Source organism: Condylostylus longicornis, unplaced genomic scaffold (assembly GCF_029603195.1).
Source record: "Condylostylus longicornis isolate FDR11 unplaced genomic scaffold, ASM2960319v2 ptg000100l, whole genome shotgun sequence".
Lineage (NCBI taxonomy): Eukaryota > Metazoa > Arthropoda > Insecta > Diptera > Dolichopodidae > Condylostylus > Condylostylus longicornis.
In genome coordinates this window covers 2,250,066-2,394,244 of record NW_026578068.1, presented here as the reverse complement: position 1 = coordinate 2,394,244, position 144,179 = coordinate 2,250,066, and the positions used below count along the sequence as shown (strand labels likewise).

At 24.7% G+C, this 144,179-nt stretch overlaps 1 protein-coding gene across 1 annotated transcript; it reads right to left on the bottom strand.

Annotated features, from left to right (window-relative positions):
• Window positions 1–36,890: 36,890 nt before the first annotated feature.
• LOC129614071 (probable serine/threonine-protein kinase pats1) lies at window positions 36,891–137,452 on the bottom strand. Its single transcript, XM_055528459.1, has 10 exons — window positions 137,041–137,452; window positions 86,775–86,897; window positions 81,421–81,821; window positions 57,530–57,722; window positions 44,467–44,616; window positions 44,072–44,215; window positions 40,439–40,723; window positions 38,177–38,430; window positions 37,721–37,937; window positions 36,891–37,349 (listed from the first exon to the last, which is right to left on the bottom strand). The coding sequence occupies exons 1-10, from the start codon at window positions 137,411–137,413 to the stop codon at window positions 36,907–36,909; spliced, it is 2,583 nt and encodes an 860-aa protein (XP_055384434.1). The 5' UTR covers window positions 137,414–137,452; the 3' UTR covers window positions 36,891–36,906.
• Between the last annotated feature and the right edge of the window lie 6,727 nt (window positions 137,453–144,179).

Below are 144,179 nucleotides of genomic sequence, written 5' to 3'. Positions count from 1 at the left end.
ATTTCAATTTATTTAATACTTAACAAAATTTACTGTTGAATTTGCTCCAATAAAATTTGATTTCGCTTTTGAAGCAAAATTTGCCGCATATATTTTTGAACAATTTTTCGGTTATATAATTCAATATTATTTAGAGAGGGATTTTGCCCTCGATTTTGTTTACAAAATAAGATTTAAAACATAAGTATGAAATTAAGTGATTTTTGTATGTCTACTTACATTTGTGTTGGTGCAGATTATTATATTACGAATGAAAAAAAATTCTTAAAATCATTTTGTTTCATAAGAATTTTGTCGATAATTCCATCATTAGAATTTATTCTTAAATTATCCCAGTTTCTTTTCATACAGAACATTATAGAATAAGTCGTAATAATATTACACAAAAATAACTTTCTCATATCCTAATGTTGATAATTTTAAGATTCCATATAAAAAAATTTTTTTTCTTTATATTTTTAGCCTCCAATTTTTTGATATTTTGGTAAAACATTAATTTGATTAATGACATAAATTTATATGCGGCTTTCTTTTTTTTCTTTCCTTTAACACAATAAAAATGGTCCTGCTTTATAGGATTTTGAGCTTTTCTAAATTATATGAAAAGGTAAAATAACATTAAATGAAGAAAACAAGAAAAAATACTTGATAAATAAATAAAATAAATTATTCTTTATGTGTGTATTGTGTATTCAACAATAAATTCAGAAATATATATGAAAAAAAAAAAATTTGAAAAATAAGAAATTATAAGAATAAAAATGAAACACTTAAAAAACGAATCCATTTTGTGACGCCATTCCATAACACTAACCAAAGATTTCAAGTTGCCTTATTCTTGCATTTAGTTCATCCATTATGGTTATGTACAAAAATTACATAATTTACAATAATAACAAAATATATAAAAAAAAACGACACAATACTCAAAGAATTACCACAAAATGAATCTTGAGTTGTTTTCTAATTCATTAAAAGGCTATAAAAATTTTCAAAAAAGGAAAAAACAACAAAACAATTCCAAGCAAAAAAAAAATCCTTTCTCTCTAGGGAGACAAAGATATTAAAAGCTGCTATAAATGGATGTACGCGCTCTTTTTACATTGTATACGTACTCTTTTTCTTTGTGTGTTTGTTTTTGATTTTTTTTTCTTATAATACAGGGTTAGTTGTAAAACTATAAATGTGTTGATTTCTCTTGTTATTGAAGTGTAAGGAATTCTTTATACGCCATTTTCCAATAACCAACTTTAACATTAATAGGGATTTTATATGCTGACTTCCCCGATTATCACCACAAAAATCCGAAAAGAGGAAAAATTTTTGCATTTTCCGTAACAAAATTAAAGATTATTAATAATATCACATACGTTCTTTTCTAAGAATTAAGACAAAAATTCGATATTAGACAGTAAATTGATGATATTAGAACAATTCGATATTAGTAAACTGATTTTCATACTTTCTCTATGTCAAAACAAAATTTAAGCAACATTCAAATAAACTGGTTTTAAATCTAAAATCAATCCACAAATAGCCCTGCCTGAACTAATTATAAGAAATTTCTCTTTAAAAATATCAATATTTACTTAGAATATAAATATTGAGCACATTATGTAGGTACTAATCTGATTATCTGATAAAATTATACTTTCTTCTTATTATAGTGAAGGCCAAATTTGAATTGCTTTGGTAGGATTGTAGTTATAGGTATTAAGCTCAGATTTACAGCCTTGAATGCAGCTGTAAGTGATATGTAACTTGACTTGACGTGACGTTAAATAATAAGTGAAAATAAAGATGCTTTAGATACCCTGTTTGAGATGGCCTTGTTTTTAACAAAAATTTTTTTTATTTTGCTACTAAACCTAAATGAGAACTCAATTTGTTGTGTTTTAAAATAAAAATACAAAAAAAAACCGAAAAAAAAATATTTTTATTCGCCTTTTTTTTTTGTGGAAATGAAATGACAAAAGCATGTTAATAGTAAACTGATATACAATTACTTATTATATTATACTGTATGAAGTTATACGTATATTGTTTAATGTGCAATATAATTTTGTGTAATGCATACGTGTATAATAATAAAACATGACATTACAATACTTGATGACACGTCATCACCACCTTCTTTAACAGTTAAATAATAAAAGTATTATACTGTATAATAAATTGTATTCTATTTGTAATACTTTATAAACAATATAAAGAATAAATTTTGAACATTTTATGCAATATATTTTTTTGTATGTTAATCAATAATTTGCTATAACTGCTATAAAAATATTATATTGCAAAATATAATAGGTAATTTTTTAGCTAATATTTTGATATATCTAAAAAAATTAAGCTGAACTCTCTAAACTAATACATTTTGTTACATGACAGCTGCAAATAACAAGCAACAAATAATGAAGTTTCAAAGACCTGTTTAGACCGCAACGCATATTTTTGTTAATAATGAGTACTTAATAATATTTTATGTTTAAAACGTTCACTGCCCGAAAATTCTTTAAAATTATCATTAACCGTCTATACTCACACTTATTTTCGTGAAACAATTTTCTCACACTGAGGACTACCAAACCCCAATATTTAATATTGTAAAAATATTAAAAAAACAAAAATTAGTTTAAAATGCATTATATGAACTCAAATAAGAAAAAAATAAAAAAAAGCCTTAATTTGAAAAATTCAATTCTTATATTTTTTTTTGCAGACTGGAGCTAATTTTTTTTGCTTTCTTAAAAAAAATTAGTTTCAACCTTCAATATCAGTCGTGTTTCTTATTCAAATTCATTATTTAATTCATAATTTATGAGAGCAAATAGGTGCTCTGTGTAAATTTCGAATGGCCGAAAATCACAATTTTCACGAGAAGGAAGTTTTCTTCAAAAAATGTTTATTTTTCTTCATAAGTTTCCAATAAAAAAGAAACTAAAATTTAAATCTCTTGCACATTACTCATACAGGGGCCTCTCAGATCCCAAAACGATTTTAAGGCTAATTTTTTAATGCTTTCGCGAAAAGATACTTACCGTTCTTATAATAAAAAAGAAAATTTACATTATGTATACTTCTACAGTTGTTTACACTAACTTTGAAAGAGAATAAATTAAATTCTGTTGAGATCTTCCAGACTACAGGGTGTGTATTCCGGGTAAAACAATGATAATAGATTTGTTAATTTATTTAAGATTTTTTAATGAAAGAATGCAATATGAGCCAAAATTGCTTGGTGTAGGCATTATAAACATATTATTAAATTTAATTCACCACAATTCCTGATTTTCTTATATTTTTTCACTAAAATTTAATAAATTTCTTTAAAATTTAAAAGATATAGAAAATATTAAATAATAAATAGAACTTACCTTCCTAAATATAAAATAGTTAAAAATTTTAAGAAGATTAAAAAAAAAGAAAATTTTAAAATGAAAAAAAAATTTCATATTTTCAACATTTTCAACAATGAATTCAAATAATTTTCAAATGATTTTATATAATGGAGGAATTTTTAAATTTCACATTTTAATGTCTGCTCAAGTGAAACTCATTTCCTTGATTTATTAAATTCTGGAAAAAAAATGAAAAACCTAGAGCAAAAACAGAATAAATAAAAAAAAATCATCTTTATTTTTTTATAGTTTTTTTTTTTTTTTTTTGTGAAACAGAAATTATGAAATCAAAATATAATAAGATAAAAATTTTTTATGGCATATCGTTATTCATTTTTTATATTTTTATAAATTAAAAATGAATAGAGTCTATCAATCTTTTAGATAAAAATATGGAATGAAATATTTAAGTTTTTATTGTTTACCAAAAAAAAAAAACAAGAAAAATAAATTAAATAAAACAACAAAAAAAAAAAGTAATCAAGTCTAATGGGAAAAACCATGTTCCCATTTTAGGATTTCAAAAGTTGTTTAATAAAATTTATATTTAGAGTGAAGACCAGCCTACATGAAATGTAAATAATAAATAGGACTACACAGTTTATGTGACGAGACATAAAAATTAGTTTCATTAATAAAAATAGTCATAGTAAATCACTACTAATTTTTCAATTGCCTATACAAACAGAAAACTGAAACCCAAACATCGCCTTAATTAATTTGATTAAAATAATAAAAAAAAACAAATGTTGTATGTTTTCAGAAAATTTCTAGGTTTATGATTACAAATTGATATTATATCTCCTTCAACTAAGTATAATAAAACTAGTATGTCATATTTTCAGGCTCAATATTTAAGATTTCTACAAAAGCCTTTGCTCTAAAATAATAAAATTGCTAAGTAAATGTAGTTCTTAAAATTCGAAATAATGATTATAACAGCTATAACAGCTAAATTTTCGTATAATTGAGAATAACTTTTTGAACTAACCATATACTTAATTACTATATTTATTCTATTTTGGATATAGACAATTAAGTTATTAAAGTCACAAAAAATTTTTCTATTTTGGCTTAGATATAGAACAGGATATTCAATTAAATTCTTAAAAATTTTTCGCATCTTACTTTAAAAATATTATCTATTACGAGTAATCCAAAAATATTGTTCTATAAATCTCTTCAAATTTTATTTAAGTAAGAAATTTCAATAAAATTTTTAAATGAAGCTTCAAAATCAGTTTAAAATTTATGCTTATTATTTTGAATAAATTCAATATTTTTCATATTCAATATTTTTTAATTAATATTCAAAATTGATTTTTGTAAATAAAACAATAGCAACATATCTATCTATATATACAATTAATTATATAGATTATAAGAATTTCGTAAAAATTTGGCGACAACAATAAATTATACAAAATTTTATATGAAAATCACTTGAACGATTTTGTTTACTTATTATTGTAAAAGAAAAACAATAAATAAAATTCGTGCAGTATGAAATTTTACGCATTTGTTCACACTGTTATAAAATTGAATAAAGCGAAAAACAAAATTTTTCTCAGTATTAATTTGTTGACATAGTATCTATGTACATATGTATACATGATATTGCTTGTAAAGCGATAATGAAACATTTGTCCATTGAACTCACGTGTATTGTGGTTCAATGAGCTAAATGAAAAATTAAAATAATTTTTAAATTATATTTAAGTATAACAACGTTATATTTTTTGTTCAATGAGAAGAAACCCTTAAAAAAATTAAATTTTATAATTTTATAATGTATATTTGTTTACTAACTTCGATGTATAGTAGATAACGTCCTTTTCGTTTTGTTAAAGATAGCATTTATTGTTTTTGATAGATTCGAGTTAACATTTTATAGATTGATAGATACAAGTTATACTGCTATAATGTAGTACATTATAAAAGGAATAATAAATTATTTAATTTTCAACTTGACAATGAAATGTTATGTAGCTACCTTGGAAAACGGGTAGCAAGACTAATTTTAAAAAATTTATCGAAAGTAATTGTATAAAATTATTTTGACATACTTAGTATATTAATGTAGTATTTTATTCTAAGCACCATACTGAAGTCAATATCAGAATAGAATATTTCACTTCAAATGAGCAAAATAAAGTAGCATATCTCAAAAAAATAACAATAAATTTTCAATATTCAATTTAGCAATATTCAATTTTAATGAGACTATCTACTTTTTAAGCAGTATTTATGCATAAATTACAATCAATGAAGCGCTATACATAATATTTTAGCAATATTGCCACACTATAATCTTAAATTACAATTTTTAAATTAACTAACTCATAAATACCAAACATTCTTATATTTACTTTAAAATTTCTGTTTTCAAAGAAGTGTCGATAATATTTTGTTAATAGCAATGTTTACTGCTTTTATGTACCTTTAAAAGTGCACAATTATTTCATCTTCATTTATATATGTACCTATTTTCAGATATAATAACACTGTACTGTGTACATATATAATATTTTATGTATACATTACAATTTACGTATATAATTTGTTTAAAGTATCACTCTTTAAGGCTCCAGATGATGTTTATCAGTAAATTTTTAGTAGTGATAGTTGTGATGCTGTTACATTCTATTATATAACTTTTAGTTTAATTAATTTCTTTTCTGTGGTTGAATTGTTGTCTGTTCAGTGGTATTACATAATGGTTAAAAATTTTTTCTTATGATTTTGTGTATCCGTCAACCAATATAATACAATAAAATCACGTTCAAATTTGTATGTATATATATGTGTTTATATAAAATACGTAATTATAGGTGTTGATATAATTTGTTCCCTGTATACAAAATAATATCACCTTTATAGCGTTTAGAAATAAGTTTTCTCTCAATTTAATACTAAAAATAAAGTTGCCACTTTTTTTGAAAATTTTAGGAGGACATATCTCTAAAAAAAAGGTGGGAATAATTCAAATGATTGATATAGATAAAAATTTAATGTCCAGTACATTGCTTGCGAATTCTGCGATTTCAAAAAAAATTTTTAAAATTATATTGAAATTAGAAAATAATTATTTCGAGAAATTGTTGAATTATGATAGTCTGAACTTGTTTGTACTGCTATAATGAAAAATTTTATAAATAAAAAAAAAGTCATCTCTTAATTTCTAGATTTAGAAAGACCGGAAACATCTTCGATGACAATGTTATTTGTAAATGTGTTATACAATTGTATATGGAATTTATAGTTTACTTGTGTTACAGACGGTAACTTTATAAACCTAGCGCTATCTTTACAACTATCATTTTAAATATGTTTGCATGCTAGTTCATATAAAATTATAATAGTTTAAAAATAATTATTATATACTTTTCGAATGCTTGTTATTCAATTCTGTATACACATGCCATGTACATTACAAAATTATTTCAGACAATTAAGGTAAACAAATTGACATTTTGACGGAAAGTTTTTACGGTGCGCAGAATATATTGTTTATTTCTACGTCTATACGTCTATTATTACTTATGTCTATAATACGTTAAAAAAATTTATACGGGCACGTTTTAGTATTTATTGTAATTGAAGAAAAACTTTTTATACATCTAGTTAGTTACCATTACATTGTTATTGACAAAATTTACAAGTTCTTAATATTATATTTTATTAAAGAAATAATTTTGTTTAAGGCAAAAATGTAAGTTTAATATGAAAAGTAGTAATACATAGTTTTAAATTAACAATTTAAAATTTAATTTAAAAAAGTTTTCGTTATTTAAAATTTGGCTGTTTGTATTTCTTCTTAAGAATTCTACAAAAAATTTTGAACAAAAAATGTTAACGAAATTATTCACTTTAATTTTTTTTTATATTTTAAATAATTTTTAGCCAAACGAAACTCATTTTTGAGTATAATAGTAATTTTTTAACCCTCTGCATCAATCAGTTTTACTTAATTTAAAAAATAAATTACAAAAATTAAAATGGCAAATTCTTCATTATTTAGATTTTAATAAAAAATTTCAAACCTTTTTAAATTATGATTGTATTAAATTACTGCAAACAATATTAATTATGGTCATATTTAATATAAAATTTTTACATTTTCCGAGAACTTTTATATTTCCTTGAACTCTATTTTATATAAAATCGGAATTTTTTTCGATACTTAGAATTTAAATTCTATTACAGATAAAGCAATTTAATTAAAAACGAGAAAAAAAGTAGAGTTGACTTTGTCAACTCTGTGATACCCGTACGAATTTGTTGTCCTATGTGCGAATAACTAATGTGCCATAACTAACTATGGGGCAGACTATGACTTTAAGTTGCCGTATTACCATATTAATTTATGCAAAATTTCAGTACTATGTGTTTTTCAAAATACTGGTTGTGCCAAACTACTATTGAAGTTGTATGGCAGCTACCAGAAAGAGCCAAGAAATTTTAGCGAATTTTATCAAGCACATCGGCCCTACTAATATATTCACTTGTGTGAAATCTCAATATCACAGCTTTTATAGTTTCTGAGATATAGCCAAATAACTTTTGAAGTTGTATGGCAGGTACCAGAAGGAGCCAAGTAATTTCAACGACTTTTATGAGACACATTGGCCCTACTAATATATTCGTTCGTGTGAAATTTCAATACCATAGCTTTAATAGTTTCTGAAATATAGTCAAATAACTTTTGAAGTTGTATGGCAGCTACCAGAAGGAGCCAAGTTATTTCAACTACTTTTATCAAGCACATCGGCCCTACTAATATATTCACTTGTATGAAATCTCAATATCACAGCTTTTATAGTTTCTGAGATATAGCCAAATAACTTTTGAAGTTGTATGGCAGGTACCAGAAGGAGCCAAGTGATTTCAACAACTTTTATGAGACACATTGGCCCTATTAATATATTCATTTGTGTGAAATTTCAATACCACAACTTTTATAGTTTCTGAGGTATAGCCAAATAAATTTTGAAGTTGTAGGGCAGCTACCCGAACCGGTACCCCAATCACGTCCAATTTAAATAGGGTTCTGGCACTTACTACAATAAATCATTTGTGAAAATTTGGTGAACTTAGCTCAATTAGTTTTTGAGTTATAGTTCGGACGGACGGACGGACGGACGGACGGACGGACGGACGGACGGACGGACGGACAGACAAAGCTAAATCAACTCAGAATTTGACGCTGATCAAAAACATACACTTGAGTCTATATCTAACACCGTTATTTCTTAGCGTTACAAACGGTAAGGCAAATTTAGTATACCCTTCGAACATACGTTCGTATGGGTATAATAATTGGCATTTTGAATCTTAATTTTCTTGCTAAAGTATAAAATCTTTCACTGGAATTTACTTGAAATTTCTAGAAACAAAAATTAAGTGTAAGAATGTTAGTTAATATTTTATTGAGTTCGGAAACCATATCAGATTTCAAATTTTTTTATTAAAATTTCCGAAAACTTGAAAATATTGTGGTATTTTTCTAAGAGTTTAATAATGCTTGTGGAATAAGAAAAAAAATAAATTATATTTATATAAATTTCTAAAAAATATTATAAAAATTTATAAATTAAAAATTATTTTTAAGGAGCAGGAATTTCAAAGAATAAATTCATATTTTAATTGGGTGAGCCTTTTTACAAGTTTAGGACAAAACATAGCAAAAATATTGGAAAAACGAGAAAAAAAATAGAGTTGACCTTGTCAACTCTATGATACCCGTACGAATTTGTTATCCTATGTGCGAATAACTAATGTGCCATAACTAACTATGGGGCAGACTATGACTTTAAGTTGCCGTATTACCATATTAATTTATGCAAAATTTCAGTACTATGTGTTATTCAAAATACTGGTTGTGCCAAACTACTATTGATGTTGTATAGCAGCTATCAGAAAGAGCCAAGAAATTTTAGCGAATTTTATCAAGCACATCGGCCCTACTAATATATTCACTTGTGTGAAATCTCAATATCACAACTTTTATAGTTTCTGAGATATAGCCAAATAACTTTTGAAGTTGTATGGCAGGTACCAGAAGGAGCCAAGTAATTTCAACGACTTTTCTATGACACATTGGCCCTACTAATATATTCGTTTGTATGAAATTTCAATACCATAACTTTTATAGTTTCTGAGATATAGCCAAATAAATTTTGAAGTTGTATGGCAGCTACCCGAACCGGTACCCCGATCATGTCCAATTTAAACAGGGTTCTGGCACTTACTACAATAAATCATTTGTGAAAATTTGGTGTACTTAGCTCAATTAGTTTTTGAGTTATCGTTCGGACGGACGGACGGACGGACGGACAGACGGACAGACAAAGCTAAATCAACTCAGAATTTGACGCTGATCAAAAACATACACTTGAGTCTATATCTAACACCGTTATTTCTCAGCGTTAAAAACGGTAAGGCAAATTTAGTATACCCTTCGAACATACGTTCGTACGGGTATAATTATAAGAAAGGATTTTAAAAACAAAATTTCCAAGAAAATATTTGAAAACTGGAATTCATTTTTTAAAAAAAATATTATGTATAATAAAAAGGCAAGAGACTTTAATGGTCTGCACTCTTGGTTTTCTATTTTACAAATTATGTCTATCGGCAAAAGGATTTCTCACTGCAAGGATAATTTTACTCAAGTAGCTCAAATTTTTTGATCAATTTTATGTTTTTTAGAATACAATCTATTTTTTAATGTATTATTCAATTTTAGGTACCGCCGAAATATAATATGCATGAGAAATGCAATCACTTGTATTAATTTACTAGTTATTTCGTATAAAAACTGTAACTTCATTAATTGTTCAATACGTTTTATGATTTGTAATAATTTTTCATTTAAAATTAAAGATTAGAACTTGATAACTTTGTGAAAAACAAAGTTTTTTTTATTACTAGTTTTTCTATGGCATATTTTTGAGGGGATAGTGCAAATAAAGAGAAATCAATTAGACATTGCTTCAAAACAAAACTAATTTGTACGTAAATTGTATAAATCTTACTCACTATGATATTTGTATATTTTAAACAAAGTGTTGAAAAAAAAAAATAAAAATGGTTTCCTAACCATATTCTTTTTAGCACTTTTCCAAAAATTTTTTGAAAAAAAGTGCTTATTAGTTTCACTCTGTCCGTCCGTCCGTCCGTCGGTCCGTGTGTCTGTTTACAAAACTTCTACATTCTTAAAGATAGAAAGCTGAAATTTAATACGTACATAGATCTTTACTAGAAACTTATTTTCGTAGAACAAAATTTTTACCTATCTCCCCCCCTCTAGAAGTTATACCCCCGCAAAGCACTAAAAATGGCCTATTTTAACTATTTGTTGCAATGAAACCATAAGCATTTTTAAAATTTTGCAAACGCAGAAAGGCAGTGGCTTGCTTCCCCTACCGCGGTATGCTATAGTTAAACTTTAGAAAAACAAAATGGCCGTTCAAATTTACCGTTATCTAAAGTCCTTTTTTTCCAAATTTTTGATGTCATTTTTCTTCTAAACTCCAGCCTGTAGAAGCTTGAAATTTTAGGGGCTTTTAGACATTAACAAGTAGTTCATTTCGTTAGAAGAAAATTTTTTTCCATCTCCACCCCCTCTCAAGTTATGGCCTCTTGAAATTTGTAAAATTTGCATTTTTGACACCTTATATTTCTGAAACCGCAAGTTTTTTCAAATTTCTATAAACGCAAAAAGTTAACGGTAAATTCCATGACATTAAAAAATATAATTATTTTTCTTAACTCACACAATTAACCCTTAAAATCGAGCATTATGTTAACCCCTGTTTATATTAAATTTTGCTTTATTTGAAAGACTGCATAAATGGTTCATCCTAAATATATGCAATCCTAGAAATAGTTTCGTTTATAAATGAAAATAATTTTAATAGTGTGGTGGATATACATAGACTGTTTTTAAAAGCAGTATTTTCACTTGTTGAAGGGAAAAGTGCTACAATACAAACCATTGGTTTGACCCAACTTTATTTCAACTCATATTTCAACTAAAGTCAAACTTAATTTATTTATCGATAAACAAAAAAAATTTAATTAAATTTATAACTTAATAAAATAACAAAAGGAAATTAAATATATTAGAAAATGAAGTCAAAGAAAATAACTATAATTGTATACAAAATATAAAAAAAAAAATATTACAAGTGTAATATAATGATCAAGGACAACAATAACCTTCCTTATATTTAATACACAAATTAGTTAAAACAAGAAAATAAAGAGAAAAATGAAAATTTTTGATTTATGCATGATTAGGATTCGATTCATTCCCGACAACAAATATAGAAATCTAATAAATCATCATGATTTTTCCTATCTCAATACAATTTTTTCTCCATTTATTTTTTTCTATCTTTTATTTATTTCATTACATCTTCTGTTTGGCTATGCCTAAATTCACAATTCTGCATAGCTTAAAGACACTGATTGAATAGGAAAAACTAATACTAATAAGCAGTATACAATTTACAATTTATATACATAATATTATTATTTTGTATTAATATTAATAAAATTACATTTCTATTAGTGAGAAGAGGAGTTTATGTATTGAAATTTACATAAACATTTAAACATACATACATACATATGTGTGAAGATGAATAACATTACAACATTCTCCTAGAAGGAAACAAAATGAAAGAAGAAAAAAAATCTTTTTAAAGGCTTAAATTTCGATTCCTTATTTTATTTAGAATGACCACATGATTCAACAAAAAATTATTCTTTGGCATATTCTCATTTTGTATTTACTTTGTAAAATTTTTTTATCCTTATAAAGAAGAAATATTATCAGTAGGTTATACGCCACACTCTTGTTGTATCTATGTATTTTTATATGTATGCGTATTCATAGATTTTGTAACTATCTACACATTATTCCTTGGTTTTATTATTATTCTACTTTTTTTTCTTTTTGGTTTTTGCTTTCTTTTCATCAATCTATATCACTTCTTAATTTGATTAGGAAAAATATTACAATTAATTTTAGTAGAACAAAATTTGAAAAGCAAAAACAAAATAATTTGATTTAAGAAAGAAAAAATTTATTTAATGTTTCTAATTAAAATTTACGCAATATGGACAATAGGATCAGTGTCTGGTCTTAAAGAAAAATAAAAAAAAATTGAAAAAAAAAAACAGAATGGAAGAAATTTTGTGCTATTTGAAGGATATTTAAACATTATTATTCATCGGACCAGTTCAAAAAATTGAGGAAGACCTAAGACAATCACATGAAAGATCATACATCAACAATTCAAACATAATATAAAATATAAAATGTGACACGATTGAGTGAGAATAACTGTTATTATTGAAGCATAGCTGTTCTTAATTTGAGGTAGGCTAGTAAATTTTTAGAATATTTTAATCTAGTAAGTTATTATTATGGTGCCAAGCATAGCGTTGTTAAATTCCGAAATGTTTTAAAAATTTTAAATAAAATAAAGGTAAATGTTTTGAAGGATTCACTTATTTTGATGAATTGAATAGATAAGAAAACTTAAAGAGAATCTCGATTTTAAATTGAAAAACCCTGATTGCGCTTTTATTGTATACCTTATAATTTTACACAATTCCTGGAGAATATTATAGAAGATCTCTAATAAGGTGCAAAAATAAGAAATTGGAATTTGATAACAAATTAATTATTCTTTAATTAGCATGTGAAGTAGAGATGTGCGGTGAATTAATATTTTGTGTGGTGAATAACAATATTTTGAATGTAATTACTTTCCTATTTAACTTACATAATATATTACTATATACAATTAAATATAATATATGGAAAATAGCCTAGAGTTAGAGTTTTCCTATACAAAATGATTACAACAACAAAAAGGAATTTTTTTTTTCCTGTGTAAAATTTCCTGGCAAAAATAAATTAATGATACAAGATGAATCTTTTTCAAAGTTTTAATTAAATTTTTTCTCCTATATAATATGTTGTTTCCCTCTTTTATATCTTATTGCTTAAACATACATATAACATCCCTTCTACACATATATCTAGAAAAATATATTAGAATGTTAAGTAATTTACATAAAATATTGTATATAATAATAAATATCTGTATTAGGTACATACTCGTATGTTCAAAGATAAAGGAATGTTAACAATTATTTTTTGTATAAAGATAGTATGGCAGTTAAAGGGTCCGAAAGAATTTTTCATACTAATTACAATGTGGTGCTGTATTGCCATCATAATACTATATTCTACAAACAATGATATTGTTTGAAGAAACAGGATAATAATAATAGTAAAAGTAAGCACATGACGTATTATATTAAAAAAGGTAACTGTTATAATGTACTGGGAATAATTCTGTGGTTTTTAAAAAATAAGTTTTATCATGTTTCAAGCTTATAATATACTAAGAAGTATATTAAGCTCGAAGGTCAAATATAATAATGATAGAGGACAAAAGTAAGCACAAGAAGGTATTTATATTTTGAACAATATAATGCGAACTATAAAAAAAAAAATTTTTAAATTTCATCGGCTCCAAATTCACAAAAGTGTGTGCAACACAAAATCAAAATTTTCAGCTGAATTAGAGTCTAGCACATTCAAATATTGTTCTGGTAAAAACAGAACTAAAATTTTAAATTTAAATGTTTGTATGTTGTCATAATAATAAATTTATTTTGCTACAGCCTATTATGGCATATTGGCAGAATCTGTGAATTCCCAGTGATCACAAAAAACACTTAAAATCGCTCTATCTCTTCTAGTTTAGCCAGAAAACGCGTTTAAAGTTTTGCAAAAGATTTTTTTAAATATCTCCAAAAATATTTTTACTGCAGCCTATTATCATATATTGGCAAAATCTGTGGCTTCCCAGTGATCACAAAAAACACTTAAAATCGCTCTATCTCTCCTAGTTTAGTCAGAAAACGCGTTTAAAGTTTTGCAGAAGATTTTTTTAAATATCTCCAAAAATATTTTTGCTACAGCCTATTTTCGCATATTGGCAGAGTCTGTGGATTCCCAGCGATCACAAAAAACACTTAAAATCGCTCTATCTCTTCTAGTTTAGCCAGAAAACGCGTTTAAAGTTTTGCAAAAGATTTTTTTAAATATCTCCAAAAATATTTTTACTGCAGCCTATTACCGCATATTGGCAGAGTCTGTGGATTCCCAGCGATAACAAAAAACACTTAAAATCGCTCTATCTCTTCTAGTTAAGCCAGAAAACGCGTTTAAAGTTTTGCAAAAGATTTTTTTAAATATCTCCAAAAATAATTTTACTATAGCCTATTATCGCATATTGGGAGAATCTGTGAATTCCCAGTGATCACAAAAAACACTTAAAATCGCACTATCTCTTGTAGTTTAGCCAGAAAATACGTTTAAAGTTTTGCAAAAGATTTATTTAAATTTTATTATAGCATATTGGTTTCCACGAACTGTAAAAATTGTAATAATTGTATGGCAGCTAACAGAACGAGCCCAGAAATTTTAACGATTTTCATCAAACACACCAGCCCTACTTTTATATTTACTTGCGCGAAATTCAATATCACAGCTTTTACAGTTTTTGAGTATCACAGCTTTTATAGTCAAGTACATTTCAACATCGACTTTTGTCAAGAACATTGGCTCTATTAAGTTTACTTGTACGAAATTTTAATTCCACAACTTTCATAGTTTCTAAGATATAGACAAATAAATTTTGAAATTGTATGGCAACTTCCTGAGCTAGTACCTGGATCATGTCCAATTTAAGTAAGGTTCTGGCACTTACTACAATAAATCATTTGTGAAAATTTGGTGAACTTAGCTCAATTAGTTTTTGAGTTATCGTTGGAACGGCAGACAAAACTAAATCGACTCAGAATTCGACGCTGATCAAAAACATATACTTGAATCTATGTCTCAGATCATTATTTCTTGGCGTTACAAACGGTAAGGCAAATTTAGAATATCCTTCGAACATACGTTCGTACGGCTATAAAAAAATGTTCACAACAAAGTAATTTAAATAATAAAATTTAAATAATAAAAGAGAATTTTTCGATTTTTGATTGTCATTCTGCTGATTATGTTTTTGAGTGACAATGGAAGTAATAAGCATTAGTTTTGGATAATAAAACATAACATTAATAAAATTTGAGAAAACAATTTTAAACAATGGAAAATATTTTATTAAATCTAAACTCCAAATATTAGGAGTATAAAGGGGGTTTTAACGAAAGTTTTGGTTAATACACTTTTTTCTTTTATATGAATTTTCAAAAATGTAAACTGGAAATTGTTCAGCCATCAAAAATTCAAATTGACCCCAAGTTTTCATTTAAAAAAAAAAAATATTTTACAGTCAAATTATTGACCTAAACAAAATTATTGTGATTTCTAAAATTTTATAACTTCAGAGTAGAATTGAAGAGTATTTTATTGTAGAATAATAGTTTTGCAAACCAAAGACTGTGAATAAGGCTAAAAAGGTATTAAAATTACTCAAAATAAAAAAAATTTATAGCAAAACTATTAGTATATTCGTAAACTTTTTTCTTCCATAAAATTTAATTCAATGCTTTTTAATTTTTGTTTGATTTATAATTAAAATAACAGGCGTTGTTTGTCAAACAAAGTATTTTTATTTTAATTGTAATTTTTGAAAAAGTTAAATTCTAAAATTATGAACCTCCTCCTAGCATAGGGGTCCAAAATTATTATAAAATAATATACGTGTATACAAAAGAATTAATTGTAGCTATTTTTGTTGTAGAAAGGAAATGAATCGGGATATTAAATTCAAAAAAATTTTCTTTTATTATAAATGAAGTTTAAGGCTACACAGCTAAACAGGACAGCATAATTTACAGCAACGAACGAAACTGCAAACCAAAAAATCTATATCATTTATATAAAAACTTAAAAAATCAAAAAAATTTCGCAAAACACAATTTCTTTTACTCAAAAAAATTTATTTTTCTCTAAAAAATATTTCCACAACCAGCTATAAATTACTTCACTAAACTAAAAAAAAAATCTATTTTTAGTACAAAAATAGATTTTTATAAAATTAATTTTTTCTTCTTTAAATCATGCTCCCATAGCTACTGAGTGCTTACAACAAATTTTAAAACTAGAACAAAATATTTTCAATACCAGACACAAAACAAAAAAAAATATTCTCAATAGCATAGAAATAAAAAATATTGATTGACCTCGAATGTCCTTGAATTAACAAATATGGTAATTTTGATTTTGAAATTGCCATAGACGCGTTTATACAATGTAAAAGAATTCCATTTTGTGTAATTTTTTTTTAAATTAATACCACAAAATAAATTTTTTTTACATACATGGCATAATTTTCATACCATCACAATAAAATATAAACGATTAATTATTATTCTGTACTCGAAATGTACAAAACCTTTAATTCTAGAAAAATTTAAAGGTAAAATATTTAAACATTTCAAGGATCTATAAAAACAGGTTGAAAAAATAAAAAAAAAAAATTAACATAAAAAAAAACCGATTTTTTTACAAACGATTTCAAAGTTTTTTTATATTTTATTTTTTTTTATAAAAATACTAGGTCTTTTTGTACTTACCAATATGTATGTTGTATTGTATGTTGTATTGTATGTTATATTAAATCAAAGGATTGACTTACATAAATTGAGTATTTTTATGCTCTTTAACATACATTTATTTGCCAACTGAATTTTTATAATGAAAATATTCAAAAAAAAAATATTATTCCTTTCTACCTTTAATATGCGTTCATGTTTGCAAAATAAGCCACAGTTAATACACGAGTATTATAAAAGTACTCATATATCATATAAAAAAATACAGTTTGCGTTGAAAAATCCAGTTGAATAACCCTGACTTAATTTTTATATATGAGCAAACTTTTTTCAATATTAAATAAAATAAGAGAATTACTATATGAAATTAGAAGAGTTTTTGTATTGCTCTATTCAAAGAATTTATTTACAGTAAATAGACCAAGTGATTGCGGTTTTATAACATTTCATTTAATTTCCTCTCAATTATGAAAGCAGAACATCATCCCAATCCAAAAATAAATTCATTATTGTGTTAAATGCGCATTTTGTGCTCACACATTTCTTAAATTTTTACCTACATAATTCAATTCTTTTAATTTCCTGTAAGTAAAAATAAAATTTTATTAAAACACAGATAAATAATTTATGCAAAAATTAATATTAATGTCACACATTAAAAAAATATCAAAATTTTAAGCATTTACCATAAATTTATAAAAAACTAATTAAAACGTTCATATCTTTAGAATAGCTCTTGGTTTAGATTATATTTCCATTGGCAAAAAAAAACGAAGTTTATTTAAAAAAATTTAAAATTTCTAAATTTTGAAAATGACTTGAATGTCCTTTAATGGTTCAAAAATTTAATTTCCTTTAATAATTTTATTTAACATTTTTATTTGGAATTTTTTTCAAATAAAATAAAAAATTTTATTTTCTAAATTTGTGCAATTCTTTTAAGTGAATTATCACTATTATACAGTGAGGTACGTGATCATTTTAAGTATGTTTATTGTGTAAATAGAATATTTAAATTCTCAAAAATTTTATATTGAAATTTTTTATTTTAGAAGATAAAAGACTGTCAGTCTGTTATTTAAAATGTTTAGAGAGAGTTCTTTATAGCACAAATCAAATAATCTTAATATCTACTTTATTCTATAAATTCACGAGCCTTATAAATTCACGAATTAAAAGCAAAAATTAAATAAAAAAATGTTACAAACCCTGTGAAAAAATTAAGTAAATACAGTTTCGATTTATTCGTGATCGGCACTTATACAAAATCAGCAATAGCCACAATAGTAGCCATAATATTTACTTTGAAGGTAATAATAAATATTTTATATAAGCCTGTAAATTCTAAATTTGAATGGAAAATTTTTGATATTTTTCACTTTCATATTTATAATAACAATAATGTATTCGAAACAATTATATTATTATGGTACAATCACAATTAAAAAAAACCCAACAAGAAATTGGTTTAACATTTTATTGTTCAGTAAAGTAAAGTTCTAGTTTTTAATATTCTTATATAATTTTTCTTAAAACATAATATTATTATACCTAGCCATTTAAGCTACAGTTTAGATATTTTAACAATAAATTTAATTTTATTTATTTTTAATAAAATATTAAAATTAATATTCTGTATATAACTTGTAAGCTATTAAAATTTGTCTAACACTATTGTTCATTTTATACAAATTGCATAAACGATACCTTGATCCTATTTTTTCTTATATGTACATTAATATGTATGAATTTTTCTAATAAACACAGCAATTATTGTATATTGTTTATTTAATCTTCATTTAACTATATAATAATATACGTGTACGTAATTGCTATTATGCCCACTCAAATCTGATAAAAGCTCCGTGCTAGTTTCTAATATAACAAGCTTAACAATAATAATAAAATAAGATGTAGATTATAAAACTTATTTAAATAATAAAATAAACCACAAAAAAAATTATTTTTATGTTTTATAAATGACTTGTTCTTTTTTTTCTTGTATTTGTACAAATATGCAGAAAGAGATTTCATTCTACATACATAATATTGTGCTGTTTAATAGTCATAAAATATTACATGTGTATATTATGCCCATAATGTATAAATTCGTGCACATAAATATTGTATGTAGGTGAGCACCATATTATGGGTAACACCAAAAAAAAAAAAAAACAAATTCTATTTTTAAGGATATTAAAGACAGTAAAAATATTTTCCTTAAAATAAAAAATAAAAAGAAAAACGAATATTAAATGAATGTGATAAAAAAATAGGTGAACATGAACATTTAAAATGAAAAAAGAACAACACCCAAAAATAAGAAACATATGTAAATAAAAATAGCAAAAAGAGATTGAGAAAAAAACGAGAAAAAAAATAGAGTTGACCTTGTCAACTCTGTGATACCCGTATGAATTTGTTATCCTATGTGCGAATAAAAATGCCATAATTGACTATGGAACAGACTATGACTTTAAGTTGCCGTATTACCATATTAATTTATGCAAAATTTCAGTACAATATGTTTAAATAGGGTTCTGGCGCTTACTACAATAAATTTTTTTTTTAAAAATTGGGTGAACTTAGCTCAATTAGTTTTTGAGTTATCGTTGGGACGGACGGACGGACAGACAAAGCTAAATCAACTCAGAATTTGACGCTGATCAAAAACATACACTTAAGTCTATATCTAAGACCGTTATTTCTTAGCGTTACAAACGGTAAGGCAAATTTAGTATACCTTTCGAACATACGTTCGTACGTGTACAAAAATCAAGCAATTCTTAAAATAAAAAATAAAAAATAACAGAATAACAATATGAATCTTTAATACACCTGTATTTGCTCAGCACCAGAGATGTAAACTTAAAATATAAGAGGCTATAGAAAAATCATACAAAAAAATAAAATAAAAATCTAAAATATTCTAATATTCATAAAGTGATATTTTTTATAATATTATTATGGTTATGATATAGTTTAACATTTTAAGGAAATTGACTTCATACATTATTATTATTATTACTCGTATAATGGATTCATATAATAAGAATCAGAGGTTATAGATTTAAGTTTATTTAAACAATACTTAGGTACACGGTGAATATTACATTGAGTTTGACAAAAATATTTTAATATACAAATGAATGTAAAATGAAATTTTAAAATATTTCGTGGGTAAAATATTATTTTCGTCGCCTAAAAATAGGCAAAATTTACTTATAATGCAATTAGCGTTTCACATTCTAAAATAAAATAATGTAAAGTATTTTTTTGATTTTGATTCTTAAATAAAGTTTTACTTCAGCTTATACAGCATGATATTTTTATAGATTTTAATTATTGGTGATAGCATAATGTAATAATAATACTATGAGATTTTTAGCGTATAATTGTTTGGAATTTAATATAAAGATTCAATTAAGTTCTAGGTAGTACGGTAAGGCTAATATGAATATATAATTTATGTACTTGGTTTAATCAATATAATTGTATCTTATGAAAATAATTGTTTCACCTCCAACATTTCTTTTAACACTTTCTCATTCCTCAAACTAATATACTAAAATAAAATTATAATTTTTTACTATTATTATAATTAATTTATTGAAAATATTTTGGTTATTGAAATGTTAGAGCTTGTAAGTTAAAAATAACAAATTGAAATTTCTTCATACAACTGCAGAACACATGAATTACGTAATCGAAGGAATGCATTTTCCTCCTCGAACTGGAGTCATTCCTTTGCCGATGTCATCCATTCTGTTTTGCAAATGTATGAAGAAATTTTCATTTGTTATTCTTATAAGAATCAATAAAGAATAAGAACAAAAAATTATGAACAATTACACGTTGTATTGATAACTAGTAATATACTTATAAGTTAATTGAATTTATGTATAACAGTGACAATTACATTAATTTATGTTATTTTTAATTTTAATTGCCATCGAAAATTCAAGAACGAATTTGTGTCAAAATACAGTGAAAAGAGGAGTAAACTAAGTATTTTGAAAATATAGATCAATTTTTTAGGCCGTTACAGCTATTGAACATAATAACTCATTTTTGTAAAAAATGTTGGATAGGCCACAAATGTACTGAGTGCCTCAATATTGAATTACAAAATGCTCAAAAAAGGTTATATAATGCACCTATTGAATTTCTTTTATATCACGAACTTAAAAAAAATTAATTTAAATTCATTTAATAAGAATAAATATTTAAAAATTTCTACTATAAAATTAAAATAACCCTTAAAAATATTATTAATTTATTTAATGACAAAAAAAATTTTTGAGTGCTAAATTTAATATTTTTAGCTTTTAAAAAATTTTAAAGAAATTACTTTATGTAATAAAAATTATATGTAAAAATAATGTTGGTATATGAACAAAATGCCTTAAAACAAAATCGAAAGAAGAAGAAAAAAAAAAAAACAAATATCCTTGAAGATTTCCTTTAAAATTTTTCAAGTTTCCGTTCTATTTTTCGATTTTTATTTTCTGCTGATGATGATTCTTAGCAAATTTTTCATACTCTGATAACAAGTAGAATAACATAGAAAGTTTGAACTTTCTGACATTTAATTTGTATCTATGGTTTAGTCATAATAAATATATACATATGTATATAGGTACAGTATACAATTACATAATAATGTATAAGTATGTTATTGATATTTATTAGTTTAATTAAGTATAAAAATATTCTTTCCCATTTTATTTTTAAATTTCTGTTGGTTCTCCATGGAATGCTGTAAAATTCTTTAGTAAATATTAAAAACTACTGTTTTCCTGCAATCGTACAAAATTCTTCAATTAGTTAGTAGTTCCCAGCTTTTGTTGTTGTTTCTACAACAAAAGAACAATGCCTAATTTTAATCATAAAATTTTAGAGAACAATTTCTTCTCGCTTTAAGCTAGTATTATTGTTGCCTTGTACGAATTTTTGTAAAATTAAGAAGTAAAAATAAGAAAAACCTAGTACAAATAAGTAGAACTGTTTCTCCCAGTTTATCGATTTTCAGTTAATTACCGACCGTATTGTGTAAACAATAGGTAGGTTATGTGATGGCAACAAATTTTGCATATCGAGTTTTCGGTGGGAACGTACTTCTCCATAGTAGGGAAGTGTAAGTAAACTATTTTTAGCAACCTGTCGGTCTGTCGGTCTGTCGGTCTGTCGGTCTGTCCGTCTGTCGGTCTGTGTGTGCACGCGTGTATCTCAAGATCGGCTGAACCGATTTTGATGAAATTTTATATGTAAGTTTGTTTCCACCATGGCACGGATCGATCAACTTTTGGTATATATCAGGCCTCGGGAACTGCACTTTTTAGCGGGCCTGTTTTACATTTTTGAACATTTTGAAGAAAATATTCAACCGATTTACTTGAAATTTTATATATAAGCTCAGTTCGACCGTCCGCAAAAATTCGTATGTTTTGGAAGAAATCAGGCATCGGCAACTAGACGTTTACTACGGGCCAAATATACATTTTTGTGTATATAAAGAGAAATAATCAACCGATTTCATTGAAATTTAATATATGAACTCCTCGTATTAAAACAATGAACATATAAAGTTTTTGGAAAGATCAGGGGTCGAAAACGGATTTGCGGGCCGATTTTACATTTTTCACCATATCCACAGAACAAATTGATGGAATTTCTTGAAATTTGATATTTGAGTTCTGGTTGTTACCGAAACTAACTGGCGAGCATTTCAGGGAATTCGGGTAGCACAAAGCGAAACTCTACTAAGAGCCAAATTTACATTTTTCTAAGTATGTTAACTATAAGCTTACTAATGTCCTAAAAATTAGAAAGAAGTATTTAACAGACATTTTTATAATATTCTGTAACACTTTCATTTAACTAGACAATACACAATGCGGTCGGTTATGTGCTGACTACATCAGATTTTTTTTATTATAAAGACTTTATTCTATATTACATTACACGTTTTGTGGTTTGTGAAAATTTTTTTTTTAAAGAATATTTTAGCATCGGCTTTAAAAGGAATTTTCTAAAAAAAAAGAATGTTTGGTAAAATATTAAAATTTATAAATTTTCAACATAAATACCTATAACCTTTTAAATTTTAATTTAGATGTGCATAAATTTATAGGAATTTGTTATTTTACAAAAAAATTTAATAAATTAATTATTACATTTTTGAATAAATTTATGATATTTGATTACATAAATATATTTATTACATAAGTAATAAATGAATAATATTTAGACACCATTTTAGAAAATTAATAAAAGCCTTGGGTTCTTACACCTACCACTATTCTTAAGTTATCAAGTAAACGTAGAAGTTGGCTTTTAGTGATCAAGGCTAACTTATATAAATCTAGTTTTCTGTATTTCATCTGCGGAAAGAGGGGATTTTCGCATTTTTCTTCTAAGATATAAATAAACTTTTGAGGAGGTTCCTGTCTATCTCTTTCTTAATGCAATCGAGAATGTTAATTTTAGCTAAACCGATTTTAATGAAATTAATTTATATCCCATTTTTTTTTAGCCATGTAACGGATTGTTCAGCTTCTGAGGTGATCCTTCTGCTTCTGAGCTATTGAGTACGGGACCCAAAAGTATTAGGTAACTACTAAATTCTGATTTTTCCTTTAAATTCATTAATTAAAGAACAAGAATTTTTTTTGTAAAATTCTTCAAAAATATTAGTTTCTAGTATTTTAGGAATTGTTTTCCTGAAATATCTTCTCTTTGGAATTCTTTTACGTACTATATTAATTGAAAATAAAATAAAAATTTTGACAGAGAAAAAAATTTTCTTGGTTTTAGTTTTTTACATTTTTTCTTAATTAAGTCTTTTCGAGGACTTTCGATAAAAGTTTTATTGCATGTAAAATAATGGTCATTGTTCAGCATTAATACCTTTATTTTTTTGTACGAAAACTTGCATTAACTTTAGTTATTCATTAAAAATTAAATTTTATTTTAATCATATTGTTGGCAATTGTGTTATTTTTTCGGCATGAGTTGATTTTATAAAATTTTATGCCTCAGTGACGTTTAGTACAATAAATTCCGTTAAAAAATTTCTTTAATAAATAAAATTACCTTTTTATATCTACCTTTTTACAAAATTACAACCTATATTGGTATTATGTGGTAGGAAGATATAAGAATCAGATTAACTTTTCAATTGATTCCGATATTAGCCGATCAAAAATGTTAATTGGAAAAGCTATCTCAAATAATATAATTTTGTTTTTATTGCTCTAACATCGTAATTAAACAGCCTTTCACCTTCGCTAATACTTTTATCAATTAGTCTAAACAAAGACTTTTGAATAAATCCTTTACGTATGAATGTGAAATGAGCAACACTCTTGCAATATTCTTGAAATGCATTAATATTCACTTATACAAAAACAAATCAATATATGATATTAAAGAAGTTAACAAAGACCTAACACATATTACTTATTATCAGTGATTGCTTTCTTTTTGTGCCGTTTAATATTTCTTGTTATCTCTAGGGTCAATTAGAATAATCACAATTTCCTATTTATTCTTCAAATTTTACATAATTACTATTTTATTAAAACATGAATACTTTTCTAAAGAACAGGTTCTTAATAATCCTTAAAATGAAGAGTGTTATGCATAATAAAATTCAAAAGAGTAAAAAAATAAAAATTAAAAATTAGCATAAAATATTTCATTGTTGTTTTTTTCTGTGTAAAATTGAATTTTGTTTTTCTTGGTATTTTTTAGGAGCTTTTACTTTTCTAAAAATTAAAACAAAAATAAAACAAAAAATTTCATGCTATTTTTATTATAATCCTTACAACTTGTTCATATCAACTCTATACCCTTATAATGTTGTAATAAAAATTAAAAAGAAAAATATTAATGTTATTTTAACACGGGTTCAGGAGTGTTTTCTATTTAAAATTTTATTTCATATTTGAATAACAATGTAAAAGTTTTGACATATAATTGATTCTACATATGAAATTTTTGTGATAAATGAGAATGTGATAAAAAAATCAGTTTCCGGAAATGTTTGTTAAAAGAAAAATTTCCTTTTAAGTCTCTTTTGAGTTTTCATGCTAAAAAAATATTAAAAGAAGCAGGTCAGTTTTTTTCATATACTAAAATTCAGAGAGTATTTTTTTTCGAAATTGTTTTTCATTTTATAATGAAAATTTCTCTATGGCATAATAAATTTAATTTATAGTTTTTAATGTTCAAATTTTTATTCAATTTAGAATTTTGAGTCTAGTATTATCTTAAAATTTTAGCGTAATTTGGAATTTGTGCAGAGTTATGGAATTATAATAATAGAATTTTTGTAATTTAATAAATCCAATTAGTGGTTTTAATTCTTCCGTTTAAATTATCAATTTAACAGAAAAACCAAATGTAAAGTTCTTGTAGTGCACTAGTACGTTATACCTTTATTATTGCTGCTAATTTTCAGTATATTAACATGAATACAACAAGAAAATATAATTTGCATTGTATGACAATATTCTTGAGTGATCATATTGGTAGGTCAACTGCTATATTCGAAAAACTGCTCGATAATGAGTTGAAGATGATCAAATGAAATTGATCAACTGTTAAAGATATTTACTTCAAAAAAAATTTATTTGCCTTTCATATTCAATGACTATTTAAGCTTATTAAAGCTAATTTATAATATATATAAGTAAATATTTCATGATTGAATTTATACATGAGTGTATACTTGTTGAAGAAGACCCATTATAATATTATGAGCAAACCATTAAATTTGATGTTTATTTTATATAGTAAATATTTCCGGACTTTTATTTTATAACTTTTTTCTGTAGCTGTTATTCTTTTAACAATAATGATGACATAAAAATTATTTTTTATTAATATAATTTAAAAAATTATTACATATTTCAATTTCAAATATACAGTAATGAAAAAAATACAGAAATTTGAGAAATTAGAATTAGAGAAATTAGTTCAAAATAAATGAAAATGAAACTCTTAAATTTGCAGAAGCACAATGAATGTGTGGACATTAAGAGATATTTTGATTGCGTATGGATTAAGTCTCACTTCTGTTCGGATATTATCGTGTCATTAGATTACGTTGTACTACAAAATTGGTGATATTTTTTAAATTTTTTTTACATCTGCAGGTTTAGTATCACACATTTAAAAATTTAGTACATTTACAAATGTAACAATATTACATTTTAATACTATCAAAATATTGTCTGAAATGCATGCATAATAAACCCTTTTAAATTGATAAATTTTATTAATTGATTTGTAGCAATGTCACTCGATACTGGGTGAATTTCTTAAATTAAAATTCTTTGATTCATTACACTGGAGGGAATGAGAACAGCATATTTTGTTAATACATACAAATACACATCGTATTTTATACATAATAACCTACCTATTGTATACACAATATGGTCGGTAAAAAGGCAACAAACACCTTCTGACTTCTCAAGAAAATTAGTATATTGGAATGTTATAATGACTTTTAATTTTTACTTTTACAAAATACTTTGAGAATATTAGCAACAAAAACAAAAATTCTTAAAGTCAAGTGTATTTTACTCACCTTAAAAAATCAAAATGTAGGTGTATAATGAAGTTCTGTTCACAATGATTTTATTTATTTTTTTCACTACACTTCCTGTTAATTATCGTGGTATTGTTGTTTTATGCCACTTTTATTTATAAAAGTTTTTTGAAATGAAACCGGAAGTAATGACAAAAAAAAAATTCTTTTTTTCCTAATTTTTTTTTGTTTCTTTTTCAAAAATAAATTGGGAACGACAAAAGAATTCAAAACTTTTTTAATATAGAAAAGTCATTATAAAAAATAAAGAAAATTAAAATGAATGAAAAATAAAGAAATAAGAGATCGGTCTTATCGTTCTCTATTTTTTCTTTACTATTTTATCGTACACACAGAGGGGGTAAACTGAAAAATTATAATTAAAATTTAAAACCTCAAATTGAATATAACCACAGGAGAACTGTACAAGTATAACATTTAAACATAATAAAATATTAGAATAATATTACAAAAGTATATTTTTGTTAGAAGAGAAAGAAAATTTCGTCACAAAAAATCCGAAGAGTAGTTGAATGTCGAAAGAAAGAAAGAAATTGGAAGTAAAAGAAATTAGTAAAATATCAAAATTTGTCATAAATCCTTTCAAGTTCTACAACAATATAACAATAAATTGTTATACCTTAATTCAATTACCATAAATAAAAGAAAAAATGTTAAGTAAAAAAAAAGTTATGTAATAAAATTTTGGTGTATAAATGGGCAAATATTTACACACACACAAATATAATATAAATAACTATTTTAAAAATTGTACACCTACTACACTATTTTGTTACATAACGTACTTCCAAGACTTTCAAGGAGTATAACATTTACGGATATTAAAAAATTTATAACTATTTCAAATTTATTATTTTATCTTTTAAATGTGAAACACAAAACTACTTTTTTAAAAAAAAAAACAAACAGCCTCCAACTATTTTTCAATTGGTTCAAGCCTTTTTACCATTAAGAAAATTCTCTAAACCACATTTTTGATTGCCGAATTTTTTAGTTGGTAACTTGAATTTCTACTTACTTATTGTATGTACTTACTTATTGTATATGATTGCCGCAATTGTTATAGAAGAGTGTGTCTTTTTTTATATAACTTAAGTGATAGACCAACAACAAACATGACATTTTTACGACATCCAACATGAACCTATAATATGAATGTTTTACGTGAAAGTTAATAAACGCAATATTAGATTTAGGTTTTCGGAACCGTAACTTTATTGCTACACAATTTTTGATCCCGTTCAATAATTTAAATGTTGCTGAAGGCTCTTATTTAATTTCAGTTTTTTGGAAATGTGCGGTTTCATAACCGGATTCGAAGACTTATTCTTATCTTATCAAAATTAGTATATTAGCAGTTTTTTTTAAATTAGGACTAATAATGGCGTGTTGTGTAAGCACAACAGTAAAAAGCAAATAATGACAATTTTTGTTTTTCTTTTTTATTTCTTTTTATTTTTCTCAAATTGAAATGATTTTTTAATCAGAATTTTGTTTTTTTTGTTTGGTTTTTTTTTGTTTTTAATATTATAATTTATTTTCTTTTTTTTTTTTGCTCTTTTATTTATATATAAACATTTTTTCCTTATTTTGAATTTATTTTAAAAAAAATTTCTACATTTATTTATTTTTCTATTTTCTTTATTATATAATATTATTATGTTTATATGTACATATAACTACATACATATAAATGTATTAAATTCTCTTTATACATAAATACATATACAATTTTTTTTTGTTATTGTTAGTATATTTTTTTTTATATATAATTTGTTTACAAATATTATCACAGGCAATAATTTTTTTCTTCTTATTTTTTTTTTACAATTTTTGTTTTATTTTTGAATTTTAAAAAAAAAAAATTTGATTTTCTTTTGAAATTTTTTTATTTTTTTTCCTTTATATCCTTAAAATTAGTTTCCATATATTATTATTATAGTTATACTTATAAATTTTAATATAATAGTGTGTTGGTTTTATTCCTCCTTTTTTTTTAAGTTTTTTTTTCTTGCTTGTTTGTTTTAATAATAAAATAACAAGAAGAAATAAGAAAAAGGGGCCTTTAAAAGGGTATTTAAGGACATTTAAAAGAATAATAAAAAAAAAAAAGAAACTATAAAAAAATAAACATAAAAGAGTTATGGCACAATAATAAAAAAAGAGAGAGAAAAAAAATGAAAATTCAAATTATTCATATCAGTTTTTAAAATCGTTTTTTTTTTGCCATGTTCTTGCTTTTTTGTTTTTTTGTTTTCATACAATAAATAAAAAATAAATTATAAATATTAACAAGTAAAAAAGTTAATTTAAATCTTTGCCATCATAGAGAGGCCCTTGCTTTTGTAAACATTCTAAAGTTTTTTTCAGGGACTTTGCAACGATATACTGGGTATAACAATATTGAGAGCATATTTTCAAAAGCTTCTGGTATCGTGACCTCTTACAGAAAGTACTAGTTTTAAATAACGATTCGCATGCGAATAATTGAACAAAATTCAAATTCTCTAGCTCTATACGTTCTGAAATGAGTGCTTCAACAGACTGACGGACAAATATTACTAGATTAGATTAGGATATGAGCAATACATAGTTTATTTTGCTTTACAGGGCGTTGCAAACATTTTCTTTTTAGTTTTACATACGTCGTGATAAAGCGAATATATAATTAAATAGTGTATAATAAGTGAATATTAAAACAAAGTGAATAAGTGAAATTATATGAAATATAATAAAGGCGGGTATAAAAAAATATTATTAGAAAATGTTTATAAAACGAAATATCGTAAAAACAAAAACGAGCTTATTTAAAAGGCAAATCATAAGGACAATAAATTTAATAAACTCATTCTTTTTTTCCTTTCTTTCCAGAGAAATTTTACTCTTTCTGTTTTGTTGATTATTTTTTAGAATGTTTGTAAATAATATTTTAAATTTATTTGAGTCGTATTAATTACGAGATTAAAAGCTATTACGAGAGAAGAGGGTTGCTATTGTGAGTAATTGAAAGTAATTCAATTTATTCATACCGATAACTCAATTTATAATGTGCAATGTGATGGGAGTAATTTTATTTTAAGATTATCAAAAGTATAATGTTAATAGTTTCTTATTCTTTGTAAATTTTAAAGAAAATCATGCGAATTTCTCATTTGAACATCATTTAGTTACGATGATACGGCACGATTTCTATGATTTATTCAGTCAACTTATTTTCATATAAACTTAATGGGGGTAAATTGTTGAACGTAAATAATTATTGAAAAAAACAGTTGCGCCTATTACAATGTACTTTATGATTAATTGAATTAGCTTATTCACAATAAAAATTTGCTTATTCACAATATTCGTATTAAGTATAAGTACTACACTTTAAATAATTAATTAACCTGTGTCACTCATTTGGCAAAAAAATACGAGAAATATACTTTTATTTTTTGTATTAACTCAAAATTTTCATTGCATCTGTTATTAAACAAATTAAAATTATATTTTTTTTTATTAAAATAATTTTTAATAGGAAAAAATTATTATCTAGTTAATTTAATTCTTATTGTATAATTTTTGTGGTTAATAAAACTTTTCAAACTATAAAAATTTTATTTATGAAAATCAAATTAAAATTATTTCGAAAATAATATACAATTAAATAGTAATTAAAAGAGGTTTAAAAATGTAATACAAAACTTCCACTTTTTTATTAAAAATATTTATTTTATATTCAAATAATATTAAAATAAAAATTAAAGATTTATAATAGTTATAGAATTACAAATTGATTTTTCAATTAAAATTCACTTGAGGTTCATAGAAAAAATAATTCTTTTTTATATACATACTTCGCACCTTGAAAATAATATCGTAATACCTCAAAATTGTTGATTTTTTAAATAGGCATGTAGTTGAGAGCGCACAATATTTCGCTATATTTTTCCCCGAATCATGATTTTTTTGTCGAAATTCACAAAAAAAAATTTTGGATTTTTGGAAAGTGTATTTCTTGGTTAATTCAATACTCCGATATTCAGCTATATCACCCGAACTCAAGAAATATTTTAATTAAATACCAAAATATATTGAAATTGTACACGATTTTCTCAAATCTGAGCAGCTACATTTCGATTTGTGCCAATTTTATGAAAACGAACTGTGATTTAAGCCGCAATAGTCCAAAATATTGCAGTCTTACATTTATTAAAACTAAATAATATTCCTTTAGCTTTACGAATAATACTAGTATAAAACAAAATCTTTCGATCTTTAGTTTCGGTCTTAATTTTGAACTCAATTTAAATTTAGAGATATTGCGGTATTATTTTCAAGGTGCTATTTAATATTCATGTTTTTTTTAATATAATAAATATAATATAATAATAATTTTATAATTTTAATATAATAAATTTAATAATTTCATAAAAATAATTAAAAAAAAAAGAAACGTGATAATATTATTAATTCAATATAATTCTCTTTTTTTTTAGTTAATTACATAATGTTTACGATAATAACAATTTTATGATATATATATATATATATATTTATTAAAATAAAATTTATTTTTGTTTTTCGAATTGATTTAATTCAATTCATTTGTATAACATTTATAAAATATAAAAGGGCATAAAGTAAATTTGATTCTTTAACAATTGTTTGTTACATTCAATGTTATAATGTTACAAAAGTTGCTAGGACCAAAAATTTTTTTCAAATTAACTCCCAATATAATTACGACTTGAATACTAAATCTCAATTTTCAGAAAATATTTCATATATTTGGTGTCAACTGTATTTGAAAATCTAGTCAAATCATCTGTTTGTCCGTTTGTAAAATGAGTGTGTTTTTGTTGGATTGTTGAAAACTTTTTTTGTGACGTCAAGCTATAATTTAACTACAATATAATTCACTCTCAAATTATGTTTTCAACAGAATAATAATAAGATTAAAGATTTTTAAATCAAGTTCACTTAATCAAAACGTCGTTCAATTCAATTCATCAAAATCTAAAAATACACATGATTATGTGAATATGATAATTTTTTATCTTGAAATACTTATCTGGTAATAAGCACAAATTTACGCATTTAGATACATTTATACATTATACTAAAAGATATATCAGTTATATAGAGATTGTTTTTTATTATTGGAACTTGTATTTGCTTGTTTTTTAAAATAAATCCTTTTTGATGCCTTTTGACACCCAAATTTTTCTTTTTTCATGATCTTGTTTTTGTTTCTGTTTTTTTACTTATTTCAGCGTTATTGTGTTTTCTTTGGTTTTTATAAAAATCATGTGTTTTTCTTTAAAATACACATAAATGCGTGTGTGGGTGCAAAAATATAATGAAACATTGATCTAAAATAACAATTTTTGCAAATTTTTCTAAAAACAATGTTCTAAAATCAGAATTAAAAAAAGGAAATTTGATTGAGGAAAAACGATAATAATGCTATGTAAGTAATTTCCAAAAAAGAGGAAAAACTTAAACACAATACAAATTCAAGACAAGGATGTTGTAATCTTTTCGAAGACTATTCATATCCCAGATACTTTGAATTTTGAATTTTGTCACCACAATATTTGTGCGTCAAAAAATTAAGTCAAATTGCCTTAAAATCGAAATACTCGAAATTTTGTAAAATTGATTAAATTTGCGTTTATAACTCCAACAAATATCTGAAATGGCAGCACGTTTTTGTAGTTTGCTGCAGCAAGCATTTCGTTATCTCTTTTGTAAAACTGCAGAAGATCTTCTGTCTAATCGACAGTATAACATTTTTTTTTTGCTTATAGAGAGAGAAACTATTGCGAGAACAGAGAAATATTACACGAAAACTTCAAAAGTGTATTCGGTCATTTACTTAAATTGTTATAATCGAACGAATATATTTGCTAAAATATGTAGAAACTATCTAAATTTACAAATTTTCTAAATTTTGTTTAATAATGAAGATAATTCATTTTGAGAAATTCTATGAAAGAGTCTACCTTCAGAGTATAAATTTCGTTCCTCGTTTCGTTGTTAGCTGGTAGAGTTAAAGGGGCTACTTCAGCTTTCCATTGTATATTGATTTTTTTTAAACCGGTTATTACTCGTAATAATGGAAGTTGTAGCCAATTGAGTCGATACACTTTTTTATCGAAACCAAAAAGTTTCGGGGATTTCGGGTGTTAAATATTCATTTGGGCACCCTGCCCTCCTCAGGAAAGATATTTTTTTTCACAAAATTATCTTTCTGCCCCCGAGAGATTTTACCACGTTACAGATTCACCCTGTATATCTAAAATATTAAGCAAAAACAAAAAAATAAGAAGAATCAAAGAGTATGTCGTGCCACGATTTTTTTTCTTAAACTTCAATTTCAATTTTTTATTACAGAAATCTATGTAAAAAGGAAAGAATCTGATGAATTTAATTTGACAGCTTCATATTAAATAAAAAATTAAAGAAGATAATATGAAAAATATATTTTTTATTTTACATCAATCGTCTTACATTATGTTGATGTAAGAAGTGTGTAAGTCTTTGTAATGAAAAATTATGTTACATACTTTGCGCATTTAAAATAAAAAGAATTATTTCTAAAATATTTACTTATGCCGTTTGATCTTTGACTGAAATTATAATAATTCTTATTTAAAGGATTTCTAAATAATTTGAAAAAGAAAAAATCAAATATTGATGAATTTTATTCGTAATGAAAAAAAAAATATTGGTGTACTTATGTATATAGTGTTTTATTCTTTTGGAAAAAATTAGGAAACACAAATATTTCTTGTAACAATTGAAAGAATTTTAGTTAGAATTTTGGTTAGCCATACAATATAAGGATAAAACTATAGAACTCTTAACACATGAAAAAAATTCAACATGAAATTTATAAAAATAAAACCCATTGCTAAATGTTGCCCAATTTTTTGCAATCACATTCCATAGAAAAATTCTAAATAATACTAAATTTCTCATTGGATGCAATCAGATTTTTCTATTTTCGCCATTTTTTCTAGTTGTTTTCATTACAGCTGTTAAACACAAAAATTTTAGTCTTTTTAATAGCAATTTAACAGCAATTGAACAAAATTTTATTTAAAAACAAAAACCGAAAATAAATTAAATATTTTAGATGAAGAATATAGAAAAATATTTCAACAAGAATTTAGAGTGTAATATAGTAATATTGAAAGAATTTTACGGTATCAGTATTTTTAATAGAAATTTGTACTCGTCAATTCGAAAAATATAACAAAATTACCCACACATACATAATATTATAGCATGCCACTATATAAAATGAAAAAAAAATTTGTGCCTTATAATTTAAGTACAAAGAATAGAGTATTTCTTTTTTACACAGTTTCCCATAATACTTTGTGTACGATATTACAGAAATCCAATTTATAATTATTTAATACATACATACATGTATTTATTTAAAAATTTCATTAGCAAACTCCCGTAGTGATTGTGTTTTATGCGCGAATTCTCTATAATAAATTTCTTCCGTCGTTCATTTGAGATAGATTGCCAATATTTTTTTGCAATAAAATGTTAAAAATATTTTTCAAAAAAAAATAAGTATGAAATTAAATAATTGAATATTTAAATAAAAATATATGGAGCTGTAGTAAACCTAGTTGCGTTTTAATAAAAATTGAGCTTTATAATAGAACAGATTTTTACATTAACATAACTAAAAACCCTTTACTTGTATCGGTATTTAAACACTGAAGTAAAATAGAATGTTATTGAAATTTTTTATTCAAAATGGTTTTTTATTTTTAAATGGTTATTTTAGGTATTTGTAATTATTTTCTAACTCATCCGAAAGGAATTATAGGGAGGTTCAATGAAAAAATTTTATTTTATGCCGTTTATTGAAATATTATTAATTGTACAATATTATATATAAGCAATATGTAATATTGCTAATATAATTTTGTTTAAGCTTACACTAATACCCCAATACTCCTCTAGAAACAAAAAATTTTAAATGCTATCCATAATGATCTTAAATATTTTTTTAAGGAAAATAATTTTAATGAAGGCTTTGCTTGTTTGCTTGCAACAAAGAAAACACAAAAGGTTAATAACAGACATAATTCTTGAGCGGAAATTTTTTTCCTAACTTACTTTTTGATATACAACAAAAAATTTTTTTTATCTTTTTTCAATATTATAATTTTAAATTCTTCAAAAACTCTATTATATTGATTTCAAATCATTAATGACAATATTTTTTTTTTTGGAAACGACATATTTTCTTTCCATTTATTATTTCCAATAATTGTCACCATTAATTTAATTAATTAGGATACCTAAATAAACATTTCTTGCACCAACCTTTAAATATCTTCCAACATACTGATCCAAACATTTACAGTTGGCCTTTTTAAAACAATAGTGTATAATATTTAATTCCAAATATAATGCTGAAATAATTAAGGTGTTAAGAAATCTTTGCAGTAAATGGTGAACATCAATAATATTTCGAACAATTAACAATGTTTCTCTCCGAGGTATTTGAAGTTTATTCTTAACGTACACACTCTATAATTTCAATCATTTTTTTTGGTTCTTATTCAGAACTGTATTGTATTTGACACAATACAATTTTGTATAACAAAATAATCATTTGATCAAAATTTTTACATTTGTGTCGTGTGCACCGTTTTTGAATAGAAATATTATATTTTTGAGAGTTTATTAAATTTCTGGCCATATGAAAACACATTACCTACATAAAGAAGGCATTATAATATATTATAATATAATATAACATAATTATTAGAACTAAAATTAAATTACGAAAATTGAATTATTAAAATTGAATTATCAATAAAAATTAAGAGCAAACTATGAAGTATAAAATAAAATTATGCACTAATTTTTCTTATTCCTCGAATTAAAACTATGAAAAATAAAAAAGAAAAATTATTAAAAATTTTTTTTTAATTTATATGATCTTTTATGATTTTCTAATTCTAAATTATTTGGTAGTTTCTTTTTAATTATAATTACAAGATCTTAAATTTTATTATTTTCATAAATTTTAACAATTCAATATAGTTTGATTTCAAATTTTAATAGTTTTCAAAAAAACTTTTCATTATTATTCAATTTTTTTTTTATATAATTTATTTTTTGTTTTATTTAAATTTAATTTTTATTTTATAATATTATTTAAATTCATATTTTTTATTATAAATTTACTGCCATTTTTTAATTTACACTACAACCTTTACATTGAAAGTCTATGAGACTATTTTAATATTTCACTTTTTTTTTCTTGTGTTTATTATTTTATTCTATTTAATGTTATTCTCACAATAATTATTTAATTAATTAATTTTATTAATTACATTATAAAATTATATACATAATATTTTATTTCAATTTTTTTTTTTTGAAATTGGTTATATTTAAAATTCAAACTACATTTTTTATTATAAATTCTTAATAATTTCATGGAATTTTTTTTATGAAAATAAAAATATAAAAAAGAGAGAATAATAACAATAAAAAAAGAAGAAAAAAAATTAAATTTAATTTTTATCCTGATACCGTTATAATAATAGTTTACTTCTACCTAAAACTTTCAACATTCTGTTATACTTCACATTCCATTTTGTATATTAGTTTTTGTATTACAGTTTCAATATTTTTATATTATGCAATTCTTTTAGTTTTTGTTTCATTTTCATGAAAATATTGTTCTATTTTTCCAATTCCTTCTATACAGTTACGTAATTTATTTATTTATTAATTTTTGTTTTCTTTTCTTAATTAAAACTTTTCTTTCGTTTTGTTTGTTTAAAAACAGTAAGTCCTTTCAGAATTGTTTCTTTTTAAAATGCTACCTTTTGGTCTACCATTATTACTATTACCATTTTTATTATTGCTACCTGTATTAATACCATTAATAACGGTATTACCATTAGCACCACCAGTTGTATTACCACCATTTGTGCTATTATTACTATTATTATTACTATTACTGCTACCACTATTAGTATTACTTGAAACTATAGTATTTATATTGCTAGTAGAACCTGTTATCGGTGTTGTATTTAAAGTTACATTTTTTTGTTGTTTTTTAAATGGTGGTGATTCTTTACTACCACCAGCTGCTGGTAATATTATAGTTGATGGAATTGCGGTTGATGAAATAATATTACTACTAATGCTACTACCGCCACCACCACTTAAGGTGCTTACTGGTATAGTACAACCACCACTACTACTATTACTATTGCTGGTTTTAACTGAAAATTGTTGTGTATCTTGTCATCCATAGAAAAATTGTGGATTTTGTGCGACACCAGTTGATAATGTTCTTGGTGGTGTACCATCATAATGAAATGGTAATTCAATAGAAGTTTGTGCTGATAATGGTGGTGATACAACAACAACTGTAGATTTATGATGTGGTTGATTTATTGATGTTGATATTGATATCGGTTGTGGTGATATTGATGAAGATGATGATGTTGATAATTGATGTCCTATAACAGAATTTATAGTACCACCACTACCAATAACAATTGATGGTAATGGTTTTTGCTGTTGCTGTTGTTGTTGTGAATTAATTACTGACGCTGCTGGACGCCTTAAAACTCCATCACTATCCATAATATAACCAGCGGTTGGTGGAGGTTTTGTACCTGTATGAAATGTTGAACCTGTGGCAGTGGTATACTGAGCCAATGATGTAATAGGAACAATAGTACCTATATATGTATTGAAATTTAATTATTATTAAAACTTTATTAAAGCTGAAATAAAACTTTAATGAAAAATAGGAAAAAAAAATAGATGTATAATAAAAGTTATTGAATATGCACAGGCTTCTTTTTGAGGTTTCTTTTATCTTGATTTCTTTTGATCGACCTTACACGATTTAAACAAAAAGGAGAACAAAAAAAAATAAAAAAATTAAGGCTGTTGAATGCGACCGCATAGTGTAATCGATTTTTAAAGAAGAAATTGGAATCAAGGATTGGATTTGCAAATAAATGGTGTTTGCAAAAGTTTCAATATGTTAAAATTTAATTTATTTATAAAAGGTTTCATCAGTCAAAAATGTATTAAATATTCATACCTATTCCGCTACTAACATGTGTAAAAGATGAAGCTACACTTCCTGGTGGTTGGGCAGTCATATATGAATTTGTTACACCAATTATATCTGGTGATTGCCTTGTACATAATAAAGGATTTGGTGCTGCCTGTAATAACATAGTTGATGATGTATGAGATACATTTGATGGTCCTAAACTTCCATATAAACTTGATGTTTGACTATAATTTATTAAATTCTGTAAGAATAAAAGTATGACATTTTATTCATTGGAAATATTTTTTTTTAAAATTTGATTAAAAACAAAAATTCACAATAGGGGAATTTTGTTTGTACAAAATTTATATTTTTTGTCAAAATATCAACTTGACTTTCAGTTAATGACCAATATGTATACCAAATTGTTAATTTCAAATTTTATACATAATATTATGTTTATTTTATGTAACAAAGTAAACAAAATATTTTTCAATTTACCTCACTTTTTGAAACACTTGGCACTGACATCTGTACTGTTAAATCAATATCTGCATCAATTTCTGATATGCTATCATTAAAACCATTTGGTATAGTTGTTTCACCTTTTGATGAATTTGTTGAATGTTGATCTTGTGTTGCAGACTCTGCTCTCTTTCGTAACATTATTAAGCGTGTTGCAATTATAACTACACAAAATAATATACAACCAGTTCCTACTAATAATAGTATTATATAAAACTTTTCGTTGTTACCTGCAATGAAAATTAATAAAAATAAAAGTAAAAGTGTTATTCAAGTTTTTTCAATATACAATAAGTTTAATATATTTTTTAGGTTAAGCAAAATTTTCGCGTTTCACTTCCTGTAATTTACTACCCTATTTAATATTAATTCGATCAAGGCTCGAAAAAATCAAATTATACAGCCATAGAGTTATCATTATTGTATAAAAATGACTCTGACAATAAGGTTACTCTTCCGATAAAAGATGGTTGTGAATATCATAAGTTCTTATAATAGTTACCATATCCATATTTAAGATTCTTATGAAGAAGCTTAATAACTGAACCAACATTCTAAATCACAAATCCTTTTGTCAGCTGTCGTATGAGAAATTACATGGAAAACATTCGTATACAAGTTAACATGACCATTTATTTTTATGTTGAATTTCACAGTCAGTATTCATTTTCATATTTTAGAAAAATTTTTTGTATTTTTAAAGAATAATTATAATAAAATTTTAATAAAAGCAATCATTTTCTTTATACAATTCACCATATTTTTTTTTTTCTTAAATATTTAGCACTCGAAAATGACTTAACTCGTATGAATCTTTTGAAGTACATAAAAATTCAGTATTTTTTCAATATCGCTAAATAATAAAAAGAGGAGGATAACTTTTATATTTAGATTTGCAATAAGAGTACCTAAGTATGTGTATAATATAAAAATTAAAAAAATATTTCTGTCTCTTTTCTTAAAATAATTATTATTACTTTAAATGAATGTAGGCGAAATTTAATAAAAGGAACTTAGAAAATAAAGAAATGAAAAAAAAAAATGGAAAATAATTTCAGTTATATGCTAACGCAAGCATAAAAATTTAATCGGATAAAAATTTGCATAAAAAAAATGGAAAAGTTATTAAAGCAAGAAAAAACAAAAGAGAAAAATAAAATAAAATAAATTCATTATTGTAATTTATTTTCGTCTCCTTTCTTCTTTAAAAAAATTTTTTACTTATTAATTTTTATAGATTTTGTATTTTCTTATTCTTTTTACTGTTATTAAGAGGACAGATTGACAGAAAAATAAAACAAGAATATGGAAAAACTAAAGAATGAAGAAAAATATTGAGAGAAAAGATAAGGATTGGAAAAACAAAAATATATTTTTGAATTTCCGTGAAGTTCTTCATACATATTCAAATATTCAATACATACATACAAACATAAATACAATATTCATACTCGTATAATGTAGACATATTTTAGAAAATATATTCAATGACAAAATTCCATATTCTCTCATTATACATTTGTATTGTTTCTATAGGTAAATTATATGAATTTTCCCATAACAAGAAAAGTTTTTAATTATTATGTCAAAAAGGATAAATGCAATAAAAATGAATTGTTCAAAAGAAAGAGAAAAAAAATATTGATAAAAATATTAATGATACTGTTACAGTATATTTTCTTTTACTATCAAATTTGAAACAAATAATATTAGAAATTCAAATACACAAAATATCTACATAGAGCAGATTATTTAGACACATTCAATTCAAACTGAATGTACGACACAGAAATTTTAATTGCCTTTGCTATTTAAATCAGCTGCATTTAGAGTCATTCTTAAAGCAAAAATATTTTTTAATATTTTAAGACTGAAATTTACAAAGCTCACATTAAAATTTAATGAACATCATAAAAATTTAATGTGAAACTTATTTATGAGAACGACAAAATGTGGTAGTAGTAAATGAATAATTTCTATTAGTATTAATTAAATAATTTGTATGTGAGTAATTAAAGAAGAGAAAAATAGACTGCCGTTGTGCATTTAATATTTTGAGGTACTTTGCCCTTCAATAAATAATTTAAAGAAGCTCAACAGCGCTTATTCGTAACTTTTTGCTAGTCTATGTGTTTAATAAATTGAAATTACTCAAAGAAATTAGTTTGCATAACTCACATAAATGTCAAATTTTTTAAGACTGCTTATTATACATATATAAGATAAATTTATACTTACTTTCAAAATTCATACCCATTGTATGTGTCATTATTGGATTTGAACTACTTAAAGTTGGTTCAATTGTACTAGTTGTATTTGAATTTGTTGAATTAGTAGATAATCCTACAGTAATATTATTACTATTTACATTTCTTGTTAAATTACTCTGTAATTTTGGTATTGCCTCGGATTCTTTATAATAAGGATCATCATCATATAAATCATTTGCATCACCTTCAAAATCTTCTGGTTCATCAATTTCACTTACAGATTCATAACGTTCTTTAAGAACTTGTTTTGGAACTGCAATTAATTTAAATTAAAAAAAAAATTTATGTAAAATTTTAATTTTAAAATTACAAAAAAAAAAAATTAAAAAATAAATAATTGTGCCATTCGAATGAAAGACTACTGCACAGCGGATAAGAAGGTAAGATTTTTTTAACTTAACCCTCCTTTGTTCTTAAAAAAAAACTACGTTTTTATACTGCATGTGTAGATTTCTACACATATGAAATATCTATTATTTTTTTATACTTTATTCAAATCAAAATGTAGAAAAAAGTGAAAATATATTAAATTAATTTATTTGAAAAACATTTTGTGCAAACATATCTATTGTGCTCCGCTTTACAACATGATTTTTTGCAACAACAGCAGATTGTCTCATGTACGTTATTTTTTTTCTTTGAATCTTCTTCGTAGCAAATGTGGCATCTACCTCTTCCTTTGAGCTGTTCTGGAATGGTTTTTAGGCGTTTTGAAGCTGGGGCTTCGTTTTCAAAATCAGAATCCTGTTCTGTTATATTTTGAAGCAGTGATAATGACATCAAATAACCAAAAATCTCATATGTGTAGAAATCTACACACATGGGACAAAAAGAGATATTTTTAAATTAAGCAGTGACATCTACCTTAAAGTCCTTAAAATTATGTGTTTGTGGTGTTAAATAGAGAAACTAACAAAGTCATGAAGTTTCTTGATTTTGGTGACAATAGTTGCCGCAAAATTCATAAATAAAAAACTTTTTGTGTAGGTTTCTACACAAGGTATAAAGGAGGGTTAAGAAGTTTTTGTTTTATTACCAGTCATTTTGCATATCACTAGAAAAATATTGCATCTGTGTCAAAAGTATTGTAGTGCGCATTCACATGCCGAGATTAACTGAAATGCACTTTGTACAAAAAATATTTGTATCAAGATAAGCCCTTTGTTTCGGATTCGTCAGACGCAAGTTTTTTTAAGGATATAGATTAAATTGATCAGATTTTTAGAGTATAACAATTCCGAGCACCTCATGATAATTAAAGTCGATAATTTTTAATGAAATTTTAAATATGAGATATGTCTAATAAGATGATAAACTAGTAAACATCTTGTGCTAAAAGCTAAGCTTTTGTGATAGAAGTTATATAGTAGAAGTGCACAATAGAATCTAAAAGTTGAACCAATTCAGCAATGAAAAAAATACGTCATCATTTCTAGAGTCACACATTACTAATAAAAATAAGGAAACTTTAAATCTAAATTTGACTTTTCTAGCTAAATTCAGCAATATTTTATATTCGGGGATAATATTTACGTAAAATTTCAAAATAAAAAGAAACATCTATGTAAAAAAGATATGTGAAACACCAATAATTTCAATGATAAATAAAAATAGAAACAAAATATTGTAAAGCAAAACAAAAATATTCTTCACATTTTTAAATAAATATTTCCTTTTCTGAGGAAATACATAACGGGTAAAGAGACGGAAATCACGAGTAAAAAATATTTTGTTAGACATAGAAATTTAATCATCCATTTTCCGGTATAATCATTCTTAAAAATATCAAACAAAATATATTTGAATGCAATTTAAAAATTTACAATGTTGTACAATCGAAGTTTGGTTAGTCGAACTAAAAATTGCAAGCTTCTTCTTTCTAAATTAGTTTTATTTGAGTCGTTCGAGCTATTCAATAAAATAATTTTTAAAATTACGTTTTATAACTTTACGGATTTCGTAGAACTATTCTTGTTCAATGCGAACTAGAAAAAATTAAGAAAATTTTAATTTTTTGGATTCTATTCCTAAGTGTAGAACTCCAAATTTTCAAATTTTTACTTTTAACTTTCATATTTTCGTATTTCTTATTAACGAAATATTAATTAAGAATATAAAATTCAAATTATAATGCAAACTGTTATATACAATAATATTTTTCTAATTTTATCACTTTCGTATAAATTTCTACAATTATTTCATGTATTATGTCGATTACTTTGCTGAAATTTTCAGTAACAGCTAAATAAATTACTTGAACAAAACTTACAGCTGTAATCTAACCTGTAAGTTATTGTGACGAGAATTTTATATTTACATTTTTTTTTTTATTTTAAAATTTCATTTAAAAATTCATTAAAAATTCTACCGAAGTATAGCTGAAAATATAAATAAAATCTAGCTTACCTATAAAAAAAGTAGAAAAAAAATTTACTAAAAATTTTTACTTAATTAAAATTTTATTTGATTTTCATTTATTACCACACTTTATACTATAATTAAAAATAATTTTCTTTTACTATTATCGTCAATTATTATCCTTTATTATAATAATGAAAATGAAATAATAAAAAAAATTCAATTTTCTCCTTAATTTTTATAATTAAAACAAAAAGAGAATTCGCATTAAAATTTCATCAAAAAACTATATCAATATATTATACATATATTTATATGTATATGTGTATATATCCTTGATTATTATTGCAATAACAATATTAAATAATATTACCAGTATAAAAACTAATTTCAATTTAAATAAAATTCTATCCTTTTATCTATATGTGAGCATATAAAATGAACATATCATAATATAAGGACATTTTGCATACCTAAATGAACAACCTGTTTTATTTTTCAGTAGAAAAACCAAGAAAAAAATTCTAAAATTATATTTTACGACAAAAGCATAAGAAAGGTAAATAAAAGTATTCAATTCAATGGCAATATAACCCTTGTAGTCAATAGCTGCAGAACAATGAGTTTCAATAGGAGTATACCAACATTATTTTCATAATAATATATTTGAATAACATGTACACATTGATGTGCAATATATTTTGTAGGTTTATACATATAATATCATATATGTGTAATTGAATATAGTGGAGTGAGTGCATGTGAATGGTAAATGCAGATTCTAATTGAAGAACGCTTATGAGTAACCTCAATATCAAAATAACCCCAAAACCATTTTTGGTATTTTTTATATGAACTTGTTTTTTGTTTTTATTTTTTTCGGGAAATTTTATGTGGAACCTTTTTGTTTTTTGAATATTTTTGGTAGATACATCTTGTATATTTTGTAATTTGTTACAGTAAGGAGGAATCATTCAGAGCATTTACTTTTGCAATTGATTTTCAAATATTCCATATGAAAAAAGTAACATTAAAAATAGTCGAAATTTAGACAGAAATTGATTTTAATAATTTCGAAGAATTTTAAGAATTCAATTCTAATGGTCGCAAAATGTCAGTTATTAAATTAGTTAATATTCTTAGAAAATTTTCATAAAAATATAAGCAACTCAACCCTATATTTAAATTAACAAATTTTAATTTATTTTGAATTTTTGTGTTTTTTATGAATTAAAAAACTTACCACATGTGTAAACAACTTTTAAATACATTCTAGAATTACGATGACATGGTGAACCAAATGTATTTGCATCAGCAGCAAGATTACATCTCCTTCGGCCATGACATATTTGCATTACAGTTTCAGTTGCATATGAAGCAAGACATGCTGTAATTTTTAAAATAAATTAAAAAAAAATTTATTTTCACATCAGAAGACATCTTTGTAATTAAATATTACATTAAAACGATTTTAAATAGAGCCTGACCAGAGATAGTAAAGGAAAAATTATGATTAAATTCGGTAGTAGAGAATAAATTATGATTATGATTTCATGTAATTAAAAATGTAACACTATACTATTCTTATATAAAAATATCAGTTTTCTAATAAAAGAATATTTAATATTAATTACTTACTTTCTTCACGAACACCTTGTGGTTGCGGACATTGTATACTTTCATATTCGGTTCGCCCAAAACTAGCACTGTATACAGCAATTCTTGAATATGGGTTACATTCCAGTTGAACAATATCATTTTCGCATGCAACTTTACTTCGAAATTCATCTGAAAATATTTAAAAGTATATAATATAACTTATAAAATAAGCAATTAAAATGTAAAATATTTTTTAGTAGAACAATAAATAATGTAATTAAATTTCATAATGTAATTAAATTTCATAAGTATAATTATAAGTACGAAATTTTAAAATTTGAAATTATGTTTAATAAAGTTGGGTCCTAACCAATGGATTGTAAAGAAGCCGCTTTTCTGCTTATACTGCTTCTAAAATCAATCTATCTACTACATTATTTATTTTAGTTTCATTGATATACAAAATATTATTTAAAACTATTGCATACATTTAGGATGAGGGAAAAAAAAAATTGAAAAAAGGATTTAACATGACGAGTTTGAATTTGACGTTTAAGCAAGTGAATTAAAAAAATGAATTTTTGTGATGGAATGCCTTTTACCGTGAACGTTTTAAATTGTTTGAAATTTGAAAAAACTTGAAGTTTCGGAACTATAAGGTACCAAAAACACAAAATTTACAAATTTCGACAAGTGATAACTTAAGAGAGGGTGGAAATGGAAAAAAATTTTCTTTTAACAGAATAAACTACTTATTTGTGCTGGTCCTTCAGAGTCCTACGGGTGTATGGATGAATAGAGTGAAACTAATATGCGCTTTTTTTCACAATTTTTTCGGAAAAATGCTAAAAAGATTGTGTGAAATAATTGACATTGCATTTTATACTTTTCTAAGAAAAAAGTAATCTCTAGTAACTAAATAAAAACTAGAATGATTAAACTACAAACCGATTCGAAACAAAACAAAATTTTAGTTATAAAAGTTTTTTTTTTTTTTAATTTTATTAATATTTTTGAAATAGCTATTAAATCAAAATCCATTTTTTGTGTGATATTTTCAAATAAATCTTAATAATATTCTTAAATTTATTTTATTTTTAAAAGAATTTACGTGTCTAGAATTTTTAAATAAATCAAATTTTATAACACACTCTTGCCTTATAAAACTCTTTTGTTCCCTTTTTGTATTTTGTCAAATGTTAGGCAAATATGGTACAAAAAGGGTAAAATTTATACTATTGCGTTGCGAACTATGTATTTATTTTTATTATTATATAATTTTTATAAAACATTTCAAAATTAAAATTTCATTTATAATATTAAGGTTTGGAAAAATTTTATAAAAATAACCCTTGTATACAAAAGTTGTAATAGAAATTTAAATAGCAACCCGAATCATTACTAACCCGAATCAAAGTTAGTGGTTCTAATTTAGTTTGTTCTAGAATAATGAGAAATTTTGAGCAAATCATCAATATTTTAAGTAACTAATTTTTACCGAGCGCATTGCATACAATAAGAGAAGTTATGTGAGGGAAATTTCTGATGTCGAGTTTTCTGTGGGTACACACTCCTCCATAGAGTCGGTCCGTCGGTATCTAGCAAAACCAATTTGTGTGTTACACTATAATTGCATCCAATATATTTGTATAGCATAGTATGCAGGGTAACCACACTATAATATTACTCATACCTTTCATGGTCACACTAAAACTGCGGGAAATGATGGCTATGTTCGAATTATAAATGCATCAGAAATAGTTATAGAGAGAGTTAATTAAGACTTTGAATAATAAAAATTGAAAATAGTTAATTAATTCATACTATTGGTAACATAGAATACTTGATATAAATCCACGTGTAGTCAAGTATAACTCTATAAAGCAATTTATTACTTTTTATATGCCCCTTACGTTATTGTTTTAATACTTTTAGTCTTTTATTTTTTTATTAAATTTATAGTTGAGAGAAAAAAAGCAAAAACTTCCACTACATTTAAACTATAATAATTTTTATTCTCTTTTTTTTTTAATAATATTTTTTTTTTACTCTTTTATTCTATTTCCTTTTTTTGCGTTAATATTTCTATTTGTTTTATTTATTTTAATATTACGCTTTTAGTTTCTATATTACTAAGAGTAAGTCATGCTACGCCAACAATATATCATAATGTATAAGCTCATATAAATTTTATTTTTTTAGTACTTTTCATAAAAAATAAAACAAAACGCTTATTAGCTTCACTTTACCCGTCCGTGCGTGTGTCTATTTACAAAACTTTTACTACCCTTGATAGGAAGCTGAAATTTTGTACACAAGGAGATGTTTATTTAGAAATTTATTTGTTGAAGAAAATTCTTACCTATTTTCTCTCAAACTCCTAAGACTGCCAATTAGTAAATTATTATGCCTACAAAATGTTACTACATATTTCAAATGCTTACTGCATCGGAAACAGAAACATTTCCCAAAACATACAAACGCTTGAAGGTAACTACTATAATAACAAAGAGGCTACAATGTCAAATTCGACTATTACGTCTTTATAGCTAGTAGATTATTTTTAAAAAACAAAGCATTTCCACTTGTACAAGGGAAAATTGCTACTTTCCAAATCAATGGTTTGATTCTAAAATCATTGCTTTTTTCCATTCTCTATCAATAGACTCTAATTCAACATAATATTTTAAGTTATATTAATAAAAATTTTTACGATTTTAACGATTGTTTCAATTTTATGTTTTTAATGAAAACTATATACTCATCTGATATTCTAACTATGCCCTAATAATATTGCAAATATAAAGAAATATAATAAGTTTATAACCATATCGTATATCGTATCCTTAAAAGTATTAAAAAAAATTTAGCGAAAAAAAAAAGAAATTGATATGAAATAAAGCGAAATAATTTAGAAAAGATAAAAATAAGGCAATCCTAGCTTTAGGCTATTACAACAATATTATTTTAATGTAATTCATTCTTATGTATTACTGTATATACATATATGTGTATGTATATGTACATTTTAAGAAAAGGCTTTCATGTAACGTATATTGTGGCCATGGTATTAAAAATTATATGAATGTCTCTTAACATTATAAATTTATTATATTCGATGGTATTCAGAACACGAAACTTATTAAGTCGAAAAAATCAGTTTTGAGTAAATTAAGTTTAAAGTTTAAGTCACAGTGCAAACAATTAAAGATTTCTAGTTATAAAATTAATTTACTTATGTATAAATACAATGAAAATTTTACAAATTTTAACAAAAATTTTAAAATTATTTTTTCACAACTTTAAAATTCTGGATGAGAGTAATGTAGGGACATTCTATTATACAGGGAATGTAATTCCAGTTTTGTACGTAATATGCGTAATAAAATTATCCTATAGGAATAGCAAGTTATATAAAGCATGTATGTTAAGAATAAATTACATTACAAAGTATCATAAACAAAGAATACATACTTATGTAACAGGGGCCAAAAGAGTCTTAATTGACTCGAGGTTATATAAATTAAAAATCAATTGCCTAAAACTTAATCAAGAAAACATGCCGCGAAGTTCCACTATTGAAACTATAAGGTAATATACTGAATAAACGTGGACCAATAACTAAATAAGAAATACCGTAGTGATCTTATAGTACCAGGTAATTGTCAAAACGACCAGCAAGATTAATTTTTAAATTGTAATTTTCACACACTCGTACGTATAATAAAAATGTTTTAAAGGTAGAATGTCAAGTCTCTAATTAGAGGTCGTAGTTTGGTAATACGCAGACCATCCGAGCACAGCAATGAGCTATATTGCCGCTTCGTCTTAAGGAGTCCATTGAACACCATTTTAAAATTGATTGCAGACAATACAAGCTCAGATGATACATTTGTTTTATTACGCTAATAAAATAATTCTTCAGACAAGAAGTGTATGCTGGAGCCAATTAAGTTTACTATTCTACTATATTAAATAACATCTAAAACTATGAGTACTACTTTATAAAAAGTTTAATGAAATCAAGTATCATGAAAGAGACTTATTCAGTTTTGGCTGCCAATCACATAAAATTATCTCAAGCAAAGTACAAATGTATTTTACATTATAGCGAAAAGTGATATGGTTTAAAAGATTGCGAATTAAATTTTCTAAAGATTTAGAGAAATATTTACAAATATAGGGTTATGTACACATAATATATATTTATACATAAATAATACAAACGTATTATATAGACAAATAAATAAACATAATATTCTTTTAAGAATATGACTATCATAAATTCTGCCTAAAAGCACTGATTATTTTTGTTTTTACAATTTTCGATATTTTTCTCTTTGCTACTACTACTACGTATGTACATCGAAATCGATTTTATTAATATAGAAATGGCTATGCACATAAAATTTATTACATTCAATTACAAACTAAAAAAAAAACAAGAAACAATTTCCTTATATTGTGTACATTTTGTAGGCATAATAATTTACTAATATGAGAATTGATTATAATTTCCTTTAAGCCCTTGGAGTTATAAACTTACATTTACTCAAGTGAACACTTTATTATGACTATTTTCTATCTATATGATGAAAAATTATAATTGAAAAAGCTTATATATTGTGTTTTACAATATTTATAATTAATTAAATTATATAGTTAAATATATGTGTAAACCATCATATATATACATACATACATACGTTACACAAAAAATAATGTTCTTCAGCAAAGAATTCTCGGATTAATTACTACTCATATATTGACATTGTTATAATTAATTTGTTTTCAAAAAATCAATGATGCGGCTATTAAATGATTACTTCCACTTATTTTATGACAAATCAGTAAAATTAGAACTGATTTTTTAAATTTTCTAAATAGAAGTTATTATATTATTTTCACTGTGACTTAAAGATCATCTTATTCCTGACAACAAACTTATTTTTTACAAATAAATTTTGATGAAATTAAAAGAAAAATTTCAAATTATTGAAATAACAATACATTTCCTGCACTTTGCTTCTTGGCGTGTCACGAATTTTGCCTGGTCCAATCCTCATCAAAGGGTTCCGACCCAACAAAACAGCAATTTGCACCCCGCTTTTCCAACATATCTGCTTCAGCACAACTTGACCCGATTGTTCTACTAAAATAGCCGAAGTTGCCGAGACAGTTCCACACCATCTTGCAGGAAGTGTGGCAGGAATATAAAGGCTTTATGGCAGGCTAATTGTTGAATATTATTGTTATATTGCAGCCGCAATAACCTCTATCCATATTAAATTGGGCGTATCTTTCTATAACATGTATTTCTGCCTGAAAAATACTCGGATACATCCTCAAGAGCTCTAAGTATTTGACCCTTGACTCTCGATCTGGCAAGAATCTAGAGCCCTTATGGTAGCCTAACTTGCGGACACTATTGCTATATTGCACTCGCAGTAACCCTTATCCAGTTTAAACTAGGCGCACCTTTCTGTAACGTATATTTCTGCTTGAAAGATACTTGGACACATTTCCATACTATCTCGAAGTATTTTAATCTTTGGCACAAAGATACCTTAAAATCCGTATTTGTAGATATCTTCCACCCGTCGGTTTACCACCTGATGATGTGGCTTCCCATCAGGTATTCGTACAACTCCCCCCTCCAACTCTTTTTGGCTACCAGTTTTGAGGTGAAGTTTTTCTCAAAGCTGTACTTCCTAAAATATTGATGTTACTCGTATAAAAAAATTGTTTCATCTACTGCTCTACAAATACTATAATTCTTCAGTAATTTTAATTTTTAATATAAATTTTTCTTTATTAATGTTTGTAATAATATTATGTAGAGATATGTCCGAACTTACAGTTTTAAGCAAATCCTATACTCGAAAATAAAAGCAACCGGAGAATAATATTTTATGCGTTTTACCTTGCGTTTTATGATTTAATAGCTATTTTTGAAAATTTTTCAGTCAAAATGACAAGCAATTTAAATATTAAATATTTTGTTATTATTCCGAAATATTTTTTTTTTTAAATGAATAATAAAACCAACACGAAAAAATGTTATAAAAACACAAATTTTTTTATTTATTATATAACATACAAGAATTTATTTAGTAGCGTATTTTAACTATTATCCTTTAATGTTGGTTATATAATATTTCAACATATACTTGAAAAATCACATTTTTGTTACAATTTAAACATAAAAAATAACAATAAATCTTGTTCAGGTCATAAAATAGCTTTTGTAAATACAATAATCAAATAAATATATGTACTTACACACACACATATATATATACGAATAAAACCTACACATATTCAAGTAAATTGTAACACATACCTCTACTTGTAAATTAACAGTAAAAAGTAATAGGAGATACATAAAAATTTGATGTTGTAAAAAAGGGAGTCCTTATTCTACTAGCGGGGATGTACAAGTATTAATACAAATACACATATACATTCATACAACATATTTGATTTAAATCTTCTATGAAGTTAATTTTTTTCATTAATTAACGATCTAAAAAAAAGAAAGGCAAAAAATAAATCTTTTTTTTTCCTGTTTTTATTTTTATTTTATTACCAAATTATTTTATTGTCAAATAATATTAAAGCTAATTAAAAATATAATTTTATTTCACTAACTACATGAAAAAGACTTTAAAAAAATTTATTATCTATCTCTTATTAAACGTACATATTAATTATGTGTGGTCCTGTATTACATAAGTGTACACAAATCCAAACACATCTACATGTGTCTATAGTTGTGATAAAAATGTTTAAAATTAATGAAAGAGAATAATAATTTGATAATCCCAGCAAATTAATTTTATTATAAGATTTGTACTTGGTTATTATGATAATTTATTTGATGGCGGATAATTTAATTTTGTAAATTAATTTTGCTAATAATAAAAAAGAAATTAACAAATAAAAATTTTAATGATATTTTTAAGAGAATTTATATTTTTTTTTTATTTTGACGTAGGTGCGTACTAATAAACTGATGTCTTTTTATGGCATGAATATAGTGAAGAAAATTTTTGACTTTATTTCAATAGTAAAATGGTACTCAATTCAGTCGTGTATTGTACAAAGGTAAGAAAGAAGTATATGGAGGTGTCGTAAAATCCTTCAAGGTAGTTAGTTTAAAGTACAGCACAATTAAAAGTAGTTTTTATGCTAACGAATTAGTTTTTGGTAATTAAAGTCACAGTTGCCGAGAAATGGACAAACAGAAAATCCTTTCTTACAATTTCTTTAAGTAATTGGTTCTATGGAATATCCAGACTTGATAACGTGAATTTACAAAAATTTCATAAAAATACCAGGTAGATTAGATGGATGATCTACAATCAGACATTTGATTGCGACCGGATGGTTTTGGTATCAAAACAGCAAATTTGTGGTAATTGGAATGTGGCTGCCTTTATCGCACAAGTCACGTTAGTCAACCAACTATGTGGTAAATGATTTCATATTAGAAAATATAATAACATAATATAATAACATATGAAATATAATATAATATAATATAATAACATATGTTATATGAACCTACCTAACGAGATGACCCCAGAAGTATGCAATAGATACAAGTATGCAACAATATTCATGAAATTGAGAACATCTTTTCATCAAACATTTTTTTAATGTGTTTCTATCTAATTATATAATTTGTAATTCAAAGACATGTGCATCAATAATCAGTAAATTACTATGTTACATAGTATCCCCGAAAATTGTTAAGACCTTTTTAATTTTTGCAATTAATTTAAAGAGCAAAACTCGATATATGTGCATATTTATGTGAATTTTTGGTTATTTAACCTTATTACCTGAACCTTAGAATTGTTGCATAAATAATATTAAAATATCAGACCGAACTTAACAAAATATGTACAATGCACCCACACAATTGTTAGTTTAAAAAAATATTTTATTGTTTCCCTCAAAAACCAACTCAAAGGAGAATCCATGAATTTTTTCGGAAAACCATAAAACTCAAAAACAGAACTAACCTTTCTGAACTTTAAAATATTATTAAATTTAAATTAAATGAATTCAAAAGTCCCATATTCCATTTTTAATATTATTTTCTTTACATTTCATTTGAATCCTAAATTAATTTTTAAAATTTATTTCACAAAGATATTATTAAATATCAAAATTTTTTTCTTCTTTTTCAAAAAGGACAAAAACAAGTACACCATACAGAAATTTAGAGAATTTTTCATAAAAGTAATTGAAACAATATTACTAAAATTGTGATAAAAGAAAACGAATTTTAGACAAATGAAAGTAGTACAAAAATTCAGTACAGTTTTTAAGTTATTTTAAAAATTGAATTAAATAAATGAATAGAAGTTGTATTGCAGCACCATCCAATTGAAATTAAATGAAATATTTTAATTCCTTTGAAAGGTTATAAACTTTTTTAACAACTACAGCATTCACATCTTATCAATTAATAATCCAATACTTATTACTTTTTATCATTGATGTAGAGCATTGAAATGCCTTACAAATTACGATAATTCTCAATTTTTTGCAAGTATAACGTTTATTGTAGTCAATTTTTTTTAAAGAACATGAATTCAAGTAACATGGATTATAAGAAGCTCCAACGAAATACAGATTGGATGTCGAATTTTCGGTGAAAACGCACTTTTTCATATTAAGACTTTTTTGTGTGCCGATTTTATATTATTGCGTTTATAAAGAGAAATAATCAACCAATTACCTTCTAATTTAAAATTTTAATTGGGGGTAAACAATGAACCTGTACTCTTTTTTTGGAAGGATTAAAGCTAGGAAACCGAACTAGTGGCCGATTTTACGTTTGTTACCATATGTGCTGAACTAATTGATGATATTTCGTAAAATGCAATATTTGAGTTCTGCTTATCATCAAAATACACTGGCAAACTTTTCGGTGAATTCGAGTGGCACGAAGCGAAACACTGTCATGAATCAAATTTACATATTCTGAAGAATGTGAAGTTAGACAACATACACTCCAGTCAGTTATGTGCTTACCACATCAAATTTTTTTTCGAATAGCTCTCTAAAAGTCTTCCTGCTTGGTAGGGTTTTGTTCTTGGTAAAATTTAATTTTTTTTCAATACTAAAAAGAACAGACGAATGGTAAGACTAGTAATTTTGCAAGTTCTAATGAATTTTTTTTATTCATACTTACATTCGTATATACATACATATTTATGTACATATGTATGCATAAGTGCGTAATAGATTACATTTAATTATTTTTAATATTTTTTCAAATAAATTATGTTTTTTTATTTTAAAAAAGAAATTCTTTAGAAATATTCCTATTTTTGAAAACATAAATACTTGGAAACTAAAAAAAAACTTGTTTGAAATTGAGAAAAAGAAAAAAAAATTCCTAAATAATTCAATTATTTTATGAAGAAAAAAAAAACTCAAATTTAAATTGAAATTTGAAAATTAAAATTAAAAATTTTAATAAAATTTCACATCCCTCTAGATTGTTTATTTTTTTCTGTTTTAATTTTTCCTCTTTTGCTTTTTTCATTAAAATATTCTTGTTATATTTTATGTCCTTTAATTTTAAATTTCCTTTGATTAAAATTTCTTTTTTTTTTCTTATAATTTCAACTTTTTGAAATTTTAGATTTCTTTTTTTTTCTGTTCTTTTTACTAAAAATTTTGTGTGATATCTTTTTTTACTTTGATCCATTCAAATTAGTTTATATGAAAGTATGTATAGGTACATGTACGTAAAAAATACATGCATATATCCTTTTTATCTTAGTTTAAAAAAACAAGAAGAGAAAAGAGAGAAGAGGAATTGAAAAGACATGACATTTAAATCTTATCTAATGAAAAGATTGATGATTAATGAATTAATTAGTGAAAAACAAACTTAATTTAGAAGTTAAAAAAAAAAAATTTAAGATTAGAAGAATAATAGAAAGATTACATTAAATAAATGATGTTAGATAAATTAAGCTAGTAAACACGTACATATTGTAAGAAATATTAAAATTAGCTTAAATAAAGTAAAGAAAATTACTTTTCCAAATAAATTTTAAATTTTTGACTTTGATTTCCGGTATTCCAGTATTACAAATATATTTGATTGGTTTTATTTTAGGTCCTGCCATGAGTTTAACACTAATTTTATTTAAAATTAATAAAGAAAATATAAGCAGTCAACGCTGGATCTGACCATAACCAATTGAAATTGATATGCATCGGAAAACAAGGCCGCCATTGAAAACTAAGCATAAAAGACTAAATTTTATAAAAAAAAAAAATTCAGTTTTCTCCAATAGGTGACTTTCAAAATTTTTTTCTTTCTATTTACGGCGAAATTAATTTGATAACATACATAGACTAATACACAAACATTACGAAACAAAAAGCTGAAAACCTAATTCCAAGCCTTAATTCTATGACCAGTCTAATGTTTAAGTTACAAGAAAGTGATTTACTTTCTTGCAATTCGCAATGTTTATTTCATAAGGTTCTTGCTTTGAGACGGCACTTTTTATTAATTGCGTAGGATGCCGAACAAATTAGGCGCCGTGTTGTGAGTACTTTTTCAGAATTACTAGTATGAGAAGTAGTCTATATTTTGTACACAATAATACACATATTAACTAAATACTAAATTTTACATTAGTATATGTGCGTTTTATGCGTACTCTAGAACTGACAGGTCTATTCTGGGTGATTTTAAAGTTTTCTTCCTTCAGATAACTAGGTAAGCCAGATACTCAGAACTTCACTATACTCTTATATTTTTTTCCTATTAAGCTTAACCTAAATGAAAGAAGTCTTTGAAAAAATCTAGTTCTACACTCTTTCGTTGTAGTATTTAAAATATTATTCTCTTAAGAAATGGTTTGAATGGTCGTTTGAAAAATTCAATCTTTTCGATGGAAATACGCAATTATTCATTTCATTTACAATTGAAACAACAATTTAGCATAATGTGAAAACAATATTAAAAAGTTACTTTTAAGCGATATTTAGAGGTAAATAGATGCTTTCTGAAAGCCTTTTTGAAAACCAAAAAAAAAAAAAACTTTTATTCTTTTTCAACAATTTTTTTTTGTCTTCATCTGTGAAATTTTTACTTTAATCCTAACAGTACAACTTGTATTAAGGATAGTTGTGCTTTACTTTTTCTTTCCTGTCCTTAAAACTTTTCTGAATTATATATATTTTTCTTAAATATACATACGTAGTAACTTAAGACCTTTCAGTTGTAAACTCAAAGATAAAACTTCAAGAAAAAAAAAAAACAAACATCAAATGTACAGTAAAAATGAAGAAAAAAGATTTAATCTGGATTTCTCTTTGGTTTCGGTATTAGCTGACCTAAATTTTAAAAATATTTTGAACACATACGCTTTAACTATATTTTTATATTACACTACATTTTTATATTATGTACTTCGACATACATGTACACATACACATAATAAATACTAGGTATTTGAACAGATAAAGTTTTGTCAGTTTTGTTTTTCTCGAAAAATTATCAAAAAATTTTCCTTTTTCTTTATTTTCTTTTACAATTATGTATTTGTCTTGCATAGTTTTGGTTTATTTAACATTGAATTTACCACAAATATTTTTCTTTATTTTTAAAAGATTTATTTAGTAAGAGTTTTTGAGCCTTATTTTTATTTGATCGCACAATTTATACAGAATAAAGTTAAGTAATCCACAATGTGTGTTAAGTGCATATTAACTTAGTTAAGCATTTACATTTTATTTTTTCTTTTCTCTTGTCGATTCTTCTTTTATCCCTTTTTTGTTTAGAGTATTATCGCATAAGGAGTTAGACATACTTTATTAGTACTCATACATTCTTTAATATAAGCAAAAATTTTATGTTTTTAAAAATTAAGAAACTATTAAAAAGAGTAGTAAGTCTCTTATAAATTTTTCTATATAGGGTATTCAACTTGAGCTTAAGTCGTTTTAAGAAAAATTGGTGTACCAAAACCATTTCTATATAATTAAATTAAGTCTGTACTTAAATTATGAACTTTAATATCATTCCATATAAATTGAATTTCATTAATCGTAATTTGTGCATTGACCACTATACTAACCAAAAAAAAAATATGGTTAAAATAATATCACGTGGGTATATGTACTAAATTTCGCACTAAAAGTGATATGAAAAAGGGTCCGGGAAAAGCTCAAGAAAGAAGCTGATAGAAGGGGGTCGGAACTATGAAAAAAATTCTTCAAAATTCAATTTTAAGAAACATCGTACCAGAATGTGGTAATAATAAGATCAACAAGATAAGGGTTCGTCACTATTCTCCTGAGTGAGTATTTCAAGCTTCGTTAACACATACCTGCAGAAGTCGATTGTGGAAGGCAATGGCACCTTTGTTGATTCTGTGTGGAAGAAGGGGAGACTTCAACACGCCTCCCAGTGGAGGATAGAGCTTTGGTTTACAAGAGAGGGAAGTTTCCAGTGTAGTTCCTTTTGGTAGCGCGTAAGGGCTGTGAAAAATAACCCTTATATGATACTTGAATTTATTGAAAATATATGAGTATATCTCGAGAGTACTTTTTAGGGAACATGTCTATAATTTTCTCGGAGGACGAGGCTGCAATATATCCATCCATCTATTAATGGCTTAAGGTGTAACTAAAAGAAGACGTACTAACAAATTTTAGGTATATAGCAGTTATTTCAAGAACTGAAAATCTAAAATTAAAAATAATTTTTTAATATTACATGTATAAATAGTATTAATTAATTTGAAATAGAAAAACAATTCTATATAGGATGCCAAGATTAAGAATAACTGCATTATTTACATTTACCATAATATACGTATACATTATTTGATATTTGTTTAACACATGTAATTTAATCTAAGAACATAACCAACATAATAAAATATAATGTAATGCATATAAAATGCCAAAACATTTTATTTGAAACCAAATTTATGCTAATATTAAAAATAAAATTTTCTAATTTTTTTCTTTTCAAACATTAAAAATCTAAATTTTCTTTTTATATGTATAATAAAATATAAGATTTTCAAAAAAAATTATCTATTATACTTACATGGTCGACATTTATATGCAATCTCAACAAATTTCCTTACACGAGGACATGGATCTGGCATTCTATGATGAAAACTACTGCTGCCAGCTTCACCACGGCCACTTGCACCAACACCATAGGTACCCGGTGTTGCATTAAATTTACAATGTTTCTTTTTTTGGCATGCTTCCACAACTGTTTGTAACAGAGAATACTGTGGTCAGCATAAAAAGAAAAAAAATTAAAAAGAAAAAAAAGAAAAATAAAATGAAAATTTATGTAAATTTCTTTTTTATATTTAGAATTAAAAGAAAAAGGACACTATTATTTTATTTTTATAGAGAGTAAATAAATATTACTGCTTTTCTTCTCTTTTTATTATTTAAATTAAATTATAAAAAAAATTGCTAATATGCACTGATTTTAAATAACTTCTATGTATTTGAAGATGAATATTGTTAGCCACAGCAGCATACTAAAAAGAATACAAGAAAATTTAAATGAGATCATATAAATTTTTGGTGTAAGACCCTTAAAATTCATGATTTTAAAATAAACATATGCGGTTTTGATTTTGTACTTTGGAAATTTTTCTTTTCGCTTTGTTTTTAATATTTTTATTAGAAAGCAAAAAAATAGCTTCTGAATCTCTCATGTAAGATGAATAAATGGTAAATTATTTTCTTATAAAAAAATTTATTTATTTTCTGAAATAATTGAGTGAGCTTGAATAATGTGCATGTTATAAATTAGTGCATGCTGGTACATACAAGATAATAAAGCTAGGACATTTTTACAACAGGATTATACAAAGGATCTATTCAACCTAATATACAGAGATCAACATTTGCAAAAATTTCTAAAATAAATTTTCGGGTTCATGTTATATTGAAATGTTATTTATTAAGTTGATTTGACATTCACATAATTAACAAATTTTTTAGTAAATAAATCTGTTTCAGGTTTAATGGTAACTAAAGATTTACATCGCATAAATGAGTTTGGTCAAAACGTATAATATGTACGAGAACAGATAGGGAAATAAATATGACAGTATACAACGTACATTGGGCAAGAAAGATGGCTCTTGGTACGGCTAGGAAAAATCTGGAACGATTGCAGAGACTCGCATGTGTTTGCATCACAGGGGCTATGAGAACTTGCCTAACTGCGGCAAAGGAGGTGATTTTGGGACCAACCTCTTTGCACCTTGTTGTCAAGATGGCAGCAAAGGTCGCCATTTTTAGGTTGGGAGAAATTGAGTCAGAGTGATTGAGGTCGGGATCGTCTTATCCCGGCGTTTCGGCTACTTTCGATATCTTAGGGCGACATGGTAAAGAAGTACAGCTGCGAGAAAAATTTTTCCACATTGCTGAGCAGCAGGAGGGACTGGGTGTGTGACTTTTGAGGTTACCCAGTGGGAACACACATTATCAGATGGTACGCTGATGGGTCGAAAACCAGTATGGAGACGGGTGCGGGGGTTTTTCTTGACCAAGAACCAAATTCTCCGAACCTATGGGAACTTTTTCGAGCGCGTTTTGGCGTTATTGCATGCCATTGAATTGTGTGTGCGATTCATTTTTGAAAGCCGGGTCGGATAGCCAGGCTACCATCAGAGCATCGAATTCTTTTTTGGTATCCTTCGCGACAGCATGGGGCTGTTTTCAGAAGCTCAATGAATTAGGCAGGCGCAACCGTGTCAATTTATGCTGGGTACTGGGCCACGTGAGCGTGGAAGGAAATGGGGCAGATGATACACTGGCAAGGAGGGGGAAAAATTCACCTCTTCTTGGATAGGAGCCCTTTAGCGGAACGGGACAGCGTACGATTCGTTGGGAAGAAAAGAAGGAATCAGAGAAGAGGCGGCCAAAGAACTGGAGAAGTCTTCCGAGGCTGCGGCAGGCCGAGCACTCCTCCTGGGGTATTATGAACAGGAGCTATTTAAGAGAATTATAGGATGGACGAGAACCATGTGAGAATTTTCACCGAGGTCTTGCCGGGTCACTGCAGACTTGGGGTGCACCTCAGTAGGTTGGGTTCGGAAGTTGGGGACACCTGATGATTCTGTGGGGAGTATGGAGAGACCTCGTAATAGAGTAATCATAAATTACGTTCATAGTAAAAAATAACCCTCAAAAGTCTACGAAAGAAATAGTTTCACGTAACAACACCCAACGAAAAAACGTAAGTTAAATCACCTAAACCGACTTTGATAAATTTTTTTGTATGGAGATTTTGAAACTAGTGTATATCAGCCAAGAGATTGGGAATATTACATGTGTTAATTAGGTAAAAAAATAAGCCAGATTACACAAAAAAACTTGTGTAAAATGTTTAGGAAACTAAGTTAAATATTCTAAGCTGTTTCAACTTATTCTTAGGTAATTTAACGTAGTATTATAATATAACATTAGGTAATGATCTATTTATGAAATCACCTTAGACTATAAGTCAATTTTACCAAAGCTAAAAATTCTTAGGTGTTGCTACTTAGGCAATATTTCCTAGGAATAAGTTATTATTCCTAAAAACTAAGCTGAATTATAAGTTCAAAATATATTTCCTAAACTTATGCTAAATTAGCTTAGTTCTTAGGTGATTTTACTTATATACGCAGATATCAATTCACCTAAGTGCTTGGGTAATATTGCTTAGTACTAAGCTATAATTCCTAAAAACTAAACTGATATACAAGTTCATAATAATTTTGTGAAGTCTTATATTAAATCAACTTAGTTCTTAGGTAATTTAACTTAAATTAAAGTTAGAAAAATGTGGTTAGAAATTCGCCTAAGCGCTAAGGTAATTTTTGCAAGCTTTACGTTTATCCAGCTAAGTTCTTAGGTGATTTTACTTATATAAAAAAAGCACGAAGTTATCAAGTCACCTAAGTGCTTGGGTAATATTCCAAAGTACTGAGCTATAATTCCTAAAAACTAAACTGATATACAAGTTAATAATTATTTTGTTAAGATTTATATTAAATCAACTTAATTCTTAGGTGATCTAACTTAAATTAAAGAGAGAAAAATTTAGTTACAAATTCACCAAAGCGCTAAGGTAATTTTTGCCAGCTTTACGTTTATCCAACTAAGTTTTTAGGTGATTTTACTTATACGAAATTGAAATATAATTATCAAACCGCATAAGTACCTAAGTAATATTTTTTAATAGTAAGTTACAATTCTTAAATACTAAATTATATAAAAGAAAGGTATACTTATTACCTCACCTGAATGCTTAGTTAATATTGTCTATGAACAAGCTATAATTCCAAAAATATAAGTTGAATTATAAGTTGATAATAATTTTGCTAAGTTTTATGTCAAATCAGCTTATTTGTTAGGTGGTTTTACTTATAGAAAGAGAAGTACAGTTAATTCGAAATGCAAATATTGAATCATCACGTGTCATTTTAAGAAATTGAAAAAAGAGGAAAAAAAACTAATAGAAATTTTTTACTTATGCTATAAAATATGCTCTTGCTAAAAAACCAACCCCATTCTAGCTTTTTTTATGCACATATGTATGTATATTAATTTTGAAAATTTTGTCCTATAATTTGGATTCAAATATTTTAAGATATTTCCATAATAGGCAATTCACCTGCTGTTTAATTATTAAAGTGCTCTTTTTTTTACATAAACTTGATAAATAAAAGTTAAATTATGTTTCTAAATCTGTTGGCGTGTTCACCATGCATTATCCAAATTAAAAAGCAAAATTATGCGTTGTTTTGTTCAAAATCATCTATTTCCATACGAAATACGCCTGGTAAATAATTGACAATTTGATTTATTCAGCTTTACAATTTCATATTGTAATTGAAAAATTAAATTTTTCAAACAACTTTTTCTAATTTTTTTTTGTTAAGCAAACTTTGTAAGTTGTTTCGAAAATAATTTTTTTTATAAATTTTCTACTCAGGTAGTTATCAAAAAAAAGTATGAGTCGACTCTTAGTTTATCAATAATTATACATGTGATTAACAACTTTTTGTAATAAAACTGAATTTTTATAATTATTCCAGACAGAAAAGGAGAACTTTTAAATAGAGAAAACAATTATTTCCTAAATTGTTACATTTTTAATGCAAGTGCTCATTTTTTTAATATACAAGAACTGTCCCTGCTTTTAAATAAGAAAACATCACTGAATTATAAATTCATAACAATATTTCTAAATCTTATGTTAAATCAGCCAAGTTTTTAGGTAATTTTACTTATAGAAAGAGAAGTACAGTTAATTCGGAATGCAAATGCTGAGTCACCACGTTGTCATTTTGAGAATAGAGGAAAAAAATAAGCAAATAAAAATTTTTTGCTTGTGTCATTATAATAAAATGTTGTCCTATAATTTAGAATCAACAAGCTTAAGTCATTTCTGAAATCTGCAGAGGATGGCATAATAATTAAGCGCTCTTTTAACATAAACTTGATAAATAGGTTGCAATAAAAAAATAAAAGGAAATAACCAATGTCGTTTTCAAAACTTTCTTATAAATTTCTTTCTGAACGATGTAAATTAAAAAACTAAATTATTTGTTGCTTTCTAATATTTCCCCGTTAAAATATTGATATTTTCGTTTGATTTTGAGGAAGACAATTTTTCATTTTTTACGAACTTTGATTGCATTTAAAATTTTCAATATAATCAAAATTTTACAATTTTGAAAAGATGTACATATACAATTCGTCAATTTCATTCATTCAGCTTTAAAAACTGTACAGCACATTTTATAGGTGGTTTTCAATCATTCCAAATCTATTCTATAACTTTTCTATTAAGGCAGTATAATCAAAGAAAAAATATTAATTATTACATATAACAAAAAAAACTTTATTTTAATACTTCAAATTTATATTATTATATAAATTGTCTGACTTATATAGATATTTATTGTAATATAGAAAACAGTCAACTTAAAATTTATGTTATTTATGTTACAACTTTTCGTATACTTAACGTAAATATAAATAGAGGAAAAAAAATATTTCAGAATTTTTAATTATCAGTGCAAGTGCTACTCTTGAACACATAGTAGAATCGCCTCTGCTTGTAAATATGTCATACCTAATTCCCAAAAATTAGCTGGTAAATTTATAACAATTTTGCCAAGTGTTATGTTAAGTTACCTAAGTTCTTAGATGATTTTATGCATGTGTACTTACATACATATGTAAGAGAGAAAAGTACAGTTATTAATTTATTTAAGTATTGAATATATGATCTATGAATAGGTTATAACCAGGGTTACCATTCATGAAACAATTAATGGGCCAAATTTTAAAACCAAAGGGCCAAGATTATTAATGTGCTTAATTTTCGAAGTAAAAAACTTATTGCTATTCTAATGGCAAATTTGATTCAAATTTTACCTTTTTATTCCAAATTTTATATTACGATGCGTTTTTTATTTTGTTGTGAGGTCTGAAAAATTTTCTGTTTATATGTACATAATTATATAAAATTGGGAATAAAATACTTAACAAACCTTTTGCTGCATATTCGATATTTTATAACTAAAAAAACACATTCTAATATGGAAATGGGTTTTATAGTAATGTTAAATTAACAATACTAAGAGCATTGTACACAATCTTATAACTTAATTCTAAGGTCTTGCAAAATTAAAATATATATAAAAAACTTAAAAAAAAAGGAGAATTAAGGTTTTTTTCAAGATTTCAAAGATGGGTCAAATACGACCAAATAATACGAAAAATCAGCCAAATTGATTTTAAGCAAGAAAAACGGGCCACGCCTGTCCCACTTACTACAAAGTGACAACGCTGGTTATAATTGCAAAAAAGTTAAGTTCATATTAATTTTGCCAAGTGTTTTGTTAAGCCGGCTAAGTTCTTAGGTGATTTTTCTTATGAATATGAGAAAAAAATCACATGAGAGCAAAAAACAAATCATTCACTTGTGTATATGAGAGAAACAGTTATCGAAACCGCATTGATTTTTATGTTTTGTATAGAGTTAATTTTATTCGTTTCTAGTCTCGCATAAAGAGTGTTTGCCAGTAAAGTTTCTGTTTTCAGTGAACAATAATTTTGAAATATATGTGTTTAAAAAAAATAAAGTTAAAAAAATTATGCTTAGGTATTTAAATATATATTATTAATCAAAATATAAAAATTAGAAAACTATTTACATAAAATATTAAGTGCTTTGAATTAAAATAAAAGTTAAAATTTATTTTAAATTGAAATACATATGTACATATATACATACTTTATTAATTTTAGTCAATTTTCTAAAAAACATGTACATACATGTTTATATGTGCATTTACGTTTATATGTGCATAATAGTGGAACGTAAAAGGAAAGGAAAAGAAGTAATTCAAATATTGGTAAGTTAAATTTCAAATAGTAATACAAATTATATTGTACATTTTGTCAATGCCAATGTGATACAAAGGAGAGAAATGATAATTTTTCTTGTAATTGTTTGATCTATGTATACATAATTTGTGATATTTTGTATTTTTTTCTAATGTAGAATTAGAAAACCTAAAAATTAATACATAATTTATGCATATAACGCTATATAAAGCAGAATTAAGAATTTCATAACAAGAATCAATACAAGAAATTGAACAAAATTAACAAAAAAATAGCAGATTTAAAAATTTAAATTAACCAGCATTGTACATATGTTAATATTATTTAATTTCAATTTTTATATTTAAATTTAGATACATTAACAACTGACCGGCAGTCATCATAATGATTTGCTACTTATGTAAACGCCGATTTAAATCTGTTAGCCTTTTAAGTGCCCATATGTTTCATACTTATTATGTAAATATGTGAAAACTTGTCATCTCAAGAAGCAGAAAAAATTTTCACTGAGCTTAAATACATACGGGATTGGGAGGAAGTTATATCGAAATGGAAAAAAACTATAGAGTTCAGAAGAAAAAATATGTTAGACTCTAAGAAGAATCTGGAACAAATTTTGGTTGACTGGCCCCTATTTAGATATTCGAAAGCACCTGAACTGGTAAGAATCGTCATAGAAATTAGAAAATTTAAAAAAAAGTTAAACACATTATTTGTTAATAAAATCACAAAAATAATTAACTAATACAAATTATTTTTTTCTAGGTTGAGATCGATTACTCTCACTTTTTTCCACATAATAATTTTGATTTTAATTTATGGACAGCTTTTGTAAAGTTGCAGAAAAAACCTATACAACAAAGATTAAAGATGCTGCAACAAAAAACTTATTAAAAATCTTTAAAGAAAAAAAGAAGATGATGGATTCAGGTTGGTACATTTTATTACAATTTAATAAACAATTATGGTTTTATTTCTATGGTCCTAATGCTACATTATATAGTTTCTTGTTAACATTAATCCAGTTACTTTTTTTTAGACAACATACATGTTTGCAATATGTAGTTTCTACATGCAGTTTTATTACCGTCTATTAAGGTAATCAATGGAAAACGGGTAAAATATACTATTCATGATTCCCATCGAGCATTCACATTACCTATACATTTGGAAAATCAAGTGAATAGTGCCTTAAACGGATTAACTGATCAACATTATCAAAATAAATCGACTTTGCAACCATTCATTTTGATTACCGGAGAAGAATTTCGCTACCAAAAATTCTACATTGTTCTGGCAGATGTAAAATTTCAAGTTAATACTTACTAAGAAACTATTCAATGTTGCTTTAAATTATTCTATCGTATTTTGGAAGGAAGTTTTTTTCGTTTTAAATTATTTAAGAAATTAGACATACGGAATTAGCTCATTAGCTTATTTAGTTTATATAACTTTTTGCATAAAGCTAAAATATTTAAAACACAATATTGTTTACATTTAGAGTCAGACATTAATTATACAGAATTAACAGAATTAAAAATAAGTTTAAATTTTATAACAATTTTTTTTAAAGGATAGATATAAGCAATAATTAAATTCATTTTGGAAAGTTGAAATACAGTTTGAAAATCTTTTTTGTGAACATCAAAGTTTTTCCTATATATGGATAAGTAACAAACATATCAAGAAAAACAAATTTGAAACTTTTAAAATAATTTTGCCAAAAGAGAAAAGGAAAATTTCTTTTAGTTTCTGTATTTTAGTTTTTTTATAAAGTATAACATTTTGGATTAATTAATATTACTTTCAATTTACATTTAGATTACTTTTAATGCTACAAAATTCCAAATTGGAACGTATTTTTTTATTACAAAATAATATTTCAAAGAATATTTCAATAATTATGACAATAACAGAAATATTATTTCACGAAATAATTTACAATATTTTTTTTTTTAAATAAAAACCGCTTTATATGTGAATTAATTGAAAAACAAATTTTTTATTATACATTGTTGCTAGATTTTCACTTGAAAATAAGTTTAATATCTTAAAATATTAGTTATCATAAAATAGCTTAAAAGTAAGGTAAGTCACGTTATTTATTAAGCTATTAAAACAGCTTATAAATAAGTTAAAACATCTTATTTATTAAGCTATTTAAACAGCTTATAAATAAGTTAAAATACCTTATTTGCTAAGCTATTTGAACAGCCAAGAAGTAAGGTAAAACACCATATCTGCTAAGCTATTTGAACACCCAAGAAATAAGGTAAGACACCTTATTTTCTAAGCTATTTGAACACCCAAGAAATAAGGTAAGACACCTTATTTGCTTAGCTATTTGAACACCTAAGAAATAAGGTATGACAACTTATTTGTTAAGCTATTTAAGTACCTTAAAAATTAGGTAGAACACCTTAACTGTTAAGGTAATACAGCTTAAAAATAAGGTAAAACTTGTATAACAATTTACGCTGTTATACAAATATAACAGTCAAAAATAAGGTAAAACACCCAAGTGGCTAAGCTGCTCTGCCTAAGGCAATAAGTTTTAGCCAAAACCGATAAGCTGAATTTCACTAAGGCTTGGCTGATTTTCCATTGCTTTTTTTTACCAGGTTTTACCCAATTTTTCTTAGTTATATTACCTAATATATTAGTTGGCTGAAAAACACCCAATAAATAAGCTGCGCCACACTCGAATTTTAGCTAATTTAAACTAATCTTTTCGTTCAGTGAAGCATTTAAAGGATAGTCGTTATTTGAGCCTGAGTTCCTCCAACACAGTTATTATGAAGAAAATTGAATAAAACAAATCTTTTTCTACATTTCAAAAATATTCAAAAACTAAAAGACTGCAAAACTAATTCAAAAATTTTTAATTCTCTTAAGGATTCTGAAATTATTTTTAGATTCTATTCAATATGGTAAAATTTTCCGAAACTTTAAATTTTTTGTGAAAATTGCAACAATTTAAACTAAACTACTTCTATTGAAATTTGAAAAACGAATATAAAATTTTAATGTATTTTCATAAGTTCATAAAAAATATTCAAGAACCATATTGATTCTATTTAAAAATAATTTTATAGTAAGTTTCTTCAAAACTTACTTAGTATAACATCCAATTTAAATTCCTTTCAAAATTAACTATGTAATGTGTGTTTGTATTTTGCTACTTAATATTCTCACATAACTTAAAACGTGTTAAATTTTTCTTTTCACATACCATAGATTTTAAAGTGTTTACAGTTAATTAGATAACAGTTTTTCAGTATATTACGGAAGCGCTATAACTATTTTTTATGTGTGTAAAAACCAAACTATAAAAAGTACAAAAAATATCTACAATACTTGAAAAATTTTCCTACTTACTTATAAGTATATGGTACTTTTTCTCTTCTTTTTTATTACATATACTACAAGTGTATGAACCAAGAACTATGTGCAGAAAATAACGATTAAATTTCATAGATATTTCCCAAAACAACCATTGTAGTTAATAATCGAAAGAAAATATTTTTGTATATGTATACTTATGAGTATGTATAACCGTATAAAATTCTGTAATGTTTTTATTTCATACATCGAAGATTCTTATTAAGAATAATATAAAAACATACGTAAAAAAATGGAAAATCATAAGAGCGTTTTTTATTTAATAATTTTTGCTTTCGTTTTTTTTTCTATCCTTTATATTATACACTTACATATCAAAACATAAAAGAAAACGAGGGTGAGAAAATTCCTTAACACTTATTTAATTATTTTATTTTGAAAGAAAGAAACACACAAAAAAAAATGAAAAACCAAAAACAAAACAAAAAAAAAATTAAATTGCTTCCTATCTATAATTTTCCCGTTATACGATGAAGTCATTTTCAGGCAATCCTTGATTTATGATTTGATTATCTCACACAGCAGGCTGCTCTTTGCTTAAAATATAACCATATATATAAGATAACCATGTTATTCATTATCATAAGAGAAATGAGAACCATGGTGGAACAAAAAAAAAAAGAGAGAGCGAGAAAAAGATTACAAAAAAAATTTATACTTTAAATGAAAAATCGGGAAATATAACGAAATAACCGTTTGTTATAATCTTATAACGTATGTTCATGAAAGCCGTTTAACTGGATTGTGTATTAATAAAATAAATGAAAAACAAAACAAAAAAGAAAACAAAAAATAATCTTCTTTTTTGTTCCGTTATTCTCAAAAAGTCCTTAAAAATGTCTTTAACAAGATTAAAATTGTAGAAAGAAAAACGGAAATCTATGTTAAGTAATAATTTATCTTTGATTCTTATCCTTAATTCAAATCTATTTTTATAATACTGTTATTTTATCTCTAGATATTATGCGCATACATAATTTTAATTGTATAAGGTCTTACGTATAATACACATATATACAAATAGCACATAATAAATTTACGTTATAACCAAACTACATAATTTGACTAAGGTACTTCCTAATTTTATTTCTAATTCGAGTTTTTGTTTTAATAATTCGAAAACCTTTGGAATTGATGGCATTTGCCTTTTTTTTTAATGGGAAAGCAATGAGCCGCCTAAATATAACTTCTTGGAGAATATTTGTTCACATCCATATGTTAAGCCGCTTACTCTTGTGAAGCTGTAATCTTACCGGTCTAGAAGTCCTCTCGAAATCTAAAGGCTGTAGAGGGGTATAGGTCTCCAACTTTTAACCGAAGCTTGCTAAAATTTTATATATGCCTATTCTATAGTACAATGGTAGAAACAACAATATTACATACGAAAAATGATTCCAAGAAAGTCGGCCTTTTTTACTTAAATTCAGATTTATTGAATTTTCATATATTTAATTACAGCAATACGCTTACAAAAAACCAAATACCACAAATATTGTTAAATTTGTAGCGTAATATTTTTTAATCAAAAATATTAAACTACAAATTTTTATAAGCTAGCTACTTAGTATTTTATACAACCTTACACAATATAAAATTTAATTTAATTTAAATTGATACGATGTGATTTCACGTTAGGAAACGTTATAATAGAAGTTGTCTGTTTTAGTATTGAATATCATAATAAAAATATTAATAGACACTTGTGTTTATATAATGTCTCTGTGTCTATGCCAATGTGTATGATAAAAAAAAAAAATTAGACATTTTTTATTGCTAAAAAAATTTTAAAAATTTTCCTTTTTTTCAACGTTTCATAACACTTTTATATTTTTCTCCTTTATAACAATATGTGAGTTAAAACACATCTGAGACTTACCTTTGTATGATTATACGTGTGATATTCAAACATCCTTGTTTATTTATACCTATATTTGTTTGTGTTTTTGTATTTATATAGAGGATCTTAATTACATTTTCTATCTTACATTCAATGATATGTTTTACAAATTTAGCTTTCATATTTTATGTACATTATTATATATATAATATACATGTAATATCTATACTATGTTATTATCGTAACAATGTTTGTATTCATATGTACAACACGAAATGGCACACAATCTTTTAACGTAGGAATGGCATAAACATATTTTAAGATTACCAAACTCTTGAATTACAAATATTTTATGAAAAGTAATTAATTGTTGTGTTGTTGATATTGTACTCGTAAAATTTTAAATTCCTCTTTACATTTAAATATTATTCACATGTAATATAATATTGCATATCTTAGGGCGTCTTATTTGAAAATTAAATTGAAAAACAAATTTTTTTTCCAAAACTTTTAAGTAAAAATTGCAATTTATTAAAACAATAATTTTTATTTGAAATTTAAAGGAATTTTGTTTCTTAAATTCAAAAACTTTTTCGGAAATTTGAACAGCTAGTATGAAAACTTTAAACAAGAAGTGAAAGTGCATCCTTTTACAACTGATCTAAGATATTCAATGTTAAATATTGAAAAAGTAAACTTTTAAAAATTTCACTAAAAAATTGTTTAACTAATTTTATTACCGGATTTCCTGGAACTCTGGTTAGTTTAACTAATAATTAAATTAATTGAAAAAGTTTTATTCCTCGAATTTCGAAACTATTACCATCTTTAATAAAATTATTAATAAAAACTGCAAAAAAAAATTGAAAAAATTTCCTAATTTTTTTTTACTTTAACTCCTTATCTACTCTTTAGATACTCTAGCTAGGCATTAATTTCAGGTTTTGAAATCAAAGTCGCACAATTTCCAGTACTTATTTTAAAATTCAATTTTATTCTTTTCTCCCGTTATTTGGTAACACTAATTTTCCCAAAAAAAAAAGAGAAAATAAAAATTTTTCATCGATACAAAAATTTTAGGCATATAAAACGTATTAAGTTACAGAATCATTGGGCCATAGATTTACTTGAAATATTTCAATGAAATTAGATGCTCTAAAAAAGGAAAATATATGACTTTCCCAGTTCATTCTGATAAGCAATTTAAAAAAATTATCAAAGAAAAAAATAAGGACGAAAAAAATATTTATACATAATATCTACAAAAAAAAAAAGCGAAAACGAGATAGAAAATTCAAATACACATGTCTTCAAATAGAAAAGAAAATATGGTGAAACAAGGATCAGAGCTCTAACCAGGTTCAATATACACACACATAAATAAAATATAATCGATTCTACTGTATACTATATGAAATTCTTTATCGAATTCAGTAACATCTTAGAACAAAATATCATACGAATTCATTGTAAATTATTTGTTAAGTTAAGGGAGAAATTTATTATAATATCAGCAAAGAAATAATATTTTGTATATATTGTGCCTACATGTTTATTTATTCGAACATTTATAAATTAAAACAGGATCGTCTCTTAATGAAACATTTTAAATACTCTTGAGAATGTGAATTCAAATTTTATATTTTATCCATTTATAAAAATAATTTTTCGATTTCATTATTGAAATTGCTATTAATTTGAAAGTTTCAAAATGGAATTCATATTGTAAATTGTTGTTTGAAATTCGAAGATGGAGAAATTGTATAAAAATGGCGAAAATCACTTTCTACAATATCTATAGCTGCTTTTGGCAATTAATATTATTTAAGTTGCAAACCCGAAAGTATGATATTTGCAATCACAATTGCAACTATTAATGACGAACTTGTCACACGTTTACGTAAATAACATTCAAAAAAGCAGGATTATGTGTGCACTTTCTTAACTGATCAAATATACCCTTAGAACATAGGAACTAAGATATGCATAGTCTTTAAAATCAAGAAGAGATTTTAGGAGAATAATTGGAATTTTAATTAAAATTTTGAGAACTTCTGTACATACTGACTGAATCAATTTTAATTCCACTTGCATCTATAGTCTTTTATAATGAAACTTTTAATTTTCAAAAATTTTAAAAACCAATAAGAAGAAAATTTTATTTCTTAAATATTTTTCTTTTAAATCGCTGGTTTGAAGGTTTAAACTTTTTTCTTTTCATTCAATTTTATTAAGGAAGACCTTCAATTCCGGGGTAGTAGAGAATTTGGCTTTTTCGTTGACCAAGCGTTCAATTAATTTTATTTTCTTTTCCAATTCGTTTTTTTAATTTTTTTGTCAAAACTTTATAATGAAAATTTTCAACTTATCTAAAGTTATTTTAAATTAAAAACTGCGTTAATATTGAAAAAGTCAATTTTAAATAAGAATAAAACTTTTATACGCTTATTTATTTAATTTAATTTATAATACACAACCATTTTGGTAAATGGTTGGAAAAGTTTTAAACTTTGAAGTATATTGTATGATGAGAAGCAAATAAAATTAATTTTCCAATTAAAAGAAAACATGCACTTATTTATAATGTTATCCTTTCTCAAGGATCATTCAGAAAAATATTTTGCTTTAATTGTATTTTTTTCTTTGTGAATTTTTCTTCAGCTTTACGAATTCAATTATGCTCCCGAGTAATTCGGTCATATTTAAGTTTGCTTATATTTTTTTCAATTTAGTTTTTCAATGTTTTCTAATAATTTTATTTTTTCTGAATTGCTATAATTTTCAGATGAGAGTTTAAATGTACATTTTGTTTTTTGATTGTCTTTTACTTTTCAAGGAAATTCGATTGCGAGTCCTAAATTTAAATGCTGAAGAGTAACCAAAAATTAGCTTTACTTTAAAAAATTTTATTTCAACAATCAACAATAATTTTTTTTAAATTAAATCATCATAATAATGATGTTAGTACAATAACAAGACACTATCCGAATACAATCTACAATAATATTCGAATATACTATCATTCTTGTTCTACTCTTTCACCTATTATAATAGTAAATTAAAGTTCAACCACCTTTAGATTTTATAAATTAAGAATAATATTGTTGAATTTATTTTGTTGACTTTTGAAAATTTTTAATGCAAATATTCTAAAATATCCTGAACAAAAACTGTTATACAAACAAACAAAGTAAATTTATTTTAATTTATGATATGGTCAATTTTTTACATAAAATAAGTTTTTCTTCTCTTTTAATAGTTTAACACAATTTTCTAAATTTTTCGGGCAACACAGAACAAAATTCAACCACTTCCAGAATAAATTTGAAATTAAAAACTGACGATAAAATTTTTTTTTGTGTTTCCATATGAACAACTTGTTTACATAAATAATTTTATTTATAAAATTAAAACATTGTTTTTTTCTAGCTTTTAAATTTTTTGAAAGAAAAAAACCATCTCTGTCTATTTATTTTTTGCAATATTTATTTTGTATTTTGATAGCATTTAATAACATTTAAAAAAGCATTTGTAGTATACCTACATATACTAAGAACGTTTTGTGTTGCCGCTTTAGAATATTGATATCCAAAGATTTGAAGAGTCTTAGTAAATTTGATTTATTTTGTAGCAACCAAATGAATTTTTGATTACAAAATATAGAAAAATATGGAAGGATAATACATAAGAAAAATATAGACAGTTTTTGTTTCAACATGAGCTGGCAATATTGGTAACATTACATATAACACGTGAGCTTTAGAAAAAGAAAAGTGTGGCAACCCTGATAGCAATATTTTAGTAAATTTGATGTTATCCTCTGTTAATTCTGTTGTTATATTTGATACTTTTTTTTAGGAATCTTCAATTAGTCAGATAAGGTATGCTAAATTTACAGAATCGTTTTTAACATAGTTTTACATTTATATGCAGCATCTGGGACTGGGGGGAAAGGGTCTGACCATACTCAGTCGTCAAAATTTAAGGACATTAGTGGGGGTTTCCACTGGACACTGTCTCTCGAGGGTCCACACTTGAAAAGGATGGGCAGGGTGGCGAATGAGGTCTGCCGTTTATGCCTGGAGGAGGACGAAACCATGGAGCACTTACTGTATGAGTTGCGGTTGATCGCCTGCGACTGAGATGCTTCGGGGTGGGAGCTTTGTGACCCCGGGTAGGATCTCGCAGCTTGATATGGGTCGACGTGAGTGGGGCCTAAGGGCCTCGGTCACCATAGAGAAAAAAAAAAAAAAATATATGCAGATAAATTTTTGTGTTGGGCTACATCATTTAAAAAAATAATAGGGCAGTTCTGGTAAAATACAAATTTCGATTAATTGAAAAAACTTTTGAATGCCTTAAAATTATATTAAATTTAATATTTGTAAAAATTTGTTAAAACAATTGGAGAATCGTCATTTTTCAGATTATAAGAACAGATTTTCAATATCTCGAATACTACAATAAATAAGTATGATCTTATAAAAATAGCAATTAATTATACCCTACACAAACCCAAATAACTCTTTTCATAAAAAACATTTCCAAGTCCTGTTTCCTATAACTGTCCAAAACTGTAAGTGCTATTCTATAACTAATACAAATGTAATAGTATTTTTTAAATCTTGTTTGATTTTTAACATAATTATTATGCTAATTACAGAAACTTAATTAAGATTAAATGTGTACCGTATTGCACAAAATAATGATAATAATATTGTGTTATACATGGTATTGTATTTTTAGTTATTCCTTACAACTATGGTGATCAACTTCAATTCATTTTATATTATTTGTTTCGCACTCTGTTGTGTAAAAAGAAGGGAAAAGAAAACAAAAATTCTGCAGAATAGACAAAATATTATGTAAGGGCTAAAATAATGTAGAATCATTTATTACTCTATATACGTACTACTCAAAGAAATCTCTTTTAATATAACATATATAATATAATGTATAATATTAAAATAATATTATGTAATACTATATATATGGCACATAATCTACAATTTCTTTAAATATTTGGCAAACAATGAATACAATATAAACCCATATTATATACACATAAATATATTATTATGTAACTATATATAATACATATTTAATATATTGTTTTCTATAAGATTTCTTTTGATATTACATTCTCCATTTCCTTTAATATTAAAACGTTGTAACTGTTCGTAAAGTACTTTTCAAAAATAATAAACAAAATAGAAGTAATATCAGATCAAAATTTATGCAAGTTAGCAAAATTCAAATCAGCTGAATCTATTTCAATTTTTTTTAAAGAGTTAGTTTTTTTCTGAGAACGTCAGTTAAACATTAAACTCAGGGCAAACAAACAAAATTTTTATATTATAACAACTATATTTCGAACATTAAACTAAGTAAAATAATTTGGATTACGATATGATGAATTTGTGTTGATTTTCAGAGACTATCTAGTCCTAGTGTATTAAAAGTTGGATCAACAAAATCGGCCTTACAACTTTCAACGTAATGTCAATGGACAATGTCGTAATCTGAAAATTTAAATTCAACTGTTTCGCTTGGACCATCAGAATACAATGAAAGAATAGCGAATTTTTCTCTTTTGTCGTGATTTTTTGGGTGATATAATCTGAACAGTCTGTTTTTGTTTCGTACATTTCAACTTAACGACTCTGTTATTTACTTGAAAATTGACATGAAACTACTGGTTTTTATGTAACCATTTTTTTTTATTTAAGAAAAACAAAATGAAGATAGAAGCAATAGGTTTATCATGAGAATAAGTGATATTTTAACATTTTGAATTTTATTTTAATTCTATATTTTAGATCTTATTTTTTCTTTTTGTACAAAATCTAAACAATTTTACACATACTGACACACGAGAGTATTTTATTTTTTAATGTAATATAGAAAAATATAAGTTGTAAAATAGAAATAAAAAAGAAAATTATCTTGTTGTCATTTTTGTAAAAATTTCATCTATATATGAAATAAATTTTCCTTTTTCACTTTACTTTGCTCTCTAGAATAAGCAAAACGAAAAAAAGGGACGATAAAATAGAATATTTTGCATTATAATATTTGATATCGATATTTTGTACAAGTTAAGAATAAATATAGAATTTGATCGCGATATAAAATTAAAATCTTCAGGCTCCAAAATTATTTTTTCTTGAATATTATATCAGTTAATTTTTATACATACATATAAATTTTATGTACTATATAATATGTGTATGGTAAAATTCTTCTATGTTTAAAATCTACTATAGAGAAATATTAATCAACACGAATATTTCAAAATATTTTTCAGACTTGGCTATAAATTATATTCATGTAATAATACGAGTGCGATAGTTGTCACAATAAACTATACTATGAGAGCTGAAAGAAATTAAATAATTTCTCTCGCAATTTAATTTAGTTTCTGTGTACAATTTACAAAGATTCACAATGCGTAGACAATTGTAAAATATTTTACAAATTTATTGTGCTTCTTAATTTAAATGTCAACCAAATTTGTTGATATTATAACGAGATAATTGTTATAATAAATGTTATAGGAATTTTTAGAAGGGAATAATAATTTTAATAGAATATCAGACCTCCGCACACCAAGCTGAAGTTATTTTCTGTAATATTACGGACTTAGGCCGTTACAAAAATAATTCTTAATGTTTTCTGTTTTCGAAATACTTTTTTTGGGAAATTTTTCAGTATTCTTTGTCACTCTCATTTTGTTTAGTATGTTATTAAAAGCGATCTAGATTATGATACTTATTAATGACTTATTGTTTCGGTAACGTTACACAAAAAAATAATATTCTAAACTGTTAATATTTTTCTTCCATTCTTTTTCATTATTTTTACCTATATCACCAAAATATTAATGAAAACTATTTTCCGTGAAACACAATACAGAAAAATTGAAAAAAAAAAAATTTGGAAATTATTCAAAAAATATTTTATTAAATTTATTTCTTTAACTTTCCTCTTCAACCGCTGCTTTGAGCCAAGAAAAAAAAAATAAAATGTACCACAACTAGAATGAGGCAATAATTTTCTAACGATAAGAACAGTTTCTAATCCAATTTAAAAAATAAAATTTATAAAATTAAAACAGTGAAGTCAATTTAATAAAATATTCCTTTTTCTTTGGGACATCTGCCAATTTGCATTACTTTGAAAATATTCAATTGTTGTTTTGTATTTTATCTTTACTGCGAAGTAATTTTCAGTGTTTTTTGTGGGTTGTAATTTCTAAAACACAAAAATTCTGTTAAAATAAAAAAAATTAGGTTACAAAATATATTTTAAATATTTTGAATATAAATTTTTTATATTTTTATTTTTTTCTATTTTAACAATATTTTTGTATGAATCACTTTTCAAGTAAGTAAACATTTTGTTTATGCTTATAAGAAGGAATGAAAAATTTGTAGAAATTTATTACATTGAAAAAATCTAAAATTTTTTGCCAAATATATCTTTAACCCTACAAAAACTACAGTTCTTGAATTGTAGAAATTTGTGATGCTATTAAGTTTCCACCTTATTAAATTCACCATAGAAATTTTGTTTGATTAAACCAGATTACGAGTTACAATACTATTATAGATGTAATGTCAAATCTAACCATCGACTACGACTTAAATTTAAGAGAATAACTTTAAACATCCTTCTTTTTTATTATCAACAAAGCAGCCTGATATAATTTTAACCAAAGCGTATAGAGCTTATATAATATATAGTTGAACATTATAATAAAAACTCATGGATTCGACAACTTTCATTATTAACATTATCAACGTTATTTTCCTAATTTACAATTCTAAAATGGAACATTTACGAAGATTTTGTCATATTCTTTAAAATTCCATGAAATTTCTTTTTACTCTTTTCAATTGAATAAAAAATTTCTGTTATACGAGAACCATTAAAATTATTTTGTATACATATAAATTTTAAACGATTTTTTAATAATTCCGTGAGTATACAATATTTCACCAAAAAATTCGCCGAAGAGGCAAATACTAAATTTTCATATTATTCTTCCGCATAAATTAAACAAAATTCTTCAAACTTGTCACAAACATGTTGTTTGAAGATTAATTTACAGAATGAAAAAGCTTAATTACTTACATTTGGTAATAACGTATTAAATTAAAGGTGTATGAAGGCTTTTTATATTTGTGTATATTGTGTAACACAATAATGTTCAATTGAAACAATAATTTAATCGAATATTTTAATATTTAATTTTTGGGAATTGATATGACTGTGACTCGAACATAAAGTTTAATTCCTTTATAAATAACCGCCTACATTCCATATTGGGGTTATACATGTAATTTATCATGAAGTATGGAACACTGGAAAACCGTTTCTGATATCGTTGCCCATAATAGAAATCTAACAAGTCGGTTGAGCCATATCTGTTCGTCTATTTAGATATCTATTGTTCAAGCGCTCATTTGAAAATGCAAATAATTAGAAACTTGAAATTTAGAATACAAACTTATTTTTATAACAAATATAGTAAGATCGACACACTACAAGTTCTCACCAAAGGTTTTGAAGCAAGCAACCACATATGATTTGAAGGCATGTACCAAATAGTCTAGTAAAGAAATTTTTTATATAAATACTCTCAATTTGAGTTTCTGAAATGAGAAATAATCTGATGAGACGCAATTCTACCTTCAATTATCAAAAAACAAAATACTGAATTTTCCAAATAAGTGCTTTATTCTTGAAAAATACTTTGAAAAAAACATTGAACTTAATAGCAATAAATCACAAATTTTAGGGTTTTCCTACCTAAGATGTAGACAATTCGATTTTCATTTCTTCCTAATTGTTCTCTTCCTTGTCCTATTTCTATATTTTGTGTTTCTCTATTTTCAGTCTTATTTTAATTTTATTTAACAATGTTGTTGTTGAAATAAACAAAATGCGTTCTCTATCCCGTAAAATTGCCTCTATATCTCTGTTTCCCGTAAAATAAATAACGCTAAATTCAAAATGAAGCCATTAGCTTCACTTTTATTTTATATTTTTGCTTATAGTAATAATTAAGTTTTAAAGATAAGAAAATAATTTTATTTCAATTTGATTTATATTCCATTGTGATTTTTCATTAAAATATTTAATAAAAAAAAATTTATAATTATTTTCTTTAATTTCCCTTACTCTATTATGCGTAATACATCATTGATTTAATTGGCAACCATGTTAAAATCTTGAATTATAACAATTAACACACGGTATCATTGAAATGTATGAATTACTTATAAGTTTGTATATGATGCATTAGTTTGTCACAGTTTGTTAAATTGTTACTGTCTTAGCCTTACAGTTCATTTATTATGCATTACAAGATATTCTGGAAAGCTTTCGATAATTTTATTTAAACATTCTCTAGGAATTTCATATGGTAATCCTGACTGTGAAACAGTTCAGCAATGAATTAAGGCACAATATAATTTATATTATTATCCGTTGTAAATTTTAATATAACAATAATAACAACATGTAAATGAAAAGTCAGAGTAAAAAATAAGTAACCATTACATTTTATAAGAAAAATTATAATGGGAATAGGAAAAATATAAAAAACATAAAACAAGTATGAATTTCAAGGACAAATTTGAATCTAATTTGTATATAAGTATTTTGTGTATTGGTGTATAAGTATAACACATATTTTATTTTTCCTTATGTTTTTATGTTATATACACATTTTATATATTATTGTTTACTGATGCGACAGCAGATTTTAATTCGATCAAAGATTAAAAATATAACAAAATATAAGAGTCCCTTTTTTTTGTACATTTGTTGGGATACAGCAAAGCGAATTAACGAAATAAACATCCCTTTTATTGATTAAACAAAATATAAGATTCTTGATATAGGTAAAATAAGTCATTTTGGGTTTGAGTAAATTTCCTTTTTTAGATCTTATATTATGTATCGTATATTTGCTTATAAAATTACATTCTGTTGATGAAAATGATGAATAGCTTGTTAAATTAAATTTTGTTTAAAGGTTTTTATTTTTAGTAATAAGAAATTTTCTTTTGATTAAGGAAAATTCAATAAGTTTTATAAAGAAAATAAAATAAAATTTTGTGTACGTATACACAATGTACATAATTTAATGTAAGTAGAATTAATGTATCCTATACAGTCAGGCAGATTTAAATTCAATACGAAATTAACTGCATACGAGTTTTTCATCCCACCACAAGATCTTCTGCATAGGAGTTTTTCAACCCACATTTCTTCTGAATAATATATTAAGATTTTTTTGCCAAAATTGTTCAAAATTGCAAAAGAAAGGAAAAATACAGAATTTCCAAAATTTCTTTGCAGAATTACCAAAAATTAGTACATTTTTTCAAAACCTAAACAGACATTTTGACATTCTTAAAATTGTTGGTATGATTTTCAATCCTATTTTTTGATATTCTTTGTATTCCATAAAATTTTGCTCAAATTAAATTTATTTTAATTATAATTATCCTTAAACTAGGATCTCATTCATTTCCTTAACTGTAATAAATAAATTAATTACCATTAAGCCATTGAATTTCATTTCAATTTCATTAAATTTCTTGGAAATTGTTTTATTTTACAAAATTAAACCAATTTTACAGTGGTATGTTTTGTGTTAGCTAAAAACCAAATTGTAATTAAAAAATGACAAGTAGTACAATATTTTTATTTATAGAACTATGATTTTCTAATAATTTTTTATTAGCAAAAAAAAACATGACGTCGACAAAAGTGTGATACCACGTACATAGCATTTCATGGAATGTAACTTACGTAGTATAACAGTTTGACGAAGGTTTATTTTAGATCAAAAAATTTTAGATTAATTAAAAAATTCTCTTCTTCATTTTCTAAATTTTTTTGTAGTGAAAAATGCATTGAATGATTTCTTAATTTTAAATAGAGATTCTTAGGATTCAAAACAAAAAATTTTCATCCTATTATGCAAAATATTATTTTTTAAGAGGAGTGCAAATGTAGGTTTTTTATTGAGGTTGATTTTTAACTTTAAAATATCAAAAGTACTTTTATACTTTTTAAATTTATAATTAAGTAAATTTTTGTTGAAAAGTTCATCTCTAATTAATATTAACAGTTATAAGGAATCAAATCAGATTAATTTCAATTCAAATTTATTATGAAAAATCAAAATTCTCTTGAAATTCTAATAAGTCGGAAAATCAAAAGTTTCCTTATAATTACTGAGGTACGTATATATGTATATTTTTTTTTTAATGAAAAGAGAAGAAAAGGATATGATTAACATTTATTATGTAGATGATATCCTTGGAATTGGATTTTAAAATTAATTAATTAAACGAAACATAAAAGTCAAAGGTATTTCTATAGAAACTATCTTAAGCCATTATTGGTTATTCCTATTGTGTTTATAAAGCGATTGTGTTGTGGGATAAGATTTCAATAGTTAAAAGAACATTTTAATAAACAAACATACTTTAATTAAATCAGGAAATATTTTAAGAGTAGTAAGTAAAAGGAGAAAAATACTTTTAGTATTTTGCAATTTCATGCAATATTTTAAATTGCCTTGAAATTCTGTATAATGCACTTAGAAATCAAAAATTTACAGAGTAATCCCGTATAATTTGTTTGTGGCCATAATATTATTATAACGTCCTACATTGGCTCAGCTCAACTCCAATAATGAGTCTCTCATGCACACAAATTTGAGTCGCCCTTTCTTATTGTTATTATGGATTTATATTGCTCAACAATACAAAATATTCAAGTTTTTTTTATTAAAATGAAATTTCAATAATAATTAATATACCCTAAAATGAAGGAGAAATATTTGGGAAGAAAATAAGAATAAAATATACAATAATATATGTGTATATATAAAATTAACTTAATTTCTTGAGGTTCTATAATATAAATTAATTTTAATACCGTCAATTGACCAATAATGTATCTGATACACTTGGGCAACCAAAATACTAATCAGAACAACTGCTCCATTCCACACTATTTTAATTAAATTTATTTCCTCTGTTTAAATAATACACTCTAGCATACTTATTTTAAAATATAGAATTTTGTGAGAAAATTATAATATTATTTATGTGCATAATAATTATATTTATTTTCAGGATCAAAACATATTGATATCCCATTTTAAAATAATTTATGTAGATGATCTCTAATACATTAAATTCACATTTTTGCGCTTATATTTATTTAATATTTTGAATTTTATATTTCAATAAATCATTTATAAAGATTCTATTATAAATTATACTAACCTGAAATGCATTTGGCCACATACAATTCTCGGGCATTACAATTTCTGTTGATGAAATACCACCAAAATTATTACTATCATTATTACCAATGCTATTTAAATCATTATTATTATTTGTATTAGTACTATTTGTTATATTAATATTATTATTATTATTATTTAAACTAATATTATTACTATTTTTTATATTATTATTATTATTAATTGTATTTGTATTACTATTACTACTACTGCTACTACTGCTACCGCTGTTACCACTTCCTCCACTTATACTTGAATTATTTAAATTTGAATTGAATTTTATTGAATCATTACTATTTGAATTCGTTGATCCGATAATAACTTGTTTTGGTGATGATAGTCCTTCATTTAAAGGACATAACTCATCTATTGAAATACCATCTGTAATATTATACATATATATATATATAGAAATTTTGAAAATAAAGTAATAAAAATTTATGATGTTTATTCCATATATAAACATACAAACAAACATAAATATTTTAATATAGAATATTTTCCGATTTTACTGAATAAATAATATGCTTGGGTATAAAACTGTTATATAATATTATATGTATATTATTTATGTTGTCATACTTATATAAATATTATGTTATGTTGCAGGACGAAATTACTCTAAAAAACTTTTTTAGAAAAATAAGTTGTAAAATTTTAAATTCTTTATTCCACAAAATAGTTGAAAATAAAATACAAGGACCTTTCTTAATATAATATGTACATAATACACAGAAACTAATTGCTCATGCGAAATAATTCATGTACACATAGTATACTACATTAAAATATGAACAAAATAAAAAAAAATAAAATATATAATAATGTAGAGCGATTTAGAGCAACAACAAAAAATAAAAAATTAAAAAAATTAAAACAGCAAAACAAAAAAATTAATAGAGGAAAACTTGTCGAAAACTTGTTTTTGGCTCTAAGAGCATACACAAAGAACAGCATAGAATGAAAAGAAAATGGAAAAAGAAAACAAAAATTAACCTTCAATTTCTGCATTAAAAATGTTGTCATCCGTCAATATATTTGTGACCACGGAACAATGCTATACACAAAATATATGTACAATCACATGCACATTAATGTTGTGTATATTTAGCATGGTACATATGTGTATGTATGTATGTACCTAAATAATCTCCAAAAAGAAAGAAAACATGGTACAGTATGAGCAAAATAAATTTTAAGTAGGTTTTTCTTACTTCAACTCCAAATAAAAAATAGTTAAAGCTTTTAAACAATTACATGGTTTTGCTTTTAATATCAAGTGCGGGATAGCATTGAATGAGAAAAATGAATTTCAAAGTTTCAAATTTTGGAATTCTTTTCTATGTTTTTCATTTTTTTCTATATCTCTGACATTAATCTCTTTAGGAAATCTTTTAAAACTAAAAAACTAATTGAAATTTTTTATTTATTTTTTTTTCTTTGCTAAGAGACAAAAACAAAAATTTTTAATTTAAATTATATACGATTAAAAGGAACAATATTCTGGCTGTTAATCTTTTAAAAGTATATGAACGAATTAAGATTTTTAGGAATTACGAAAACAAAATTAAATTGTAAAATGGAATAGTGTATAAAATATTAAGAATACTGAACAATAATTACCTATTGAATCTAGATTTTACTACCATAGATTTAAATTTTAAAATTAATGTTGATTATATTCTTCAAGAATTATTCAAATAAAATACTTTAACTAAAAAGAGTAAAAGAGATTTTTAACAAAATTAAAAGGTAGTGGAACCTCGTCTTAGTTGGAACTACTTATTTTTATTATTTTCCTGCATGTACATTTTTTGTTAAGTAGTAAGTACATTGCGTTCGAATCAGAAATATGTATTTCTAGAACGGTCGGGGACTGCAAGTTGCTTCTCAACGAGATGACGGATCAGTTCGAAATTAATTTGATTTTGGTTCCGGGACACAGTGGAATGCAAGGGAACTGCGGCACAGATAAGCTTGCGAGGCCTGCAAGAATTATTGTAGTTTTACATGAAAAGGAGAACCTTGGACTTGCTTCTGAGCACGTACAGGTTGCTGCTACGCAAAGCGGCAGTTGAGCAAGCCAATCAAATAAAAACGAACATAATCAAGTGCAACACAACCAGAAAACTGTGACCAAGGCTGAATTTTTATCACACCAAGGATCTGATTTTTCTCCGCCAAAATGATATTGGTGCTGTTATAGGTCTAATAACGGATCATTGTCTTGTTGGCGAATACGCAAGAAGGATAGGTCACCCTACGAATGGTCTCCCCAGGAGCTGGTGTGACGAGGAAGAGGATGGGACAATTGAAAATATTAAGATCGCGAAATAAAATTTATTTATATAGAACTTGATTCTGATCAATATTATAACGCAAAATTACTTGTTTCTCTTAATTTTAATTTTTCTCTCGGATTTAATAAAAATACAAAGAAATGAAATATTTTTTTTTTAATTCTCATTATTGTTTTAGTTACAAAAAATATAAATTTTAATTTATTTAAAAAAAAATATGCAATATTATGCTCGTGTACTAAATAAATTACACCCTATAGTCTAGAGTACAATGAAAATTCTTCCCTTTTAATCTATCTATATTTACAAAACAATTTTTTTGCAAATTTTAATCACTGAAAAATCTTTTTAATAAAAAAATATAATATACAAAAAAATAATAAAAAATTATTGAATACAAATAAAAAACTAACAGATTAAATATAATAAAAATTATTGAAACAATTACTTTTCCATGTCTATGAACATCAATACATTGCACTAAGTTATATATGTATATAATAACATGTATGTATATTATATAAGTATATTATCACTAGCAGGAGTATATTAAGCGACTGAATATTGAAGCTGTTAGATTATAAAATAAATTGATATTAGAAAAGAAGAAAAAAAAAATTATTTTTTAAAATTTTTTTCCCTGTTTTTCTCACTATAGTAAATCCCACATAATTCATCGAATAAAAAAATAAAAAATACCAATAATAATAGAAAATCTTTTATATTTTTTTTATTATTAAAATCCCCAATCGTATTTAAAAAAAATACCCTTCAGTAAATATAGAGAAGAAATTCTAATGAACAATATACAAAAATAATATTGATAATACGATCCTTTCTATTATATTTTCTATATTTTCTATTGACTATTTTAAATGAGAGTATGTATACAATTGTGAGCTAGTTAAAAAATATATATGTATAAAAGAAAATAATTAAGAATCATATGAAATTAAAATTTACCCAAAGAATTGGGTATGAAGAAATTTCCAATTATATAAAATTTATATATGATTTTTAATAACTGTTCTAAGAAATTATGCTTCACATATGATTACGTAATAAATATAGCAATATCATATTGATGCATTAAATTAGCACGAAATCTAGAATAAATTATAGTTATAAAGATGCTGTTACAAAACTGAAGCTCGTATTGAAACTAATCCATAAATTGGAAAAGTTAATCTTTTGCCATTTATTGCGAAAAATTTCTGAATGATTAAAGAACTTTATAATTAACTAAATTTCGGAGGGCTAATAAATTTTCTGATAAAACACATTCTATTTCTATAAAAAGACTGATATACTCACATAAATCAACATTGCTAATTTTTTTTCTCTAATTTTCGTGAGTACGTCTACACTAATTGAAACTTAATTAATTTTAACTTTTCATTACTTTCACTTATTTATTAAAAAAAAAAAAAAAGTTTTTACTTTTATTTTTCTTCTATATACATATTTTAATAGATACTTGCATTTTAATTTATTTATTGCTATATCAAGTAAAGTTTTATTGGTTAGTATTAATTTAGCAATGCGCCTTTATTCAATAAATTCTAATTGAAAAACTTTCTAATCAAAACAAAACTATTAAAAATTTTTATATAGTTTTAACGGAAAAAACAGAGCAACCTCATTCACAATGTATATAAACCGTTATGTAAAATAATTAGTTTGAAATGCATACGATATTCTAATGTGAATAATAATATAACTAGTAACTTTTTAACAAAAGGGAAACAAAAGCAATTTTCTAACATTAAAGTGTTATGATATGCAATTGATTCTCTTCTGCCATCAAATTTTAAAAATAAAAATAAATTTTGTAAATAAGCAACTTTTACTTGAAAAATTGAAAAAAAAAATTTTCTTTACAAAAATAAATTACTGTATATATTTAGGATGAAATAGAGAAAAAAACTGAAAGAAGCCTTAATTTAGTTGAGTTTTAATTTAAGGCTTTTACCATTTGGAGGGTTCTTTTATGAAAATTTGCAAAAATAATGTCAGCAGTTAAAAAAAAATAGGTGCCACATAACAGTTAATTGTAACGGCCATTTTGACAGTGTAACGTTTGACTATTATATTTTGTGCCAGAAGAGGTCATTTACTACTTTTCTGTGTATATAGAAATTTAAAAAATGGTTATTATTCGAAATTTTGCTAGCAATAATATGCTAATTTATTTTTTTTTTTCTTAATTTTTAGTTAATAATTTACATTTGTGAAAATATAACAGAAAATATAACAGAAATTTAATTTTAATTTGCTAACAAAATACATCGTATAACTGGAAATTAAATCTTTTGAAAAAATAAAGGAAATTAATTTTATTACACAACAATAAAAGAGACTCTTGGTACCAATTCCGAAGGTCGAAACCCCGTGAAGAGCTTTCTGAAAACAAGATTTAAGTACAACATTTTTTCCGTTTCTTAAGCGAAAACTTAACCAATTTAAATATCAGTGACTGCTTTTCTACAATCAAATCAGTCACTGCTCTTTTACATTGCATTATACAAAATTTTATTTTTTCTTGATCGCTGAATCAACTATAAAAGAGTCACACAAATATACGATACTTACGACCGACTATAACTTTATAGTTTTTGCATTAATTCGGAAACATTACTGATTCGACGTATCCCTAGTAATATTAACTGCCATCAAAACTTTAAAAGTTAAAAACTTTAAAAACCTTTTTATAATATGTGTATGTGTGTATGTATATAACCGCCGAATACAATATCTATGTCATTTAAAGTCATCACCATTTTTTTTTCTGTTACTTAAAATGTGAGTGTTTGAGAACGCAAGTACTTACAATATTTTTACTCTTGCAGTAATAGTACTTGAATATATTTAACTTATATTGTTATATTATTTTTTATTTATATATATATTCATAAAAACTACAGTTTTTACCCAAACACATTGTATTACATACAGTAAAAATTTTTTTATATATTTATTTTTAAATAAAAAAAATAAAAAAAAAAATTCAGAAAAAACAAGTAAATTTACTTACCATCTTGTTTACTATATTGTGCAACTTCAATTGATATGCTAGTGCCACGAGGACAAGTTAATATCACTTGATCTGTGTCACATACCGCCCTCTGATATGTTCTTAATGTTGCTGACAATAAAGCTGTTATGTTCATAATAATTATGTGTTGTTTTTTTTTTGTTTATTTTTTTATTTTTTTGTATTTAAATACACAAACATACATGAATAAATCCATGCATTAGCGTTGTAATATTGGATAGAAAAGGATGTGTTGGAAGGTTATTTGATACATATGTATATATATATTTAATCATTACACGTTCAAACATATTATATACGCAAAAAATAATAATATTCATGTAATAACGAGCGGGGAATATGGTTGAAAAATTGGTTTTATTTAACGTTTTTATGTTCGCAGAAAAGTATACAAAAAAAAAAAATAGTGGGAAAAAATACAAAATTGCAATAAAATTTTTTTGTTATTTTTATTATTGTTTTGTGTTTATTATTAATTTTTCAGATATTCATTCATTGTTGCAAATCAAAAGTTGTTGTTGAACAGGATTGAAAAATATCATTTTCCAGTTTGTTTTGTTTTTTTTTTTTTTTTGTTTATTTTTAATATTGTTCAATCAATGGTTTTATGAACATTTTGTTATTTTTATTGCATTTTTTAGTTTTTTTTTCAGAAAAGAATATTAAGATGAATACATATAACGTATATATATATAATTTTACATATATACAATATTCACAGTAGTTTTCCGTTTGTGAAAAATGAAAGAAGAAAATTGGAAAAAAATTTATGCATATATCGATTAAAAATTTTTTAATAATAATTTATTATTTATTCATTTTGTTTATTGATTTTTATATTTGAAATTTTCATTTTACAATTGAATACCAACAGAGATTATTAAAAATTAAGAATCCGGCCAACAATGTAAATATCAAAAGAATTATTAATCGGATAATAGAAATAAATTGGAATAATTAAAAAATTGAATTCAACATACACGCACATACACATTCAAGGTTAATGTTATTGTAATAAAAAAGGTTCAAGTTTATGTAAAACGAAAGAGAATTATTATTCATTTATTAATTTTTATTGTATTTTGAATTTATTTTTCATTTGCCCCCAAACAAATAACGTGAAATTTTATTTTCATAATTTCAAGACAAAAATTTAAAGGAACATTAAATTTGAAATTAAAATTATGAACAGTAAAAAATGTTCAAAATTTTTGTAGATATTTTATGTTATAAAAGTATTTTGAACAAATTGTTTTAAAATTTAAAAAATGGTTACATAAATTAAAGTTATAAAATCGTCAAATAAAATATTGGGAACGGAAATATTATACATTCAGTTTTATAATTTTGAAATTCCCATAAAAAAATATTAATAATCAATTTTTATAAAATTAATCACAGAAAATGTTTTCAAGTATAAATTATGCGTATAAAAATTATGTTTGATTGAAAATCATTTTTTAAAAAATTTATTTAATAATTAAATTAAAGTTATATTAAGAAATAAATTAAGAAATCATTATTAATATTAGAAACAATTTTTTGCCAAGATTTTAAAATGAAAATTATAATAAGAAATTTTTATTTTATGAAAAATCAAAGAAAAATTTTTTTGCATATAAAAATTGATATTGAAAAATTTATATGACAAAAATAAATAAACCAATTAAAGTATAACATTTATATTCAAGTATAACATTTAATAGAGTATAACATTATTATTTATTAATAATAAATTTAAGAAATTTTCATTATAATGAACCCATAAAATAACAAAAAATTTTTTATTCATAATAATTTTGTGGTTATATTAAAAAAATTTCAATTAGTTGGGCAAAATTATTAAAAATTGTTTTTATTTTTTATAACATTTTATGAATTTTTAATTAAATGATATATTTCAATAAAAAAAAATATTTATATATTTAAATATATTATAATAATTTAATTAATAATTTCACAAATATTCGAATTAGAATATTTTAATAAGATAAGAATTTTAAAAGACATTTATGATTATTTCATGCAATTTAAAGTTAATCAAATCCAAATAAAAAAATATTTATTAAATTTATGTAGATGATAATTTTATGATTATAAATATTATAAATTTTTATACAAATTTATTAATTTTTGAAAATTTTATCAAATAATTAATAATTATATTTATATTCAAACAAGAAAATTCATTCATTCATTTTTGTGTATTTAAGGATATAATAATTTTTTTTTTATATCATGTATTATATATAGATTGTATGTGATTTGAGGAATGAAATTTTTATGTGAATAACATTCCATGTATAAATGAGAATATTAATTAATGCAGTAAATATATTTTTATATGAATATTATATGTGTAAATGTGTTAACATTATCAATATCACCGTACAGTAAAATTAATATTTATTATTCAAAATGATTATAATGATTATGATTATGATGATAATATAGTAATTATTATTATTTTTGTTTTTTTTTTATTATTAAATTTTTGTTTTTTGATGATTTGTTAAAATAATGTCATGAAAATATTTTTCATCAAAATAATGTTATAATTTTTGTTTTTTATTTATTATTATCATTATATTTTATTCATATATTGATTCAGGATCAACAACAAAAAAGCAGAAAGTATAATAATAAATAAATTATAAATTTTGTATCATAAAATATAATGGAATTAAATGTATTATTTTTAATTATTATATTTTGTTTTTCATATTGAAAAATAAGGGGAAGTAAATAAAAACAATAAATATTTAATAAATATATAGTTTATCACCATATTCCGATCCCAATTATATTGATATTATATGTATAAGTATATATATAAATATTGCAATATAATATTTGATGTAGCACATAGAGAATCCACGAGAAAAATATTATGTTATTGGTAAAGTTGATTTTTTGGTTGTGTCGATGAAAATTATTTTATTTTTATACCATCAAAACGTGCACCATTATAATTCAATCCAGATTTTCCATTCCAATTTTTAATTTTTCAGTTTGTGTTGCATATCATTCGAATTGTGTGTGTGTCACAGAATAGATTTCCAATATGCCATTATATTTTGTTTTTGCATTTTTTGAAATATGAAATTAAAGAAAAACAGAAAAGACAAAAAAAAACAATGAAATTAATAAAATTTACAATAATATTGTGATAAAATTAATTATATTTTTTTAATTAAATTTTTTAATAATAATAAAGAAAATATTATTTTATTTAATTATTTTTAAATATAAAAAATTGTTTTAAATATAGTTGCGAAATAAAATAATGTATAAAATTGATTAAAAATTTATGCCCCTAAAAGTATGCAATTTTATAATATATAACAAAAAATTCAATAAATTCTCTATATTTTTTGTTCAGCTAGCTATTTAAAATTATTGTAGACAATTTAAAAAATATTTTAAAATTTTTAAAAAAGTAAGTTTTACATTTGTAATAATTAAATTTACATTTCTAAGAATAATATAAAAATTTTCAAGTTTTTTTTTTGAATCTAATACTCAGAATACCATCGTATTATATTCAACATAGTTTTGTCACAACAAGTTCTATTGTTACAAATTTGGAGCAAATATGTGCTAGTATATCCAAAATCTTATATACTCGAACAAAATCCAAATATATTTTAAAGGCACCAGCAAATTACGGTATTTAATTTTCATTTAAATCTTTCCATATAAACACCATATATTTGGAATATCAAAGAAGACAAATTAATTAAAAATATATAGAAACATTTTTTCATTAACTTGAAACTAAGTATTTTAAATAACAATCTTTACTTAATTAAATCACGTAAAATTTCATTGTTTATACTGTCGTTTAACTCAAAGTGAAGTAGAATAACAAAAAAAAAATATCAAATAAGAGAAAAACAATGACTTCATTCCGTTAAAATGTAAATTTTTTTTAGTTGTAGGTACCTATACTTACTTTCCTATGGAATTTTAAAATACAAAATACAAATAATTTTAATGACTTTTTATAAATTATAACAATTTTTTATTTTCTTAAATATTTAAAATCAAAAATGAACTAATTTTTCTTATTTAATGATTTTATTTTTCTTTTCTTCTTCTTCATTTCCTAATAATATTGTATGATCTCTTCATTTTTTCGCAATATAATTTTCTTTATCCATGAATTTTGCAATTTACTGAAAGTAATTTTATTTATATACTTATGTATGTATACATACTAATATATGAAAAATATATGTTACACGGGTTATTTTTTCGCGTAAATATATTTAATAGGTTTTTTTTTATCAGTGATTATCTATCAGTTCTAAAAACAAAAAAACAAAGGGAACAATAAGCAGAAAACAATTCTATTTTTAAAAACGAAACGAATTGGAAAAATTGAAAATAAAAAAGAAAAAACACAATGTACCTACATATAATTTTAAGCTTGGAATATTGTGCATAAGCAAGCAAATTTCCATTTCACGTTAATATATTAAAAATATGTTTCGGAGATCGCGAAACTTTGGAAAAACAACTAATATATTACGTGGTCAGCAAATTAAAACAGGAATTTTTATAAATTTGGACTAAAATTTCAAGTAGGAAGGAAAACGAGTATAGTGTTTGCTGTTTTCTTGTTAGGAGCTTTCTCAGAATCTTAAGTCAATGAACTAGGAGTAGATGTGGAAATAATATTCACGTAATTACAATGGCAGCAATTTAAAAAATCATTTTAAAAAATTAACCATAAAATCAGAATAGACGATCGTATTATATTCAACATAGTTTTGTCACAACAATTCTATTTCTACAAATTTGGAGCATAATGAGTTGCAATTTCAAGACTGCAATAAAATTAATAAGAAAATAAATTTCCCCAAGATGAATACAAATATAGACAGATGGTAAAATTAAATGGTTTAAAATAATTTTTATTTTTTTTAGAAATGTGCTTAAAAATTAGGAAGCACAATACAAAACTGTATCAGGAGAAAAATAAAAAAAAATATACTTATACAATGGCATATTCTATGCGTATACCTACAATTTTTTTTTTTAATAAAAATACGCTAGGTATATAAGGAACCTAAAATATAGACACATCACATTTTCACTTTATTTTTTTTTCCACATTTAAGATAACTTTAAGACCTCATTGCGGCAGATACAATAAAAATCGATCCCAAGTAGCAAAATAATTTGAATTATTTACGCTTCAATAAATATGAAATTGAATTACAAGAAAAAATTACCTGAGAAAATTTATGGTTAACTTAATTTAATCATCTGCTTTCTTTTATACTTTTAATTTAATAAAATCAATGTTTTATAATAAAAATTCATAATATCTATCTATAATCAGCAGAATTTTGAGAAATTGCTTTGACATACACATAACATACAATATAAAAGTACACCTATATACACAGAACATTCTTATATAACATTAGATAACCCAAAGAAATACAAGATAAGAATAAAGGATATTCGTATGTACGTGTATACATAATGTAGGTTTTAGAAAACAGAATTATATAGCATATTAGTGTTACCAATAATAAAATAAGGTGCATGATTTATAAGCTTGAATAAAGATTGAATTAGAATATAATTAGGAAATTGTTATAAAAAATAAGGAGATTTAGGGTAGATTTCAATTAATTTTTTTGAAATTCTTATCAAAACTTTAAATTATAATGAATTTATAAATTAAAATTTAAAATGAATTTATAAATTAAATTGTAAAATCGAATTTTTAATCAATACTGCTAATCATTGTGTGCCACTAAATATTTCCTAAAATTATTTTCGATATTTAATTTATTCAACAAAATCTCTGTTGAGAATTAAATTAAATCTGTTCTATATTGTCATTTTTGGTCTAGTTTGATTTCTTAATAAAATTATGCAATAAAGAAAATTTTTCTACCCACTGGAAATGAATAAAGTTAAAGTTTACTAGCTACTTACAATAATCTAGAATTTTTTTTTATTTACAAAAATCCCATCGAATCATTTTGCATAAATACATATAATTTTGTTTTACTACGAAACGAAAAAAAATTTTAAGGAAATTAATTGCATTCCACAAAAAATATACTGGAATAGAATTATTATAATATCCAAGAAAACATTATCATTAGAATTAAAGACACTCTTAACGAAAAAGCAAAATGAAAGACAAAATCTCATCATCAACATAAAATTTGTCACCTGGGTTATTTCGTATGCAAATTAATTTTTTTTGTCATTTGGGAAAATAAAACAGAAAGCCAACCAAAAATAAAAAGAAATCACGCTATTACAATACTAGTAATTTTTAAGGAGTAAAAAAATAAGGATAGAAACGAAATGGATGAATGGAAAGAGACATAAAATTGTCACAAAAAAAATATAAGCAAAGACAATAAAAATGAAAATAACAAAAAAAAAGAAAAATAATAATTATCTTTAGCTTTAAAAAATTCAAAAGCCTTAAAAAAATTTTTCATAATCTTTCATCGGCTTCTCTGGGACATAACAAAATGTTATGAGCTCAAAACTTAAGTCTGTCTAACTTGTCCACTTTTATGTGCTATGTACTTAATACTGCTTTATATTTTCATGAGATTTTAAGAACTGTACCATATACTTCCATTAGCTCTGCCATATATTTGAGTTAACGAATTCAATTTCTTGACAATACCCGAAATCTAGATAGTTTGATGAACAATTTAACTTTGAAATTAATATTATTTTGTAGCAGACCCAATAACACTAAACAAAATACCAAATCTGGAAAATTTTTAATTCAGTTTTTAAGTTATTTGACCTTATAAATTAAAAATATTTTTATATTTTGAAAGATTGGTGTTTAGTTCAGCTTATAGAACGAATTTTCATCTAAGAACGAATTTCTATTGCGCATAGAAAGTTTTAAATTTTTCCTTACAGCCATTTTAAGAGTAAATTCGAGAATTTAAATAAAATTCAGAGATTGTTTTTAATTTTTTATTTTAAACTTTAATTAAAGTTAATTATCAGGAGATTTTCACCCTATTTTAAAAAGTAAATAAAAATTATAAATTGAAAAATATTTTTTTTTTTATTTTCCTTTTTTACTTTTCACTTTTCCTTTCACATACCATTATAGCCTGTATATCGGTATTATAACAAAAATATTTTTAATATAGAAATTGAAAAGGCAGACTAAAATAGACCAAGGTTTTTTTTTAACAATAATAATAATCAAGTGGATGTTACTCAAGGTTATACCACAAGCGCTTTAACATTTTTTATCAAAAAGTTTTTAAAGACTTTATTTTATCATAAAATTCCATGGTTAACCACTTCTATAGTTTTATAATGGGTGCATATTGTATATAGTGCAGTATACCTTATAACAATGTATGGTAAGTGAAATTCATTTTCCTCTTCTTATACCGTATTATTTACTTACCATAATATAATGCACCTCTAAGAGATTTTAACGCATACTTCGCAATATCAAGTAACGATTAATTATCAGTAGGGAAACAATATGAAAATAATACAGATTTGAGCATATTGAAATGAAGTTTAAATTTTCTATTATGTTTTTGTGCAATTCAGGGTTTTAATATCGTAAAAATTTAAATGAATTTTTCAGTAATTGGGATAAGAAAGTAATAAAGTAATTAAAATCTTCAAAATTGAGCACTGTTAAGTATACACAATTAAGCCCTTCACCTTATTGTTGACTTTATTCTTGAAAGTATTTCAAAATCAAAATAGACGCTAACCTAGCTATAGGAGGATTTTGTTTTATTATCACTAATTTAAATTTTGTTAACATTTTATTTCTAAAATAGCTAGTTATTGTTTAAAAATTCTACATAGAGCATGCTGTAAAGATGTCAAATTTAACCCCAAAATTATGCTTTTAAATTAGATTTGATTCCGAGGCGGATTTATGTTATTACAGTTTCTATGTTAGAAAACTAAAATTTCATTCAAGATTTTTATAGTGAATATAGCTATTGTTGTAAAACAAATTTAACAGCATGGGAACCACCAATTTTATAAGAAATTTTTTATTTTTAACTTATTTTTAAAATAGAAAATACAAGAAGAGAAAGAACAATTTTCTACCAGAACAATAAAATATGATACAAGGTGATATTTTTGTTTTTAACTCTCATCACGTTTAAAGTTTTATTTATGACTGACACTGAACACACCTACATAGATAATATAAAAATTGCAGTTTGTGTTTCAAGAATTTACTCTAAGAATTTTTAAGCAAATCTATTTTTCATCTGAATTTTTATTAGGAACGAATTTGAATATATCATTTTTGGAAGTTCAACCTGATCATTGATGCAGTGGTTATAGCACCAGTTCTTTAACCGAAGAGTCTCGGGTCAAAACCCGTTCAGGTCACAATATGCCCCTGCGTTCAGGTCAAAACCTAGTCCTAGGAGGGAAGAAGGAAAAAAATTTTTTTTGGAAGTTCAATAGCGTTATCGTACCTAAAATTGAAGTACCTAAAGTGAAATCTTAATAAATTAAAATTATTTTATAATATTTAAAATTTTATTTTCATTCTGAGTAAATAATAACGAGGTTATTTTTTCTTTCCTAAATTCTAATTTATGCTCAGATTAAAAAAAATAAGATTATTATAATTTTCACATGTGTGTACTTTAAAAAAATACAAAAAAAAATATTTTTTTTCTTAAAATTTCAAAATTCATGGCAATTAGTTTCGCGTTACAAATTTGCTTGATTTGATATAAAAATAATTTTATAAAAAAATTTTAAGAAAAATGGCACAAAAGCGGCAAAGTATTTTTGTCTTGTTTTTTATATTTTCTTATATAATTTTATTATTGTGGAAAAGTGAAATTACAAATATGGCGAGTGTTCTGTTTCTCTTTTTATTTTCCATTTCCTCTATTTGTTTTAGCTTTTTCTTAGTTCATATTGTGTGGCTTCCATTATTTTATAAAAATTACACTTAATTTGTTGTTGTGTTCTTCTTCTTGTAAAAAAAAAGAAAATTTACAACAAAAGAACATGTTACAGAAGTGTTACAAATCTTAACGTTCACAATCTTTTGTACACGATTTGTTTACGTTCACATGTACATACAATTGTGTGAAATTTTCATGTTTATTTGCTTGTTACTTCCAAGGTGAAAGGAAAACAAAAAATTTCCTTATTCTATTTTCTGTATTTCCTTGTATAAAAAGGAAGAGTTCATGTAAGTGCAAGGTGGTAAATAAAATTCTTGGGAATGCGTTAGAATCTTCACGTACATATTTGACAACACTAAGAATACAAAATGAAAATAGAACAAAATTAAAATAAAAGTACATAAAACGTATTCAAATAGGGATTTCCTTTTAAATATCCGTGAATTAAAATATAAAAAAAATAATATTTTGTCTTTCGATATCTTTTGTCTTAAATGAAATTTTCAAATCCATAAAAAAAGGAATGTAAAAAATAAAATCATGCGAAACAAAAGGAAAGTTAATGCAACAGGCTTTAGAGTTTGTTGTTTTCAAAATCAGGAAAAACTAAAGGATATATGCAAGCCCATATAATGCTGAATGCTGATATGTACATGAGCACAGCATCATTCGTAAATAGGATGCAAAAAAAAATTATTTTAATTTTTTTCTTCAAAACAATGAGAATTTAATTTCATTTATCCTCTTTTTTTCGTTTTTTGTTTCAAGGACATTTAAAAAAAGAAAAACAATAAATTGTGTGCTTCTATCGCGGTTAAAATAACATTAAGTGCGTATATAAGCAAATATTTTTAATATGCTGGTATCATAACATTATGTTAGTGTGTGGTTAAAGTTACATAACAAAGAAAATAAGGTTTGACTGTAAAAATTTCAGTTCTGTATTACACGAAGAATTGGCGGATAATTAATGATATTAGAATTGACAACTTTTTCTTAATAACATTAGCAAATATTTTAATGATATTGAAAATTGTTATAATTTATATCTTGTTTAAATTGAAAACTGCAAAAAGACGTGTTTCTGTAAACTACTTAAATTATTTTCATTCATATACAAAACTATTTCTAGGATTGCATATATTTAGGATGAAATCCTAATCTCAATTTTAAGGGTTAACTGTAACAAAAATAGCTATATTTTTTAATGGCACGGAATTTACCTTTAGCTCGGATTTTACCCTGTATAACTTCTATAGAGGGGGAGATAGGTAAAACTTTTCTTTTACACAAATAAGTTTTTAGTAAGGATCTATGTACATATTAAATTTCTGCTTTCTATCTTCAAGGATGTAGAAGTTTTGTAAACATGTCTACGGACGGATGGACAGAGTGAAGCTAATAAGCACTTATTTCAAAAATTTTTTTGGAAAAGTGCTAAAAACGAGTAAAAATTCATTTTATTTATTTTAATTTCGGTTTGAATATATTGTTGAATTTTTAATTATATATCGACTGCTTATATGACTCTTGACGTAAGCAACAATACTTAGACGAAAATTCTCTAAATTTTGTGTATCTTCGAAAACCTTGCAATTTGGCACCCACGCCAGAACAAAAGTTTTACCCAATATTGATCCTTTATAAATATTATTTTTTAATATAATTTTCACTTATCTTAAAAAGCCAACTATATTTCAGGTAAAACAAAAATTAAGAAATAAATGTAAAAAATTGCAGTACTTGAAAATAGTTAGAACATAAGCTTAGTGTATAGTTTCAATTTAGAAATGAATTTATCTTTTTTTATAAAAAAAAAAATGGGCTTGCAGTATGAAGCCGTGATGGTAATTTGTAAGACTCACATATTGGTTTATCATAAAATATTACATGACCCTGTTTTAATTGTCATTAAATTCAAAGCGTTTTTATAACGTTGTGACTGTCTGTTTCAGTTCTTTGTAAAAAAATTAACGTTTGAAATTATCAAACCATTTCAAAATTTATATAATATGATCGGCTTGATATGATTTTAACCAGGTGTTGAACTATGTGTTTGCATTGTCGATGTAAGTAGTTGAACACCTTCCGGAATCATCTTCCATATTATTGTGTTAAAATAATGTCAAACTTGCAATCTTAATTCAGTTATCCTTGATTTCATTGCATGAAGCAAACATGTTCATTTTTCCATTAGATAAGCGCTATTTCAAATTTTTCATATCGCCATTTTGACTTAAAGCTTATTAATTTCAAAAATTTAATTTTACATTTTTTTATTCTCTTTTCATTTGTATTTGAGATAAAAAAAGGTAAAGTTTTCTTTTCAGTATTCTTATTTTTTTTATTTTACATTTTTTATATTTATTTAAAAAAAAAAGTTTTCATTTTTCTTTAAAACTTAAACTTATTTTTCACTTTACATTTTAAAATACGAAGAAAAGAAATGAAATTAAAATGGGAAAGAGAGAGATAAAACTAATTTCATTTTATTTTTTTTTTCTTTTGGATTTTCTTTGCTCTTTCTATCAACATTATTCAGAGAAATGGAATAAATAAATAAAAATTGGAATTTTTTTTTATTTTGTATAATTTTTGAAACACAAATAAATTCAAAGTTTTTTTTTATGATTTTAAGCAAGGTAAAAATGAAATCAAATAAAAATAAGTAAGAAGAAAATTTGAATGGATGGGATGATAATACGCATTGTTTACGCTTTAAAAATATTTACTTTAGTAAAAAAAAAAATGTAAAAAACTTTTTATTTATAATTTATTTCTTAAAAAAAAAGGAAGAGGGAAAAAATGAAAAAGTAAAAAAAAAATTTTTTTCCTTCTTGTCAAACACTTTTGTTTTGATTTTTCTTTTAATTTTACTATTAATATCTGTCAATGCCAAAAGGCATTGTAATAAGTTTGATTAAAATGTTATTTGTACAAAAAATTAGTGGAAGTTTTAAAAAAACGCTTTGATTATTTTTTAGTTGTAGATTGTAGATTATACAAATGTGGTAACAGTGCACCGCGACCCACATAAAGGATTTATTATGCACCCCCAATTATGTGTGGGACAGGCTCCTACAACACCCTTGTTAGACCCACTCTCTTAATAATTTAGAGTGACTTCGAAAAATTCAGCAAACCGCAGTTTCCCTGGAGTAATTGTGTGCTTTTTCAGTATTTCCCCTCTCCTGTGGGTGAGGGTCCTCTAATATCCTAAAAGTACACTGAGGTCTCCTCATCCTCCTCGAAAAATCTACATGTACTTTTATTATCTTGGCCCATTCTCTAAATATGACTCTAAGTCGTCAAAGCTCAATGCTCTAAACGCCGCGTCTCCAATTCTTTATTTTAATTACAAACTAAACTTTATCAAAATTAATGTGGAAGACTAAAAAGTTGACAGAAAAATAGTCTTCTTTAACTATATTTTTACGGATTTATAAAATTTTTATACCGTTTAAGGCAAAAAGCTGCCTTTTTTTAGCTACTTTTTCTATAAAAAAGTGTCGAAAACACAAATGATTGTAAATACATAAGCATATTGCATATTCACGTACATTGTACGTACATTGAATATTCGAAAATATTTTTTTGACAGTATAGATATGCATTGACAATAATTGTTATTGACAAAAGGGCCATTTTGTTTGGAAAATAAGTTTAGTTCCTCAAGTGTTCATAAGTCAACATTTATTTTTCAAATTCACAGCCATAAAATTTTATTAAATTTTATTAAATCTTTAATGAAATTCATTTTTATTCATTTACAATTCATTTAATTCTTCATTTATTGTGTCCATGTAAAATTTTAAAATTCACCTTATAATTAATAATTTTAACATTCGAACTATTACATGACGCTTAAAATGATGAACCCTCATTCTATTGAAAATGTTCAAAATAATTTTTCTTCGCATAAATTTTAAATCCTACCCTTAATAAGCAATTCCTTAACATATTTTTAACAAATTAAAATATGATATACGACAAAGTAACATTTTTTCTGAATATTTTTTAATTAACAAAAACATTTTTTTTATTTTTTTTCAAATTAAATCCCAAAAATTTTTTTTTATACTTGTAATAAATGTAATTACATTTAAAAAATAAGTACCATTTATTTGGAAAAAAATATAAAAATATTAACCTTTTGAAAAATTTTAAACAAAAATTCTTCTTTTTTAAAAATTTGATTTTCATATTACTTTACATGTATAACAATATTAAAAATATATATATACACATATTTTGTTTAAACCACAATCATTTTTGTTGAATATAAGGTTTTTCGCCCTGAAGCCAAATATACAATTTAAGAAATTAAAAAAAATATAAATCGAATTTAATTTTTCTTTGACCGTTTGTCGTACTCTTAATTACATGTTAAAACAAACTTTGTTATATTAAAATTCATGTCTAATGTATTGTACTGTAGGTCTGAAAGATTCCCTCTCGAATATTATATGACAGTTTTTCAACAGGTTAAAACAAGTGATCCTGAAACAGTACGTGAATTGTCTTATTTGACATAAATAATTGAGATTCTTTGACATAAATGAATGCCTTTATAATCATTTTTAGAGCTAAATTAGAACGAGAGTTAGTAAAGATATGCTACGGCTTATATAATATCCTAAATCGATTAAAAAAAAGTGTATACAAAACTATAACCAACAATTCTTCTAAATAATAGTAGATTTTAGTGGTTAAAGCGATTTTCGACCAAAAGTAAACTTAACTAAGAGAAGCAAATTAAATATTTTATTCTCATTTAAATTGCAATATCCTGCCACAATTTTATGTCAGAAATTATTTTCACAGTAAATTACACAAACACAAGAGTAGAATAACTTAATTTTTATTAATTAAATTAAAAAAGTTTTTAAAATGCAAAAAAATATTATTTTTTAAATTTAAATTGAAAATAAATTTTAAATTTGGTATTGTGTACGCAAATTGATATTTATTTCAACAAAAAATTTTAACAATAAGTAAACGCTCAAGGAATTTACTTCAATTCAACATGGTCTTCACAATACATGTGTGTGTAATATAAAAGTTTTGTTCTATTTTTAATTCTACTTTGTAAATGTTAAAAAAAAATAAGAATTTTCTATATTGTTTTTTCATGGAAAATTATTTAAAAATAAAAAGTTGCATCCATACTATATGCAAAGAGTTTAAATTTAATTCTGCTGTAATTAAACAAAGTTCTTTTGAATGTGAGATTAATTTCGTATTGAATTGCAGATTGAAATGATTGTAAAAATTTTATTGACAACCTTACGAAGAAATTGAGACTATTGTGTTAAGAGGAGAAATTTGATTTAAAGTATTTAATGCAATTATTAACAGTAATTGCATATTTTTAAGGTTATTTTGTAGAAAATTTCTATTTGTGTGCATATACAAAAAAAACCTCTTTGGCAATTCAGTTGGGAAATGAAATTCAACTTCAAAATTTTAATACGCAGGCAGCCAGGCCAGGAGCCCACATAAGAGTAACTTTGTTATTCACACTCAGTTTTTCCAGATTGTTGAAGTAATTCCAAACTAGATTCGAGTTAAAAGTTAATGATTTCAGAGCCGTCAAAGCATCCTGCCTGTCGGAAACTATATTCAGAAAATGAAATATTTCTGTGAGCCGCCGCGCAAACACTGCATAGAACATTCCTCTATGGCGAAATACCACACGGACGCCTGAGCTGGCCAGGAGGTTATCATTGCCTCGACGGATGCCCTTTCAGGTATTATTACCTGAAAGTTCCTCTCGCATTTAATTGTCTTGATTAGGAAGTTCGACGACTTCAGAAGCTCCCCATCCAATCCAACTTCACCTGGGATGGTTCCCAGCATTCTTTCAAGCGTTGCCGGCGGCGAAATCCTCAGCACACCAAAGGCGCCCGGACAAGCCAACCTTTGTATCTTGTTAAGGACAATTTGGTCCCTCGCTTGCCGCGTTTTGGGCCATCATGCAAAAGGCCCAAGAAAAGAACTTGCCGTAAGGATTTCACGTAAGACGCCTGCCCCAGCCATCAGGACTGGAACGCTACCCAATTTCGGTGCATGGAAGGTAATGCTCTTCCTAACGTATGCACATATTACGACTTTTATAACTAGATTTTTATTAAATATATTGTTTTTTTTAAACTAAATTCTCAATTCTCAGATAAAATAATTAAATGAGTAGATTAACTTAAGTTCGCTCTCATATCATGAATTTACACATCATTAACCATTAAAACAGGTCGAGCTGTAAATAAGCAAAAAATAAATAAATAAAAAATTAATATTTGCTTTATAAACATGAACTTATTGAAGAAGCTTACAAAACTTTAAAAAAAAACAAGCATTCTTGAAAACTGAATGTCAAGCAAAATGTCTTTCACATCTCTTATAAGTATAAGTGGGTATTTAAATTTAACTTTCAAATTATTTACCATCTATGTATATCTATGTGCATATGTACAAGTAAATATTATTATTTCTAACAACTGGAGAAATGCATTTAAAATTAAGTACCTGAACTACACTATTTACCAGACGTTTATTTTAGGCATTAAAATTTTGCATAACAAATAAAATGTTATAATAAAAGTGCTTTGCACTTGAATAGTTTTAGTAAATGTATGCGACAATGTCATATAGTTTAACATAGGTAGCACTTTCTTTTTTTATTTTCCCATTATATAAAATGGTTTTAAATTTTTATTCTTGGTCTTTTTGTTTTTGTTTTTTTGGAAAAAAGAACCTACATGCATACATTAAGGGTAAAATATGTTTTTTAGTTGCATTTTTCAGTAGCTAGGATAATAACTTGTGAGATCTGAATTTTCTTATTTTTCTTATTTATTTTGAATTAACTTTGTGAAATAGGATGTGATCAGCAAAGGTAAAAGCAAGCATAGGAAAATATCGCCTTCAGTGAATTTTAAGAAGTAGTTTAAAATAAGCTGAAGAGTCTCATTTTATCCAAAATATCTTAGTAAAGTTTCATTTTCTGGGGCCCTATTTTTGTTTAGGATTTTGTCTAACAATATTTCTCTTCAACAGTTCGTAAACTTAATAATCTTCTCCATTAAAGAAATTGGGTTAAAAATTATAACGAAAATCGTGTAAACTGAGAACGAAATACAGGGTTGTTTAAAAACACAAACTGGGCTTATTACTTCTTTAGTACGAAAAATACAATTGCGTTGAAAATTCTACGAGCAAAATTTAATACGAAAACAGTATGCAACATGCACTACTAAAAATATGTATATGCATGTAGGTATGTATGTATGTAAAAACATAATGTATGAATATCCTTTTTATTAAAGAGAAATTTCTCCAATCTAAATGATGTTACAATACTAGAAAGAATTTTTTTTTTTTGCATATTCTTTACTCTTTTTTTATTTATTTTCTCTCTGTTCACTTTAAATCCTTTTAAAGTAAAAATACTGTTATATTATAAGTTACTCTATATAATCAGTAAAAGAACAGTTATTTTATAGTGCATCATGTACAAGCTGAATCATGTGAGACATAAAACAATTGAGCTGATATGCTGCATTTTATTAAAATACAAAAAAAAGGGAATAGTGTGCTTAATATAAAAGGTATAATAATATACACGTATATGTATGTGTATACACATGTAAGTTCATATTTGATGCACCACGTTGCATGTACTTAAAAGTATTTGTATATGTTTGTAATATGAATGAATCTATTAAAAGAAAAGCAAATTGAAAAATATAAAAGAAAAAAATATTTTAAATGAGATCTTCTTTAGCAGGGATTTACTTTAATATATGCAATATCGTTCTTTATAATTTAATAAAGCAATCATTTTAAGAATTTAATAAATTTTAATTAGGTAGGTATTTATAGGATGAAAGAAAGTAGAATTGAATTTTTTTTGAAAGCTCATACATACAATACTGCTATTCAAAACTTACTCACATTTTATAATTTTTTTTGTACATTTGGATTCGCCGAAATTTTGTCAAAAGAAAAATTTTAACACTGTGTTGGGTGAGTTTTCACGAATTTTTCTATTTTAAATTTTTACATTGGTGTATGGAGAAAGTTTACATTTGTGTTTAAATTTTTTTTTTCAGTTAAATGGTGTTAGTTAACCACAGTTGCGATTTTTCTTAATATTATTGAGCAAAGCCATTTTTTTTCATATTAAATATCAAAATTTGAGAAAGAAATGTCAGGACTTTTACTTTAATTTTCAATAATGTGATTGGAGAAACTTAAATAATTTGTCTCTAATTTGTCTCTAATTTGTTAATGCCTTTATTTGGCAACTACATAGAATATTTCTAAATGGTTGTTTCTAAAAGTCGATCAAAAATTTATTGTCTTTCATAAACTTTCATAATCCGTATCCAATCCCATAAAAGCTAAGCGAATACATCTGTCATTTTTTAATTCGAGTATAATATGTTTTACGATACAAGGATTAAAGTCTTCATTTCGTCCAATTTATAAAAAATATACAAAAAAAACATTGCAACAATGAAGAAAGTACAACTGTAAAATAAGAAAATAAAAATTAACTTTTATATTCCCCTCTTTCTTGTTTTATGGTACGTTATCAGTTATGTTTTAATAACGATTATAACTTTTATTACAACATTCTATTCTCTCTTTTTCTCTTTTATTCTTTCTACTCCTTTGGGGGAGGCAAGAAGAAAGTATTCATCTTTAAAGTATTTGAAAATAAAAGAAAGTACATTCCAAATTTAAGAGAAAGCATGTTATACAAATGTTAAAATTGAGACACCACCATATCAATATGGGTACAAAACGATTTGCTATGCTTAAGTCTACCTCTCCTTGCGTTCATATCGCTTACAAAAATATTATAGGAACTTTTTAACGCTCATAAAAATATGATTGGATTTTGATTTTTTTTTTCTTGTCCTCTTACGATCAAGTACTATACTCTGGTGTAGAACACACAATTATTATTCCTAGTAAGAACGTATGCATAGCTATAGATATGCAACGCATAAATGTGCTCGTATCGGCATATGTGTAAGGCCTCTTCAATTTTATTTTATGTTTTTATTTTTAAAAGCGAAAATGTTTATATGCGTTCTTTTATTCTTAATAAAATTGTGAAAAACACAATATTTGCTATAAAATGAAAACATTTTTGGAATTCAAATTATTTAAAATCAAAAGTGAATGAAATTTTTGTGGCAACAATTTCCAATCTTCTGTATGTTGATTGTTTTCTAGATATTCTTGAGTATTATTTGAAAATTTTTTGAAAAGTATACTTTAAAATGATTGTGAGCAAGAGTTGCACATACTATTAACATAAAAAAACTTATAAACAATTCCAAATTTCAACGAGAACCTGAGGTATAATAAAAAATTGCATGTTACAAGTATACAATTGACAGTCATCTCCTGGTTGATTACAAAAATGGGTAAAGTTATAGGTGTACTACATAATTTGAATTAAAAATTTGGGGTATAAATCAAATTTTCTATATAAAATAATTAAAATATTGTCATAATACATAAAATTCACAGATCCTATACATACTTTTATCATACGATATCACCATATTATCGTAACACATGCGAAACTATAATAATTTCTTGCGTTAAATTTAAACGATAGTTGGAAAAGAAAAATTTATATGAAAGGTAAACATAAAAATTCCATGTTCTAGGTCCATGTTTTTCTTCCTTTTTAGTAATCACGTATACAATATGTATTTTTAACAAACAATATAACAAAGAAAAAAATTAAGAAAAATTGGAGAATCACTGATCCAAAAAGCAAAAATTAAAAAGGATGAACACAAGAATGCCTGATTGCTCTTGTTTTATGGTGAAAGTATTGCAAAAAAAAAAAAAATTATTTTAAAAAGGATTTATTTAACCGGAAGGTAAACGAAAAGAAACAATAAAAAATTAAACTGTTCTTATTGTTTTTTTTTTCCTTGAAATTTTCCATCTTATTTCCTTGTACAATAGAAAAAAAATTCCAGTCTCTTACTTAAATCTTTTCTAGACTTATATTCAATATTTTGGTTGTCCCAATCAATATCTACAGAGTACACTATACACATTGGTATAAGCATCGGGGACCCACACAATAGAAAAAGGCTATTGAAATTAGTGAGAAAAATGTTGTTTTCCTTGTTATTATTGAAATATTCTGATAATATAAAACAAAATAATAATAGTAACAAGACCATACAATACTAGTATACTAAGACCATAACTACCATAAAGGCGGTCAGCAGTATAATTATTGTCCTTTCAATAAGTTAAATCCTTGTTGTTTTTTTTTGCCATTGATTTTATAAAATGAACAATTTAGAAAAGGTTTAACATGCTTCCGGGTTCTTTATTCCTTATTTTGTGTAGTTATTGTTTTTTTGTAAGCGGAATTGAGCAATTTAAGATTTGAAGGAATAAAAAATCAAGATAAGAACATCGTCCTTTTTTTTCTCTGTTTTCTCATTAGATTCTTTTCCACTTTCTTAAGTATTATATTTTTATGGAAAAGGCTTTAAAGTTTTTGCTTTCCTTATTCTGCTTCAAGAGAAATAAAAAAAAAATAAAATATATAAAAAGGAGAGAAACAGGTAAAAAATGAACCTTTTTTTTTCTTTGTTTCATTTTTACACCGCTTTGAATACAGGTTATTACAATATTATGAGTGGGCTAAATGAATAGATAGTTAAAGCAAAACCATATAGCATAAAATTTAGAATTTCTTAGCAAATATTTACTTGCTATGCTCTCATTTTTTATTTTTCAGAATTAAAGGATTATATTTTTTTTGTCTTAGCAATTAGGGTCGGAAACATTATGAAAATTTTATGAGTATTTGATTGGTAATAACAAAAAAACAAATTATAACGTTTGAAATAATTATACAAGTTATGTTAGAGTTCTAGTTGGCAAAGCAACAATGTTTGAATGCACATTTTGAATTATAGAAAAATGTAAAGATCTGCAAATTAATTTTGGTTTTTGGTAACAAATTCGGCTTCTGTAAATAAATATTAGTTACATCGCTTTTAACTACCTGCATACATCGATAGTTACCAGTTTCAAACCATTAACCAAAGCGATATATGATTTTCACTTGAATTTTTATAGAATAATCGTAGGCTTACGTGTTTGGTAGTCACAGAATAAGAAGAGTTGTGAACATTTCGCACAGCTTATTACAAAATGATTAAATTAATCTTACTTTTTTTTATCTTAAAGTAAATTTATGGCGGACTTTCAAAGGAGTATAATTCAGTTCTATTCACAACTCCTATAAAGCACCGCGATTTTTAACTATGAACAAGCACACCAATGTTATTTGTTATTGTTATTTCAACTTCAAATAGGAGATTTTTTATGAATCACGCACAACATGTGCAAAAATAAATATGTTAAAACAAAAGTTTAATGTTATTGTTAAAAAAAATTGTTTGCTTCTGTATTGCATACAATAATAGGATCTGTAAAAATCAGTATCTCAAGATTGATTTTCAAGGTTTCAAGATTTTTCACGAAAATTAGTTTACTTTGAGTATGAGTATGGTTTGATAAACTTCTGGAATATGTCACGGCACTGGAACTGAATTTTTACTACGGGCCGATTTGAAGTTTTTGATTATTTTTAAGAAAAATCATATTCGTCAGATTTTCCTGGAATTTTATTCAGCCGATTTTTCTTAAAAATTGAATGAAATAAAATTGCTTGACAGTACCAGTCGCAATTCCTTAAAATATAGGGTATAATACCATAATTACTGAATGTTTAAAGATGTCTAAAAACTTTAACCTTCTCCATGAATTTGTATATTAAAAAATTTGAGAAGATAATATTAATAAGATTTGTACACAATATTTAAATGTTTACGGAAAATAAATAACTAATCCGTTTAAAATTCTAGTCGGAAATCATACAAAAATTTTGATTTTATTTTAAACTGAAAACTGAAATTCAAATGGAAAAATTCAAATACAAAAAATTCTACATGAATGTTATAATTATATATTTCTTTGTCTTCTTTCTCCTTTTACTCTTCTAATTATACCGTTGTTTATAATCAGTTATTCCAATATCATTCCAATCTCTATACTAAATATTCTATAAAACAAACATTATAAGAGATCAAACTTAAATTAAACACAGGCTAGACTTATAATTTCTTATTATAAAATAAAGTAAAAAAAAAACAAAAACAAAAATGGTTAACTTGTTTCTGACATTTTAATTTAAAATAACAATTTTTCATTTTCATTCTATCGTGTAATAAAAGATGAAAAACAAAATAAAATAATAAAAACACACAATTAAATTCATTTAATTGCATATATATACTAAAATCGTACAATCGTACTTGCAGGCATATTGTTATTTCAAAAAGGTCTAAAACAATGAGTTTTGCAAGAATTTTCACATCTTTTCAGTTTCTTTTTTGAAATCGGGCATAATATTTTTATTATGCAATATTTTCTAGTTAAATAACCAAACCATACCATATATTATTTAATATTTCTAATTATGTATAACAGTTATACACTTGGAAAATATAAAAATATTATTTTTCATTATTTCATTGCTCTTTTTCATTTCTTTATTCATTTTCATCATTATTTTTTTTTTTGAAAACAATGGAATTTTCCTCATCAAAATCATTATTATATTTAAAAGCTATATATATATATATATAGCATAATAATAAAGTTGCTAATAAATTTATAATATACTGATTATTATTTTTTTTATATATGATTGATGATGGTTATTAAAAGCTGAAAATGAAAGACATAAGAAATATATCCTATAAAAAAAACAATGGCTCAAGAGAAATGAAAATTTTTTGTACTCTAACATTCAATATGACTTTTTTTTCCCTATGTTCTATGAAAAATATAACATTTTCTATGTGTACATATATTTTACCTTATACATTCAAAAATTCTATGTTTTCTAAATTTTTTTTAATATTCGGTATATTATCCAAAAATAATCCGGAAAAAAAAAATATATAATATAAAATTTATATATATATATACATATATTAATAATATAGCTATGTACTTTTATACATATTTAATATTTTTATTAAGAAAATTTTACTGTAAATTTATAAAAATAACATGGATTATTATGGTGGAACATAAATTTTCATTAAAGGAATTTTTATAAAAATTTCCCATTGGCAATCTGTCAATTTATCTTAATATTCTATGATAACAAAAAAAAATTTTTTTTTCATATAATAATCAAAAACAAAACAAAAGCAAAAAAATAAATAAACAATATTTTTATTTCTGTTATATAGGTATACTTCCTTCCCTTTCTTTCATTTATTGTCGCAACATTCTATTTTACTTAATGTCTTTTTCCTTAATAATAATTTCATAATTTAATTCGCTTGGTTGACATGCCATTCCATGTAAAGTCAATATTGTCTCATTGAATTAGCTATATATCCTATATTATGCGTCTATTTGTGCAATTTTCAAAGAATTTACAGTGAAAAGCACATAATTATGTGATAAAAAAAGTAAATAATCTAAATAATGTTCCTTAAATGAATATTAAAAATTTACCTATCTCGCCTTGGCTATTGAACCTAATCATTTTTTTCAGTTATTCGCCATTAATTTAAAGATTAAAGTGACATTCGGTGTTTAATATTTATTTTGTAAATGGAAATGAAGCAATAAAAATCTTTATGATTTCTTAAAAATTTCAAATTTTTAAACTAATTCGACTAAAATTGGGTCAACCCCAATGTTTTGTAAATTGGTACTTTTGCATCCAATAAATGAAAATACTGCTTTTAACGACAATCTAACTATTTACTACATTATTAAAACTAATTTCATTCACATATGAAAATATTTCGAAAATTGCATATATTTAGGATGAGAAAAAAAAAATTAAAGAGGCATTAACATAACAATGCACGAATTTAAGAATTAATTGGGTGGGAAAAATATTAATTTTACTTGATGGCATTAAATTAACCCTTTTGATCCGGCTGGTACACATATTATGTACCATGATTCGGCAAACCAAATTTTAACTCGAATTTTTTCATGCACAGGCAATTTGTTTTATATAAAGGTAATAGGTCCTACATGGAAAATATGTTAATTACATTATTCGAAAGCTGGGCCGAAAATACAACGGTAAATTGTATAACGCATAATGTTCGATCTGACTGCAGAAAAAGTCTTGTCGTTATATACGTAAATAAGAGAAAAATAAGAGTTGCTGAATGTCCTTTATAATTAAAACTTTCTATTTTTAATCAATATTATTTTCTATTTGAATAAACAATAAATATTTTGTGTAATTAATATATTTGATTCTGATTAGAACTTAATTTAAATAATTGAATTATTGTATCTTTATTTATCTAAGAAAATTTATGAAAAAGGATCATTGCCAATTGACCTTCAATAACAATATTTATGAGATCTGTAAACAATTTTAATTTTTTTTCTTATGACAATTTGTTCCATAGCTTGAATTAAATTCATAAATCTTATAGTAGCCAGTTATTATGAATACAACCATTTTGATTTGTGTATTTGTGATTGAAAAAAGGATATCAAAGTATAAGCAGAGAACAAAGTCATAAACAAAGTTAATAGATGTGTACGAGTACTAAAAATACAAACAAATTATTATGATATTAATCTTAAATCACAAAATTTATTCATAAAAAAATGAATTTTGTTTTTTATAGCATATCGGAAATAAGGCTAATAAATATGTACGTTATATGTGTGTATATATACATTTATATTACAATGTATTTTCTGTAATTTAATTATTGGTATTTCTTCTATATAAATTTAAATAGGCACTTTGTTTCTGTTAACAAATTATTGTATAAAATCAAATTAATCTTGACTTCCAAATGAATTTCAAATGAATTATGAAGGACTTTCTGTATTATATGAAACTCAAATATAAAAATATTATGCACCGCTAATCAATTATTGTATTTTAAATTAAAAACTGCGTTTATAACTTAATTACTTAATTAAATACGAAAAGGAACTACATAAATAATCAATTTTAAAATGAAACAAGTAAAATTTTCTTAAATAAATTTAGAAGTTCATCTTATTTTAGAAAAAACGTCAACTTTTTAAAGAAATCAGGTGTAATCAACTGCAGCTCGAGTTTACATTTTACGAGTTTATATAGTGGAAAAATCAGCCAATACACAATCACTGTTGCGTGTTAAAAAGGGAATTGATGAAAATGGAACCAAAATTTTCAATATTTTCACACAATATTGGAAATGTGCAAACTTTTGCAGTCAGTCTAGATAAAACCAGAGGTTATAGGTAAGAGAAGTTAGACAGTAAGAGCAGAGGGTATTTTCCCAAATGTTTTCGTTCAAGAAATTAGATTTTAAAAAAAGCTCACTTAGGATTAAACATTAATTCTCTCGCTCTAAGATAAAAAAATATTTTTGAAAAAATATTTTATACCCAATAATCTATAACTACATACTCTACGATACTATAGCTACATCCTTTATATTCGAAAGGCGTCTAAATACTGAAATGATTGAAGTAAAATTATGTAAATATGTAGACGAAAAAAGAAATCGAATTAAGGCCGAGAAAACAAATATCGAAATGCAGGATGGGAAATCAGAACATAGCAGCATTGTTTTTTCAGTTAAGATTTCCGTTAAGTGTTATGATGTGATAACACTAAAAATTATAAAAACTCTTAAAAAAAAATATTTTTAAATGATTTTCAGGTAAACATTAATCAAATTTTGTATAACATAAACGAATTTCGTCTTATTTTTTTTATATGTCAAAGGACTTGTCAATACCTTACTTAACAAGAATTTTTATGTTCTGTCGCTACAAAACATTTGTAAAAATAGTGGAAAGAAATACTATGATAACATATTATGTCCGTCTGTGTGCCAGTATGTGAATTTACAAAATTGTAACAGCTTTGAAGGTAGAAACCTGAAAGTTAATTCATAATAAAAACAATTAATTCTCGAAATGAAAATTTTCATTACTACTCTCACGCTTAAAAGTGGGAGTATGAAACACTAAATGGCTAAATGGAAAAATGATCAAATGGTCGCTGAAACAAAGCGTTATCACAATCATGGTTTTTGGTTTTTTTATTTTATTCACATTATTTCTCTTTTGGGTCATAAACTTTAGCAGTCCGAGTTTTCAACAGCTTCAAGACATTTATAAATAATTTATTTCATTAAAAGAAAAGTTTGCAACTTAAGCTTGTTAGTTATAACTTCACAAATTTAACAAAATTTTTATTTTCAGCACCTTATTTTTCCGAAATTGTATAAGCGTTTGGTAAGAAATTTTTCTTAAGTAAAACATTAACGTGACGTAACCTTAATTTAACTGATTAAGCGTTGAATTCGAACGGTACGGTACTATGTTCCATTTAATTTTCATTCTCACCGTATATAGGCATGGCAGTTATTATGATATGCCTTAGTACACTAATGAAAGTTTTCGCCAACTTAAATATTAAAGGAAGTATGCTAGTTTGTAAATCATTGTTTTGACTCAAATTAATTTCCTTTTTAATTATATTAGGAATATAAATTTGAACCAAAAATATATAAGGCAAACCATTTTTCTTTTAGCAGTAAAAAAAAATTCCTATGTATTTTGTAAATCAAATTTAATGTTGTAAGCCACAAATTTATCAAATTTTCTATCAAAATTTTCATTTATTCTTTTTACACCTACGCAAATTCAATTTTCGCAAAATTCTATTATACACACTTGCATAAATCTTTACTCTCTATTCTATTTACCTTATATTACAATGAAATATACAAATATATTACAAAAATATTATCTATTTTAAATGCTCCTTTTCATTTTATGTGTTCATGTTAAAATTCTGTAATAATGTTCTAATAGAAAAATTTTCTTACAGGTCAATGATTTAATTGTATATCCTGTTTTGTAAATTCACATCAATTCACTGGATTGAACTTAAATGAAAAAAATAAAAAAAAAAATTTCCCTTTTTTTTTCTTTTTTTTTGGTTTTCTGCCAATCTATTTAGTTAGTGAGTGAATATAAGTAAATAAAAAAATAATAGATTTGGAATTGAAGATAAAAACAAAAACAATTTCATTGTTATTTTGTTGAAATGAAAATGATTTGGACCATTTATAGTTTAACTTTCATTTACAAAATAAAAAAAAAGACAAAAAATACCAAAAAAAATCAAATAAAATGTAAAAAATTAACATGATTTTCATTGAAAATAAATTAGTTTAGGTTGACTTAAATTGTGTTTTATAATTTGATGTAATTTATATTATATTTAAATCTTTGTTAGACCATGAAATAATAAATGCTATAGAATATTTTCAATGGAACATCACCAATATGACATGATCATTAATTTTAGATTTTTAAGAAGGAACAAAAAAAGTGGTATATGAAATCAATTAATGTAGATTGACAATACTCCGTACCAAAATATGAGATAATAAATTGATCAACAAAGAGAACAGTACGGTTATTTCATACATATGCACACGTTTTATATTAGCGGTGCTTCCAATCGGAAATCGATAAATTTCCCGAAAAATGACCTAAATTTTCCTGATTTGAAGCCTAATTTCCCGAAACCTAATATGATAATAATGCTTCTTTGCGAAAAAAAGATAATTGTTTTCACATTTACAGAAATTCATACTTTACTTAATCACGTACTAAAATGAAAACATAAGACTTTTGAAGGAGCTGCAAAATTAACTAATCTAAAATAAGGACGCGGAACCTACACATTAGAGCAAAAATAATTACTTCTGTGTTTCGATAGTAACTAGGACTTTTATATAATTTATAATTTTATATAATTTCATTTCTCAATAGCTGGCACTATATTAAATTTAAAAACATTCTTTACATAAACTCTTATAATAAATATTATGTATGAAAGTCATTGTCAAAATTTCATTAGTATTACTTGATATAAAGACAAAAATAATATCAGTTGCTGTTTTAACTGAAAATTTCTTTTTATTGTATAAAAAATTTAATAAAATTAAAAAAGCATTTTCGCAAGATGACTTGATTTCCCGAAAAACGCGAAATTTCCCAAACATTCGTCACACAGCACATCTTAATAATGTCTTAAGAATCAGAAGAAAGCAGTTTTTTATATTAGAAATTAGGAATTTTGAATTAGTTTTCTTTATCAGTTATATTATTGCATTAGAACCTTAACAGTATTCGACTACCAAAATTAATTTAGTAATTTCAAAACTCTTGCTTCAATTTGATAATGTGGAATCAATATCCAATTGGATATACTTAGAAAATTCACAATTAAAACTAACAGTTTGGAAATTTTTTCATTTTAAAAATGTTATCAAGAGATGAAATTATCATATTATATTTAAAATAGAACAGTATTCCAACTTACCCGAACACATGGTCCACATTACCGTTACAAAATCAAAAGTAGCCATTTTGGACTTCATCCACTTATTCTCTCATCAAATAAATTTTATTAATGTCATTGGGTTTCTAAATATTTACACAATCAGAAAAATCATGCTTGGACTGTTAAAGCTTAAAATTGTTGAAGATAAATCGCAAAATTAACAAGGGTGGTCCACAATACCCGAATCTTCTCTACTATGCATTATTATAAGGCAACATTTTACCTATTCAATATAATGTTGAAAAACTCCTTGAAAGTGTACACAATTTTAAAATTTTTTGAAACAAATGTTGTTTTTTTTAATAGACCAGTTAATAACCCCCAATATACATATAAGAAAATCATTTATTAAAAATCTTTATATGATTACAATCTATTAAATTATTGAAGTAAGCTGCCAAAAATATCACAATTAATTTTATTTTTAAAATTTCCTCTTCCTCAATTCTTTTCACTCATTCTTATGCGTTATATGAAAAACTTCCCAAATTGTTCGGAGTATAATTTTTAAATTTTGTTTTTTTTTTTAGTTTTCTTCGTATTTCGTTGCAAAAATTTAATAGACATCGGAAACAACCGGATTGTATTCATTCGTATAAAACCAATATTATATTTTAATAACATGACGTATTGTATGTATGTACTTATGTATTCTTCATCAATTTTTAATATTATTATTTTTGCTGTCTGTCTCTTAAGAATTTATTATACCTACATATTTTCAATGGAAAACACAGAGAAAAACGAATATTTCATCGATAAAATGCTTATACAAAAACACATAATAAAAATTATATGTATAACAGATATATGTATAACAGAATATAAGTATAACAGAAAAAAAACCAGAAAAAAAATGAAATTTTCTCATTATGTCAGCATCATGACAGAAAATCGAATTCAATGAAATATAAAAGAAAAATATTAAAAAAAAAAAGAAATACAAACAAAATGTAGGTTTGCATGTATCTGTTATAATATTTACCAATCCCTGTACAGTGAAATCCGAGAAAAGAAAAAAGTTCAATTTATAAAAAATTTTTTTTTTTTTTAATAAGAAAAATATGAAAATCGACCTTTGGGACTATCGGAATATAGACCTCATCAATTTATGATGTCCGTTTTTTAATTTTCTTTTCTCATTTTTGTTTTTTTCTTTCAAACTTTCCAAATCTTCTCCTTACACAATATATTACATCCTTTTTCAACTCCTGTCTTATTACAGACTTTTAATTCAATTTCGTTCAGATGTTCTCAAAACAAAAAAAAAATATATAAGAAATTTTAACAATAAAAACAGAAAAACGTTGAAGAAGGTTAAAAATATTGGAATTTTGTTAAGGAATTTTTTCTTCATATCTGCATTTTTTTTTTGCTGCCTAAATGTAACACGCACATTACACTCACAATGCTTACATCTATTATATCGATATTTCTTTTATTGAGTGTTTCATATAGTACAATGTAGGCTCTTATAATATGTAGATATTATATGGACGTAATATACAAATATATTTTCATCACATTTGACTCGAATTGAAATGAATAAAAATAAATAAAATTTATTATTTTGCTGAACTCTCTAGTCATACATTTTTATTTTTTTGACACTATTAGATCTTTTATATGTACATGTGTCTATGTATAGGTATAAATACCTTGTATTTGTATAATTATAACATGATTGTATATAGCTATGTACATGACTTTGTTTTAATATTATTTCATTTCATATATATTTAGGTATACTTAGGTAATATCTTCAAAAATATCAGGTTAGATACTTTCGCAGTTTTTTTGGTAAAAGATTTTATTAATGTGCCTATATTATATGTTTTCAGATTTGCATGGAATCCTTAAATTTAATGGCATACATGCATAAAAAAATATAGAAATTTTAATTTGAGAATTTTTAAAAATTTTGCTAATTTTATATTTTACATAACATTTAAAAAGAAAATTTTTTGGTAATTTTTCTTAGCATTCCTTAATCAAATGAAAGGTAGAAAGCTTTTTCTTAGCATTCTTAATCAGAAATAGAGCTATTCAGAGTCTACTTTAAAAATTTTTAAATTCCTTTTCCTTTACAAAATCAACGAGTGCAGTCCTTTTAACTGTTATCACTTTTTTATTAACCCATAATATTTCTTGCAATTCTTTTCTTTCATAACTATGTTGAAATAAATGAAAATGAAGTTTACATTTTTGGATGTAAAAAACTAGAGCAATGGTCGGTTTTCAGTACTCAGTGGAAATAATATTACCTATATGCACAAGGAGATATCAACTATTATGGAAACAGTTTTCTTATAAATTTTCAAGAAAAATAATCTTAAATTAATTTCATAATAATGCTAATCCATCGCACTAGACCTCAAAATATTAGGTAATTAAAAATTTTGATAGTAGTTTAAATGCTAAAATATTCACTGCAGGCTTAGGGGACACCTCAGTCGGCTGGGCCTGGAAAATGAGGATACTTGCAGATTCTGTGGGGAGTATGGAGAAACCTCGGTGCACCTCCTGGGGGTTTTTGGGGGTTTTGCTCTAATAGTGAGTCTCGAGCGTGTGTTGTAGGGCATGCCCCGCAATCGGATGAGGTTGCACAACAGATTCTTATACGAGGTCGCGGTGCACTGTTGGCCCCCTTTGCACAAATCTGCAATCTACAAATGCTAAATATATAATTTTATTTTGCTTATTATATATGCGAAAAGTAGATATGTAAAAAATCTTTAATTTGATAATAATTAGAAAATTATAATCATGGAAATGAGAATGATGTTCTAAAATTACTTATTGAGATTTATCAAATATAATGCAAGCGAATGTTGTTTTCAAATTATGCTAACACTTATTATATAGTCAGTTTGCGGTAACAGTATTATTAATAGTACAGAAAATAAGGTCTCACTAGTACAATAATGGTTGACTAAATCAAATTGATAAAGGAAAAAGTTTTAATGCAGATATTTAAGATAACAGACACCGATTTGATTATTGTTTAAGTAACAATTAATTTACAAAAAAGTAAGGTCTTAAAATAACATTTTATGTAAATAGGTGGTCAGAAAGTTTTAGATGATTAAATAAAGAAAGAATTCTTAATTACACTAGGTACTTTGCTAGGTAATTTGCTTATACAACTATTAAAGTCATTGCATATTATTCAAAATTATCATTGAATTATAGGATTTTAGCATATCCATTATTAATGAATATCTGAGTCATAGTTTAAGAGAAAATTTTCAAATTCTTTTATACTTTAATAATTTAATGCTCGAATAGTTCTTTTGTACTCAAAATTTGTGAAGATTTTGTGTTAGTCAACATATAGCTATCTGCTTTTAATATAATAGAATGTGAAAAACTAGAAAGTCCTAAGTGTTTTACTAATACTAAGTGTTTTTGACAGAATTTAATTTTGAAAAAAAAATAACGAGAAAATTATCCTTCAGTAAAAGGGAAAGCGAAAAATTTAATAAAAATATTTTATATTGTTTTTTGTTTTACTATCTAAATATACTTTTGATCAAACTACATCTTTAGAATTTCTTGAATTTCGTATCTATTTATAAATAAAATATTATAAAAGAATACAGAAAAAGCACACATTCTTTTCTTTTTATCTTTTACGGTAATTGAATAAAAGACAAAAGAAGGACCTGAAGATAACATATGTTTTCACCGCATATCTATACAAAAAACTATAAAATATAAATATTTATGTATATTATTATAGATGTAGTATAGTTTGTGTTGGATCTCTTAAAAACAATTTTTGCCATAAAATATGCTATTTAAATATTTTATGTATAGTATAATAGAAATACATATATAAATATTTTATGTATTTTTTTTTAGCATTAAATATGAAAAAGATACTATTTTATTTATAAGGTGTTCTTGTGAATTTCATATGAGGATAAATTTATATAGCTACATATATTTTATGGATGACTCGCAATATGAAAATTCTTGGTCAATATAAGGTTCCTTTTTAAAAAATAAAAATTTTAAATGCAATAAACTCCTATATTTTCGTTAATGTACTGCCGCCTATTACCCAGGAATTTATATAGAACGCAAAAAAATTCTAATTTGTAAAGATCAAAGAGAATTTTAAGCGATTGAACACAAGATTTTAATAGTGACTTAAAAGTACCAAAAATAAAGAGCTTTAATTATGATTCAGAAATCGGACAAGAACTTTTTGCTTATTAACTCGTACAATTCTCAATATTTTGGTATCAAATTACACAATTCACTATATTCATATAAAATTTTAATCAATCCCCTAAAAGTATGCAATTTTCCTTAATATGAATATTTTATTTGTACTCATCTTTCTATAATTATTAGGTATCGCATATTATTATTTTAATTATTATTACTTGTACTTAAATATCTAGTGAGTAATAAAAATTATATAATATGTAGGTACTTATAGTTTTTATTACATTTTGAGAACACACTGTGTTTTCAAAATTTTCTTTTCGAAAAAAATATTATAAATACCTTATAAGGTGGCACTTTTATTCTTAAGGGAAAATTGTTGAAAACAAAAACAAGAAGAATAAAAATAAATTTTACACGTTTAACCACTTCAAAAATATATCCTTAAGCATGATAACCATAAATAATTTATAAGAGACAAAAAATACTTATATACCAACTTTTATTATTATATAGTTGCGTATATTTACATAAAAATATCGACAAAAAACAAAAAATTTTTGGAAAACTTATGTGTACCTTATAGTTGTATATTACGTAGATGAAAACTGTAAGTGAATATTTTAAAAATTTTTATTATTATAGCAACGGTAAATATTCTGGTATATAGTAAGCATTCTGTTAACATTTTATATCTTTTTTCTTTAATATTTAGAAAGAAAATTTTCTATTATATTATTTATGTATGAACTTATGCTTTTACATATATTATATGTATATATCTATAAAACACATATATCTATATAACACAACAACTTAAACTTGTATGAATATATGTTCGGAGAGTTCATATAAACTATGTGTTATACAAAAGATTATTAGTTTTGCGATGAGATCCATGACAAGAGAGAAAATATTTTAATGTTGTTTTCTTTAAAATGTAGGTAAGAAAGTTTACTCTTTTTTTCAGTTACATCCTCTTCAAAATATACTGTAATATAACTAAATATAATGTATACGTACATGTTATACTGTCGTTCTGTAATTTCCGAAATATATAATTCATAAACTCATAATATAAGGTACAAACAAACAGACACAATATATTTTCTTCTTTGTTTTTTTTTGCAATTTTTAGGGTTACAAAAGTAATTATATTTCCATACAGTTAACTCAAACACTAAGGTTGTATTTATAAAAAAAAAAGAAAACTTTACAACCAAATTATAAAATGTTAATGCTCTTATATAATTTTTTATTTTTCTTTTTTGTTTTTCAGAAGTTTTTGTTACAAGACGACAAGAGGATTTATTTTTACTTGAGTATTTTTACTGATAGCATTTTATACAATAAAAGAGGTTATGGCACCGCATTTCACATTTCGGATGTCCGGCAGAAATACACTCCTGGGGTAGGGGAGCGTAGATATAAGTCTGGCTCTTGTGTATTTCAAGTTCAGCTAACAGGAGTTAGACCTGTACAGGCCCATTTTATCTTATCATTTTAAAAAAAACCTTCAACATATTCTTCAACATCTTGAAATTTTACATCTAAACCTTGCTTGGCGAGGAAATCAGGGATCCGGAACTAAACTTTTACTTCTAAAAATCTTACTAAGGACATTTTCAGAAAATTTGCATGTCATTAAGTGAACCTCTTCTAGAAATCAAATTTATAATTTTCTAGGTTAACTAAAAACTTATTATTTGTGTTCGGTTATGTGCTGACCATATCAGAATTTTTTCTTCATATAACTACTTAAAAAGTGATTTTAATTAAATAACGAATAATTTTTACTTTAAAAATTGTTTGTCGAAAACATATTTAAGTTGTGTATTGAATTTTTAAACAATTTTGAAACTTTTAATTAAAGATAATTGGAAAACATTGAAAGATGCTTAAAAGAATTAAATTTATAGCAAAAAAAAATAATAAGTTATGCATTTGAAAGACTACAGTTTCATAATTTTAATTAATATCAGAAACTCAATAGAAGTTTCCAGTTTTCATCCAAATTAACGAGCTGTACATAATATGCATCTAGTTTTACTTAATTTTTTCCAATAATTTGATATTGAAGCCAATTGGACTCACAAATCACATTTTTGTACCAAATTTTACGATATTTCGTGAAAATTCTAATATCAAAATTGTTTCGAATGGTCAAAAGAAAAATATTACAGAAAGACTATGTTAATTTATTAGACAATGTATTTCAAGTTTGCGAATGTGATTTTCGACATTCTATGTTTCCTCTATTATAATCTGGAATCTGGAATTTCCACATTCTGCTTTCTTCTAAATTGAAATTGAAAAAATCTATCTAACTTTTCTTAAATCGCTGTCATTGTATCCTTTGAGAAATTTTTATTTCTTTTGAATCAAACATAAAATTTCTACTTCAATCTAAATCAAGACACAATTCCAATGAAACAATTTTGATATGCAATGAAGCTATTTCTGACACACAAAATTTTAAAAGGTTTTATAATATCTGTGCTAAGATAAATTTAAAATTCTTATTATATAAAAAGTATAGCTTCCATACTATTCCTTGTGGGAATTTATAAAGAAAAAGAAAACAAAAAGTATTTGCGCTTTATAAGACAAAACGTTCACAAATACGAACAAATTTTTAGGAATTTTATATTTTATCTGAATATTTAAAAAATTTTTTTCGTTTTAATGGGCGTGGGAAGCATTTTTACAATATTACATTAAGATCAATAAAATTCAAAGCTGCTAGGATTTTCTGTCAAATTTTTAAGTTTTCAATTGCTCAAATTTTTTCATTTCTGACAAAATATCATGATTTTTTATAAATTTCTCGCAATAAGAATTTTCTAGAAAATTATTTTAAATAATAGCCAACCAAATAGCAAGTTTTATTTTTAATTATTTTTGGGCTGAATTTTCATCTTTTTTAATTTTATTTTAATTGAAATAGCATTGGAACAATTCAACAATTTTGAAATAAATTTAATGCGAAAAAGAATATTGAATTAGCAATATTTTCGTACTAATTTGATCTATAGTATAAATTAATTTTTTATAAGTATAGAACCTCATGTTGAATTTAAAGATCATAAAACACAAACTGCGCGGTACCTTAATTTTAACATTGAATAAAAAAATAAACACCAAAAGACTTTAATCACCTGAATGGCTGGTTAAATAATCATTATTGTATCCTTGTACAATTCTGCTTGATGAATGTCTTTATTTAACGTAGAGAAAATTTATGAAAACTCTATACTGTTGCTTCAAACCGCTTGGTTTTCTATTATGACAGTAATAATTTTTTATTCAGTATACAATCATTAATAAATCATACTCAACGAGATAACAAAAGAGTGTGTCCTTGGTGATTTGATAAAACTTTTTCTTTTTTTTTTTATCATAAAAAATATTAAAAAATAGTATTGTTTGTGTTTATTCACAAAATGTGAAATATAAAAAAAAATTCTTATACATATAACACGCACCTTGCTTTTCTGTAAATTTATTTATATACGTTCTAAGTTATATATATACAAATATTTTATTATTATAATGCATTATGTAAAATGTTACGGTAAAAGGAAACACTCAAAATGAATGGAAGAAAATTCCAATATTTGAACCACAACGCAATATTGAAAAACACGTTAGGTTTTTCATAAGTTGAGTATTAAATCACAAGTTCTCGTACAAATCAATTTGCTACTCAATTCGATCATTTTGTTATTCCGATTGCTATGATATTTATAATAAAAACTTTTCAAATATTTTCAAACATGAATTGTATTTATTTATGTATAACGAAAATTATAGCTAAGCGAGAATTAAAATTACCGTAATAAAATTGAAAACTGTTACTTATCATAAACACAACCCCATTTACAAAAACTAACTGGTTTACGTCAATGATAATTATTTTGAAGTTTTTGCAATAAATAAACGCGCTCACTTTCTGAAACACTTCCCAACAGTAACCTGCATTTTCGAGTTTCATTTTTAATATAACCCTCATAAGTTTAATTTACTATTACTAAGATTATTTTATTTACTGTCTTCTATTTCAGCTGCGTTAGTATATCCAATTTTCACGATTGTTTTCCGAATGATATCGATTTTCTTACCACCATGTACTTTCAGTGTAACGCAATTTTTCAGAATTAAGCATTGTATTATATTTATTCGCAGAATTGAAAATAGAAAATTTTTTTTCTTTATTTTCATTTTATAAACATAAATAATATTTTACTAAAAGATTTCATCTCAAATTGCTATATTATTTACCTTACACAATATTCTTTTGAAATTTTTAAAAGACTTTCCTAAAATTATATTTAAATTGCGAAAGGAAAAACAAAAAAATAAATCTATAAATATACAAAAATAAATGAAAAATAAAATTTTTTTCCTTGTAAATGTAAATATCATTCTACTAACTTGTATACATACATAGATATTAGTATCAAAAATTCCTTATGCAAGGATAATCGTACCTGAAAAGAAAAAAATTAAGAAAATTTATTAGTTAATAGGTTTTCAATTTTCAATTGTATTTATTTAGAAAAACAAAGAAAATTGAATAAAATTATCTTGAGTTTAATAAAAATAGATTAGTATTAAATTATTTTTAAGTAAACAAATCGTTTCAATGATTTTTACAGCGAATTGAGTAGGTTAAGAATATTGTTTTAACGCTTCGGGGTCAATGTAATCAAATTTAGGGGTGTACTAACCCAGTTATTTTTAACGTATGTAAATTTATTTTTAATTATGTAAAATATAGGTTAATGTTATCAATTAACATTTCTGAAAATAATATAAATAACGCCTTTATCATTATTATGGATTTATTAGCACAATTCAAGCATAAATTACTGAATTAAATAATTACGATATAATGAAATTTCACACCTCAGATCAACTGATGTAGTTATTTACACAAAGAAAATATAAATCCTAAAGTCTACTGCGTTTAGAAGAACCAGAATTTCCTTTGATGGTTATAATCACATTAATCTTAAAGTTTAAAAAGTCGGTTTAACTCCATAATTTTAGTTCAGTCCTCAAAAAAACCAAAATGAATTACAAACTTCTAAATTCATTCCTCATTTATTCGATAAATGTAGAATGTAAGAATAGATTTTGTCATGCACAGACCATGTCATACAATGTAGTATGCAACATGCGTCATACAATGTATGTTTCGTGGTGCATGTTGCATACTACTCGTATACTCATTTTTTACAGGTTAGAAAACATTTGCTTATATGCTATTAATTCTGTTAGTGTTTCTCTTCAACTTCAATTGTGTTATCAAAAATCTCAATTTTGTTGTGAATTTATGTAACCAAATTAATTCATTTACAAATTTGTAATTTTAATTCTATGGCGGACTTTTAATTATATTTTTACGTTTTCCTTATTATTTTCCAAACAAAATGAATTCATTGATAATTACAGAGCATGTTTTTATAAAGAGAATTGTTTTAGGAACGAAAATACTTAACAGATATTTCATAATTTACATATTTTGTTAACTTTTACTGCATGTTTTCGTATTTTATACAAATTTCCCAATAAAGCAATGTAAGCATATTTTTTTTCCTCAGATAAATATGCCATTCTTCAGAATTAATTCAATATTCATTTATGTACGTACCGTATACTCAGTAATATTTTTTCCATTAAAAAACATATGTGACTGTCTCCTTATGTACCCTACAGAAATTAAGGAAGGGTACATTAACTTTGGAGTTTTATAACCGCTTTAACGGCTTATATAGGGTGATTCAGAAAGGTATATACAACAACATAATACCATTGGTTGGAGGATCGAAAGTGGGTAATACATTTGTTCCGGACTGGGTGCCAAATCTCAAGAGTTTCCGACTTCCTGGGATTTTAACGAATTTTCACGAAGTTTTTACTTATCCAAGTTTCCGTTCTGAAAAAGAAGGGCACTTCAAATAAACAGTTTCTGAAAGGAAAACTTCCTTTTATTCGGAATAAAATACTTTTATTTTTCGCTTCTGAGAAGAAAATCAGCTTTGATAAAGTGCGTATGTAGCGCACGAAATATATTAGCGAAAAATAAAAGTATTTTATTCCGAATAAAAGGAAGTTTTCTTTTCACACCAATAAAAAAAAAAAAAAAATTTATATTTCGGAAAAATTATCAACCATTGGAAAAAAAATTTTTTGAGTTTCTGAAAGGTCTAGTAAAGGGTTTAAAATAAACATGTTGCTTGATTCTGTATTTTATGTATCTTTGGTATACAAAGCATTCGTACTTTAGGCATTTCCCTTTCTCCGTATCCAGGCTGTTCACATGAGGACTTTTTAATCAGAGAACGAAATACCACTAAAATTTCATAAATTAATTCTTCTCTACCAAGAATGGCTTTATTTTATTAGTTCGAATAACGGGTTCGGATAGCTACAATGCAAATCGTTAAAAATTATTTCAAATATTTCAAAAACTAATAAAGCCAACTACGTGAAATTTTGCAATCAAGTGTTCAATTGTAACTCAAATAAATTTTTAAAATTTTCGCGAAATCAACTGACAGGTTCAGGGATCTGCCTTATAACGCCAGAAATAATAAATAAACTAAAAAAAATAAATAATAATAAACAAACTAGTTCAGTTGATTTTGATTTTATAATCACATTGTTTTGATGTAGGGCATAAGGCCGACTGAAACATTTTCACTTATTTTTCAATACTTTCATTACGTATGTGTGTATATGTTATGTCAAGGCACGTACTAATAGAATATGACATCGAATTACAATATAAGAAATTAGATTTAACAATTATTTTTGTTGAGCCTATTAAAATTTCCAAATATTTATTTATGTATGTTTGCACTTTTAAATAGCGCCGCCTACATATGCGTTATTGTCAATATTTTCCTTATCATAACAATTTTCTTTCCATATTTGTTCTCTTATATTTTTATATACATACGTACTTAATAATAAGTAACATGCAGTATACATTTGGATATATATGCATTATTAGCTTTACAACACGCTTATGTTATTATCAGGGTCTAAATTTCTTAAAATTTATTTTAATTTTGCGCTTTTTCGACGAAGGAAGTTGAATTTTGTTTTTTCCATTTAATTAAAAATTCTACTTAAATTTATAAAAAGTTAGGTGTAATAGGTAAAGTATTATATTAATATATAATAATTGTATATATATCTGAGGGCACAATATCAAGTCACTTTTATTATTATACAATGAACACGCATGTATATTGTATAGTTATTACGATAATCTAGTTAAACGCAATAGAAAATTATTTAAGTATATAAGGCTTAAAGTACGTGGAAAAACTATGAGTTCTATTAAAAAAGGCCCCGCGAGGATCTGTAATTTAGGCTCTTATAATTTAAATTTGTTTTAAGCGGATAAAGATAGATATTGTCAGATATTAGATGTGTGTTTTAGGAAATATTCAAAATAATTAAATATTTTGGATAAATGCGCATTAGTAGGTTATCGGTATAACCATAATTTTTACATTTTGAGAATATTATTTTCTAGTCTTTAGGGCTGAGTATACAAAAAGACAATAATAAGGAAAATAAAAATTTCTTCTACCCATACGAAATGGTGTATTGGTGACAAATAAATTAATCAATTTGCTAAGTTTAAAAATGTTGTTAAATGTTTGCTCAATAATGTTATCACTGTAATTTGGAAATTACTTTGTTTGCAATAGCACTTAATAAAATACGGTATAAATTCAACATAAAATTATGATTATACTCTTATGAAATTCTAATATAACTAAAAGTATATCGAATTTGAAAACCTTTTCCGAAATTTTTAAAGGAAATATGCTATATGCTATGAATTTTATGGTAATAAAATCTTAAATTTAAAAAAAACGAGAACAAAATAGAGTTGACCGTATCAACTCTGTGACACCCGTACGAATTTTCTATCCTATGTGCGTGTAAAAATGCCATAGCTGACTAAGGGACAAACTATAACTCTAAGCAATTTCAACGATTTTTATCAAACTCATTGGCTCTACTAATATGTTCGTTCGTGTGAAGTTTCAATATCACAGCTTTTATAGTTTCTGATATATTGTCAAATAAATTTTGAAGATGTATGGAAGCTACCCGAACCAGTACTCCGATCATATCCAATTTAAATAGGATTCTGACATTTACTAAATAATATAATAAATCATTTGTGAAAATTTGGTGAATTTAGCTCAATTAATTTTTGAGTTATTGTTGGAACGAACGGACAGACAAAGCCAAATCGACTCAGAATTCGACGCTGATCAAAAACATACACTTGAGTCTATATATCAAAGTATTATTTCTTAGTGTTACAAACGGTAAGGCAAATTCAGTATACCCTTCGAACATACGTTCGTACGGATATAAAAATTTGAATAAATTTCTGATTATATTTGGGTATTTAACGAATACCCTTAAGAGACACAAAATGCCCTTTTAAAGGATATAATACAATAAGGTTAATTGAGCAGGATTAATTTCAGTTTACTCTATAAATCAACTTTTATTTATATTGTATAATTAAAAAGAAAAGTTAAGGATATTATAATATAGAAATGGCAAGAAATTATCTTTCACTGTTTTTCTATGTTAAGGACGAAAAACAAAAAAGAAAATAAAAATTTTTTGTTTTTTTTTTTTTTTGCTTCTTTGTTGAAAACAATAATTAATTTTATATTTTGAATAAATTTTTATGTTTAAATGCTGAAAAGAATGATTTTATAAGAGTGTGTACTTACTTAAAAGGATTAATTATTTAATTCCTTAAATAATTTTTTAATTTAATTATGGGCATTTTTACTGATAATGTTCCAAAACGAAAATTCATAGAAAAGTTAATTACCCATTATACATAAATTTACTTTCATTTATTCAAGAGTGTGAGGCCATTATAAAATATATTTATTGTTGATATAATAATAATGTTGACTGGTATGTTCCAATAATATTTTTCAGAATAATATTGTAAAAGTTCCCATTAAAATTTGATGCAGCTGCTGCTCAACATCGTATTATTTTTGATATATTCGTTTTGACTGTAAACAGAAAGTTGATTTCTTTAAAGAATCTTTTCTCATTCTGATCATTTTTTTTAAGTATTCTCATAATATTTAGTCAACACAATTTTTAAATTATTAACTTTAATAAACGAGAATTATAGCATTTCTTATCTTGAATTCTTAAGCTTTTGTAGATATCATATCATTAACCCTGGATTGCCAACCCATATCTGTAATCTTATTTTTCCAACCGTGAGTAAATTTTACTCACACACTATAAAATTGTCAAAAAACATGCTAGTTATTAATGCAGAATGAAAAGTTGTAGTCATTCTTGAAAAGTTGTAGTCCTTTACCGCCTTTCACATTTCCGATGTCCAACTTTTTGGTACTTTTTTTTTACGTTAGTACCAATTGTGGGTAAATTTTACTCACACAATAGTAGAGATCGCACTTTTTGGGTTTTTTTTTCTAGAAATGAATTTAATGCATTAATACCAGCTTTGAGTAAAATTTACTCACAAAACAATAAAAATTTTCTTATAATGCAAACGTTGAATAAAAATTACTCACAGACTGTGAGTATTTAATATTGTGCGCGAAAGATATTCACTTTAAAAGTTCTAAGTGAGTAAATTTTACTCATGGTTGGTAATCCAGGGTTGAAAATAAATTCTCTAGATAAGAAATTGTTTCCATTTTCTAATATTGTTGATTTTCAAAATATGGAAAATAAAAATGGAACAAACTCTTAAATTGAAAATTTTTTCCCATACTTTTACTTTAAGCTTTTCGTAAAATGTATTCTTATATAATAACCACTTATGAATTTTCCTTTTCATCTTAATAAATGAATCATTTTATTGAATCTAAGCTATGCATAAAGGATATTAAGTATTATTTGTTTATATGCTTTCAATTTTTACTATACATTGTTACTTGAATAAAAATCTATTAAGTGTATCACATTACTAAAAATTCTAATACATATGATGCATATACACATGAATACAATAAAATGAATATTCATTTTTTATGTACTCAAGTTGACATCAAAAATATCATCAAATAAATTCATTGAATTAACTTGATTATCTCATTAAGCTATTCATCATCAGGATAATCAGAGAATACCATGGCGACTATACAACGTATATACATACGTATGTACATGGATGTGTATATAATATACACGAATACATTGAATAATGAAATTACCAAAGAATAAATAAGTTAAGACCAAAATCAATATTAGTTTTATTCAATATGTTTTAAGGACAACAGCTTTTCTTCAAATTTCTCATGTCTTTTTTTCTTATTTGATTATTGTTTTTCCTTGTTCTTTTTTCCTCTTTTATTTTACGATTTGATTTAAAAGAATTTCGTTTGATCCGTTTGAAATAAAGAAAAATATTTATTAAAAACTTTTCTGCTGGGTGAAATAATTTAAATACAAATTTTTTTTTAGCTTATCAATTGTAAATAATTTTCGTAACCTTATAGCGGAATATACTAAGAATATGAAGATGAATGTATTCATCAAATTCTAAATACTGAAAAAATTTTAACTAAGTACATGATTAAAATTTTAACATGATTGTAGGGCTCTCACCCGCAGAAGAAATGATGTGCTGGGAAACTACGTACTCACATCGCCAAAGCTGCGATCCGCCCCACAGTTTTAGATGCCCGAATTCGTCAGGAGGATGAGTCTCGAGGAGTCGTTATGGGGCCGTGTTCAACACCTAGTAGGGGGCATAATAGGTCTTTATAATATAGCGATCGTGATACTCTTTTACTCTACTTGTACAATTTACGATCTACAAATTTGAATCACAATTAAATGTTTACTAATTACGGAAAACTTTCATAACAAACATGAAACAGTTTTTCCGAATATCTACATGATATTCCAAATAATCAGATTATTTTCCGAAACTATTAAAACTAATATAAAAATATATACACATTTTAATTAGACATATCAAATTTATCGGTGTGGAAAGAAGCATTAACATCCAGGAAAATAATAATAGTATATAAGTAATTAAATTGCTTCACAATTATTAATAACAGTCTTTGATTTTCATTAAAATTTTTTATTCTGAACAAAATATTTTTTTTTATTTTAATTAAAAATGCTATTATTTATTAAAAATGTGTTTAATATATTGTGCTTTTAAAAATAAAAATTTAAATTTAAAAAATATCATTAAGGAAAACACTAAATTATTTAACAATTTCACTTTATTACGAACTTTTATCACAATTTTTTTAGCATATATTTCACAAAATTGTAATTTTTACAACACTGTCTGTCTGCGCTAATATTTCATATACAAAACTAAAGTTTTTCAAGAAATTATATGCAGAGATAAAATGTAATGAAAATTACTGCACCGTTCCGGAATCACGAGCAATAATAAAATTCTGGAAATACAGGTTTCAGGTTTTTTCTTTAGAATGAGTTTTGAAATGGGAAATTTGGAAGGGTTTTGATAAAAATTATAAAATTTGAAAATTCGTACATCCAATTTTTCAAAACTACATTATAGGCTGTATGAAGCTTTTATAAAACTGTTAACGTAATAGTACTGATTTATTCAGAAAACGTTATATCATTATACTTTCGTTTCGTAGTCTCCTAAGCAGAGCCGGATGTATCAAATAAGCAAAATAAGCCCTTGCCGCAAAACCGGGGTCTTATTAAAAATTAAAAAAAAAAAAAAAATAAATTTTAAAAAATAAAAATTTTTTTCCATTTTTCTTCATTTCCAAAAATTTTTTTCTTTCTATTTACAACCAAGGAGAGAAGGGAGGCGGCCCACTTTTGAAAAACTGTCCAAGGCGCCATCCAAGTCTGAACCATGCCTGCTTCCAAAGCAATTTTTTATAGATCATCCTCCAAGTTTCTCAATTTAATTTCATCTTCAAATATAAAGATAAACTGAATAAAATTTTAAAAGTTAAATGTGCTCTCTTACTAACCTATCTTTTGAAATATACTAGCTACTACGTTGTTTTCATTATTTTTATTTTATGATTCGAAAATTTATAAATCTTTTAATAACACTATGTAGTATAACTATTAAAATAATAATTCCATTAATTTTTAATTTATAATTTTAATGAATAAGTATTGGTATCATAAAACGGACGCAAATAAAGTATTTTTTTTTAAATTTAAAATTAATTGAAATTGATATTTGAATTAATTTTATGATAAATTCCAAATATACTCGTACAATAATATTGTTAAACGGAAACTATATGATATTTCAAAAAATTTTACGCCTCAGCATCTTAACGTTAAGAGTTCGAGTTGTGATCTCAAGGTGAACACATCGTAAAGATTGTTTTCTGAATAAAAGTTAAAGTAAAAAAATATATTATATGCATAATATATATGTATATATACATATATACCTAACAATAATACTAAATATTTGAAAATTTAGAATTAAATAATTACTTAATAAAATTATTAATTATTAATTTATAATTTTTAAGCAAAATAAGTGCAAACAAAAACAATAAAAAGAAAAAAAATAAATAAAAACTTACATGAAAGAACATGTGAAAAAAATAAGAAAAACGTGCCATAGTAATGACATTGTTGTTACCATGCGAAATAAAAAAAAACAAAATTCTCAACAAGAGACAAAACTCTTAAAAGCTGAGATATTAAGATTAAATGCATTAGTTTCACAACTACAAAAACAATTGCAAAACAATAATATACCAAGCAGTTCAAAGAACTCAACATATTATGAGGAATGTGATAATATTTCTATAAAATCATATTCAACATTATTTGATGATGATATGTGCAGTGATGATCAAAATCATTATGATAAAAATAAAAGTAATAATAATAATAACACAAACAATCATGACCACATGCATAATAAAAAAATTGACAATTACATTGATAATCAAAATCAAAATTATAAGAATAATAATCATAATAATAATAATAACATCAATCATGCGCACATGAATAATGAAAAACAACAAAAAAAAATACCACCAATATATGTGTATGATAATCAAATTAATTTGATCACAAATCAAATTAAAAACAAAATATCAACTAATGATTTCAAAATAAGAAAAATTAATAAAAACAAATTTGTAATTTATAGTGAAAAATTAGAGCAATATAATAAAATCAAAACTGAACTAACAGAACTCAAAAAAGATTATTTCACTTTTACACCTATTGAAACTAAAAACAAAACATTAATCATAAGAGGACTAGATGCAGAAGATGAGCCATCTAAAATATTAGAAACATTGAACCACATTGGCATACCTGATGTTAAATTTGAAAGTGTTAAGCGTTTCGTTACAAAGCATTCGAAACAAAATCAATATAATACATCATTATTTATTGTTCAAATTTCACCATGCACAAAGATTAATGATGTAAGAAAAATAAGACATATAGAAAACAGAATAATTCAATGGGAAACACTAATAAAAAAATCTAAACTACCACAGTGTACAAAATGCCAGAGACTCGGACACGCAGCCGTAAATTGCAATCTTAAAATAAGGTGCGTAAAATGTGGAGCAAATCATGTACCAGAGAAATGTGAGATCCCAAAAAGGTCAGGAAATGAAAATGAAGCTAATAATACCAAACATAAATTAAAATGTGTTCTATGTAAAAAAGATGGACACCCAGCATCATACAGAGGTTGTGAAAAATATAAAGAGCTTGTTGCTAAAGCAAAAAACTCAAAAAGGAATTTGAATGTAAGTAAAATTCAAACAAATAATAATACATCTCAATTTGTGAAGCCAAATACAACATATGCAGCAATTACAAGAGTGGTGCAGAAGAATGAACTTGAAAATTCACGACAAACTGAACCTCCATGGACAGAATTGGTAAATGAAATTAAATCAATTAATAAAAGATTAAACATATTAGATAATAAAGTTTCAGAACAAAGTAAACAAATAGAAATCTTATTTAGTATTGTTAATGATAGAAATAAGTAGTATTAAAATAATTTCATTAAACATAAACTCTTTAATCTCTCACCAAAAAAGAATAGGATTAACATATTTTTTAGAAAAACATCAGCCTGATATTATGCTTTTAAATGAAACAAAATTGAACTATAGACATAAGCTACATTTCAAGGGTTATACTTTGATTCGGAATGATAGAAGGAATTCCAAGAGAGCTGGGGGAACTGCCATATTAATAAGAGAAGATATGAAACATAAAGAAATTAAAGGATCATTTTCTATGAATAATAGTATAGAAATATCGGCCGTTAATTTAAAAATTAATGCAAGTCAGAACTTATATATATTATCAGTATACTCAGCTAATAATGACAGAAATGAATTTAAAAAAGATTTACAAAAAATTTTTCATGAGTTAAAGTTAGGCAATAACAATAATTATTATGTTATAGCAGGAGACTTAAATGCTAAGCATCAAGATTGGGGAAACAGATACAATAATAGTAAGGGCAATATTTTGAAAAAATTCTTGTCTGAAAAAGATATCGAATATAAATGTAGGATGTATAATACTAAAGACCCAACATTTTCAAGAGCAAATTCGTTTCTAGATATTGCGTTAGTGGACACAAGACTGGGAATAATTACAAACGATTTTACGGAGAAATTAGAAACAATAGATTATGATAGTGATCATAAAGCAGTACTCATAGTCATAGAGAAAGAATATAATAGTAAATTCTACATCGAAAAATTATTGCATAAGTCTAGGCGAAACTATAATAACATTATCTGGGAAAAATTTTATAAAAAACTTAAATTGTTGAATTCAAACTTTATAATAGATAATAATAGAAGTCTAAATAATGAGGAAATAGAAAACTATTTAAATAAAATAGAAGAAATTATAAAAATGGCTATTGATTATAGTGTACCAAAAATTAAATTGAAAAGTTCATCCCTCAAATTTGAAAATAAATTAGTTAAAGAATTAATATCACGTAAAAATTTAATGATTAAAAAACTAAACTACTTAAGACGTACAAATATAACCAATAGAAACAATAATTTGATAAACCAATGTAAGTCACTAATAAAAAATTTACAGAAGTTGATAAAAGACAATATTAAAATCGAAATAAATAAATGTTGGACAAAAGAATTAGAATCTGTAAGACCATCTAGGAATATGTTTAATCAAATAAATAAATTATTTAGAAAAAAAGAAAATAGTCAAAACATAAACGATCTGAAAATTAAACAAGACCAAGAAAACCTACTAGAAGAAGCTGGTATTAAAAAAAATTCTTTGTATAAAGAAAACGGAAATTTTATAGTTACTAATAATCAAGAAAAAATGAATGTCTTAGCAAAATATTATGAAAAAGTACATCATGGAACTAGAAATAAAAATAACATAGCTCTTAATCGTCAAGTTAAAATAACTGAGAAGAAAATCAGGCAAAAATTGGAAAATAAAATCAATTCAAATGGTAGACACATCGAATTTAATAATAATAGGAAGGCTGATAGTGATAAACTAGACAATAAAATATTTACCACTTATAATGAAATAAAAAAAATTCTGAAGAATATAAATAATAAGAAATCTTATGGTATAGATGAAATACCTAATTTTATATTAAAAAAATTGCCAAAAGAAATTGTGATAAAGTATTGTATATTATTTAATAATATGATAAATAATAGTTACATAATTGAAAAGTGGAAAATATCAAAAGTCGTACCAATTAAAAAACCGGGAAAAGATCCACAAGATCCCCAAAGCTATAGACCTATAAATATGTTGCCAAATATTAGTAAAATATTCGAACAAGTAATTAAAATCAAATTAGATATAATCTTGGAAAAGGAAAATATCATACCAGAAAATCAATTTGGGTTTAGAACAAAGCACAGTACAACGCATGCAATTAACAAAATCACATCAGATATTTGCTGGAATCTAAATTCAAGAAAATGTGTAGGAGCATGTCTGATAGATCTTAAGACTGCATTTGATACATTGTGGATAGATGGTCTAATATATAAAATGACAAAATATAAATTCCCAGAAATAATAATACTCATAGTATATCAACTGATCACCAAAAAGAAGTTTGTGATAACAAGTAATAATGAAAACTCGGAAATGTTATATAATGTTACTTCTGGTCTACAACAAGGCACAGTGCTGGCTCCGATTTTATTTAATATCTTTATGTCAGATATATTTCGACATAAAGACTTTGAAATAAAAACAAATAGGGCAATAGCTTTCGCAGACGACATAGTGATTTACACAAGTGCCGACAAGTGTACTGAAGCACAAATAAAATTGCAAAATTTATACAATCACGTCGAAGAGTTTCTTTATGATTGGAATCTAATCATAAACGAGACAAAAAGCGAAACAATCCTGTTCAGACTAGGGCTAGAAAACTGTAATTATAACATTAAGAGATATTGGAGAAATTTTCAGATCAAAACTAAAAACAATGTAATAATCCCACACAAGAATGTAGTACGATATTTAGGTGTATACTTAACAAATAGATTAAATTACACGCAACACGTTGAAAATCAGTTAAAAAAAGCGAAATGTGCATTTTCAATGTGTAAAGGCTTATTTTATAATAAAAAAATAAGTTCGAAAGTCAAAATAATTGCTTATAAATCATTAATTAGACCTATAATAACATATGGTGCTCAAATTTGGTACAACATCAGCGCAGGAAATATGGAAAAAATTAGAAAAATGGAAAGATACATTTTGAGAGCTTGTCTTGGTAAAATTCGGGATCCGCAAACTGATTATAAACGTTATTACAGAACAAAATATATCTACGAAACAGCAAAAATTGAACGAATAGATCTGTTTATTATAAAAATAATCAAGAACCACTTTACAAAAACATGAGAAATACAAGAAAACTCGCAGATTTGCCATATATATTATCCTAATCAAGAATATTTTAAACTAGCAATGAAAAATGGTATGATTCCACCAGAAACATTCATATATCTAGATGAAAATAAATATATTCAAAATAACGAGGGATTACCAATAATTTATCATATTAATAGAAGAATTACAGACCAGCGAATATTGTATAGCCCTGGTAATATAGAAAATAATTTGTTAAAATACAACATAGACATAACAAATTTTGATGTAGTTTTTTTTGAAAAAAGTAATTTAATTGGATGGTGGAGAGATTAGGGATTATAATTTTTCCTTATAAATTCTTAGTTAATACAAAAATGAATTAGTTAAATTTTAGGTTAAAATTAGGTTTAGTTTTTAGATTAGGTTAGGTTTTTTTTTATAAAAATTAAATATAAATCAATGAATTTTTTTTCCAATTTTTAATTCAATAATAAATAAAAACGATAATACAAAAAAACAACAACATTTAGATATATGTAAACGATTCACATTAAAATGAAAAAAAAAGAAAATAAAATTGTATTAAGTCCTCGCTTCCATGAGGCAGTAATCAAAGATTAAAAGAATAAAATGTATATTTCATGGCTTTATATGATAATGTAACAAAAAATGAATAATAAAATAAAGCATTAAAAAAAAAAAAAAAAAAAAAAAAGCATCTTAACGTTAAAATGTTGAATTACCTTATATAGATTAATATTTTTTACTGTATTATTTTCTATACTGTGCAAGTTTTTGATTGGCCTCCTATTAGAGAAAGAAACTTTACAATTAGGTTCTCATATCAGAAATCTCGACCAGCATTCCAATACTAGTATTTATACTGTTCTTGAGAAATAACTTAACGTACGGTAACGTAATGTATTGATATACATACGAGTACATGTTATAAACTCTTTACTTTTTATTTTGTATAAAATAAAAAAAGAGGGTGAAATTGTCTTCAACAATACAATCGAAAATTCTAAAAAAAGTTTAATTTATAGCTGAAGCACCTTATATGAATAAATATTTTGTGGTAGCTATATCAACTTAACAATCTCCATTATTTTTAAAAATTTATATGGTTCAAGTTCAAAGTCATAAAACAATTCCAATTTCATAATTGAAACAAAAAAAAAACCCAATTTTGTTTTTGCTTCACTTTTTATGCTCTTCCACACTTTCAATTCACAAATCAGTTCTGATTTTTTTTTATTAATATTTTTAATCTGATAATGTCATAATATCCTTATTTTTTACTTTTGTTTATGATGACCTTCATGAACAAAATCAAATACAACTTTCCTAAAAACTTTCAATTTTTAAAAATATTTCACTTGTTATTTTCCATTTTTTTCCCCATGTTCTTTTTCCCATTCATTTTTTGTTAAAATCCCAAAACACTTTCCATTTTATCACAATAAAAAAAACAACAACCTACCGAAAAGGAGTAGATAATTTTCTGATATCATATCAGAAATTAGTTTTGCAAAAAAAAAATTTCAAATATGTATGGGTAAACATTGTATATCAGATATATTATTTAGACCTCAACACAAAACATACTAAAAAAGAATAAAATATTTTATAAGAGTGTGTACATGGACAAAAAGTTACAAAAATCAAAATGTGTAACTTCATATTGTATAAAACAAATAAGTATATAACAATAATAATATAAAAGTTTAAAAAAAAAAAAACTTACCTAATGGATCCACACGGAATATTATTTCACCCGATATAACATGAAATTTTGGGGTTAACATTAAAATTATTGTGATAATCCAAAAGTTGGTTAAAAAGTTTTTATGGCGATTTTTTTTATATTGAAATTTGTTACGTTGAATTCGTTGTAATAATTGTGGTATATTATTATTATTCTGTTCTTCCTGATTTTCTTCCTTATTTTGTTCTACTTGATTTTCATTGAATTCTTTATATTGTTGCTCATTATAGTGTAGCTGATGATTTTCATATATATTTTGTTGTCGTTTTTGTAATTGTTGCTGTTCTTTATGCTCTTCTTGATTTAGTTTTTGTGGCAAATTAACCGAAATAATTTTAAACTTTAACGACATTTTATTATCTAAAAAGTAAAAAAAGAATCACCACTCGAATATTTTATAAATGTGGTGTAATTTGGTAATAATTTTCTCCTTATTTTTAACTTTAATATTTTTTTTTTCACTTTTGTCCAAAAGATGATGATAATTATTAGTATTGTTGTTGTTAGAACAATGATAAGAGTTTACACAATAATGTCCTTATCTCTCTTTAATAAAATTTAACATAAGTAATTTTATATACACACATTTATATGCGCATGCATTTGTGTTGGTAAATGTTGTGAATATAGGAAAAAGTTTACTTAAAAATTGTTGTGAAAATAAAAACCGGAGAAAATAAAATATTTTTTTTAATTTTCATTAAACTAATAATGCACGAATTAAAAGAGAAAAAATTTATTTTTTTCTTATTTTTAATTTATTTTATCCTTTTTCTAATTTTAGAAATTTTATGTTTGGAAAATATATGAAAAGAAAATGAAAAGAATGTTAAATAAACTAAGTAAATAACAGTAAAGAAAAAAAAACGAAAAGTTTATTTTAAAAAAGGTAGATTATTTTTTTTTTCTCTGTGAAAATTACAAAATTTTCATTATCATATTCGTCCTTTTCTTATTTTCCATTATACAAAAATCTCTAGTATCTTTTTTTTTTCTAAGTTGTCCCACTTTTTCTTTCTTTTATTTTATATTTTATATATTATATTTACTTTTTCTACACCGAAAAAAAAGGACACTCATTAATTCTTTCCTTATTTTGTTCGTATCCTGTTTCCTCCTCAAATAAATCCCAACACTATTTTAAATTTAATTGTAATAACAAAAATACACATATGTGTATGTACATACATTTATATATTATTATCCTTAATTAGGTCCTTGTAGAATAAATATATTTCACTTTTAACTATTATATAGTTATTTCCGTTGTAACTGTTATACAAACAGTTGTATAATTATATTTATATTCAAACTAGAGGATAAAAATAAAAAATTCTAATAAAATTTCAAGATATTTTTCCCTTTTTTTTGATAATTTAAATAATAATAAAAATAAATAAAAAAAGGAAAAATTTATATGATTCTCGTGTCCACTTTAGAAAATTTAATAAAATAAATTAAATAATATTAACATTATTTTCCATTATAGTGTTATTTTCATTTTAATGTATTCAAAATATAAACCACTCCTGTATATACCAATTTTATAATTTATTTTATTGTTTTTATAAAATATAAAACACTGAATGATTCTTATTTTGATTTCATTATTATTCTACTGTATATAGAATCTTTAAACTGTTATATAACTGAAATAATATATTAAATATATTAGATATATTAAATATTGCATTAAATATATCGTAAACAGAATCAATTTTTGTTATATTCAAAATATTGGCACCTACTTATTTAAAATTCTAATTTTCATTAGTAAGTATAGAGATTCATTTGATTTCTATATTTTGACGAGAAGAAAATATATTTAATTCCAAAAATTCGATAATAAGAATAAATTATTTAACTTTGAGTATAATTTGCTTTTAACCTGACCATTGGTGCAGTGGTTATGGCACCGGCCCTTTAACCGAAGGATCTCGGCTTCAAACCCCGGTCAGGTCACTATAAAAATTATATTCAATATTATATAACATTAATATGCAATACTAAAGGCTAAGAAAAATAAACAGTAAATATTAACAAACTGAAATATTTAATATAAATAAAAACTACGGTTGGCTAGTCACCTACCTAGCTAACTCTCTATGACTATAGAAACTAGGTCATGATAGATATCATGCACTAGCCCCTATACTCCTCCTAGGAGTGAAGGAAAAAAAAATAACTTACTTTTAATTGTATAACAGTTTTATAGGGTAATCAAAAATTTTTAAGTTGTACTAAAAAATTAAGAGGTAATATAAATAATATTAAAGTGCTAAAAATTCTTCTTCAGTTGAAAATAATGAAAAATATTCAATATAAGTCGAGTAGCTAGGTATTTGAAATTCTAAATTATTTTAGATCCTTTCCTATTATTATTTCCTATTATCCTGTTCACACAGCAACGAATAACATGTTGTACATGGTGTTTAACTACACAATTTTATATTGAAAAAATAAAAAACATGGTTTTCTATTGTGAATGATTTTATTTTTGGTATCTTTTCCAAAAATCAAAGCGAATTTAAATCAATAATAATTTTTAATAAATTGACATCCAAAAATTACTTCAAAATACAAAAATTATTTTTCAAAATTTTTAAATAAACAAAATGTTAACCAAGACAAGTTAACTGTTAAAAGAAAACAGCTTATTTGCAGTGTTGTATTAACACTATTTTCTGTAACATGTTATAGGAATAGGCTATAATTATACCGTAATTTTTTTTAATAAAATATTTTTACAAGATCAGAAATTACATCCGAATCCGAATTACATATTATTTGAAATCATACTACTATAATTTCTTATATACATATATTAAAATAAATTATTCAAATATAAAATATTTTAAAATAAGTAGCAACATAAAATTAACGAACTGACGGACATTCTGATTATGTAGAGTAAAGCTTAAATTTTTTCATGTCTTATTGATAATTATGTATTTTTCAAAATCTGCTTAAAATTATGTTTTACTATTAAAAAACATTATGAACAAATTAAGAAATGTAATTAAAATTTAATATAATTTCAAAATTGATCCTGTTTATAAACTGTATTATACATTATGCATTACAATCAGACAAACACAAATATACATAATATAATGTCGACCAATACAAATAGAATTTAAAAATATTCTAATAATAATTTGATTCAATATAAAATAAATAAGTATATATGTATGTATTTAAATTTATTCTCATTTCATTTAAAGAACTTTTTTTTCGTTCCTCTTCATTTATTTATGAATATTGTTTCTTATTGTTAGAAATGAATAAAAAAAATTTTTTTGAACAACAAATATGAAAATTTCCGTAAAAAATAATTTTTATTTTATATTATATCGCACATTTGCGAGAACAATGACATTACTCAAAATGCAGAGTGGCCAACTTGCTTTTATTACTGTTATACTTTAATATAATATAAAGCTTTTCTGTAGCAAAATAATCCAGAAAATTTGTTCATATACTTGCGGAACATTTCTATACCAACTTGTTTTAGCCTTCGATAGTATAATAATTTACACTCGGCTATAAATACTTTAAATTTCGGAAGTCGAAGTCATATTTTTGAGTTGTGTTTTTATTCTTTCCAATGTGCGATATGTAGGTATACATGCTCTTAATATAGTGTACATGTGTGTTGTTTCATACATTTATACATTTGTATTTCATTGCACTCGAATAAATTTATTTATTATTTTCTTTTTTATTATTTTTATTTAAACAATTTTATTTCCTTTATCTTTTCTCATATTGTTATTATTTTTCCTTGTTACTTGAACATCCTTTAAACAATAAGTCTTTTGAATAATAAAATTATTAAAAGAAAATATTTTTATATTTCAATAACAATTAAAAATGATAAAATGAAATAAAAAAATTTTTTTAATACTCGTATTATTTTTAAAGAAAATCTTTCATTAAATATTTTAAATATTTATATCATCACTTTTATATCTTTAAAAGCAATAATAATGAAAAATATAAAATTTCTTTTATCAACGCACGTAAAACCAAAATGGTAACACTTTTTTTTGTTTTATGGGCAATTACAATATTTGAAATTTATTTTCTTAATAATTTAGTTTCATAAAAATTAATTACATATTAAAAAAAAACTCTTTTTATTCTCTTATAAATTTTTTTTATGATTAAAAATTTCTACTCACGTAAAATGACAAGTGTATAATATTCTCAATTCTCATATAATTTTATAAACGTTTTACCTACCTAGTAATATTTTGTGTCACTTCATTCAGATATAGAGTTATAGAAGGAGCCAGATATGGAGTTGATCCTGCCAATCCATACCAATACAAATAAATTTTGAAGTTGTCTAACAGCTGATGATATCTTAACAAATTTGGTTGAACAACTCAAAATATTAACCATGTTACCATTTTTATTTATACAAAATTTTAGTACCCTAAGTAACTTCCAAATTATGGCCAAATAAATATTGAATTGGCATAGCAGCTACCAGAAGGAGTCAAGAAATTTCAACAATTTTTATTTCATATAACAGCCCTAAAAATATATTTGCTCTGTATTATAGCTTCAATAATTTCTTAGATAAAGTCGTCAAAATAAAGCACTATCCCGATTACATCCAAATTAATTATTTTCGAAGCGAAATTTAATAATTTACAAGGGTTATTATAGAGATTTGTATAACAGAAATTTTTGTACTTACAATTCAAAACAAAATAAATAATTCGTAACCAATGTATACGAAAATGTAAAAACGCAGATGAATTTGTTAACGTATTGTGAATTTTGAGTTCTGGCTTTTCTCTTTCAATAATAGTATTAAAGCTATTTGAGATTTACAGAAATCTCTGTTTTACTAACAAAACTTATTGAGATTTTGGGCATTTACTATATCTATAGAGATTCCATGGAATATATGAAAAGAAAATTTAATAAACATGACGTTCTTATGTTCACCTTAAAATTTAGAAAAAAAACTTTCATATATTCAATTCAGAGTTATTCACCACTTGAACGTATAAATCAAATAATTTAATCTTATAAATCACATAATACTTTATTAATTTTGTTAAATCTAATTTGTACCCATTGTGAAATTTTTATATAACTTTTATAATAAATTTAAAATGTTATATTCGAATTCGCCTGGTAATTAAAATTTGAGCAATAAAAAAAAAAAATTCTTTGAATTTTTCATCACATCGCAATATTTTTTATTGATTATTCAGTAATTTTTTTATGTGAAATAATTTTTTCATAAATTAAAATTTAAATACACACATATACTTAGAGTAGCTATGTACATACAATGAATTTGTAAATATTTAGCTAAAATTACCACATTTATATTTAATAATTCAATATTGTATGTACATAAGTAATAATTCTCGTCACGTTTACATCCTTTTTAATTATATTAAGTATTACATATTTACCAAAATTTAATTATATTTATTCATTTATTTTTTTTTCTAATAAAAAAATATAAAATTAATTAAATGATAATTAAAAAAAAAATTTTTTGTTTTGCAACCATAATGAATTTAACAAATTAAAAATCATAAAAAAAAATATTTCGACATTACAAACAGAAATTTTATAATGTTTGTAATTAAAACCGGCAAGGTTAGAATGGTTTTCTTTGAATTGGTTTTTTAGTAAAAAAAAGGTATGAAATGAAAAATTAATGTAAGTAAAATATGTAAAATATGTACGTTTACGTAATAGGTAAATTCCGCAGAAAAAAAATTTTAAACCTTGATAATATTTTTAAATTATTTTTAATTATTAGTTGTTTTAGAAGAATTTGGCATATAAAATTCCGTAAAACAAAAGTTTAACAAATATTTGCAAAAAATTGGAATAGAATTTAAGAATAAATAGTATGCGCGGCTAAAGCTTTGTGAGAAAATTAAAAACAAAGCTAACCAAATATCATTTAAAAATTGAAATATGTATGTACCTTCCAAGAATTAATTTAAGTTTAATTAAAAGATACGCAATACCCCTTCGAAAAATTTGAAGTTCTTAAATTTTAAATTTAAAAAAAATAAAGTTGGGCCAAATCAATGATTTGTAAAGTACCACTTTCTCCCTTCAAAATGTGAAGATATTGCTATTAAAAACAATTTACTATATTATTAAAACTACTTTCATTCATATAACAAAAAATTAAAAAAAAAATTGCATACCTTTAGGATGAGCATTAAATGCATTCTTTGAAATAAAGCAAAAATATATTTAAAGAGGGCATGATGCTTAAGGGTTAATTGTGTGAGTTAAGAAAAACGATAATTATATTTTTTAATGGCATGGAAATTACCGTTAGCATCCTGTATTTATAGAAATTTACAAAAATGTGCGGTTTCTGAATTATAAGATGCCAAACATTTAAATCTTAGAAATTTCAAGAGGTGAGGTGGTGGTGGTGGTGGAAAAAAAATTTCTTCCAACGAAAAGCGGTATCAAAAATTTGGAAAAAAAAGATTGTAGTTAATGGTAAATTTTAACGGCCTTTTTATTTTTCTAAATTTTAAATATAAATTTAAATATGCTGCTTTTGCTGAACGCAAATTAAAAAGTTACTCAAGCAGTAATTTCTGACAACTTTCGTAAATCATTCTAAAAAATATTTGAACTTACTGCGAGTAAAATGACGATTGGAAAAATACACACTGCCACATAAGTTCTGTATCAACATTGAGCATTAGACTTCTAGTTCTTGTAATGCTGAACATTAAGAACTAGATTGGAAAAATACAAATTAAATGATAAATTTCAAAGTCAAGTTTTGATAATTAAAAAAAAAATAATTTAAATAATTTAAATAGTTTTATCTACTTATTACATTTTTCAAGCCTTTCCAAAAATAATAGACTAAATTTATTAAAAGAGGAACTAAAAACTAAATCTCTTTTTGTTCATTTTTGTATTATTTAATTAAAATTTGTTATTTAGGTCATCGAAATTAGATAATTCTGTAATAAACTCAAATACATGTATTAATAAGAATTAAAATATTGTGTGTATACATAAATATTTAAAATTTTAATGTTGTAATAATATTATACCTATGTATGTATAATATATGTAAGGCTTTCTCATAAAATATA

What these genes read in the sequence shown, in the direction of transcription:
- LOC129614071 (XM_055528459.1), bottom strand. Translation starts at nt 137,413, where the DNA reads ATGTCGTTAAAGTTTAAAATTATTTCGGTTAATTTGCCACAAAAACTA. An exon ending in TGTGGCCAAATGCATTTCAG is followed by an intron (nt 57,723 to 81,420) that starts GTTAGTATAATT and finishes TGCTGACCACAG; the next exon opens with TATTCTCTGTTACAAACAGT. An exon ending in AATGGGTATGAATTTTGAAA is followed by an intron (nt 38,431 to 40,438) that starts GTAAGTATAAAT and finishes TTTTCATTGCAG; the next exon opens with GTAACAACGAAAAGTTTTAT.